This window comes from Dermacentor silvarum, chromosome 6, assembly GCF_013339745.2.
Source record: "Dermacentor silvarum isolate Dsil-2018 chromosome 6, BIME_Dsil_1.4, whole genome shotgun sequence".
Lineage (NCBI taxonomy): Eukaryota > Metazoa > Arthropoda > Arachnida > Ixodida > Ixodidae > Dermacentor > Dermacentor silvarum.
In genome coordinates, this window is record NC_051159.1 from 132,897,446 (window position 1) to 133,041,624 (window position 144,179).

Genomic DNA, 144,179 nt, shown 5'->3' on the forward strand with positions numbered 1-144,179 from the left:
CCCAAGACTTAGCTTCGTCGTATTGAATTGTGCGATTTTACGTACCACGATGCGTGCGTGAGACACGCCATAATAACCGACTGCGAAATATTTCGACCATCGGCGGCGTGCGTTAACTTCGGCCCTATCGAAACTCAATTTATTTCTGCGACCTCGTGTTTCAAAGTGTAACGCCATGTCCGATAAGCGACAACGGCGGGCGACAGATATGCCGCTTACAGCAAGGCCAAGTGGGCTGCGTCTTCTTACGAGCGTGAATTCTGTCGTTGTGAAAAGAAGATATTCGCATCTTTCGCTGCGTCAGGAAGCTGGAAAATATTCGCAGCGTTAGCTACACCAGCAGTTTGGAACACCCTTTACCACGCATGATCATCGAATATTAAGTAAAAACGAAAAGAACGCAATTCCCTGGAGCACGCGCAACAAATTTCGGGGCGTAACGTCACACGAAGCCGTAGCAGACGACATGAAAAAAGAAAGGAAGAAGCGCTCCGTGCTGTTCACTTTTGCGCCGTATCTTGCATACTAGTTCTACACAAAGCAAGAATGCACGCCGCCTGCCTTAATGCCCAAAATCAACAAGTCGGCCTTTGCATACCTACAACCTGGACGACGCTCTTTTGGCCGGCAGGGTGGTCTTGAGCCGAACCAGCCGTGGCTTCTGTGGCTTCTGCCCGGGAGGGTCCTGGAAGATAGGGTAGAAATCGGTCTCGGTTAAGGAGGTAGCGAAGGAAGGCAGTTGTACATTAAGCTGGTTGCATGAAATCCAATGTAAAGGACACACCTTGAACTCATGCTTAAATATGGAACGTGAATTATGTATCAAGCGATAAGGCGCGTAAAAACGAACTACAAATGCGCACACATTCGCAACCGCTAATAAATTGTTTTTCTTACCCTCGTCGATCGGGGACCCCACTTCCACTGCAGCAGTGGGAACAGCCGTCCACAGGAGTCGTGTTTTGGCAGGGTCGGCGTAGGCATTTTCAGCGAAGTGGTCCGAGCAGAGGCGGTAGCCGTTGTACATTTGCTCCCGTGCGAGTCCCTCAAGATCTGCTCTTTGGGCGTAATTCCGCCATACGTCACACCTAGAAAATGAAACAGGTACCACCATTAATATCAATAAACAACACATAAAAGCGACACTAATATATAGAGTGCTAAAAAGCGAGAAAATATGTCACGAGTTCAAAAGTGAAGCGAAGCTCGCCCTTAGCGCAGGTAACATGAACTTCTCGTGACACGGAATGTAAGAAGTCGCTCGTACGTAATTATTTTGGGGGCTTCTTTCTTAAACATTCAAATGTGGTAATGTCAACCCAAGGAACTGCTCGTCGGAATGCTCTGAAGCCGAGCCAGTTCGTCGAATAAGCGCGTTCGGCGAACATATATATACTTTGCAAGATTTCTTCGCGAAGAAAAAAAATGCAGGTCCACCGCTAAAAAAACCAATACCGAAGCGAAATTTCCGTTTGAGCGTCAGCTGGCATCAACCGGCTCACCAGAAACTGTCCACAAGTAGCTTTACATGCTTACAACGTTACTGAAAAATGCGCAGTGCCAGGAAAAAGAATGACTGTAAAGCAAGGGCAGAAATGTTTCGGTTCGCTCTGTGGCCGTTTTGATAAGCACAGCACATGATTCTTCGTACCGAAAAAAAGTGTGCTTACCTTTCGTCCGCTGGGAAGCGGAAAAATTTGGCTGCGCTGTTCCTTCCCGAGTTGCGGCACCAAAGAGCAGCACAACACGCCTTGTGTCCTGTGCCTAGTTTCGCCGACATTTTCAGATGTTCGCACTCACAAACACCAAAATTGTCGCTTTCCTGCAATTCTAAAAAGTTTCACACGTGGACAGCGAAAAGGGCTGGAGCAGACGAACGGAATGGCAGCAGACGAGATAAGAGCGAGAGCGCCGCCCTTCGGCGCAACGAAGGCCGAGTCTGGATAAATGTATAGGGTGTTAAGAAAAACGAAAATGGCCAAGGACATATTTTTTTCAACACATAATTGCATAACTTAACTTTATTCATGCGTAGGTTGGAAAGGTAGGGCCACACATGCAAAAGTTGCTGAATTTTCGCTTCCTATCAAAACAATGGCGGACGCTTTATTTCAGATACCGAAACTAGTCGAAGTGTCCGGCCCCTGGCATGGATCGCTCCTGGACCGATTTCTTGCGGTTTGCCGCGTGCCGCGGATGAAGGAGACCAATGAGAGCGGACCGCTTCCGTGACGTCCTCGCGGAAAATGGTGCCATGCGGACCCGCCCGACCGCTTCTTTCCCGTTTCGCACTATCATCTGCACGCGTCAGCTCCCGGATAGTTCGAGAAGGGGAGAGGAGTCTAGTCTGTCACGTGATTGCCGCAGCGGCGCGCCGCCGGTTCGTGTGGCCGCCCTGCCGCTGCTGCGTTTTGCCGCCGGCGGCGCGGTGCGCGCGTTTTGCCGCTAGTGTGTACGTGCCATAACGCCGCAGTTTCGTCGTCCACCGCCGCCGCCAGCACGCCCGCCCGTCGCCCCGCGCAGCCACCAAAGGAAGACGGACATTTGGCGCGCCCCCGACCACCGCCCGCTCTATCACTGCTGGGAAGCCAGCCATGTCTACCACCGATGCCCATACCGCGAGATGGGCCTACGAGGGTTCGCCGTCAACGCGTCACGTTCACAGCTTGGCGAGCGACCGCGTGACATCGCCGACTACCTCGCCGGAGCCCCGTGGGAACCACGACGACCATCACGCTGGCCGTCACCAGGCCGCTACATCTCGCCGCATCGCCGGCTGTATGCCGGCCCAACCCGAGGCCGATCTCCCAGCTCTTACCCAGGAAACTAAAAGCAGCAACCGATGGAGGTGTGGTTGCAGTACGACGCAATGCCGAATATCCTCCGCTGCCGACGAAGAAGATTCGCGAATCATCACGACGAAGTATCAGCACACCGCCTGGCAAGAGCCTTGATGACAACACTTCGCCGCTGAAAGAAGACCTGCCGACGCGACGTAGCAGCAGCCGAGCAAGCCGACGCAGCCGTGATTCGACGCCACGACTTAACCGTAACGCCAGACGACGGTCTACCCATCTAGATGTGCTAATCGATGGTCATAACGTCACCGCTCTCGTGGACACTGGAGCCGACTATTCCGTCTTCAGTGGCCCGTTCGCCGCCAAGGTAAAGGATATGAAAACGGCCTAGCAAGGACCCGATATCCGGACAGCGCGAGGCCATCTAATAACACCGGCTGGAATCTGCTCAGCGCAAGTCATGGCAAACAACCGCACTTACCCGGCGAGCTTCGTAATCCTGCAGCGCTGCTCCAGGGATGTCATCCTAGGCATGGACTTTCTAAACGAACACAGTGCAGTCATCGACTTAAGGTCCAAGTCGATAACGCTTTCAACGCACAACACGATACCACCGGATACAAACATCAGTTACCATGCCTTGCATGTGCTAGAAGAACAAGTCACCGTTCCGCCTTACTCCAGCGTAATTATTACCGTCGGTAGCGAAGGCCTGCCGACATCAAGGGCGTCATCGAGAGCCATTATCACTTACTGCTCGACCGCCGGGAAATTCGTGTGGCTAGACGCATAGCTGAGTTACGGGAAAGGAAAGCAAGAGTGATGCTCACGAACTTCAGCCACGAATACAAGTAGAATAATAAAGGCACCACGGTCGCCTATATGGACGAAATAGTACAATCCAGCAGTGCTTTCGCCTTCACGGATTCTAGCGCAGCTGCAACAACGACTATAGTACCTGAACCAACTTTCCACGTCAATCAGAACCTTCGCAGGCATAAGAAAGAACAGCTAAAAGCTTTGCTCCTGTAATACAAGAACTGCTTCTCGGCGCCGTCAAAAGTTCGACAAACCCTTGTCGCCATGCACCCCGTCATAACCTACGAATATGTCCGCCCACTGCGTCAGAGGCGTACCGAGTTTCGGCGCGCGAACGCGAGGCCATAAGGCAACAAGTCGACGAAATGCTACGCGACGACATCATCGAGCCGTCCAAGAGTCCATGGGCGTCCCCTGTGGTGTTAGTGAAGAAGAAGGATGGAACCCTACGTTTCTGCGTCGATTATCGTCGCCTCAACAAAATCACGAAGAAGGCCATATACCCTCTCCCACGGATTGACGACGCCTTGGATCGACTCTACAACGCAAAGTATCTTTCGTCGATGGACCTCAAAACCGGCTACTGGCAAATCGAAGTCGACGAGAGGGACCTGGAGAAGACTGTCTTTATAACACCAGACGGACTCTTCGAGTTCAAGGTCATGCCGTTTGGTCTTTGCTCGGCATTTTCGACTTTCCATCGTGTCATGGATACAGTACTGGCAGGCTTGAAGTGGCAGACTTGCCTCGTCTGTTTGGACGATGTCGTTGTGTTTGCATCAAGCTTCGAGGAACACCTCCGGCGCCTTGAAACAGTACTTAAAACACTCAAGACCTCCGGACTCACGTTGAAGCCAGAAAAGTGCCGCTTCGCATACGAGGAGCTCTTGTTTTTCGGCCCCGTCATCAACAAGTCTAGAGTGTGCCCTGACCCACAGAAAACGGCAGCCATCACTGACTTTCCTCCGCCCGCCGACCAGAAGGCAGTCCGTAGATTTCTTGGACTGCGCGCCTATTACAGGCGCTTCGTCAAGGACTTTTCACAGATCGCTGAGCCACTGACGTACCTCACGAAGGCCGACGTCGAGTTCAAGTGGGAGACGCCTCAAGTCGATGCATTTGAATAACTGAAGCGACGCCTGCAATCGCCGCCAATACTTGCAGATTTCGACGAAAACGCCGATACCGAAGTGCACACCGACGCAACCAGTGTAGGACTCTGCGCCGTGCTTGTGCAGAGGACTGACGGACCAGAAAGGGTTGTAAGTTACGCTAGCCGGTCGCTATCGAAGGCGGAAGCAAATTATTCCACAACAGAAAGGGAGTGCCTCGCCATCATCTGGGCTACATCAAAGTTTCTCTCCTACCTCTATGGGCGCCATTCAAAGTTGTGAGCGACCACCACGCCTTGTGTTGGCTAGCTAACTTGAAGGATCCCTCATGTCGCCTCGCACGATGGAGTCTTAGAATTCAAGCATTCGACATCACCGTCGTTTACCAGTCCGGGCGATAGCACTCTGACAGCGACTGCTTGCCTCGCGCCCCCATCGAACCACCGCCACAGGACGACCAGGATGAGGACACTTTCTTGGGACCCATCAGTGCCGACGAATTCACCGAACAGCCAGCCGACCCGGAACTAAGGAGCCTTGTAGACTACCTGGATGGCAAGACCGTCACTGTGCGGAAAGTGTTCAAGTGAGGATTGTGTCGTTTTTCTTGCAAAACGACCTTCTCCTAAAGAAGAACTTCTCGCCTCTCCGAGCCAACTACCTCCTTGTGGTAACCTCAGCATCGCGTCCAGAGGTTCTGCAAGCTCTCTATGACGACCCAACGACTGGACACTTCGATTTTTTCCGCACGCTCGCGAGGATACAAGAAAAATACTACTGGCCTCGCCTCTCTGCCGGCGTCCCCCATTACGTAAGGACATGCCGAGACTGTCAGCGACGCAAAACACCGCCGACAAGGCCTGCCGGACTTGTCGAACCACCTCGCCGACCGTTCCAGCGGGTCGGGATGGACTTACTGGGGCTTTTTCCGACGTCGATGTCCAGGAATAAATGGATCGTAGTAACTACAGACTACCTCACCCTCTACGCCAAAACAAAAACCTTGCCCAAAGGCAATGCCACCGAGGTAGCCCGATTCTTCGTTGAGAACATCCTCCTGCGTCACGGTGCTCCAGAAGTGCTTATCACCGACAGAGGCACGGCCTTTATGACAGAACTAACTCAAGCCATCCTGCGATAGAGCCAGGCAAGCCATCGCCGGGCCACCACCTACCACCCGCAGAGGAATGACTTCACCGAGAGCCTAATTAATATCATCGCCTACATGCTGGCAATGTACGTTGACGTCGAACGCAAGACGTGGGATGCCATCCTTCCATACGTGACCATCGCATAAAATACGGCCGTGCAAGAAACGACGCCAATGGCGCCAGTTAACCTGGTCTACGGAAGGAACCCGACCACGACGCTTGACGCCATGCTACCGGACGTCACCGACGAAGAAAATCTCGACGTTGCGAGCAATAGTATTTGAAGCTTGCCGAAGAATGTCGACAGCTCACCCGCTTGCGCATCAAGAACCAGCAGAGGACCGACAGTCGAAACTACAATCTTCGACGACGCTACGTCGAGTACCAGCCCGGCGACCGTGTTTGGGTCTGGACTCCGGTACGCCGACGAGAACTTAGCGATAAACTCTTCCGTCGCTATTTGGGACCATATAAGATCATCCGACGTATTGGCGCACTGGACTATGAGATCGTGCCAGACGGTATTTTGCAGTCCCAGCGGCGACGTGCACGACCTAAAGTCATCCACGTGGTGCGTCTTAAGCCTTTCCGCGCCCGCTGACGAACTTAGGTCCTTTCTGGCTTTGCTATTGTTTTGTTTGTTTTTTTTCCTTTCTGTACGCATGGTTTTGTTCTCGCCTTCGTGTTTGTAGCACAGGGACGATTCTTTTTAAGGGGAGGGTATTGACACGTATACATGTTTATCTTTCACCGGTGGCCGCTTTCCACCGGCTAACAAATCTTAAACGTCATCGCTCGGCGCAGGACGCACCTGCATTGGAAGCTTCTCGAACGTTATCGATGCTTCTATCCGTCGTCTATGGTCACCGACGCTCATGTAATCTGGTTGTAGAACTTTCTTCTTTCTTGTAAAGCTCTATATATAAAATGTAGCGCCATTCTTAGATGATGCCGCCACCGCGCTCACCCCGACGGTTACTCCTCGCCGCCTCATGTCGCCCCAGCCTTCTCCGCTCCCCCATTGGCCAATTCGTGTCACGTGGAAGTACGCGTTGCGCTTCTGTATATTTTTTTTCTTTCCAGCGCGCTCCGACCGCCATTCTCGGGCCTGTGCGACGAAAGTACTGTACGCACAAAGGGGTCAAACGTGTTAGGGACAAGAAATCCGTTGCGACGGCCTGCTGCTGCGCCTGAAGTTGCCGCAATCGACGAGGCGCGGGCTAAATGCTTTTTTTGTTTACCATCCGGTGAGCGCTAACGCTTGCTGCAAACTTGGTATTTGCGCCGTCTCGCATCGTCACGTTGCTACTTCCAAAATGGCATTATTAAGGCCAGTTACTGACTGACGAAGCAAAATCGCACCTCAATAACTGCTCCGCAAGGCACTATCCAAGTTTTCGGCGGATTTCCTCTGGCAGCGCGTTATCTGTCGTCTCCACGGCAGGCCCGACGTACGCGGCGCCACTGTCGATATAGCGCTTCGATCTCGCCGGCCGCGCCGAGCGCGACAGCGGAACGGAGGAGGAGGAGGAAAGCGGATGGCGCTCCTTTTTATATATAGGGGCTTTACTTTCTAGAAGACGCGCGCGCAACAGGGAATAATCTGGATGGAACATTCGATGAGTCACGTATAAAAGCCGCCGCCGATCAGATTTGCGACGATCTCCGACTGTGTTCGCCGCTATCGTTTGACTTCAAGTGCAACTTGCTTTTGAGGTTCGCAAAATAAAGTCCGTTTCGTCATTCACAGCATAGAGAAAGAAATTAAATAAGAGGGGACACTCGGCAAAAACTGGCAACAGGAAACACGTCCCATACGTGAAGCTATAGTATTGACACGTATACATGTTTATCTTTCACCGGTGGCCGCTTTCCACCGGCTAACAAATGTTAAACGTTATCGCTCGGCGCAGGACGCGCCTGTATCGGAAGTTTCTAGAACGTTATCGATGCTTCTTTCCATTGCCTGTTTTCACCGACGCTTATGTTATCTGATTGCATGACTGACGCGAATTGTCTAGAACTTTCTGGAAGACACGCGGGCATCAGGGATTAATCTAGAACCTTCGATGACTCAGGTATAAAAGCCGACGCGTTTCGCCGCTGATCAGATTTCGACGACCGCCGACTGTATTCGCCGCTTTCGTTGTGCTTCGAGCGCAGCTTGCTTTTGTGGGCACAGGTGCGCCCAATAAAGAATAAGTTTTGTCATACACAGTTTTACGACTGTTTACTTCAGCGTCACTACTACGCGACATCTGGTGGAGGTGCTTTTATGTCCTTGTACCGGACTCCCCCATCCAGCCGTGAGCCAAGCCCAAACCGCCCAGAAGACGTCGACGCCTACCCCGACCAGCGAGCTAGCCGTAGGCTATAGAACCTGCCACTGGAGTACGAACCCCTACCCGACAAGACCAAGGGGACCAAAGTCATGACCTCGGCAGCAGCTACCACGACAGCCTCTGCGCCGACATCTGCAATCGTAATGCAGAAACCCAGGGAGCCGCCGACTTTCCGCGGTTCGCCCTGTGAAGACCCCGAACGCTGGCTGGAGGCATACGACCGGGTCGCTACGTTCAACAAGTGGGACTGCGACGACAAGCTGCGCCATGTTTACTTCTCGCTTGAAGACGGCGCCAGAACCTGGTTCGAGAACAGAGAGACCACCCTGGTTACGTGGGACCTTTTTCGTGAAAACTTCGTGAGGACCTTCACGAGTGTCGTACGAAAGGAGAGGGCAGAGGTTCTCTTAGAAACCAGAGTGCAATTGCCGAACGAGAACATCGCGATCTTCACGGAGGAGATGACTCGCCTCTTCCGCCACGCCGACCCCGACATGTCTGAAGAAAAGAAAGTTCGGTTCTTGATGCGGGGTGTCAAAGTCCTACTATTCGCCGGATTGATGCGCAACCCGCCCAAGACTGTCGCCGAATTTCTTTCCGAGGCTACAACGATCGAGAAGACGCTTGAAATGCGCGTCAGGCAATACAACCGTCGTGCCCTGACCAACTACGCCGACGCTCAAGCGCTAGGCGCCGACGACCTGCGCGAGACTATCCGAGCAGTCGTTCGCGAGGAGCTGCAGAAGCTCTTTCCCGGGTCGCAGCCTGAAGTGGCATCTATCGCAGACGTCGTCAAAGAAGTTCAGCGCTCACTTGGAGATCGCGATGTGCAGCCGCAATCGCCACAACCCCAGCCGGAAGCGCTGACCTACGCCGCCGTTGCCCGTCGTCAAGGCCCCCCTTCATGCTCGCGCCAGGGCGCCGTAACGCCGCAGTTCCGTCGTCCACCGCCGGCGCCAGCACGCCCGCCCGTCGTCCAGCGTAGCTACCCAAGAAAGACAGACATTTGGCGCGCCCCCGACCACCGCCCGCTCTGCTATCACTGCGGGGAAGCCGGCCATGTCTACCGCCGATGCCCATACCGCGAGATGGGCCTACGAGGGTTCGCCGTCAACGCGCCGCGTCCACAGCTTGGCGAGCGACCACGTGACATCGCCGACTACCTCGCCGGAGCCCAGTGGCAACCACGACGACCCTCACGCTCGCCGTCACCGGGCCGCTACATCTCGCCGCATGGCCGTCAGTACACCGGTCCCACCCGGGGCCGATCTCCGAGACCTTACCCGGGAAACTAAAGGCAGCAACCGATGGAGATGCGGTTGCTGTACGACGCAATGCCGAAGATCATCCGCGGCCGACGACGACGACGACGATTCGCGAATCATCACGACGAGATATCAGCATGCCGCCTAGCAACAGCCTTGACAGCACTTCGCCGCAGAAAGAAGACCTTCCGACGCAACGTAGCAGCAGCAGAGCAAGCCGACGCAGCCGTGATCCGACACCACGAATTAACCGCAACGCCAGACGCCGGTCTACCGATCTAGATGTGCTTATCGGTGGTCATAACGTCACCGCTCTCGTCGACACTGGCGCCGACTATTCCGTCTTCAGTGGCGCGTTCGCCGCCAGGTTGAAGAAGGTGAAAACAGCCTGGCAAGGACCCGATATCCGGACAGCAGGAGGCCACCTAATCACGCCGACTGGAATCTGCACAGCGCGAGTCATGGCATACAACCGCACTTACCCGGCGAGCTTCGTAATCCTGCAGCACTGCTCCAGGGATGTCATCCTAGGCATGGGCTTTCTAAATCAACACGGTGCAGTCATCGACTTAAGGTCCAAGTCAATAACGCTTTCAACGCACAACGCGATACCACCGGCTACAAGCATAAGTTACCATGCCTTCAATGTGCTTGAAGAACAAGTCACCGTTCCGCCTCGCTCCAGCGTAATGATTTCCGTCGGTACCGAAGTGCCTGCAGACATGGAGGGCGTCGTCGAGGGCGATCATCACTTACTGCTCGACCGTGAAATTTGCGTCGCTAGAGGCATAGCTGAGCTACGTGCAGGGAAAGCAAGGGTGATGCTCACGAACTTCAGCCCCGAATACAAGCATATTAACAAAGGCACCACGGTCGCCTACATCGACGAAATAGTACAAGCCAGCAGTGCTTTCGCCTTCACGGATTCCAGTGCACCTGCAACGACGACTACAGTACCTGAACCAACTTTCGACGTCAATCAGAACCTTCCCAGGCACAAGAAAGAAACCCTAAAGGCTCTGCTCCTGCAATACGAGGACTGCTTCTCGTCGTCGTCAAAAGTTCGACAAACCCCTGTCGCCAAGCACCGCATCATAACCGACGAAAATGTTCGTCCACTCCGTCAGAGCCCGTACCGAGTTTCGGCGCGCAAACGCGAGGCCATAAGGCAAGAAGTCGACGAAATGCTACGCGACGACATCATCCACTCGTCCAAGAGTCCGTGGGCGTCCCCCGTGGTGTTAGTGAAGAAGAAGGATGGAACCCTACGTTTCTGCGTCGATTATAGTCGCCTCAACAAAATCACGAAGAAGGACGTATACCCCCTCCCACGGATTGACGACGCCTTGGATCGACTCTACAACGCAAAGTATTTTTCGTCGATGGACCTCAAAACCGGCTACTGGCAAATCGAAGTCGACGAGAGGGACCGGGAGAAGACTGCCTTTATAACACCAGACGGACTGTTCGAGTTCAAGGTCATGCCGTTTGGTCTTTGCTCGGCGCCTGCCACTTTCCAACGTGTCATGGATACAGTACTGGCAGGCTTGAAGTGGCAGACTTGCCTCGTCTATTTGGACGACGTCGTTGTGTTTGCCTCAAGCTTCGACGAACACCTCCAGCGCCTTGAAACAGTTCTTCAAGCAATGAAGACCTCCGGACTCACGTTGAAGCCAGAAAAGTGCCCCTTCGCATATGAGGAGCTCTTGTTTTTGGGCCACGTCATCAACAAATCTGGAGTGCGCCCTGACCCTCAGAAAACTGCGGCCATCTCCAACTTTCCTCCTCCCGCTGACAAGAATGCAGTGCGTAGATTTCTTGGACTGTGCGCCTATTACAGGCGCTTCGTCAAGAATTTTTCACGGATCGCTGAGCCACTGGCGTATCTCACGAAGGCCGACGTCGAGTTCAAGTGGGAGAGGCCGCAAGTCGATGCATTTGAATAACTGAAGCGACGCCTGCAATCGCCGCCAATACTTCCACATTTCGACGAAAACGCCGATACCGAAGTGCACACCGACGCAACCAGTGTAGGACTCAGCGCCGTGCTTGTGCAGAGGACTGACGGACTAGAAAGGGTTGTAAGTTACGCTAGCCGGTCGCTATCGAAGGCGGAAGCAAATTATTCCACAACAGAAAAGGAGTGCCTCGCCATCATCTGGGCTACATCAAAGTTTTGCCCCTACCTCAATGGCAGGCCCTTTAAAGTTGTGAGCGACCACCACGCCTTGTGTTGGCTAGCTAACTTGAAGGATCCTTCAGGTCGCCTCGCACGATGGAGCCTGAGACTTCAAGCATTCGACATCACCGTCGTTTACAAATCCGGGCGAAAGCACGCTGACGCCGATTGTTTGTCTCGCGCCCCCGTCGAACCGCCGCCACAAGACTACCAGGATGACGACACTTTCTTGGGACCCATCAGTCCCGACGAATTCGCCGAACAACAGCGAGCCGACCCGGAACTAAGGAGCCTTGTAGAATACCTGGAAGGCAAGACCATCATTGCACCGAAGGTGTTCAGGCGAGGATTGGCGTCGTTCTTCTTGCAAAACGACATTCTCCTAAAGAAGAACTTCTCGCCTCTCCGAGTCAACTACGTCCTCGTGGTACCCTCAGCATTGCGTCCAGAGGTTCTGCAAGCTCTCCATGACGACCCAACGGCTGGACACCTCGGTTTTTCCCGCACGCTCGCGAGGATAGAAGAAAAATACTACTGCCCTCGCCTCTCTGCCGACGTCGCCCATTACGTAAGGACATGCCGAGACTGTCAGCGACGCAAAACACCGCCGACAAGGCCAGCCGGGCTTCTACAGCCGATCGAGCCACCTCGCCGACCGTTCCAGCAGATCGGGATGGACTTACTGGGGCCTTTTCCGACGTCGACGTCCGGGAATAAATGGATCGTCGTAGCTACGGACTACCTCACCCGCTACGCCGAAACAAAAGCCTTGCTCAAATGCAGTACCGCCGAGGTAGCCCGATTCTTCGTTTAGATCATCCTCCTGCGTCACGGTGCCCCGGAAGTCCTCATCACCGACAGAGGTACGGCCTTCACGGCTGAACTAACTCAAACCATTTTGCGATACAGCCAGACAAGCCATCGCCGCACCACCGCCTACCACCCGCAGACGAATGACCTCACCGAGCGCCTAAATAAGACCATCGCCGACATGCTGGCAATGTACGTCGACGTCGAACACAAGACGTGCGATGCCATCCTTCCGTACGTGACCTTCGCATACAACACGGCCGTGCAAGAAACGACGCACATGGCGCCGTTCAACCTGGTATACGGAAGGAACCCGGCAACGACGCTTGACGCCATGCTACTGGACGTCGCTGACGAAGAAAATCTCGACGTTGCCACCTATTTGCAGCGTGCCGAAGAAGGTCGACAGCTCGCCCGCCTGCGCATCAAGAACCAGCAGAGAACCGACAGCCGACACTACAATCTTCGACGACGCTACGTCGAGTACCAACCCGGAGACCGTGTTTGGGTCTGGACTCCGATACGCCGACGAGGACTTAGCGAGAAACTCTTACGTCGCTATTTCGGACCATAAAAGATCATCCGACGTATTGGCGCACTGGACTATGAGGTCGTGCCAGACGGCATTTCGCAATCACAGCGGCGCCGCGCATGACCCGAAGTCATCCATGTGGTGCGTCTTAAGCCTTTCTACGCCGGCTGACGAACTTAGGTATAGTTTGTTACTCTTTTTTTTCTTTATTACGCGTGGTTTTGTTTTCGCTTTCACATTTGTTTGTAGCATCGGGACGATGTTTTTTAAGGGGAGGGTATTGACACGTATACGTTTATCTTTCACCGGTGGCCGCTTTCCACCGGCTATCAAATGTTAAACGTTATCGCTCGGCGCAGGACGCGCCTGTATCGGAAGTTTCTAGAACGTTATCGATGCTTCTTTCCATTGCCTGTTTTCACCAACGCTTATGTTATCTGATTGCATGACTGACGCGAATTTTCTAGAACATTCTGGAAGACACGCGGGCATCAGGGATTAATCTAGAACCTTCGATGACTCAAGTATAAAAGCCGACGCGCTTCGCCGCTGATTAGATTTCGACGATCGCCGACTGTATTCGCCGCTTTCGTTGTGCTTCGAGCGCAGCTTGCTTTTGTGGGCATAGGTTCGCCCAATAAAGAATAAGTTTTGTCATACACAGTTTTACGACTGTTTACTTCAGCGTCACTACTACGTGACAGTATTTATACCGATCGTTAGCTGCCGCGAGCATCGAAAAAAAGAAAGTGAAATTAAGTTAACAGACATTGATTTATTTTTTAAACTCTTTGGCGCGTAAACTAGAATGTTTTGCGTACAAATGAACTTAAACTTTGCGACTCATTTTTCTTGCCTTACCTAGCGACAGGCCAATGACGCGCCAGATTGACGCGTCATGCGCCAGACACTCCCCCGCTCAAACGCGGCTCGTGTTTGAGCGCTCGCACGCGGCGACCGGTCTCCTTTTTTTTTTAATGTAACCTGGTTTATTGGGCTCTCGGCGTATTCTTGTGTTCCTTCTGCACTGGGACAAGATACCACTGCATTATTGGACTACGGCAAGGTGAGAAATCTTGTTTCACAGTCTACGTACGACGCAATTAGGCTTACGGCACGGGATCGAGACTTAAGACACAGTAAGTGAAAAACAGCTCGGTCATCACTGCGCAGTTAATTTGAGTTAATGAATCGTGCTGGGACATGTTTCCGACGCTTCCGAGGGGTTTATTATAACTTATTTCGCTGTTTGAGGCACACTGGCTGCACAGGGCGCCGTGTCGCAGGTAGCGAGTACTAACTCGGCCGTGGTGCGTAGTCTAGTGCATCTCGCTAGGAGACGTTTGTGCCGCTTTCTCTGACGCCAGACATTACTGAAAATTGTTTCGTTACTTTCTGGGGTACTTTTGAGGCACGCTGGCCGCACAGCACGCTGTGACGTAGTTAGCGATAAGCAGCTCGGCCATGGTGATAAAGTTAGTTTGGCGTATAATGAATCTTAGAGGGACAAGTTTGTCACATTTTTTGTGGCCCCGGAACAACATATACCTTCTTTCGGTACTCACGCTTGTTGAAAATGCGATGGGCGATTGCTCAGAGTGATAACATATCGGAGTGTGTTGCTGGCGCCGGATAAACGCGCAAAAGATAACGCCGAGGAACGTATCAGAAACTTGTCATTCAAAAATTCTGTCTTCTAAAGGACTGTAAACAGGCTTTACACTCACGCAATTGTCTTGAGTGCGAATAGAAGGTATTCTGCGAACGTCTAGCATGGTCCGGCTGGCAGCCTCTGTTTCGTCCGTCTCTGTGTATGTAGCGTACCGTCGCGTCGCCCGTGGTCAAGTTTTGGAAACGCGAAGTCGCCCGTGTATTTGTGCGGCCAAAGTACAGGTAATGCCCGGAAATGGGGGAGCACTTGGAAATCAGTTGTTTTCATAATTTATGGTATTGTTTGGGATGAGTCGGGTATTTTCTACGCCATGTATGTAAAAGCGAATTGCTTTTGTTTGTGATGCCGCCCATTCACCGCTTTCGCACGTTTCCCCTCTGCATGCAGTATTCATATGTGTAAATACCAAAATGACACATGCTTGTAACATGCTGTTACGTGCTTGTAAATGTAACATGCTTGTAATTTACATTTTTTTCAGCTGGTGCCGTCCGGTGGAGCTTCATACGGGAACTACGGCTTACCCGGGGTCACAACTTTGGATAAGCGCACAAAGCGCGGAACGAGCTTTTATATAGAGCAAAATAAATATTTCCACATTTCACAAAAGGTTTTGCGTCTAATTTGTGAAATTGTACGTGGTACAGATTCGATGGGACTTGACGAGATCGTTCGCAATCATTTTTACCAAATAACAAACCGATTCCGCACGAAGAGCAAAAAGTAGCTGGGTGTGGAAGGCATCCCATCTGGTCAAACTCCTCTCCCTTTAAGAGCAACGTAGATATTAGCCAGCTTTTGCGGGGAGCCTCATTCATTATAACTGGCAACGCGCTGAAACTGGTCCATCCAATCTTGGACATCTTCAATGGCGTCACCAAAGAAACATTCTGGGACCTTAGGATTCGGCAGCGTCACCTGCGATGGAGTTGCAGTGGCCATGGTGGTAGTAGTTAGACGCCTTCCTGCAGGGTCCTGCTAGGGGGTTGAACTTGTTCGTGAAGCCTACCAGATGGCGTCTGTACCGCTGAACAGGAGTTTCGACGAACGAAGGCAATCCCGCATTCAATGGATGGCTCCGCGAAGGGGTGCTAAGCAACCCTTCGCGGGCTTTCCTACCCAGCACCTCCAACAGTGTCACGATCTAGTAGGAGACGTGAAAGCCGGCATACAGGACGTATAAAGGCACTTTATATAAAAGCCAACGCAACGTCGTTGTCTCTGTTTTTCTATCCACGCGCTACTTCAGCGTTGTTTTCATGGCCCACACACCCGTGGGGACGGTATAGGAGGTGGCAATCTCAGGGGTGAATCTACGGCAGCCTCGACGAGAGACGCCTCATCCAGACATGCAGAAAAGGAGGCGGGAGGCTTGGTGCATGCTTAGTAAAGGCGAGCACTAAACTGACGACATTTTCATGGGGGAGCCAGGGCGCCCAGGCCACCCCCCACCCGCTGATCCACCAGTGTTACAAATTGTGACAAAAATGCATAAACAAAGTAAACATTTTCGAGAACCCAATGTCATGAACAGTAGTTGATAGAACTGTGTTGACGCGCTCACATTTCCTGTCAAAACTAATGGGCTAGAAAACCTAACCATAAATTTGATGATGATGTATGGTGTTTAAGGGAGCAAGGGCCAGGTATGGCCAAAGAATGCCAGGCCAGTGTTGATGAGTTGACAATGGAGCAATGAATTGCGAAAGGTAGATGTATCGTGGCTGTAAAAGGGCCTAAAAAACAATAGCTGTAAAATGCGTAAAATATATATGTAATAAATTTATGGCAATTGCTAATGAGGTGCACTGTGAACACGAAAGAACAAATCGCAAGATAATGACGATAAACGAAAATTTATCACTGATAAATCTTTTTAAAAAGCTCTACTGCCTTGACAGACCCTTTGAAACGCAAGGGCCTGCTGGCGCGTGGTATGCAAAACTACTATCGACCGACATCCTCCGGAGAGATGATGCGCTACGAAACTATTGGGCAAATAACATGCAATATAACATCGCTCAGAAAACCCAGGACAGCTTTGGTGTTAAAGAGAGGTTTGTCGCCCAGAAACATAGCGGGATGGAGAGGGAGACAGTACCGGTACGCTAGAGGAAAGTGCCTTTTTCGCTAGGTTTCGGCTTCCCTGCACTCCGCAAGGACGTGGAGCACGGTAACCTTCTACCACAGGTTGGTGGATCATTTCCAGTTAACAGGAAATAGTTGGTGCCGTATGTATGTCCTATTCTCAGACGAGAGAATATGACATTAGTTCTTCGTATTTTCGTAACGGGATGCCAGGGACCTATCTGTGGCTTAACTAAGTGGAGCTTATTGTTCGCTTCGGCATCCAACAAGCGCTGCCAGTGGCTTCGAAGTTTCTTTCTTAAGTAGGGCTTGAGATCTGGGGCAGGGATAGAAGCGGTAGGGTTAAGGCCTCACGATGTAGTTGATGTGGCCATTTGATCAGCCAGAACATTGCCCTCGATGCCTCTATATGCTGGTTAGACATGTATGCTTTCCACAGAGCAGAATACAATTCAATAACTACAAGGTTTTTGTGTTAATGTAGAGTCATGACGGCTTTTACAACGCTTGGGAGTCCGTACATATTATTGATCGTTTGAGTTTTGATTTGCCTATACTGCTCACAGCCGGTAAAAGTGCATAAGCTTCAGCCGTAAAAATGCTTGTTTCCGGGTGCAGTACATCAGACTCAGAGAACGATGGGCTGACTACTGCATAAGATAACCCTGCATGTGACTTGGAAGCGTCAGTGCAACACTGAGTGCAGGACGAGTACTTGAACTGGATTTCTAGAAAATGCATCCGGATATGTGCCTCTGGACCCTGTTTTGTGACCTCTACAAAGTATTACTCTATGAGTTGCCACTGCCATGGTGGCACTGGCTTTTCTGGCGCCATCAAACTATTTTCAAGTAGTGGTATATCCATTTCTTCGCCAATTTTCCTTACACGTAGTGAGAAGGGTTCTCTTGCTGTGGGCTGGTTATAAAGAATGTGGCACTGGTCATATCATTTACGGTTGAGAAGGACGGATGTTCCGAGTTCGAATTGACTTTCAGGAAATAGGTGAGGCTTAAGTATGAACATTGCATGCCAAGCGACCACATGTCCGCCTCTACATACAAGCTTGACACAGGACTTCTCCTGAAGGCACCAGTGGCTAGGCGGATGCCTAGGTGGTGTACAGGATCCAGCATCCTTAGGGCGCTTGGCGTAGCGGAATGGTACACTAGGCTCTTATACAAATTGAAAAGACAATTTCTGTGCACCCCAAGCGGTGCGCCCCAAGCGGTGCGTGACAACACTTTTAGAATATTCATTGTTTTCATACACTTGTTTCGTACATACCGTACGTGTGCCACAAATGTAAGCTTTGTATCTAGAATCACACCTAAAATTTTATGTTCGGTTTTTACAGCCACACGTTGTCCCTGCAACTCAATGTCAGGATCGGGGTGCAGACCCCTGTTTCTGGAGAACAGGATGCAGGTGGTCTTTTGTGGGTTAAGGCTAAATCCATTCTCGTCCGTCTGCCCACTTAGACACCTTGTTCCGACCAAGGTGAATCTGCCGCTCACAGACTGCAAGCTCGAACGAGGTCAAACTTTCCTGTACATCATCGACGTGTGTAGAATAAAACACGTTTCTTGGGATATACCGACGCAAGGAACTCATTTTTACGATAAAGAGAGTGCAAGTGAGCACCCCGCCCTACGGCACTCCAGTTTCGTGCACAAATTGTCTTGATACTGCATTTCCCACACGAACACGGAACGTGCGATTAGATAAGTAATTTTCTATGACATTTAACATGTTACCACGTGTACCAACGTGTGAGAGGTCTCTAAGTATTCCAAACCGCCACGTGGTATCGTAGGCTTTTTCCATATCAAGGAATACAGACAGAAAACTATCTATGGACAAAAGCTTCACGAATTTGCGCCTCAATACGTATCAAATGGTCGGCGGTGTGTCGACCCTCTCGAAAACCGCATTCGTACGGGTCAAGCAGTTTGTTTGATCCAAGCAAATGTATTAGTCGGCGGTTTATCATTTTTTCGAACAGTTTGCAAAGACAGCTTATTAGTGCTACATGGCGGTGACTCGAAACAGACGATGGGTCCTTGCTCTGCTTCAGTATAGGAACGACATTGGCCTCTTTCCAGGCAGAGAGGATCTCCCCGGAGGATCATATAGCATTGTAAAGGGAGAGGAGAGTTTTTTTTTGTTTCATGGGGAACGTGTTTCAGCATTTGATGAGCTATGCGGTCAGAGCCTGGGGCCGACTTCTTGCAACAACTAAGCGATGCATACAGCTCAGGAATGCTGAATGGTTGGTTGTATGCCTCGCCTCCGGTACATTTTCCTAAGGTTCGTGTGATAGGATCCCACAGGACAGATGCGTGCTTTAATTTTGGTCGTGTCAGGTTTTCCCAAGTAATAACTTGGGAGAGGATGGTGCATTATACGAGTTGCGGCGCAAATCACCCAAAGATGGATTCGCTTTGTTAGCAATGCGATGAATATGCGTTGTTTGGGTGATATTAGGTGTAATACAAACTCCTACATACTTTTATGAAGGTACAGCAGCGAAAGCAGGGTGGTTCAGTAACTACATCGGAAAACAAGTATTTATCCGGGACACGCGTGTATATTTGCATTTCTTAGTGAGTAAGGCTTTTGTGAAACTCTTGTAAACATTGTAGCCATTTCACGTAAGTTGTAAATTCATGCATCATATTTGACCGCATGTGTACCTTTAACAGATGCAATATTTACAGACGTGCGATATCTCGTTTTCATGGGATGCCATGGTTTTGTAAACTTCGTGCATCGTTTTTTTTTTTTAACTTTCCAATTTTCTAATATATTTGTAAAAATTCCACGTAATAAATCAAAATGATGCTTCCAGGGGTCACCGGCTTTCAGTGCCAATTAGCTCAAATGCAACGAAAGTGATTCATATTAGTTCGACAGTTGTTTATTATAAGCATTTATGTGTTTCACATGCGGTTGAATACCAAAAATTGCAGTTCGTCTCGAGGTAAAGCGTCCTGTAAAAGAGGCAAATGGGGTAAAGAGTGGATATTCGTGGCCACAAAGCACATTTTCGAATTTTCGCAACAATGGGTTCCAACGCTTTTCAACACTGCGTCAGCAGCATCTCACGTCGCTGCTCCAGTGCAGGAGGGACTTGCATTCGTCTCCAAGATAGCGGCACCTGCGTAACTGCTACTTTCAGAGGCCGCTTACAAAGTGAATATTCCTTACGCTTATTCGCACTCAAAATCTCTACCATTAAAAAGTTCACTTCTTGACCCTTCTATCGGACTACAATGCAAACACCTAAAGCGCCATTACAATCACGCAGACGTTTTGGACATGTATGCTAAAAACGGTACCCGAACATAAATTGGAAATTTCAGCTGCTTGTGGCATCAAAAGATACAGGCACCTACAGGTGCTAGGATGAGCTGTTCTTATATTAATGCCTGACGTCAGTGGTCACAACGGCAATCCGTCCTCCTACGCAGCTTGCTCAATACCTCTAAGCAACGGTGCCTGCAACGGAAAGAACTTCAGCCGAGGTCACTACGGATATTGCACTGCTCGAGCAGCTTGAATACACAAGGCGGGTGCTTACAGGTCAAGAACTTTGAACTTATATCCTCTCTGGCTTTACGCAGAAGGCAGGAATCTTTGTCAATTTAGTCATTGTTCTTCCCAACTCTGTAGAGAGTATCACGTTGTTCTGAAGCCTCCTGGGAAGCTCTATTTAATGTTTTTTTTTTTTCAGGTGAGAAGTAGAGAAATATTTTTACCATCATTGCTAGCACTAGTAAGTGCACAATGATATCTTTGCTATCAAGAAGTGATTTCTTCATTAGTCTCTCACAAAATATCTCGAAAAATAAAAATAGCCATCGTTATTTCCTTTCTATCCCGTCCTGCAAAAACATCGACGATAATTTCCAATTGATAATTCAGATAGAAAAAGATGAATACGTTAGCCCTAAGTTTTAGTCATCTTTAAAAGTTATCTTTAAAAAGTTTCACTGTATAGGAAACTTGAAAAATACGCTGTTCCCCGAAGTTCAAGATGGACAGATTATATCCAAATGCAACTGACGTCAGCTTACTTGCAATATCATACCTTAACCGCATATAGATAAGTATTCAGAAAGAAATCAGCAGCCCCTTCCCTTTCGAGGAAATGGCCGTAAGGGAAGCTTATCGTGTGTTTCTTCGGTGTTCCTCGGAATGAATTGCACTGAGGAGTGCCACACTGTGCGCGAACCACAACCGGTCACACGCGCTGCAGCTGGCTCCGAAAGTCCTGTTTAGAAAGTCGCGTTGAAACCTGGCCGTCGTGCCGGAGAAGTTTCCGCTAGCGTTGCAGAAGCGTGCACCACCGTTGTCGGGTTCCTGGAGTGCAAGACCATGCTGATGTTTAGCGTCAACATCGCGCACCCGCAACCCGAGGTCCGCGGCTCTTCGCTGACGTTTTGCATGGGCTTCTGAAGCCCTCAAGCTAGAATCGGCACGTTGACGCCGAGCCCCTTCCATAGCGAGTTCCCGGCGTCGTTGCTCCAACGCAGCCTGTTCCTCGGCGGTACGCACCATGCGCGGCCTTACCATCCGGACGCCAAAACTGATCTGAGGCGAGGGAAGCCCTGCGGAGTGCGCGCCAAGCCTCATTCCTTCCCTTTCGTTCCCCGCGACATACGCAACGACCCTGATTCGTCGCGCGCGTCACGTGATCTGTAGTCGGCACAGCTTTCCCTGTACATGATCTTTCTTTCTTTCTTTCCTATCTTCTTTCTTTCTTGTCCCTCGCTCATACCCGCATAGGCAATGCCGGTATGCGCCCCACATGAGTTTTTGCGTAACTACAACGCCACCGAAACCAGTGTGGCAATACAAGCTTCGCTTCAAAAGTGCACTTGGCACACAGGACAAGCGCAGTTTCTGCGAGACATGCCGCCAGATAGGGTGGTCGTTTATCGTGACATTTAACGAGAGATTTCAAAGCATACACGCGAAAAGACGAATTGGACACCTGCTGGCAGCGAGCGATATTTAGGTGTTTTCTAGTAAAGATAGGCAAACAATTTGTCTACATATCTAATGCAAATGTTAAAATATAAGTGAAGCAAAGCTTTTTAAGTCGGTAAGTTCAATTATTTGCAATTCCATGCCTATTTCACCTTCGTATATACAGCCATCCCACTGAACACACATTGGTCTAGAAGCCGTCTTCAAGACGTCTTGACAAGATAAGTAAGACGTCTTGAAAACCCTTTTAAACGTTTACAAGACGTCTTGAAGACGTTTTGGCAAGATTTTAAATACTTCTTCAAGACATCTTACCAAGATTTTGTCGGACGTCTTAAAACGTCTTGTAGCCGTCTCTAAGACCGTCTAATGCACCGCCAAATTTGGGATATCAGACGTCTTACAAGACGTCTTGTAGACGTCTCAAAGACGGCTAGAAGACATCTTGCAGGACATCTTGGGAACGTTTTGAAAACGGCTACAAAACGTTCTGCTGGACGTTTTGAGGATGTCTTAAAAACGTTTTTAAATGCTTTAAACATCTACTGGTCGACTAAGGCATGGCATTTTCTAGTCGCTCGTATTTAGTTACTTCAGCCCTAAATATTGTTTTACAGTATTTATAGTATTTACAAAAGATAGTCACAGTGGAAATATACTTAGATCTAAAGTGGAGAGGATGTGAAATTTGAACACGACGTAGGTTATTTCAACACAATGTATTCCATAAAGTTACGCAATCTTCACTTTGAGGAAAAAAGTGAAGAAACAAATAAGCAATAACCATGCTATGAATGTATATATAATATATGAAGTACAACGGACTTGACCTCTCTAAACTTTAGTTCAACACCTGATCTATTGTCACCTAGGGGAAGCACTAGCACAAATGACATTTTAAGTAGTTTCCAGAAGCTGAAATTAGGTCATATTGCAATCCAGCTGGTCTGTCTCCTTCAGATGTCAACTATCCAACGAAATGTTGCCTAGCTTCAGTGATCTGGCTAGAAACAGCATACACTGCGCATTACGTCCAGGAAGACCCAATATCATTTTACTTACCTTGTCAACACTGATCTAGATTTGCAGATGGAATAATATAAAAGCCTCCTGCAACACTATTACAGAATTTTTCCTTGCATGGATGTTTGGCACGCACAAGAATTTAGATACACAAAACACCCTTCCATTATAGCATTAATTATAAAGAATTGAGTGTCTCCCTGTTATCTGCTACATAGAGAAATCAATGAGGATGTTCGTATTCCTCGCAATATTGAAAAAAGGTTGGCTTTACCGATAGCACCAATCCCTATGGCCCATTTCTTACAACCCACCATAGCAACACTGAAATATTGGCAAAGCCACAAAAGTGATGAACACGTGTCAAAGCCACGTATGCTTAACATAAAGCATGATTGTTCACACAAATGAAGCGCTAAAGTGGTCAAAGGTTTCAAAGAATTTTTAATAAATCAATAACACGCCACTACATAAGCAAAATGTTTCTAATGCACCTCCTAGAGTTTTGCATTGTGGCTGGCTGTTATAACAAATTGGACACTTCACGATTCAGGGAACTAGCTTAGACATTTCCACAGGCTGATGCACCCGCAGAAAATTCAGCGTGTTCCAATGATGCTTGACCTCAGATTTCGCACCTGCCATTAGAAGGTAAGACAAAAGATGTTAGATATGTTACAGTGAAACTTCGTTATAACGAAACGGGGTATAACAAATTATTGTATACAACAAAATGACATTCCCGCTGAAATCTCCGAAGATATCCATGTTTTTATAACCTCGTTTCAACGAAGTAAACTTATCCTGCCAATAGATACACCAAACTTCAGTTTTTTCCGAAAAAAGAAATGCCCGACCCTTGCAGGCTCGCTTCTGCTCTCCGCAGGGTAGAACACACATTCGTTGCCGATGTTTAAAACGTTTACGTATTTGCGTTGAATCCACCGTCGAACACTGGTACTTTTCACCACTACGCGTAGTTGCGCGTAAGCAGACTCTAGATCGCCATCGCAATTCCTCTTACTGCGGCACCACGCAGGCTATATAGTTAGTGCAGCTATAGGCGTGGCCTCGGAGATTGCGCCGGTGCAATTTCAGAGGCCACGCCTCCCTGTGTCTACCACGTGCTGCTCGCACACGACGAACATAGTTGGTGTCGCAGCGTGCAACCTATTCAACCGCGTCGCCGTTTCGCCGGTTTCGCGATGCTAGAGACGACCTAACTAAAAGCGGTAACGAAAGATCATGACATTGAAACAGAAAGCAGCTATCGTAAAGGCAATCGTGTCAGATGCTAAGAAGTGGTGTGTTAAGGACGCCAAAGTTTCTTTTGCTGTTTTATTAGAAGTTCAGCGAGCACGTGGCCATGTAGTGGTTCTGCTGCTCGAAAAACCGTCTGCTTCTATACAAGTTGAAATTTGTGCGCGACATTGCGCATATATTGCAGTGAACGGCAGTAATGAACATAATGACGTAATTTTGGCTCCCCCTTCAACTTCGCTATAAAAAGATTTTATTGCATATGACTGAAGAGTTCCCACTCATTTATACCGCAGCCTTGTTTGCAAACAGTAACTGTTAGAAATCCGACCTAGGTATCTTCCGTATGCAGATGCAATAATGCCATCATTGCGATTCGGCCTTATCTGTAGCCTTGGTAGCAAGCCCTCGAGATATTACCGTGAAATCCGAATTCTTGGCAATAACGACAGCCTTGTCCAAGAAGGCCAGTGCCATTGTTGGAGGCTGCCATGTCCTCCGCAACTACGTCGCAAGCGACATTTTTCGTTTTCAAATCATACACATGCTGCAAGCCCTTTTTCGAAATTGCATCTTTTGTTGATTTAAACGTAGTAGCAGTTTGCGCCGAAAAATAATTCTACACCATGTCCGCACCAGTTCATGATGCAACGTGCAGGCAGGAACATATATGCGGCGCGCGTCATAGGTTTTCAGAACACGTGACAAGGCCTCCTTTTGGGGACATATTGAATGGCAGCGTCGACTCCAGGACGCGCGGCCAAGCGAGGTCACTGGTCAACTTGAACGATGTTCTACGCAACGAATGAAACACTTCCGGGGTAACCGCACTCAGAATGTTCGCGACGTAATTTGAGCCAGGCGCGTAGCCAGGATATTTCTTTCGGGGGTGGGGGTGGGGGAGCTAAAGCACCGCGATCGTCCTGACTGCGGTGCTTCGTTCTTTTAAGTTCCCAGGCGTCGGAGATGCGTTGAGACGCGAATGCCCATAACAGCCGCACGTTCGAAGGATACGCGCCTTTGTTAATAGGCGACGTGCCAGGCACAAAACGGAGCAGGGCGCAGGCCGTAAAAAAAAAAAAAAAAAAAAAAAAAAAGAAAAGAAAAGAAAAAAAAGAAAAAAAAAGAGACGAGATTTGGAGAGAGAGAGGGGGGGGGGGGCGGAAGCCCGGTCACCCACCCCCACCTGATACGCCACTGCCATGAGCGTCCTGATTTAGAGCAAATTTGCCGGGATCGCTGTAAAATTTTTGCTTTAATCCTGGCGACCAGATTTCTGACAATGACTTGCACAGATTACGTCCGAGTGAGCATAACCGGAAATGTTCATTCGTTCGACGAAAAATCGTTGAGGCCTGCCACATTGCCGGTCACACGCGCCCTCGAGCTCGCACGACCCTCGCCTATGTCCCTTGAGTGAGCAAGGCCATCGCAATTGTTCTGAAACCCTATGAAGTCAATGTCCCACGTTTAGGCCCACTAGTTGCAGCATGAACAGGGAGATGTGAAGATGCAGAAGGTATGTTCCAAGCATTGTATACAGAACAGCCGGCGCGAATCGCGACTATCTTTACATCAGCGAAAGCAGTCATTCTGAAAGCGCTTGAAGCATGAAACCTATGTCAAAGATATCAATTAGAAATGAATCAGAAGTGAAGAAACAATGTTGCTTTCCATTGCACTTGCGGAGCACGTGGCAGGCTGAATATGCCACCGACGAGACAAGGCTTCTATCATTGCTAAGGAAACTGGATTTGAAGGGAGTTTCTGGAATCCCTTGCTATCCAGACTACAAAAAACTACAGAAAAAACGCTGTATCGCAACGATGGCAATATCCCGCCTGCATGCGCAGAATGCCGTCGTTTCGAGCAGTTCGTGTTGTGAACAAGGCTTGCGTGCGTCCAATTCTTATTACCACTTTTTGATCGGCGTCCTGTTTTTTTTTTTTCTTCTTGTAACATGAACCAAGAGAAAGCATAAGCCAGATGCAGCACTGAATTTGAATTTATTATTCTAGCTGTTGCAAAGTATGGAAGTCAATGTGAGCAGAAACACTGAAGACGGCAAAATTCTACGTATTAATCATTCTTGTGGTTTAAATTAGGACAGATAGATTTGTCAGTGAAGCAGCATAAAAAAATTAGGTCCAAACTATCAGTTAATGAGGACACAAAAATACATATGCCGCACATACAGGTCACACAATTTATTTATTTAAAGGCGCAAACGATAGGACATTACATCCGTGTGTTATTCTGAAGGCCAACATCTTGTTCTATCATTACTGAGGCCGCAATGACGTATTCACCTTCTTCTGTCATCCTCGCCTCAGTGGTAAGCTCAACCTACTCAGCGGTTGGTTCAGCTTACCGGTAACATCATACTCAATTAAAATGACAATTACATGACAAGCGCCATGGGCTAGTCATATCACTACTTCAAACCATTACGTTATTAAGCACCTGGAATAGCATGTCAGGCGAATAGCCAGGCTAAGATCTCCAGCATCTCATTAAAGAATGCTACTTTCTCTCTATGTAACACAGAAAGCAGCTTAATAACGTAATGGTTTGAAGCATGTGATATGACTGGACCATTGCGCTTGCCCAAGTGCTATCTGCCACATGCAATGTTTTTTTTTTTTAAATTTGGTTCAGTCAAAAAAAAAAACCTTGTAGAATGAGAACATACGGTATGTTCTCATTCTACATGGTCCTTTTTATTTTAGCTGAACTAAATTGTAAGAACATGTGGCAGACAGCACAATTGTGCTGTCCAAATTGTTCTAAATTACTCGATGAGGTGGCCTATTACTTCTACGAAAAATCTAAACGTTTAATTGAACAATTGACACTTACACTAATTAACTTTTTATTAATTACCTCACTGCACATATTTTAATTGTAGCTAGTGATTATGCCAGGCATATCGACTTGGAACAAATTCTGAGGATGGCAGCGGTTTCGAGATATGCGGTATCAAACTTGCAGTAAAAATGCACAGTTTTCTAACTTAATTTTTAAGAAAACACTGTTTCATACATTGAAGCACACACTAACTGGAACGCCAATGCATTTCGGTGGACACATTCAAAATTATTATATCGAAACTAGCGTAGTCCTCAAATCTCGGTCCAAGTCGATATGCATTGCATACCCACTAGCTACAATTCGTAGATTAAAAATATGTGCTGCAAAGTAGTTCGTTTATTAGCGCAATTAAGTAAATTATTCGGAAAGCATATTGGTTTCTCGTAACGTAATGGCCGCCTTATCGAGTAATTTTGATCAAGGTTTGTAATTGTGCTATCTGCCACAGGCAATTTTTAAAAAATTGGTGCAGCTAAAAAAAGACACCACGTATATGGTCACATAATCCGCTCTGGAACAACAATGCGGCCTGACTTGTAGACTATATTTTCGCATGTCTATGGCACAAGAGGAATAAGAAATGACCTTTTCAGCGTTTCAAATAATTAGTCTTGCGATAACAAAGGCCTATCGTTAAGTGGATCACAGGAAACCACTCTCTCATGCATCGTCCTGTTTACCAGCGCTTCAGCTTGCTGATAGAACGCTGCAAGTGTCTGATTTTGCTCAACGCTTGACGCTACGCGCGAGTAGGTACACATACCTCAATTTATTTAATTATTCAGGTACCTCACGGGTTCCCACTGGAACATTAAATGAACAAGCATTTACCATATGCCGCTCTACTATTGCCGCTACCGTATCCAGCAGCTACCGGTTGGTTTGCTTGCATTGCCTAAAAAGCACGCCACGCGTACAACTGGCGCAGCTTAGCGAGCACGCGCCAACCAGACTTGTGCCTGAGAACGTCGCGGCAACGGTATAAAGCGATGTATAGCTGCTTTGCTAAACGTTCGTAACAACACTAAAATTTCAATTTCCCTTCCCTTTCAGAGAAGTGCGTTGGAGGACATCGCTACCAGCGATCCCATGAAGCTCTGATAAAATAACGGTTAAACAAGAAACAAAGCAACAATTCACAACAGCGTGACCCGCCGCGGTGGCTTAGTCGGCTAAGCCGTTTTGCGCTGCCGAGCGAGCACGAGATCATTTTGATGGAGGCGAAATGCAAAAACGCCCGTGTGCTTGCGTTGTATTGCACGTTAAAGAACCTGAGGTGGTCAAAATTAATCCGGAGCCCTCCACTACAGCGTGCCTCATAATCAGAAGTGGTTTTGGCTCGTAAAACCCCCGAAAGAACACAACAGCGTGGAAACGCGTAGATGGCCTGGCGATATTTCTTTAACCAGAGAAACAAACAAGGAAACAAAATATGGGGCGTGCTGAAGGTGCGCAAATCCCGCCTGCGGCGGCCGCATTAGAATGGGGGCGAAATGCAAAAATGTCCGTGTGCTGTGCATTGGCTGCACGCTAGAGAGCCACAGGTGGTAAAAACTCATCTGAAGTCCCCTACTAAGGCGTGCTTCATGATCATATCACGCTTCCGGCATGTAAAGCCCCAGATTTTCATGAATTTTAGTTACGAGTTCACCTAACGTTTCGTTTTCAGCCTGCGAGATTTAGCATATTCAGATTATGACTTGCGGTAGGAACGCCGATGCGACTTAATTTAAGCCATGCACAATTTATGGGTTAAATTGATAGCGCGAAAGAAAATTATGCGCAAAGCGGCGTGTTCCCGAGTCTGCATCCATGAGCAAGCACCCACAAAGATCGCAATATTTTAGAAATGCCTACCAGCAATCAATAGATTCGAAGCGTGGGTGAGAGTAGCTCGACCAAATGCGCAGTACACAGTTACATCACCGTCACTAAACGCAAATGAAAAGACTAAAACAAGTGAGTCACACGCAACCAGTACAATACGAGTTAAAACATAACACGTTGCAAGCAAGCGCAGTAACACGCAACAGCAAGCGCGCGATTTTACGCGAGAACAGTGGGGATCAAGATTCGAGGCAAGGAATATTTTTTAATGGCGCTACCGCGCCAGCCAGGAATTGAATAACAATAAACATGCCAAACAAATTATGTCGGCTACGCAAGTTTGCCTCATCGCGTTCGTGATCGCCAACAATATTAATGCAGGAATGGTGGTCCACTGGAAGAGCAAGCAGCGTAGTTCTGTATCGCCAAACGAGCGACACTAGTTGAAGCCCTAAAGTTTCGGCATGCGTACAGCAGCAGCTGTGATAAGCCTGCCATGAGTAATTGACTCTCCTTAACGGTTAAAAATTATGAGGTTTATACGCGCCAGAACCACGATCTACATTATGAGGCACGCCAAAGTGAGGGATTCCGGAATAATTTGGACCACCTGGGATTCCTTAGCGTGTACCTAAATCTAAGTACACGGGTGTTTTAGCACTTCACCCCCACAGGGACACTAACTGTCCCGAACGCATTCCACGGACCATGGATGACTGCAATATAATTAGGAATTAAATTTGTCAGTGCAGCGCTATATCTCGCACGTTGTCAGGATCATCGAGAAAAAACACGAAAACGCGTCATGAAATAGTTATTCACAATGTGGAAAAAGCAAGCATTATTTTATCTGTGACAAACATGTATCAACGTTTAAGACGGCGGCAAGCTCACAGTATACTTTTCGAGCGCGTGGCGCGAACGTGACATGCCCATACAAAGCGCATTTGGGGGTAACAATTCTCAGAAATAAGGCACTTTCGTGCGGTACTCACTTTTTTTTTTTTTTTTTTTTGTCCGTATCGACGAGGCAGAATCCGCTTTCCGAGTCAAAGAAGCGACGCCGCGTACTCCGAGGGTCAGCAAGGGTCCTTGGTTAACGCATCGAAGACACAAAATGGAGAGCACGCTCGGCCAGTTTTCGAAGTCGGAAACAAACGCGCGAACCGACTTGCCCGAACAACCGGCGCCGCTTCCCGCCGTGAAAGATGTGAAACGGAAAAGATTGAAAGGGCACGTCGCGAGAGAGAACGGCAAAGGGAGGTTGAGCTCCCGCGACCAAACCAACGCCCTCGCTCATGGCTTTTGTCACGTGATAGTTGGAGGCGTCTAGAGAGAGTGGTTGTGAAGAGGAAGAGGCGCTATGCAGCCAGGGCCGCCGAGCATGGGGGGAGGCAGAAAATTCCAATCTCATCCTCCTTCCATGTCTGCCAGTCGCGGCGCCGTTAGCCTTTCGTTTGCACGGAGAAAGGAAACTCCGGACGCGCCCGCACTGAAATGCGCAATGCTTGCAGCGTTAGCTCCGGATACTTAGGAATGGTGAAATCGACATTCTCGGCAATCGCTACACCGATTTCGATGACGTTTCTTGCATTTAAAATACAATGTAAAATCAAGTATGGGCTGGAAGCAGATGTTGATTTAATGTCGGCGCTGTCTTTCGAAAGAGTCTCGAAAATTGGAAATTATCATGTTTACAACTCTGCGACATAGCAATACTAAACGATATCGCAATTTTGTAATGTGCACCTAATAACACGTCCAAAGCAGACAAAATAGATGCAGTATACGCGGCTCTGAAAGATACCGCCAATTATCGAATGTGCTTTTTTTTTTGCAACGCCCTTGTAAACGTTGTGATATAAGCACACGTGGACTGCAAACTTATTTCTAAAGCAAATTTGCCCGCTTTACGCGCTCCGATCTTGGTAGACGCTTGCATAATACCCCCGATATGCATCGGCTGTATATGGCTGCACTGATCATGAGCTGCGGACCAACCGTGCTCGGTCCTGGTAACTGCAATATCGGTCTTGGTGTAGTTACCAATTGGTTAACTTAGCGCTTCTATGTATGTGACAAATATTCCAAGTAAATATACAAAGTAGGGTCATTCAAAACATTTCAAAGAGGTCGCAAATAAACTTTGCAGTATTAAAATTTCTGGAACGCTTACTATAATATGTGGTGCACTGCTAAAATCGCCGTGCTGTGGTTGCAAATAATTGGGCAAAACGAACACGTCTAGATGAAATGCCATATATGCTGCTCTCCCACCAAAGTACACATCCTTATTTATAGCGCCAATTTTAGCTGTAGGTTTTGAGCGTATATAGGTATTTAATTTGAAAGAGCGATGAAATGAACAATTCAGTCTCACAACTTCGGAGTACACGACGGTGAAACGCGTTTTAAGGAATTGAGGAACTTGCGATACTATAGTTTTTTACTACATGATTGAACAGCTGACAGCGGAATTGTGATGCAGCTCAATGTGCAGATTTCGGTAGGAGCGAAAAACTGTCAAATAACGCGCTGGCGTGGATGTTGAACTAGCATCGTGCGAAAAACGCCATTTGTGACAGCCTGCAGAAAACCGCACAGGTAAAAAACCCGAGCGATCTTCTGCCACAAAAATATATCATCGAACTCACCTATTCATCTATCTGAAACTAACACTCACACTAAATTTGCGCAGCTGCTCAGCGCAGGCACACGTTTTTCTGTTACCCGCCACGTTAGCTAAGTGGCTATAGCATCGCGCTGCTGAGCTCGAGATCGCGGGTACGATAGGATCGAAATACAACAACGATCGTGTACTTAGATTGATGTGTATCTTAAAGATCCCAGGTGGTCAGAATTAATCCAGAGTCTCCACCTACGGTCTGCTTCATAGTTTAGGCACGTACAACCCATGGATTTATTTTTCACTCTTTCTGTTTTCTCAATTAACGTGGTTAAAGGCCTTAGGTCTTGCATGTATGCTGCCTTCAATGTAGCACATTTTTTTTACGTTTGCTTCATGTTTTTTTTTGTTCGTGAAATACGTATAGACGCTACGACTGGACGTACTGTGCAACGACACATGTGCAGCTAATGGAAATGTACATCTTACAGGATGGTAAAATGACAGACCAAAGGATAGGCAGTGCATGTACACGTTTTTAAGTACAGGCTGTGTGACCAGTATTCATGGGTGCTAGATATCTAACAACCGTATAAAGCAGCGGAAAAAACTGAAACGCATATTTATACATATATCTGGATAAGGATCCGCACAGATATCTTCCAGACGTTTTTACAGAACGTTTTCTAGCCGTCTTAGCAAGATGATAACTTAAAACAGCTTAACAAGACGCCTTCAAGCCATCCTCCGCAGGACGTCTTCAAGACGTACATATAAAGACGTCTTGTAGCCGTCTTGAATAGTTGTAGACGTTCTAGTTGATTTTGGCTGGTCCAAGACGGCTACAAAACGTCTTGTGTTCAGTGGGAGGATGAAAGCGGAGAGAAGGGTGCAGCGGAACCATAAGGTGGAAAGTGGAGGATGGTAAGGCGAAAGCGTGAGAAGAAAAGCGTAATGCGGCAAATGGCGCCAGAGTAGCGCGCGTCGTCTGGTAGATTTGTCGGCGGCGACTGCTGTGAATCACGCCCTCGCGATCTCCAGATTAGCGAGGCAGTCGCGCCACATTTCGCTCCGTTTGCAACGCGCAGCACGAGACGGATTGCCCGCGTTAGCCAATATATCGCGAAATGAAAACACGTGTATTTCAAAGTGCACAATGACTTAATTTACATTATGTACGACTTCCCATCACACTGTCAACGTAATAATACATCAAGTAAAATTTACTTGAGCTAGGGAAATCTGAAAACTATTAATAAATTTAGGGAAATTTTTCCTGGCGCGTAGGGTACGCTGCATTTTCTCCTATAGCATTCCCTGCACTGCAAGAAAAGTTGTCCTCGAGCACTAACCCTTTTCGCGGAGCTACAGCCACTGTAGCGGAGCAGTTTGCGCTAGAGGAACGAGATGGCGATCACCGTCGGCAATGCAAGTGGGTGGTCACTAACGCACTGATACTGTGCTCCATTCTTGCTGCATAATGTGGAGCAGTAAAGGGAAGACGTGCTGTAGATGGCAGCAAAAATAGTAATTGGTATATTATGAAATGAAATGAACCTGTGTGACCAAGTTCACGGACTGATACTTGATAAGGCCCGCCTGTGTTGCCGGCTACCCTTCGCGATGCACGGCTTTCCCCGAGGATTAAAAGAGGTTCATACATCCGTCACAGTTGTATCGATAACCTCCAAAGAAAGGACTTCAACCCCGGAACGCCGGCAAGAGTGAGCACGCCGCTCGCTACACAGTGACAAAGGGAGTAGCGCCGCTTCCTGGGATAGTACTATTCTCGCATGTTATCTACACATACTCCAACTCACACAAAAACTTACGCCCACTCTATCGCCAACGTATCACGAATAAGTGAATGGGTGCACACTTGAATCAATGCACCGAAGCATGGGTGACGACGGCGACTAGACCCACGTCACACGAATGTTCGAAGCTGAACATGCCGTGACGGTCCACAGAGCAAGCGAGTGACTAGCGTTACTATGTATTTGCTACAAGCCATAACAAAGTACAGCACATTTACGTTCCAAGCCTTGTGCGTAGGAAGAACAAATCTATCGCAAATGAGCACACTCGCGAGCGATTAGGCAGAAAAAAGTCGCAGTTTCGCCCGAAAGGCGAAGCATCAATTGCAAAAGCAAATTAGCAGAGAACCATACGAAGTAAGGATAGTACTTATATCGGCCGAATCAACTTGTGAACATTCGCTTGCAAATTAAATTAACAAGCATAGTGTCGCCGCGCACAGCAAACAACAGATCACACTCGATGACTGCGGACACTCGCTGTCAAAACGCTGGAGTTAGGAAACGCGGCAGTAGCCTGGAAGGATCACCAGCCCAAACGCTACCCCGAGTCCCAACACTTGAAAGAAGCAGCTATAAGTATATATAGGTTCTCTTCTGTGACGACTAACCTGAAACGCCGTTAACAATAGTAAATATTCTTACAGAACTGCTTTTAATCATTCTGTGAGAAAAACATTTGTAAATGCTATTAGTTGAAGAAACGAAGACCGAACTTTCTTTTCAGAATTTTTCACCGAAAACTCAGAGCCATCGCGTAAATTTGACGTCACGAATTTCACATCATCACATATTTGAACCATTTTGGCACCAAATAAGTATTCAAAACTTGCTAGCTTGAGCCAAAATGCAATGCAGACTATCTTTGATGAAAAACATTTGAGTACAGGTCCATGCAAACGCTGTCAAGCCAGTGCGGTGCAACTCGAATTTTTACGTTTTCTTTCTGTCTTACTTCTTAAGGTAAAAGGGTTCTTTTTTGCCATTTGTGAGGCTTGACATAAAATTTAGTGAATAAATTAATTTTTTGGAAACAACACAAATTGTGGGTCTAGAATTGTGACAGTTCGATTTATGCAGCCAGACAGCCAGTCACCTTAGAATATGACAGCATAAAGGTTTCCATCGAAATTGAGAGTCAAAGAAAAGAAGAAACTTCTGTAGAGGTTTCCTTTGTTGAAATGAGACAGAAAGCCAAGTGAAGCTGTTTGTTAGCATATATAGAAAACCTACTGGTGAAAAAGTCAGTTTCGCATGACAGGCGAAGCTTCGATTGCGATGGCAAATTATTAGACGTGTCTATACAAAGTAAGCTTATTCGTTTTATCAGCTGCACAAAATGCTTTAAACATTCGCTTACTAACTAAATTATAAGCACGCTGTGACACGCGCACAGGCAAACACGAACACTCTGTGACCGCGGACACTCGCTGTCACAACGTTGGCGTGATGAAAAGCGGCAGCAGCGGCGACTGAATTCCCCTTCGTGCTACCCATCGCTTCAACGCGAACTAGGCGCGCGAGAACACAGCACAAACGAAGCCATCAGCCGGCCGTCTAACCTTTGAAACCAGCGCAGTTTACCTCAAAAATAAGACGCGCGCGGCTGCGCTCAGCCGCCGCAACTGGAGTATAAGAGGAGATGCGCACTAATCTACTCCCCCTTCCCTCCTTACCGCACGCACATCTCCCGCGAAGACAGCGTGCACCCTCTCCGCCTTCCGCCCTTGAGAGCACAAGACACCGCCTCATCAAGCCACCATCCTTCACGGCTCACCCACGCAAGCTTTCGCTTGCGATGTTATCGCACTTATGACTTTATACACAAAATCACGGCAACGTCGGCGATGGCGGACTGCCCTGGTGTATCCACAATTGCCATCGCAATAAAAATTTCTTAGAATACTACGATGGGAAGGGAGAGGGTATGCTTTCAATCGTGCCTAGCGCAGTGAAAACCAGACGGAACTAATATGTGATGGTGCCACTCGCTTTACAAAAGTGCAGAGGTATAGCTACTCAAAAACACTGCACTGAATTGTAAAACTCCCAGCTTTACGTGCGCTTTAGCACTGGTTAAGGCAATGGCAAATTCTGCTCTGCATACTGATTCGGACATCCACTGACGGACTAGGCAAGCAATGTTGGGAATGCTGCTACAATTGCTCCAATCTGCTACATTCCGGTAAAGCTGCAACATCCCTTGCTACAAATGACAAACTTCTCCAAAGCTGCTCCAAGACGAGCGGCGCCACATACTCTCGGAGCCCACGGTGAAGAGGAGTTCTGGTGAACATCAGGTGGCGGTCGCCACCACCTTAGGCAAAGAGTGCCGTCACATCTCCTGCAATTCATAAAGCTAAATGGTCACTGAGCTAATCCAATCCAGTGTGTACTTGCGTATGTTCGCAGCACACCATTTGGCAACTCTAAGCAGCATATTCACGGGTTGTGCTTAGTTTGGGATGAAGTTCCATTGGGCCTAAACGCTCTCAGCCCATTCTGCGTTGTTGGCGTGTCACGCAATCGTACTTCGCATCGGCAACGTAGTCTTGGTGGGAGAAGTGTTCCTCAACTGACGACGCACACTCAGCAAACTGAAACATCCCCTTTCATGTTATTAGCTGCTTTTTTGTGTCGCGTTTACCTGTGCGTACTTGTAACGCTGCGGATTTGTAGCTCAGCCATTTTACTAGCTGTTAGATAATTTCAGGTCCAAAATAAAATTGCTCGAATGGCCATCCAGCATACGATGTTACTATTGCCATGAGTTTATTGTACCTTTCTTCTTCTTCTTTCTGGGGTTTTACGTGCGAAAACCAGCTCTGCATTGTACATTTGTATGGCTTGCTTTACTGCTGGGGACGCCCAGTATTTTATATTTCGAGCGTGCAATTCAACTCAGTGTGTCTGCGTGATGGTTGTAATTTGTGCATCATGGTCGCATACGTGGATTATCTTTCTCGAGAATATTTGCAATGACGTGTGCCGGTGCTCTGGAACCATTTTTGACATGCAGGAATAGTGTCCGGCCAATAATAATTTAGAATCATCAATGTTGACTGCTACAAAATCTGTTCCAAATTGTCATTTTTCCTGTTACATAATCTGCCCCATAACGCCCTTGGTCATTCCCAGCATTGGGCAAGGCATCTAACATGGCTTTCAAAACTTCTTTTTCTATCATTATGAATGATAGCCTTTCCTGGACTGTCCTTGTCGTACTTTCATCCGCAAAAGATCAAATCCTGGGTCCCGCGATATGTGACCCATGTCGAGGTTGCGTTTCTAAGCAACAAACGATGAAGATGAAGCACACTGACACAAAATAAAAAATGTTGCACAGACTGGAGGAAACAATATGTAGCCTTAATGTTTGTACCTGCAAGGTGACGCCATCCTAACATGAGTCACATTAGTGTACTTCATTTTATTGGTTAAGTTTGCACCGTTAGCTTTTCCCCCCCTGCGTTTTATATCCCGAGGGGAAAAAAAGAAAATAAAAACGAGAGAAAAGTGCACCTTTCAAATTGTCTGCTTTTCTCCAAGCCCTTGCATGTCTAACTGTCGGTCATGAATTTCTTTTTATTACATGATGCCCGAAGCATGGCAAAACAGGAAATACCTACCAACCTCTCACAAAGTGCTTGAAATGAGGCAAAGAATGCTTCGCGCATTAGGAAAACGTTTGTGTACTGTGTTTTCAGTGTACATTAAGACATATTTTTAAACGTTCGCTACTTTGTCACGATCCAATCCTTCAATCAGTTTATTTTCAGATCGCGAGCACTAAGAAACCAGATGTGGTACTCATATAAGGAATTGGCTTATATATCTGCCCTGCCTCTACTAATGTACCAGTGACTGGCTCTGTTGTATAGGTACGGAACAACGAAAAAAGAAAAAAAATTGTGCGGGCGTTTATTATGCACGTCTTCATCTGTATATTATCATCATCATCCTATGTTGCTCGATCCTCATCTTCAGTTCCGTGTGATCATCCTCATTGGGTGTGTGCCTTTGCTGGTTCGATGCCGAGTACTCAAGCCGAATAAACGTCGTGCCAACAGAGACGTCATAATATATATATATATATATATATATATATATATATGTAATAAAACTGCACTTAGAACCTGCACAACACAGACTCCATTGTGTTCTATCTCACATTTCTTCATTGTCTTCACTCCCCCTGCCCCTTGTCTTGTTTCAACTTCTTCTATCTGCAGGCCGCCATAGGATTGCTTCTGAGAGAGAGAGAGAGTGTGTGTGTGTGCATGCGTGTGTTCAGAGAAAGGAACATGATGCTAGTATTTTCTGCTACCCATAGGGAGCACAGCTCAGCATTGATGAATTGCCAGCCATTTGTGTGCGATACGAGTGGGTGCGAGAGAGGAAATCTGGGGGCATTTGCTCCTTGAATCCAATTTGCTCCTTAGTCCTACGTACCTTTAGACACAGCGATCACCAACAAACACACCACCTCACTCCACAATGCCGGCACATCTAAGGACAAATGCATACAAAACGAGCAAAGAAAGGGTGCAGTGTTGCACCCACTCGTACTCGCACCTGCGCACAAATGGCTGGCGATTCCTGAAATGAGACACGGTCATGCAGACACTAACGAGTTCACGTGTTGGGGTTCAAGGGAAAAGCGAAGAGAATGGTTTCACGGGACGTTGGCTTGCCAAGGCTGGCTGTGTGACGTAATGCTCCCTCCTAGTTTCCTTTCTCAATGGCAAAAACGATCGACGAAACGGAGAGGACACACCGTGAACGCTAGCCGCAGCATTCCGCCTTCAGCTGCTGGCATGAACATTGTGCGCACGCACACTATAAGCACACTAGTGTTCCTGCTGAGCTCCTGCGTGCATATGCTCTGGTCTGAGAAGTAAACGTGAAAATTACCTTGGCTAATATTCCACAGGTTGCCTATTTCCCGTCGGTCTCATGTCGTGCACAATCGAGGCTATACCACGCGGTGTTGCTACAGGCCATAAAATAATCGTAGCAGATTTTTGCATAAAAAATTGGCACAAATAAGCAAGATTTCTTTTGAATTATTTGTGTTAATGGTGCAAGAGATGTTTTTTTTTTTTTAAATCCTGGCAGAAGCAGCATTTTAAATGGAGTTTTTGAATGGCACGTAGTTAGTTAGCGTGTTAGTTCTACAATGTGCCATATACGAACCGGTTAACATGTACAATGACCTAAAAAAGAAACCCAAACCCCTTGGTCCAACATTCAAACTAGAGGGCCTCAGATGACATCTGTTACCTGAAGTCTAATGTGTTCAGAGTGTTTTCGACTATGCTTAAGTTAAACACGAGAAAAGGTGCATATCGCTCGTTGCTCGTGTGCAGTAAAAGTTGATTGTGGCTAATGCAGTTATATATTGGAAAAAAAAAGTGCAGAAGTTGATTCTGTATATAATAGAAGTAGACAATTTTTTTTTTTTTAATTTGTAATTATACTAGTAGTTTGCTTGATGAGTGGATTATTGGTGGCAGCTGTGCTGTAGGCAGTAGAGTTCATACTTTTTGCTGAAAACTTTCGCAGTGGTGCTGCATCTAGCTGACCAACTTAGTGCAGCAGCAGCTGGAGAGCTAGGGTATGAGCTCGATTATGAGAACTCTGGATCACTGGATATCATGCAGTGGCAGTGCACCAATTGCTGGAGTGATGCACATTACAGAATCGTGTGAAAATTCCTCCAGGCAAGTTCTGAGAAGAGACAGTCACCCCTCAAAATGAAGCCGAAGCTGCCTTGAAACATAGAGGCTCTCCCTCGCCAAGCTTGGCTGGAGTTTTTATATTTATTTTAATTCACACAGCCTGACAGATTTCTGTCTGATATGTTTACATTTGAAACAGTAATTACGTGTAGGCAGTTCAAGAATTTAATTCATGCTTACCTGGCGCCACCTCAAGTGCGCTTGCATACGGGCAGCTATGCGAATTCCGCCATGACCTTCTACCAGCTTATGTTCATATAACTGTCAGGTGCCCTTTGAGCAGAATTTGCAGTACTGACTGCACAGAATGTCTGGCGAATTGGTGGTGTTTATGTGCTGGCCAATCATGACAATAACCTATGATAGCTAAGGCGCCAATGATTGTGCATCACTTATGGCAAAGTACAGTGGAATCTCGTTCATACAATCTTCACGGGATCCGGAAAATAAAGCGTATCATCCGAAAATCGCATCATCCAACGTATTACCCACCTAAATCGTATTATCGGGAAAAGAAAAAAAAAAAAAACGTATAATCCCAAAAAACGTATTGCGCAGAATCGTATCAATGAGGTTCCACTGTATAACCAGCTGCGGAATAATCAAAACTGCCCACACATGAGAATGCTTGGATTTGAACTAGAACCAAGCAGCTTCGGCTAAACTATACAAGTGTGCTAGCATGTAACATAACATCACTTCGCGAATTACTACTGGCTGCAGGCTGGCCTCTCATGACAGCAATGCACAATAGTTGAGGCATTGGTATGTCAGCACAAGAGATGGTGCCAGCCTACATTGGTCCCAATTAGCATGGAAAATTGCTTAGACTTTTTGAGAGAACTGCATCTCTTCATGCTACAGTTAAAGTGGTATTCACATGACAGAGAAGTTTCCTGTAAGCTCCACGTGACATCACGCAGTGATGGAAGTCTCTCGCATGAGTAGCAAGTGTAGCATTTCGCATGTGTAGCACGGAGGTTGGAAGGACGTCAGTGTTACCTAACAAATTCAGCTGACACACTTCGTAAACGACGATGTCTGCGTTGGCTGCGGGAGGTCGCGAGTTCAAAATGGTACTGCCCTCAGTCCATCATCTTCATCAGCAGCTTATATTTATGTCCACTGCAGGACAAAGGCCTCTCCCTGCGATCTTCAATTACCCCTGTCTTGCGCTAGCTGATTCCAACTTGCGCCTGTAAATTTAATAACTTCATCACCCCATCTAGTTTTATGCCATCCTCGCCTGCGCTTCCGTTCTCTTATTGGTATCCATTCTGTAACTCTAATGGTCCACCGGTTATCCATCCTATGCATTACATGGCCTGCCCAGCTCCATTTTTTTCTCTTAATGTCAATTAGAATATCGGCTATCCCCGTTTCCTCTCTGATCCACACCGCTTTCTTCCCGTCTCTAAACGTTAGGCCTAACATTTTTCGTTCCATCACTTTTGTCAGGTCCTTAACTTGTTTTTGAGCGAAGTGTGAGGTAAGGCACCAAGGCAACCAGTAAATAAGCTCTCTCAAGTAGCAAAGGACCTAATAAAGAAACGACAAAGCATGAATTAAAGTGTCAAACTCAAGAGATCAGATAGAATTCGCTGAACTATTAAAACTGATGAACAAGAAGATATAAGGGATATTCGAAATTATAATGTGGGAAAGATTGAGGAAGCCATAAAATATGGACGCAGCATGAAATCAGTGAGAAGAAAACTTGGCATAGGACAAGGCAAGATGCATGCACGGAAAGATAAGCAGAGTAATATCATCAGCAATTTCAATGACATGGTAAAAGCAGCAGAAAGAATTCTATACTGACCTGTACAGTTCTCAGAGCAGCCAAGCTACTTTCATTCGAAGTACTGATGAACAGGATGCAAAGACTCGTTCTAAAACTGGCGATGAAGTTAAAAGGCCCTTGCAAGACATGACCCAGGGAAAAGCTGCTCGAGAATCAACAGTCGATTTAAACAGTCGATTTAATCAAAGATGGAGGAGATATCATGCTTGAAAAGCTTGCGGCCCTTTATACACAATGCTTCATGACTTCAAGTGTACCAGAGAGCTGGAAGAATGCAAACATTATACCAATCCATAAGAATTGAAGAATTATAGACCCATTACCTTGCTTTCAGTATTGTATAAAATATTCACCAAGATAATTTCCAATAGAATCAGGTAAACACTTGACTTCAGTCAATAAGAGACCAAGCTGGCTTCAGGAAGGGATATTCTACGATGGATCATATCTATGTCATCAATCAGGTAATCAAGAAATCTGCGGAGTACAATCAACCTCCCTATATGGCTTTCAAAGATTATGAAAAGGCATTTGGTTCAGTAGAGATACCAGCATGTCATAGAGGCATTGCGTAATCAAGGAGTACAGGAGGCATACGTGAATATCTTCGCAAATATCTACAAAGATTCCACAGCTACCTTGGTTCTCCACAAGAAAAGTAGAAATATACCTATCAAGAAAGGCGTCAGGCAAGGAGAGACAATCTCTCCAATTCTATTCACTGCATGCTTAGAAGAAGTATTCAAGCTCTTAGACTAGGAAGGCTTAGGAGTGAGGATCAACGGTGAATATCTCAGTAGCCTTCGGTTTGCAGATGACATTGTCCTATTCAGCAACAATGGGGACGAATTACAGCTAATGATTGAGGACCTTAACCGAGAAAGTGTAAGAGTGGGGTTGAAGATGAATATGCAGAAGACAAAGACAATGTTCAATAGCCTGGCAAGGGAACAAGAATTCGGATCACCAGTCAGCCTCTAGAGTCTGTAAAGGAGAATGTTTATCTAGGTCAATTACTCACAGGGGATCCTTATCATGAAAAGGAAATTTAAAGAATAAAATTGGGTTGGAGTGCATACGGCAGGCACTGCCAAATCCTGACTGGGAGCTTACCACTGTCGATGAAAAGAAAAGTGTACAATCATTGCATTCTACCGGTGCTAACATATGGGGCAGAAACTTGGTAAGTTAACAAAGAAGCTCGAGAACAAGTTAAGACCTGCCCTCAATTATCTACTTGCTATTCAAATGAGCACAGGCGTCCCTCAACCTGACACTCAGCTTTCTTAAGAAGTGTATGGCCCTGGGGAGGAATCCTGTGCCATACTAATCCTGTCGAACCCTGTGGGCACAACAAAACCGTGAAAAGGGGGACCTGCCGCACGGGTGAAACCACCAAGCCACAAACAAAACACAAAAGCGAGCACTAGCTTAGAAAGTTTTGAAAGTAGTGCAACACTCTCGAGCCTGCAGCCTGCTGATCAGTCGATGCGTGCTGTGCATAGATTTCCAAGTCCTATGGCTTTCGAGCCGTGCATGCAGTGCACGCTCTCTGGACCTGCACGTTGCCAGGGCAAATGAAGACGATGCAGCCAAAGCTGCCAGACATACGAACGAACTGCTACATCCGGCTCCTCCAAGGCCATTCCTTCTGACGGTTTGTAGTGACCAAGCAAAAACATCTAACATCCGCGTGCAAGTAGTATGTGTAATAAATCGGTATTGTATTTGGAAACAACATCATTGCGGAATAATTAAGGCAATGAGCTACAGGTACGCGTATACTGAATACCGTATTTACTCGATTGTAACGCGAGGGATGACTTTTTATTGCGTCTATCAAGAAAAAATAAAACCGCGAAAGTAAGCCCAAACCGCATGAGAGCAATTTTGTGCGCGACGGCGACGAGCGACGAAACGGGCCGGCGCACGAACAGATCTCTCGTTGTTGTCGCTCGATCGCTTGGTTCTGGAAATCTAGAATTCATCGCTCGTCGCCCGGAAGTGCTATGAGCGACTAGCCAATAGCGCGAAGCCGGAACTGGATATACATCAGTTAAGTACAACCGACTGTTGCATGGAACGAGCAAACGAGTAGATTTTGATACGTGCAAAGATAATAATGTAGTGCAAGACCTTTATAAATATTTATGCTGCTCTTTACACTAAAACACATCAACTTAAATTAATAAAGCACGCGTCACGGCAGTTTCGGCGAGTATTTGCTGCCCTCATACCGGCAATACCGGGGAGACGTCGCTCGTCTCGTCGCTCGCATGTGGTACGACTTGTAGGCGACAAGGGAACACGACAGCCATCTCCATCGCGTCGCTTGTCGCGCGCAAGATCACGTGCATGCGGTTTATACTGTAACGCGAGGGCTAACTTTTTATTGCGTCCGGCAAAAAAAAAAAAGCACAAAAGTAATGCGAGACCACCAGATGCATGAAAAAGTTGATATTTCACCCGAAAGGCGAAGCATCAATTGCGATAGCAAATTAGTAGAGAGCTATACAGAGTAAGGATAGTAGTTTTATTGGCTGCATAAACTTGGACACATTTGCTTACTAACTGAATTAACAAGCGTGGTGTCAGCGCAAACAAGAAAACATGAATAGATCACACTCGATGACCGCAGACAACCACCGTCAAAACCCTGGCGTGAGCAAGCGCGCCAGCAGCAGCGAGCGAAGGCTCGTGCGGTCTATCGCTTCAATGGAAACTGAGTGGTGAAAGCACAGCGCATACAAAGGTGAAAGCCGTGTGGAGATCGCTTTCAAGATACGGTGCGTGCGACAGCCCTCAGCCGCCCAAAGTACAAGTACGCTATGCTGGCAGAGTAGAAGCCCCCTCCCTTTCCCATTTTCCTCCTTTTGCGTGGGAGATTGAGTCGCCAGTTCCCTTTGCACCCGGTCACAAGATACGCATTTGGCGCTGCAGCTAAATGTTGCCTCCCCTCCCTCCCTCCCATACCGCCACGGCCTCTCGCGCGATGGAGACGTTGTGTTTGACCTCCGCCGTGAGTTCGCTCTCCGTGAAAGCGCGCGAGCTTTCACTCGCACATTTCACTCGTTGATTAGAATTGGGTGCATCATTGCACTTTTTAGACAACTTGAATTTCGGTATTCGATTGTAACGCGAGGATCAACTTCAGGTAGCAAAAATCTGGAAAAAACTTGCGTTACAATCGAGTAAATACGGTAATAAAGATTCCTTTTGCCACACCAATTGGTGGAGTCAAATCAGTGATGCAGGCAGAGGCAGTTACTTTGTCAGCACGCAACAGAAGATCATGAGAGCAACTGAAGCATCACATTTGGGCCGGTATTCTGTAGCGATGCCTTATGACTTATTCTATACTAGTCCTATCATCCACCGCTCACGGCCGACTGATCCCCTTGATAATGCGAGCGGACCGTCGCTCTGACCACTGACAAAGCGCGATAAGCGTGAAAAGGCATTAGCACTGGAAAGGCATCGCTACAAAATACCAGCCCTGGTGAGCAAAGGTGACGACATGAATGAACAAACAGATGTTGTATTGTAGATGGCACAAAGCTGCAGGGATCTCGCTTCCCAGAAGTAGAACTGGACTTCAATAGCAAAACCCACATGTAAAATTAAGTGCTTTACTGATAGTAAAAGTGCCTTCTCACAAAGAGCACAGTTACTATGAGGTCACCAAACGATTCCACACGTAACCCACAACTAGTCATGTATTCTCTGCTTCTTCATGTGTGACATTCTCTTCTGAAAACAACTGTTCATGCTCAGGCACTTTGCTCAGAAACCCACAGTTGAAGTCTGTAGCCGTCATTTTCTTGTGCCCTCGTACAGTAATGGCTGAGAAGGCAACCCATCCTTCCTGAAAAGGCAAGAAATAGGAATTACGGTGGTACTTCCAGGTGGCCTAGCTGGTTGACACTAGATGACACTAATGACTCTAGAGAAATGCAGTTGGTCAACACAGATAGGTGGGCGAGTTGAGCATCCTCGTCTCTTAGGCGCATTTATACGCCTGCAGAAAGAAGAACGTAAACTTTATTATCAAATCGATAAGATTTGAGTCCGGCGTATTTTTAGAGGGTCTGGGCACCCGCCGCAGAAAATGTTGGGAAAGAAATGAGTATGATCAAGAAAAAAAAATGCCGGACAGTTAGCCTGTGTTATGACCAATTTCCACGTTGAATATCTTGTGATGCTGAAGCAAGCTTTTGTCTCTAAAGGCTTTATCAAGAAAATGGCTTCAGTTGAACTTCCTACCTTGCACTTGATGCACAGTATCTTGCGTTTAGCATGATAGTAGATGTGACCAGGCTTTACATTTCTGGTCTTCACAAGCTGCTCCAGTTTGGCAGTGGCTAGCTGTGTTGGAGGCACCATGTCAAACAGTTTCACTTTGCAGCCATGCCAAAAGGTGGTCAATGTCGTCTGCCATTGTAATGGAGAGAGAAAGATTAAGGGGGTGCTTGTAAGACAGCCATGCTTCGAGTAGTACAGTACAGTAAAAATTGCTGAACAAAAATGCTTATCACAAGCATGAAAACATCTACTACAAACATAAAGGTCAATTTAAAAAGGCCATGGCTGCAAAACATCATGGAATGGACATGTTAACAGTGAATAGCTTGGCTTGCAAGCACAATTCTGCCATTATTAGAAAAAATTAAGATGTGTTTCTGCCTAAGCGCTACATAATGACCACATTAACGAAGAACAGCTCGACTTGCAAGTACAAGTCTGTATGCCTTTATTAGGAAGAAATTAATATCTGTTTCTACCACAGAAACAGACTTCACAGCAAAGACACTATGCAATTGGAAACAGTTTAAGAAACAGCAGGACATATACCTACAAAGTTTCCGACAGCCCTGTACAATCTGTCAATGTAGTCTGCTGTGTGCTGAGCCCAGTGCACCGCACCCATTGATGGAGAAACCTTTGAAGCTGAAAGAAATTTACGTGACATGACAAAGGGCACTAGAACACTAGCCACTGGTGCTTTCCAGTGGGTGAGCAAGAGCACTCAGAATTGTCTGAGAAGCTCCGTCACGAGGTTGGCATTGGTCTTGGCAGCTCTGCCAAGGATCTAAAAAGCACTTTTCGAGCAATTCTGAGTGCTGTTCATCCCATGGAAAACACCATGTGATGGGCTAGGTTAGCAAGCAACTGTCAGATGTCTTGAGTAAATTCACTAGCAATGCTTAAAGGCCGACTGCCACAAAATTTTGCTTTGGCTAAATCAGTTTTAAATGAGCGGTACCGAAGCAACCTTGGCGATGCTTTAGGACTAGTAATTGCCTATTTTTTATTAGCAGCGTTTAAATATTGCCTAAGCAGATGACGTATGCACCTGGTGTTGAGCGGCTATGACGTATGTCTTAGCACATCGCCTCCGAGACTTTTCAGGACGCCGCGGCCAGTTGCAGGTGGTGCCTAATGAGGTCATGCCGAGGAGTTGCGCGATCTGAATCATGCATCTCTTCCGGTGAGCGGAAATGGTGGCGTTTCTTTTCAGTTTCAGCATCGGAAATGTTTACTTTTGTGAGCCTTTCGTGACACACCCACTCTTTTTATAACGTAAAATTTTGCACAGAGGCTGCTCTGTATATACACTATCTAAGTCTAGGCTCTTTACGTGGCTCAAAATTTTGTTGCGGTTGGCCTTTGAAGGAGTACTGACATGATATTTTCGACTATCAAATTCTTTGCGTTAAAGTGGCCCTGAAACACTTTTCATCAAAGTTGTGAAATGTATTTGAAGTTAAAATAGACTCTTTCAGAAATACATTACAGCAAGAAGTACTTCAATGCGTTCAGGAGAAAAGAAGTTATTGGCAATCAAAGACTTCCTTCGCTCCCCTTCGCGGTGCTCCCGCTCCTTCTTCAATGCATTGTACTGCTAAGGCTACAGCGGAGCGGGGCAGTGCCCACAACACTCCACCTATTGAACGTCATCATAACATGCAGTTCAAATTTGATTTTGTATGTTCATGTAGATGCCACTACTTCCGATTTTGGTGCCTACGACATGCTGAACTCACAGGCTATCCCTCAAGTTACGGTTGAGTTCACAGTGACTTCACAGGTGTCCATCCCTTTGATGTACTACAGTGTACAAGATTGCTATGCATGGCTGTGTTTTCTCACATCGAGTGGCATGAGTAGCACCATTTCCTTTTGCACTTACCTCTACAGCAATCACACAATTTCCAAGAGTTCAACGAAACACTGTCTTTATGCTGACTTGTGCTAGTATGTTGGCAGCGCGCGCACAGTGGCTTTGCGTAGTTAAGTTGTGCCGGCAAAAATTCTACGCTATACAGTTTATAGTCCGGTGCAGTCAGCATGACCAGTGGCACGGCTGGCGCGGGTATACATGTCACCAGCAGTAATCACCACGTCAAAATCATAAAGATGGCTAGGTTTGCATAGCGCAGACTGGGAGACATTAGAAGACGTCAACAGCTGACGTTTCTTGTGCATGTAGTTTCCTGTGCTCCTTCATCACCCAGTCTGTTTCCCATTGAAAAACTTAGAAACTTGCTCCTGCTGTAGGGCCTAGGAGAAGGACTTTTCACGCAATTTTAAAACTTATATGAGGTCACGTCATCAGTAGCTGCAAACTCTACAATGCCAGTAGCTACGTAACTGTGCTAATTAAACAGAACAATTATTTCATTCATTTTATTAGCAGAAAATTAGAACACATAATCTGTTTCCTGACATCCGTGGCTCCCGACAATTTGGTTTCTAAATAATCACATTTCTATCTTGAGCGCTCTGTTAACAGGAATTTTTGGCAGCCTTGGGAGAAACACCCGGTATATGGCAGTAAAATCTACAGGTGGTCTGGGTTTTAGCATTAACACCCTGTGAAGACAGGTTCTTATGAAGGTATCATGCACGCAAGGGTAGCCTTGGTGCGAATGAAAGAAAAAACTGTTTGTACACAAACACGATCTATTGCCACAACACTCTCAGCAAAAGAAATGAGCTATAAGTACCACACATGAGAATTCAGACTAAACCATAGTCATAGCACACGGCAGTGGGTGTAGCGCAGAACCTCGTGTCGACTCTGTCATCAGCGCCAAGCTTAGTGGTCATGATCAGCACTGTCAAAGAATGGGTAGCTGCTATTTTCTCCGGGAGAACTCTGCAGGGCTGGGTGCAGGACCCTCAGCAATGGCCCGCGTGGCCCAGGTTGTGAAGCAGGCTTGAATTCGCTTGGCCAGTCATCTCCACCCACCAGACACGGCTTGACCATCGTCCATGCTCATCCTATGAGCAGTCTTATTCTATGGAGCAGTAGTGCTTCCTCCTGGATCTGCTGGGGGCTGTCTGCGATGTTCCACAAACCGGCACCATCCTGCTGCTGCCAAACTTGCCAGCTGACAGTCCCCGTTCCACTCTGCGCATCTCACGCTTTCCTTCTCTTCTTTTATGCGTCTTTTTCTCATTTTCATACCACATGTCTTTCCTTCAGGCAGCTGCTTGTTTCATCTCCCTGTTGTTTGCAGCCATCGCACATGTCTTCTAACACAAGTAATGGCGTTGTGTGCGCATCATACTTCCATAACTTTCATTGGAAACAAGAGCAACCCAAAAGCTGTCAGAATTGCTCAGTGCAAAGCAATCTAGTAATATACCAGGTCTAGATGTTTTTTCTGATTGTATTTAACAAACTTGACCATCCCCTGAAACATGCATGAAAAGTTGTGTTTTTGTTCAGAAAAGCAGCATTTCTTAAAGGTTTCTCCGCATAAAACACTCATCAAGTCACTCTCAGCACCACACGTACACCCACTCATGCACAAGCCCACATGAGCAAACACACGCATTTCCTGTTTCAACAAAGTTCCATATGTCAAACTACCAGCAATGTGAGAATGCTTCAGGAAAACTGTTTGCACTTTATAATGATTATCATAATCTGTGCCCAGGCAAAATAGCACACTCAGAAGTAAAAATTAGTTTTGAATGGTAATAGCACCTTTAGTCACTCCATCTGAGCCTTGCTCATGAGCTTGAGACAGCAGCCCTGGAAGGTCTTCAAGGCACTGCAACAGCTTTAAAAAATAAATAAAAATATATTTTTTTTCTGTACCATTGTCATAACACCGTAGCCACCGTGTAGCAAACCTCATCAGTAGTGACACATGTGATGTTGTGTATAACAACAAACTTTGCTTGCTGTGTGCCAATAAACCTGGCTTGTGATTTTCAGTGGTGTGATCCACCCAGCTGATACAAAAAAGGAAGAAAATGAACCCCCCAATCCCCAAGAAAAAAAAAAAAAATACACACCTGGGCCTTACTTACTCTTAGCCCTGCCCCTCTGGCCACTTAGTCCCATTGTGCAGTATTTGTCCCAGCAAAATCTACAGTAATAAAATTCCGGACATCGCACTTGACATCGACGACGGCTGTCGAACTTACAGCTCTGTGTGCAGCAATGAAATTTATCGAACAGGAACCGCCCCAGAAATGGTCTATCTTCTGCGATTCCAAGGCCGCCCTCCAGAGTTTGCTCTCTGCACTACGCCGTGTACCCCACGAACGACTTGTCAAGGACACACGTGAAATTTACCATCAGGTAGTTGACAAAGGACATGACATTTTCTTTCAATGGCTGCCAAGTCACTGTGGTATCTTTGGAAACGAGCAAGCGGACGCAGCTGCTCGATCTTCACATACCAGTACCGATTGCGTCGCTTTCCCTATGTCCAGAACAGACGCAGCAAGAAAGCTCCGTGCGCTTGCTCGCGAGCTTACGTTAGCCCACTGGCATTCAACGGACTTTAAAAACCAGCGCCTCTGTTCCCTGGATCCTAATCTGAAGCTCCGCCTTCCACATGGCTTACCACGATGGGAGGTAACTCTCATTTGTCGCCTAAGACTTGGAGTAGCTTTCACCAACGCGTACTCCTACCTGATGGGAATGGCCACAAGTCCAAATTGTGAAACTTACGGGTGAAAAGAGACTATAGCACATCTTCTGTGTGATTTTCGTCGTTTTAGTGCACAAAGGAAAGTCCTCAGAACCACGCTCGTCAAGATAGACAGCCGTCCCCTTACGGAAGCCAGAATTCTTGGTCCCTGGTCCCAGCCGACGTCGAAACGAACTGCTTTAAAAGCACTAGTACGCTTTTTAAAAGAAACAGGACTTCATGAAAAACTATAGAATTGTGCGAACAGATGTGTTTTTTTTCTTCTTTTTTTTTCTTTTTAATCTTCTCTTGTTTTCTAATCTTTTCTGCCCTTACCCCATCCCCCCGTGCAGAGTAGCCAACCGGACACTTAACCTGGTTAACCTCTCTGCCTTTCGCCTCTTATTTTCCTTCCTTCCTTCCTAGTCCCATTGTGCACTAATGTGCCAACGCTGCTACTGTAGCTCAGTGGTGGTTAGGACGAATCAAATAGTCTTTGCTACATGACTTTCATTCTATTCGAGAATTCAGCATCATAAATTGTCAAACACTCGTTTCTGTTTGAATATGAGATGATAACACTTATCGAAGTCTTGGGAAAAAAATCAATGCATAAGGGGGCTGATCCAAATTATCCTGTTCCAACAGAGCTGCGCTTGTTACACAAACACACCAGTTCCTGAGCAGATGGAGCAGATAATGGGCGAGGATGCGCTAGAAGATGCGGACTGATAGTGAGGCACACAAGGATATATATGGGAGCGCATTAGCATATGAACTTTATTGCAATTTCATGTGTACATATGAAGGTACATAATCCCAAAGCCACGTCACACTCACTGTTTATCTTGCTGCAGAGTTTAGGAAGCATATTTCTTTTTCAGACAACAAAACAGATGGTGTACCAACAACAAGTAACCTTCACTGATTATGGCTTTTGCTTTATAACTTCTAGCCAGGCCCGTAGTCAGGGGTGGGGAGGCTAGGGCCGCCCCCACCCCCTTCCCCACCCTAATTTTGATGGGCGGGTGTTCTCCAGCAGGGCTCCCGCCACTCCGCTGCGCAAAGAAACTTGTCAACAGCTGCTCACCATGTGCAAGACTGAGCAGATCTTTCTGTGCCCATGTCCTACGGCGCTAGGCAACCCGGAGCATCACAAAAGAGCAGAGGATGTCGCATCCGACAGTCGGCGCCCGATAAACAGGGAGGGGGCGGCTGCACTTCCGACTTTGCCGCCACTGCGACACCCCCCCCCCCCCTTCTTCAGCCACCATCACCTTGTGTTAGCCGCGGTATCAGCCTTGTAGCACCAACCGTGGTGGTCAAATTTGTAGCAGCTTCCTCGAAAAATGCGCATAGGGTTCGCCGACAAGTACAGAAACACAACATTTTTATTGAAAATAATTACTGAAAAATAGGTGCTTTCCTCAAATAGTCAAGGCCTTCAGCAAGTGCCCCCCCCCCCCCGAAAAAAAATTCCTGGCTACGGGCCTGCTTCTAGCGTACATTTATCTTTGTGGAAGCTGATTATGGTGCACTTTGAAGGAGGTACAGTAAAAGCTCGATGATACGATCACGGCTAATACGAATTTCCGGATGATACGAATTTTTTTGTGGTCCCGGCCGAGCTCCATTACTTTGCAACGTGCTAGAGAACGGTTGTTACGAATCGATTTTCAGCCTGCGTCGGCTGATACGAATAAACGCCGCCCCACCGACGGCCGCGAAAGAGAACAGCGCGCAGTCACGCGCTTTCTCTCCTTCTCTTTTGGTACGGAGGCGCGGCGCCGGACAGCGCGGACTCCGCGACTGGGCGCGAAGAGTTAGAAGCGGTGGCGCTTTTGGGGCTTTTGTACTTTTCCTCCTTTTCTGCGAGCCGTCAGATGGAGTGGCTGCTGCGCTTCGGGCCGCGTTCTTCGTGTTTGCACCATTTTGCCTAGTCGCAGCGAGCTATGTCTCGCAAGCGGAAAGCACTCTCCTTTAAAGAGAAATTAGACATTCTTCGAAAGGTCGATGAGGATCCCAAGAGGAAGCGGACGGAGTTGGCTAAGGAGCTAGGCCTCGCAACGTCAACACTGAGCACAATTGTTGCACAGCGAGACTATCATAAAAAACGTCCTTTCGTTCAACGTCAACGCGAAGCAAGCGAATTCGAACACGCTTATTTCGAACATACCGCGCACCGACAATGCTCTTAGCAGCGTGCCAAATCACGCGGCGGCGCCTCCGACCGGCATTGCTCCGACACCGCCATGGAGCAAAAGCTCAGGAGAGACCCCTCTATGCCGCGCGCGAAGGAACGGAAAAAAAAAAAAAAAAAAAAACCCGCGGCGGAAATTTCCTTCTCTCTCAAAGTGCAAGGTCGCCGTTTCTGCATCGCGCCGGAACAAGCGTGTACGTGCCGACTAGAGTGTTCTAGACAACCGTATTCTAGCACACACTAGTGCCGACGTCTCAGCCACATAAATGGCAGTGAACCCTTCTCCTCTATTTTCTAGTCACACGTTGACCTTGCACGCTGCGGCAGCAGCGCAGAGGGAAGCAGCGGCGGAGGCACAGTCGGGCCAAAGAAACTGCCACGCCCGCAAACGCTCGCTTCCCGATAACGGCAGAAAACGAAACTTCAGGGGGCGGCTAAAATAAGCTGGCGCCAGCACGGCGGCGGGCGCGCACGGAGTCGAAGGTGAGAGAGCTACGAGGGAGTTGAGAGGGAGGGCGAGGGGAGCCACCGAAGCGGCGGAGTTGACGCGCCTAAATCCGCTTCCCTGTCGCCCTCCTCCCTCACCTTCGACGGTCTCCGCGCGCACCCGTGTGCCGGCGCCGCCCGCTCGCTCCCGGAAGCTTCGTTTTCTGTCGTTATCGGGAAGCGACCGTTAGCCGGCGTGGGCAGTTTCGTGGCCCGCGCTTGCTATGCGCTTGCGCGCCGCGATATTTCACGACTCGCACCGTTCGTGCATCGTGCTATGGTGCACGAATACTTCAAAAATACGTCCTTTTAATTCGAATAAATTTTCGGGCCCCTTCGAGTTCGAATTACCGAGATTCGACAGTAGTTTTAATTGTGTTTCGATGATACGAATTTCGGCTAATACGAATATGTTTCGTGACCCCGTGAGATTCGTATCATCGAGCTTTTACTGTATTCAGATCTATATTGCAGAATTCAACAGGACAAGGCAAGACAACTGCGGGTCTCCCCCCTTAGTACAAAAGGAATAGACATGCCAACAGTAGTTAATACCAAAGGAGAGAACAATATTACAGAGGTTTCACATACTCTTTTACCCAAACCCTTATGTATTTTTACAATGCCTGCCCAGTCATTATGCAATGCATTGGAGCCAGTGGTTCACCCCGGCGGCGCCACGTTTTGAGGCATTTTATACTTGTTGCTAGAGTTGCTTCAGCATAGAAAACTTTCACCAGGCGCTGCTGCTGCACTATGCCTGCGATGACGGTCAATAAAAGAAAGTCGACGTAAACTGAGATCAATTACTGGAAGAGTAGGGCCATCTCAGTGACTCGGTGTTGGCATTGCTGGCAGGTGCTGAAAAAATACAGGTGGCAATGCCTTATATTAGAGTATGCATTGATGATGTGCACCTGATGTGACAGCTAGCTGTTTCCTTGATTACAATATTACATGTTGCTTTTTGCATTAGTACTACTTAATCCCTTGCATGGCTAGACAAGTAGCATGAGTCAACCACTTTAAAGGGTCCCTGAAACAGTTTTTGTCTTATCTAAGAGTACTAGCTATGCATAAAGAGGATCTATAAAGAAATGCTTTCTCACAAGAATTTTGCATCAGCACGCTATAATAAAACAGCTACCAGTGGTTAAACATTACCCTCCTCTCAAGCCATGGCGTTCGGCCTCAACTTTTACATTGTGCAGCCATGGCTTCGTCCTACATCCTTGGGCACAAAGTCATGTGGTTACGCCAATGTTGTCTACTTTGGTTGACTTTAACCGAGCGTGTTCCCGCGTCTCTTTCCTACACCGTATTTCTCACTGCTATGATGATGGCGGTCTCATAATGAACTTTATGTGTGGTGCTCGCATCTTCTACACTCCACAGCATGCAGTCACTGCAGTTCAATCCCTGCACACATCTGTAGTGCAAAACAAGCATGTAAAGCACTGGTACCATTCAGGTTCCTGCCACCAAACAAGACATTGTTGCAACTATTTTCATGTGAGAACCCCTCCACAACCCATTGGCTGTCATTGCCACTGCACTAGTGTTAACCTTTGTCACATTCTTTCTCACTCCCCACCTTCCTCGGTGTAGCCTCACGATACTTCCACAAAGCCCAAATTTTTGGAAGAAAGGTACGCACGCACAAATGCACGTTTACAGACAACAGCTGTAGCGAACGATCGACATTCTAAGGCAGAAGTGCACCATTGGTTCCAAGAAATGTTTACATTTATTGCATTTTTGTATTTATATTTAACGGTATGCAAATCAGTATGCATATGCATGCTATTAAAAATAAGCCTAATGGACCAGCATGTTTCAAGCATTCCCGTTTTTGCATTGTGGGAATCCAATCGGATCACTTCCTAAGTGACATCACTTGCCCATTCTACGTAGAATGGGCAGAGGTGGCTGAAAATATGGGGAGCAGCGCCACTGTGATCACTAGCAATGTAGGTGTGTAAAACTGAATAATAAATTACGCACTTTACACAGAGTCAAGAATTCGACGAAACCTTGTCTGGTCAGGTAGCATGTTAACAAAACAATAATTACGGTCAGTGACCAAGTCTTAAGACGTTTCGGAACCCATACGGGTTCCTTGTTCACAATGCCACGGACAAGGCATCGTGGTCAGTTTATATGCATATCATAACGCGATGTCGAGAAAAATCATAATGTGTCGAACACACTGGCGGAACACATGCACAAGTGCAATCACACAATAAAATGGGACAATGCTTCAATCATCGGGAAAGAAAAGAATGTGACCACAAGGCTGCTGCTCGAATCTTTGCAAATACAAGCGACAGAAAAAACTCTATCAACAGGACCGATAGCACCTTGCCCCAAGCTTACCTTCACTCTCTACGTCACGTGATACGCATATAAACTGACCACGATGCCTTGTCCGGGCATTGTGAACAAGGAACCCGTACGGGTTCCGAAACATCACTTGACTTGGTCACTGATCGTAATTATTGTTTTGTTAACACTTTACAGAGAGCACTTGAATCTGTCTCTTGGTGATCAGAAGGACTTGTACCCAACCGATCAGATGTACACTTGTACACAACCGCCAAAATCGTTTCAGAGTAAGCTTTAAAAGCAAAAGTTAAATGTAGCACTACATAGTTTTAGAGTTGCTTTAAGTATGTTGTAAGTAGGAGGACAAGTAGGTAGCCACTGGCACTTGTAGTACATCAGCACTCTTCTGTGTCATCTACTTTTGACCTGCTCAAGAGCTCCGTTTCTTTCGTTGCCCACTTGTAATGCAATGTGAACGAATCATATGACACATTACAAAAACACTATTGAGAAAGAAGGATTACTTCAGACTGATAATAAGATAACGAACTGATCGGACTTCACAACCGAATGGCCCAGTTTGGAGATAAGGTATGCAGCAGTAAGAGCTCAAGATTATTTTGACCAAACAGGGTTTTTTGTCATGCACTGGAATCTCAGTACAAGAATGTTCTTGCAGTGCGACCCTACCAAGATACGGCTAGCTGCAGCCGGGATTCAAGCCTGCGACCTTGTGCTCAGTAGAACAACAAAAAACAAAGCAAAAACCAATTGAGCCACCCCAGTGGGCAACAAAGCACTGCAAGACAGGCCTAGATGCAAATTATCCCAAGCAGGCAGAGCAGTGAAACACACTGTTATATACTGTCCTCACTTTGTACTATTACTGCAGCACTGTATGCATGACAATCAATGGAAAACGGCTTTCTATGACTGCTCACTAAAGAAAACCATGCAAAGCAGCTGCACCTACCAGGCTGGCACCAAGTTGGGCCATCATGCTGGTATACTCCGCGAGGTGGATTCCTTGAGGTACGGTGACAGTCTTCTGAGCCAAAATTTTGCCCGTGTCAAATCTGGTTGAAAAAGGTAAAAAAATTTTGGGATATCAGCACTATTTTCCGCAGGCATGCAAGATCAAAATTAGGGGCATCACATGGTCAGTCAGCCACTCTTCTGTGACAGTTCACATTAAAGAAGCTTGCTTATTTGCAAAACGATACATTCTTTCACCCTGTCTTGAACACACCCGCAGCATGCCAGTGCATGCATTATCTTGGTTGTTGTTTATAGTTCCCCCCCCTCCCCCCCCCCCCCTATTCACCGCACTGAAATTTGCTGCAATTGTTTAATAGTGTGCATAGATAAAGCGCACTAATGCCAGTAGTATCTATTTCCACAATGCTTAAAGAGTTGCACAAGAGAAAAGTCAAGGCATCTGTCCAATTGAGTAGCACACTGACCCGGAGCTTAACGTGGGACTCAGCCTACGCTTCTTTCAGAAATATCTCTAGCAGAGTACAATCCAGGTCTCATGCAATGGAACCTAAATGAAAGTAAATCTAAATTAAATCATAAGAACCAGGAAACCAAAGTGTAGAAGAACATACAGGGTAGTTTGCATTTGAATGTGCTTTAACCTCTTAACAGCAGTGTTCTGTGTTCACGCAAGAGAGCGATCGTTCAAGAGAAGACTCATGCGTTAACGGTGCAGCAACACCTTGCATTCAATGCAAACCAAGCTCGAAAATGTCGGCATTCCTCAAAGCACAAACACCCTCTCATCCACCTCCACCTTCATTGTTACTGACTGGACATGTCAATGTAACATGGCCGAGCAAAACCCGAGGGCACTGCATGGCTGTTGTATAAAAGGAGGCTTACCAAAGAAGTTGAAACATGCATAGCATGCAGAACTGCTGTGGAGACAATTGTGCATACCTTGTCAGAATATCAGAATATACATCTAAAAGCAGATAAAAATGTGGTCAGTCTCCATGAAGTCTTGGTGTTTAAAGACAGTAATGTGCGGGTAAACATTAGTGCAGTGAACATAAGGAAGAGATGTGTGGAATACTGGTGGTGCATAGGTAGAGAACCAGAGTGATGTCAAATAAAAATTGGTATGTAGTCTCAGAATGATTTAATCGTGCCTTTATTATAGGTAGCAAGGAGTTGGAAGTAAAACATGTCTAATGATATCGAAGTTGCATATGAACTTAAATAGTATACCCTGGAGTGTGGCGGCACATGCCACTGACCGTTTAAAAGGGGCATCTAGTCATAGTCATCATCAGCTACTGTGACAACTGCTGACAGTACTTCGCTCACCGCAGGTAGTTAATACATGCCACTGACAGTGCACGATGTGCAAATGGCCATTTCTTGTCAAAGAAACGGTGTCCCCAAAATACACAGTTACAGTAGTCTAATGCCCTCAAAACATGTGGCAGATTCTAGATTTAAATTTTTCTAAGCATCTCGATGAAGTGGAAAATCACCTTAAATGTAACCATGCATGTTCTTGTAAAATTAAATTTAGCGCAGGGTTGACACTCTTGTAGTCCCTTTCATGCTTGTTGCCTTTATGTTCCGTTGCACTGTTTTTTCACCATTAACCCTCTGACTACCAAAATCTTTCCCGGAAAACTGCAAAAAATGATAAAAATTTTATTTTTTGCCTGAGGGTTTGCACGTAGTGTGCTCATTGAAAAAAATATTAAACATACACTCTATTCTTGCTGCTCAATGAAGACATTGAATAATAAACAGTGCTTTGAGAAAGACAGTTTTTTCCCAAGTCCATAGAAGGTCTTCAATAATATTCTCTCAATGCATGACAGCAAAACAAATGTAAACTACAAAATAATATGTACAAGTGCCCAAACTCAGCAATAGATGTTGGGATGAGCAGACACACGACTTGTTCACGGTGATTAAAGCAATAGAAACTGCGGCATGGACGAGTAGGACTCATTCTTGGTGATATTGGCACTAATTGGTAAGGTGAGTACAGCTCGAGAATGGGGCTTAAAGGGTTAAACATGGCAGCACAGAAGCCTTGAGCCCCACGTAAATGAGTGTTCATGTCCAATAAGTGTTTGCTGTACCTCTTTGGTGCTACTGTGATCACAGAGATGCCAGACTCGGTGTCGCCAGCGAGAAGAGTGTGGACCAGAGGAGCAGCTCCCCTCCATCTCGGAAGCAGGCTAGGGTGGACATTGATCATCCCACTACAAGGCACAACACAAGAAGCAATGAGTTCACACAAAGCAAACTCTGCTGCTTTTTAAAATTACATTCTTAAAGGGGCACTAAAGGCAAATATTAAGTCAAGATCAAGCAATAGAATAATGCTCAAGAAAGTCTACTACGTCAACATTAATGCGAACAATTAGTAATTCAGAAATTTAGGTAAATGTAGGACACGATTTGAAACTCTCCCACTACGTTCAGGTACTGGCCTGATGACGTAGGCACTCCTCATTATAATTCTGTCACTAGCACTCAACCACTCGTAGTAAAGAGATCAGTGCTTTGCATTATGCATTACAAGATTGAAGAAAATGCTACTTGTCCAGTTCTATTCGATTTTTAGAAAAAAGAACTCATTGACATTACGCATGACAATGATGCAGGTGCTCGAAAAGTTTTTCTTTCACTAGACTCTGTGCCATCCGCGCTTTCACATTTGAGTAGTTTCGTTGTCGCATAGCACTGCGCTGGTTTTGCTGGCTCGCAAGTAGCAGAGAATGACACGTCCATGGGATGTCGCGGGATGCACAAACGGTCCACACCACTTGACCAAGAGCAGCTGCAGCGCCAAATACAACGGTCTGTCCTGGCTCGGTTTCTTCATGGCCGCGCATTTTCGCTTAGCGCAATAAAATCGGAGCATCGTCCGTTGGGCACCATTTTACTCACCAACGGCACTAAAGGGTGTCACTCCCCTGCTCGGGGGCGGGCGATTTGAATTGCGCTAAAGGTACGCAGAGCCTCCAGATGTGATTTTCTCTAAAACTCTGCAGCGCACGAAACAAGCGCTGCAGAGTTTCTGGAATGGCATTTTAACAATCCCCATTGACTTCATATTTGCCTTTAGTGTTTCATTGAAGGAGTACTGACATGAAAATTTTGCTTCCAATTTTTTCTGGTTTTATAGGTAGCAGTTGACTATAATTTTGGTATGACACCTTAATTCTTTTAGAGTGCCACAAATAATTTAATTTTAAAATGCATGCCAAGTGAGCGCAGCTTCGAATGTAAAGCAGGAGAATATTCACATCACTGAAACCGGAGGTGCCGGTCACGTGGTATCACTAACAACTCAAGTGCGCACCAGTCAGCCCTGTGCAGTGGCTGAAGGCCATACAATGACTGTCGCAGTGTAAACTGGCTAACTGGCCCTTCCAATTGTGTGCTTATTTTGGAAATGCAGGGAGACGCTCTCCCCTTTCATTCCGTTGAGTGCTGAATGGTCTCAGCTTCCGGCAGTACGGTCATAGTGTGTGTGTACATATCAGTGGTGTCTAGTACCACAAGACAGACACATCAGGTTTTGGTGACCTGCTTCACGTCCGAAGCTGCGCTGCATTTGGTGCTCATTAAAACCTGGTTGCGTTAAGCAGTAACGTAATTAATTATTTGTAGAGCCTCAATTCCCATTGCAGGATGGAGTCTCTATAGCGTAATTACTGGGTTGAGAGCTATCGAATAAGTCAAGCATTTTGTGTCAGTACTCCAACATAATGAATACGTCAGGTTGTACAGGCAATGCATACCTTCATAGTGTAAGGCCAAAAAGCATACAAACAAAGTTCAACTGAGGAGATTCCTACTCCTGTTCTTTATATCTTTCTGACATGTAGGCAAGTCCAGCTCTTTGATCAGTTTTTTTCAATGTTTCCTGAAGACAAGTGCTGCCTTAATAGGCGCTTAAAAAAAGCAGGGGTGTTCGAACAGCGATATTTCTGAATCGAATATGAATATTCGAGAAGAACTACTTCTGAATCTCGAATACAATATGGAATATTTTCTCCTTTTAAACAATGTAAAAAAAAAAAATGTCGCATAGAGTTCATTTTATAAGGAAAAAACACCGCATATCCACGGGGTGAATGATGATAAATGGGCGAAGCTCCGGAGAGAATCATCGGTAAACCGTGAATCTTCCGTGTAATTCGCCCAGTCTCGCCGCACTAAATCGAACGATTGACTTCCACCAATGATGCGCGCCATATGTGACGTCATTCCTATTTTATAACAGCGCCCTTCATTATAATTGCACCATCTCCCGCTTAAGGGGACGCTAGCACAAACGCGTTAGAAACGCGCAGTCTTTCGTTAATGTTGGGTATTTATTGTCATCGTGGTGCGTGTGTAAATGTGCGCTTCGTGGCGTAGTGGTTAGCGCCGCGCGCTCAGAAGCGAGGGGTCCCTGGTTCGATTCCGCGCTACGGACACAACTTTCTGAATTTTTTTTCATAAAAGTAGACGTGGCTACCTACTACGACGACGACGATGACGACGACTACTACTACTACTACTACTACAGAGGAGGGACAGACCCAAACCCAAAGGAGCTTCGCCCCTAAAAAAAAATGTTTAACCTTGCACTCTGCCGCGCAATGCTTGACACAGCAAAGCTGGGCGATCGTAGCCCAGCATTTTCGGAAGTGCGCACTAATTTTTCATCTTATTACTCATGATGATGATAACTTCCTTTTGCGCGTCTCGGACTTACAGCTGTCACTGTGCCTTGCATAGCACAGCTTGCAACACCGACACTGCGTTCCAGCAGACCCGCTCCGTGAATGCGTCTCTCTCTCTCCGCTCTCATTTTCTTTATCGCTCTCCCGAGCAAGGCGCGCAAAACATCTTCTTCACCTCCCAGAGCACGAGCGTGCAAACGCGCCAGCTGTGGACGAAGACGACGACACTCGAACGCAATCATACGGTTCGCATAAATGCATGTTCTGCAAGTGTGGCTGTATAGCCTAGTGGCTACGATGCTCGCTTTGGGAACGTGGGTATGCGGGTTAGAATCCTGCCTTGGCGAGCAAGGTTTTCTGTTATTTCTTGATAGTTTCTTGATACGAACCACGAATTATGGCTGGCTGAAACAGCTCTGCTGTTAAAAGATGATTATTTAGATCACTTGTTACGTGCATGTAAGGCCGTTTGCAACTGAACATCTAGATGTTCGAGCTGCTTATATATGAGAAACTGCTTTCAGTTATCCAGTGCACTATGACAATGACAGTAATGAAACATAGTAATAGCACGCTGGCAAGTGGACGTGAGTGTTGTCTTCATTGAAAGAGAGAAGCGTAATACATCACCGATGTGATCAGGATGCAAACGTGGTGAGACTGACGAAATAATAAATTGTTTGCCTAAAACAAAAATTTTATATAAGCTGCAAAAAAAGGGAAGACATCCTTTTTGAATGATCGGCAAACTATTGAGCAGTAGTAACTGCCCTGTGCGTTCACTTGGGAAATTGTACTTCTGCACAACAACCATCCAGCTCTCCTGCTACAGAATCATTCATAACGTCCTGACTTGCATCACTTTCTCTCTCTCAGAATCCAATAACTGTTACTGCAATAACTGTTCTTATCCCTTATATTTAAACAGAAATTAATATTTTACAATTTTTAATAGTGAATTCTCTAATTGAATATGAATGTAATGGCGAAGACTATTAGATTGGTATTAAAAATGAATATTCGCACATCCCTTAATTTTTTTTTTATTCAAGCTTGTTATCAACATTCATTTTAGGGCAAGTGTGAAGTATGAATTGTTGACAGCCACCTTGGCTTAGCATCGAAGTCGTGAATATTCAATCTCGCGGCAGTACAACAATGTCTAGGCTTGTAGTAACCAACGGAAATCACAGATGAAACTTGGATACATTGGGTTGATGTACTCTGATATGGAGTGATAGCGTACAACAGACATGTTCTGCATTTTTAAATAATAACAATGTGACACTTACTATTTACATGCGTGGATGCTACTAGCAGGAATCAGGTGGCCAAATGACACCACAACTCCAACATCAAATGTGTCGACAGGCACACTGTAAGGCCACTCACTGACTGTAAGATCTTCTTTGAGTGCATAATCCGAAACTGGGCCCTTGAGCTAAAGAAAAAATAAGAAAAGCAAATAAAAAAAAACCCAAGTGTGCACAAGGTGTAATTTGTACAAAAGACAAGATTGACACATCTTCTCACACAGACGTGAGAGATGAAGTAAGGCTTAGTAGAACTGGTAAAGTCAAACATTCGTATAATTAATTATCAAATATGATGAAGTAAATTTTAAATGCTTGGTAACTAAGGCATTTTGCTGCATAGAACGAGGTCGTGGGTTCGATTCCCGGCCATGGCGGCTGTATTCAGACTAGTGTGAAATGCAAAAATGCTTGTGTACTTAGATTTTACTTGTACGCTTACTTGACTTAGTTGTACGCTAAAAAATCCCAGGTGGTCAAAATTAATCCAGAGCCCCCCACAAAACCATCCCTGGTAGCATGCTGTGCAGTTTTCGGATGTTAAATCTTACATTTTAATTAATTTTAATATTGCCTGCTAGACAGAATAGCTATAAAATTATCTGCTGAAGTCCAGGGCCTCCTATTGTCGCTATAGCCTCAGCCAGGCTTGTTACCTGTGCTGTGGTTACAATGTTGAGCAACAACACAAAGTTGTTGTTGCAGGTTGTAACAACACAACAAAACAAGGAGTGAGAAGGTTTACCTTTGGACACACAACTTTGATTGAGTGAACAACTTGGGGTATATCCGTCTTCTTCAGTCTGAATAAACGAAACAGACAAAAATTTAAAGTCTACTCTGACTCCCTGGCAAAGTGAAACTCATCAACACAAAGCACATGGCAAAATTCAGGTCAGAATAGCAAGATTTCAAGTTTGTGCTTCAGGCAGAGAATAGATATTTTTGTCATACAGTCTTGACATGCTACAGAGCTTTTTATGTAGTAGAAAACTAAGTTGAACCTTGTAAAACAATCTACCAGTGAAATTTTGGCACTTTTTACGTTCATGCTTCAACCATCCTGTTTGCTTGCTGGTTTAACAAGCACACATATTAGACAGGACAGTGATGTAGCCATAAGAGACTGTCCCATCTAAGGTATGTGCTTGTTAAACCTGCAAGTATGAACCAATTAGCCCAGAAACATGTTGTAACGTACATTCTGCTTGCATTTCGCTTGTCCATGATAGTACATTGTAAGCATTTGCAAAATATGCATCAGGCATTCCAACACAAGCAAACAGGCGTAGAAGCCTTTAATCCTTTATTGACGAGTGTGGCCTACATGCAACATACCAGAAAATGTTTTTTCTTGCTTAGTTTCTATATTGAGTAGGAAGTTTCTGGCTAAATGTCTTTGGCCAACACTGAATGACAGGCAGCAAGTGTCATTTGTTGGTTTAGAACAGGAACACAGGACGAGGAAGAAGACTGGCATGCAACTCTATTTTGCAAGCACGGTCAGAGGAACAGATTGACGCAAAATCTCCAGCTGCAGTGGTGTCCCACACACAATGTAAAACAAATGAAACGTACACCTACGGTTCACATATGACCAAGAGTTGTCTGCGCAAATTCCAAACGAAGCCATAGGTGGATTTGGGTCAAGCCCATATCCAGTTTTCTGCCTGGTGTTTACCCACTACTGCTGAAAATGTTAAATATTCTTCTTTTCATTGATTATGCTTCTCCTCAGTGTGTTTTGCACATTTAGGTAAAAAATTAAATTTTTTTCACCAGCCATGGTGGCTTAGCAGCTATGGTGTTGCACTGCGAAGGACAAGGTCACGGGATCAAATCCCAGTCGCGGCAACCACATTTTGATGGAGGTAAAATGCAAAACAACCATGTCCCATGCATTGGGGACACCGACACTACGGCGTGCATCATAATCAGATTATGGTTTTGCCACGCAATAGCTCAGAATATAATGATCTTTTTCATGTATTCATATGTGGTGTCATTTTAAAGGTTTAAGAGGTGAGTGAGTGAGCTACGAACTTTATTGAGGTCCTGAGGAGAAAGAATTAAAGCGGGGCCGGGGGGCCCGCCAATCAATCCGGTGGCTCCACCCAGGTCGGGGCCGGTAGACAGAGTCCTTCGGCGACGGCCCGGGCCCTCTGGACAGCCTTGAGCTGAGCGATGAGCTCTTTACTTCTGAGCGCTGAGTCCCAGGAGGACTGGTCAGGAAAGTCCGTGCCCGCGTTGGCAGGGCACAGCCAGAGCATGTGTTCGAAGTTGTTGTATTCGTGGCCGCAGTGTGGGCATGCAGTAGGAAGGTCAGGGTTGATCCTACTTAATGTTGTTGGTATGATGTATGTCCTAGCCTGCAACTGTCTGTAAGTGACGGCCAGTGCTTTTTTGAGGTTTGGTGAGGAGGAGCAAGAATTCGTGCTAACCTATGATTTGAAGTGATTTCGTGGTATGATACGAGCGGGTCTTTGTTGTCTAGATCCCTGCAGGCTGGGTTGAAGCGAGGGGGCGGACCGCAGACGCGGAATGTGAGTTCTCGCGCCAGTTGGTGTGCCCGCTCGTTCAGATTACAGTCAGGAGGTCCGGAAATGTTGCCCATGTGGGCCGGGAACCATGTGACGTGTGGGGACGTGAGATTGTCTCCTCCCGGTTCTTGGAAGATTTTGTTGACAACCGTAGCTGCTTTACTAGAGACGAGGGCCGCCGAGAAGGTTCTGATGGCTGTTCTTGAGTCCGAGTAAATGACGGAGGCTTCTTTGCAGCTTCGAAGGGCCACCGCGAGGTTTAAGAGGCCAACATGTCAGTGCTAGTGCCACACATCCAAGGTGCGATCAGCTTTACCATGTGTAAGTCAGGAATGGATAAACTTTGCCTGTTTCAAATGGTTGCAAATCAAGAAACCAAAATCAAAGTGCTTAAAGTTCCTCTAAAGCACAGTGATAGTAAAAGTTAAGCCAGCCTCAACTCGAGTTCATTATGATAGAGGTCAGGATATGTACTACACGATGAGTTGGCGTGATGACAGCTTATTGGAGAAGTCTAGTACGTGGTACAGTAGAGAAGTGTAAGTAATATTTGCTGCCCAATGTTATGTTCTCACAGGAAGCAGCTGGCTATTGCTTCAAGCCTCTTGTAGTGCTTGTTTGGTATGTGCGTGTAATCTCTCTTCGGAGAATACGGGCTGGGGCAGGCTTTACACCTTCCGTCACCATGGGCCTGGGGTCTAACACCTGAAGGCCCTGTGAACTGCCCGAAGTGTGCTACTCCGGCTCTTACAGCGGACATTCACCACCTGTAGTGGCTGTGCCCAGGAACAAGGGCTACTCGATGGTGTATTCTAACAGCTGCCAATGCTATGAACGGATCAGGCAGACCGTTGCAGGTGTTGAGTCACGGACGATGAGACACTACAGCAATTCCTGCAAGGGTTTATATATGTATAACAATTAATAAAGACAGGCACTATAGATTCGGGCAGTGCCTGACTGAAGCAAGCTGCTGGGAAACGCGACGTAAGCATTTCAGTGTGACCGACCTTTTCATGTAAAAGACAACGCCAACCCGCAAACATTTCACGCCATGTCTGTCTACCTAAGAATATCCACCCATGATGGAGGCGAAATACTGATATAGCAAGACAGGTAGTATCCATAATGAACGTTAGGATCTGAACGCAACCAAGCGCTGAAGTGGACGAGCATATATACTTTGGGTATATAAGAGTCTAACGAATGCTCAACAAGCACAACACAAGGCAAAAGCGGGACTCCATCTTGTCCAACTGCTGTCCAATGGATGTGAGTTGCATATCACTTGGTATTGTACTGCCAACATTAGCTGCAGTTCCAGTTTGTGCGTTCAAGATTATCAAACAGATCTAAACAGATAAGAGAACAAAAATCCCCCAACGTTCAGTGTGATAGTAGAACGACATTCTCAAGGTAGCACAAGCACTGCTGTTGTTGGCCAACTATATTAAGCATGTTCTCACGACTGTGGTATTTTATCGCGGAGGTGTGTTATTACGGTAACGTCACGATGCTTAACACTAGCCGGTGGCTTAATTAAGTAGCGTACCTGTTTTTGTTCAAGAGCTGGAGAGACTTCAGAGAGAAGCTGTCTGATCCGTAAAAGATCACCTTCCACAACTGCCTCTCGGTGGTGCTACTAAAACTTCTTATAGTAATCACGCGTGCGAATGTCATCAACAAGTTGCGCGAACTCGCACGGACGAAATAATTTCAAAGGTAACTCGTTTTCTTCAAACGAAAGCCGCGAACAGCAGTAAGCACATGGCCCGCGCCGGCAAAAGTGAAACTACGGAGCCATGGAAAACGAGTTCGGCCAGTTTTGGTGTGATATTAAATGCAAAAAAAAAAAAAAAACAAAAAAAAACATTAGCACTCACATTGCAAACATTTAAACTTAAAAAATAAAACATTTAAAATTGTTTAAATAAATATTTTAGAGAAGAAGTAAACTATAAAGTGCACGCGTAATCGATTCAACAAGTGGGCGAATGACGACTGCAAATGTAAGGCTGAATTGACCATACATGCCTCCCAGAATGCATCGCTTCATTTGAATCGATTGTTTTTGCAAAATGGCTGACCAGAACGCGAAAGCGAAGGTCGATCTGGGACTTCTCGAAGAAGATGACGAGTTTGAGGAGTTTCCTACTGAAGGTGAGGTCTAGACCATGACATGAAACATAAAAGAATGTTTCTGTGCCCTTATACGGCTGTCACGCTGAGATGAAGCTGAATATCGGGTAGCACCATTTCGCTTTGTCATGCTTTCCTCGCCATGAGTATGCGTGCTCTACTACGTGTTGTGCATGACTAGACCGTTCTTTGGAATGTAAAAAAAGATGTGGTGCCTGGTAGAGGTGCCTCTACAGAAAAGTGACGTAGAGAAACAACGGGTGGTCGAATCACCGGCAGAATAACCCATCGTCGTTGGATCGGCGTTCTAGGCGATCATCTGCTTGCCTTACGTTATATACTCCTTGGTTTGTGGTTGCGTTGTAGCTTCAGCCTTCTTTGGAATCGACGCTCATAGTTACAGCTGTGCTACGTAGAATTCTTAGGGCGGTCTGCATTGTCCGAGCACATTCTCCGGAAAAAATATTTCATGGGGTGAGAACGAGTATTAACGCGTGTGGTACTCGAAAGAATTGAGGTTACATTTTTCGTTCTGTTATTTTTCTAAACTAAGTCAAAAAAATGTAAACAAGCCACTAATAGCTTCCATCGTCTCATGATTCGGGCTATATATTTGCATGCAGAGTGGACGGCAAAAGCCGAAGATTCCCAAGACGTGAACGTCTGGGAAGACAACTGGGATGATGACAACATTGAAGATGACTTCAGTCAGCAACTCCGGTATGTGAGCATGACGTAACGCGGTGTAGTTTCTCCACACGCTGATTTGTGTGCTAATGAATTCTTCTAACACTTTGCAGAGCGGAGCTTGAGAAGCAGGGGTTCAAAGTTGACGGAACAGGAGAGCCTATCAAGACATGAATGTGGGCGACTTGAAAATTACACTGGTCATCTGAAGATGTGAATTTTTTTTCCCCTTCTCTTTCTCACCGTGCTGTGATAGAATAAACGTTTTTCCTGAAATGACTGTGCCTTTGATGAAGACCACCTATTCATACATCATTTGTTTTATTTTTAAGTCATCCAAGTAATGTTAATATCTACATTAGCCTATCATCAAAAGAGGTAACAATAGTTTAATCTGAATTAATTATGGGTTGATAGAATGCCCGAGGTCCCTCCGTTCAGTTTTAAATTTGGCAAGTCAATTTGTTGCCTCTTGTAATGATCGGACCATTGCAACATTTACAATTGGTGATTGTGACTGTTGGTGTTTTAGAAAGTGCTGTGTATGTTCACAACATTCTGTGCACAGTGTATTTCTACATATTTCAGTGCAAGGCAGCAGTGGCACCTAAATAAGCATGGTGACCAGGGTACTTAACCACTTGAGAATATTTTATTGCGATAGCAATTATATGGACACTCCAAAGCAGATTTCTGCCGTTGCCGTGAGGTTCCGTATGACGTCAATGGAGATGAAATCGTTGCCGAGCGCTGAACGCTGTATGTGCAAGTGAAAGGGCGCGAGGGACGCGCGCTTTCACGGGGAGTGAACCCACGGCGGAGAACAAACGCGCGTTCTGCACCGTGCTCCCTTAAGGGCTGCAGAAGTAGGCGTCTCTTTCCTCCTTTACAATCACCATATATGTAGAGCAAACGCGCCTTCTTCCGACGCGCGAAAGGCCGTGGGGGGGGGGGGGGGGGGGAGGCGACGTTTAGCTGCGGCACCAAGTGCGTATTCATATCAAAACGTTGTGAGGTGAGAAGGTGGTAAAGACTTCCGACGCAGCTCGTCTAGTGTCCCGTTCTGATGTCGAAAACCTCCGAGCCGCCCCCAGAGGCTCCGGCAACAGTCACCAATGCCGCACGCGTTTTGTGCGAACGCAGGCAAAACGCCGACGGCGTCGACAACAGTTCTGCGTGTTGCCGGTGCTGCTGCATGTCCAAGTTTATACAGCTGATAAAGCTACTATAATTACTCCGTATAGCTCTCTACAAATTTGCTATTGCAATTGATGCTTTGCCTTTTGGGTGAAACTGCGACAGCTTTTTTTGCTAATGCTTGCAATATAATTAACCAGGCTTCTTCAGCCAGCCATCCTGTATCTGTAGGTGCCATTAACAATAATCTTGCTGTTCACTTATTTAACGGGGCCTTACAGGCAATGTTAAATTGTACTAATGTGATGCATTGCTGTTCCAAGGTGTCCAGATGCCACATTTACTCGAAGTGGAGTCCATTGTAGCTTTCAGCGCAGAATACATGAGACACATAGGAACAAAAGAAACTGATAAGATGACAATGTGAAATAAAAATGTAAAACTTGCAACGTGTCATTACAATTTTGGGTTCCCATGTGTTTCATGTATTCTGCGCTGAAAGCTACCATGGATCTGCAATTCCAACTTGGCCAGTTCATTACTTTATTTTGTAAGGAAGAAAATGACAATCAGGGACAAGATGCATGCTACCACTCTGAAAAAATAGTGCCTGTTTCCCAAAGGCATTGTTGCAGGTGGGAACATACAGTGGGCAGTTGCAAAGATGAAAGTAACGTGAAAAAATTGGTACAGTTCAAACGATAATTCGAGTGAGCAGGAAATTGCTAATACCATCAATAGGAAAGAAAAACTAACATGGAGTTAAGCATGTATAACAGAGTAACTCTAATACCTAGCAGAATTTGAAAAAACAAAAACAGGCATATATAGCATTTCAATTTAGTGAGGGTTAAAGAAATTGGGAAGATGTGCCCATACAGATCTATAAATCTCTCGTAATAAGACAATCTTGGAGGGTAAGTATATTGCTTTCAATTTCAGATAGAAATGGGGTCAGCGATGGAAAGGCCGCACTAATGTTTAGACCAAGATATTGCAAAACTGGTTCGCAGGTTTCATTAAAACTCTAACAATTCTGAAGATATATATAGTGTCCTTCTAATATGCCTAGATGTTGTACAGTCGAACATAGGTCATGGAATGCGCACATAGTAATACTAGCTTCTAGCAAGGTTTCTGGCGTGCCATCATACTCTTACTTATGATTCTCTGTTTTTGTCTTGCTTGTGTAAATCATTGTCATTTGGTCTAGGGCATGACCTCGTTCATAAATGTTTACAAACAGCAAAAGTTATAGAAAATGGCAGTTTGTGCTATTTCGAATGCCCCCGTCTTAGTAACCAGTTCATACGTTTACAACCTGCCCTTATGGAACTATCACAATGGCCTCTTAAAACAAAATCTTTTAGGTAGCATTGCTAAGCTGAAGCAGAAGTCTCGGACATAATACACCCCCTACCCTGAACTATTGGCTATTCTGCATACGCAAACAAATTACAGAAGGCCCAAATACTGAATATTGTACCTCATAACTTATTAAATCATCTGCCGAGCTCACCTTGATGAATATCATGCCTCACTGCTCTGTTCATTGTAAATCAATCTATTGTATACCCAACGCTCACACATTTTGTGTGTCCTTTGTATCCATTATTTTCTTGCATTTACTGTACTTTCAATTCATTTTAAGGCGAAAGCCTTAGATCTCTATGTTTCAAGGCCGTGTTGTGAGGTACAGAAAAAGGAAGCACGCCGGGAAAGGGAAACAGCAGTGCCGGAGGAGAGTTCTCAGAAAGGGCGATGGCGGCACAGTAAGAGCGTAGAGGGAAAGGGCACCAACTGCACTGGGGAGGAGGGGGGAAATGTCAGCGGTGGCGCAGGAGGGCATTGAGGGAAAGGGCAACTGCACCAGGGAGGAGGAGGGAAATGTCAGCGGGGGTGCCCGTAGAACGTTCTGGAAATGGCGGCAGCATGCTCGCGCGCCGCCTTGTATACGTTGCCGTGTGGGTTCCGAGCCTCATTCCACATCACTATAGGTGACGACGCACCAGGCTCTAGTTGCGGGCGGGGAAGACCGAGAAAGTACGCCATGGCAGAAGAGGCTAGAGCAGCTCGATATGCAGCTCGTCGTAACCGCTGTCGGGAGGAAGCGGCTATGGATGAAGCTGCGGTAGCGGCCTGACAAGACCAACATGCGGCCCTAATGCGACGCAGGCGTTCTGGGAATGCAGAATTGATGGAGCGAGAGGCCGCTGCTGTATGTGCAAGACAAGCCGCATTGAGAGGTGAAGGTACCGACGGGGGTGAACAGGAGTACTGCCGGCAATGATGAGCGAGCGGAACAAGCTTCGGAGGGCGCTACATGTCCAGGGGGCTGTCCAACTAGGCTTTCGCCTTCACATTCTTGGAAATTTAAATTCTAAGTATCCCCCGTAATTTTTTTTTCTATTCAGCACTGTTGTCTAAAACTAACACAGTTCTTGCTCACCAGCAGCATTTATTCCTGCCATGTATACAGGTGTGTGGGCCTTGTCAAGCCCCTTGTGTGGCTTCTTGACCCCAGACCACATCTTCAACCTCTGATGTTAGAATAAAGATGATTTGATTTGACTTTCAGTAGCAAACAGAAAAGGCTATTTCGTTCTCGTGTAGTTTGTGGAAGAAGGGAATATTTTAAACAATTTGTAAAGTGGAGATGTAGTTTAGCTGCATCAATATTTACCTTGTTATGCATAAGTACACAAATTTTAAGCACGCTGTTTTGACTATCCCAAGTGAAAATTTGCAACTGGTATATAACTGGCATGCAACTGGTTCCAGTTTAATTGGTTTAAGGAACACATTCCCACTTGGTAACTGGGACCAGTTTGGAACATTCCCAGTTGCCAGCTGGTCCCAGTCCCAAAACCAGTCCCTGTATGTGCCAGAATGTCCATGTACTCCAGCTAGCTCAAATAATCTTGAACTTGTGGATAATGATCATACTAGCACTTCAACCACTCCAAAGGATTCCATGTGATAGAAGAAATTAATTTATTAATATCACAGATTGACTAGGCCTTCGCTGCTCAGCCTTGAAGCAGCGCTGTGGTTGGCTACTGATTCAAACAAAGCTCTTCGCTCGGCTTTGATGCAATCCTGGATTTTCTCTGACAATATATTTGTCAAGTTTGCAGCTGTGGCAAATGAATCTAGGTCATTCACCGGTGCCCAATGGGAGAGGGCTGCTGCAAAATAAAAGGTAGCATGTTACATGCATGTCCAGAATAGTCATATCAATTTACATTATATATACACAGCAGACCAACCTTCAATGATGTTGACCTTTTGAGGTGTCAAAGCAGGTTTCGCAGGCTCACCGAGGCTCTTCTTTCTCGGAGCTATGCCGCCTTTTACACTCCGTGATGCCAACCCTTTCTGTGATCATATGGCTTGGGCAGTTTCTTTAACAACTAAAGTAGCCTTCTTATGGCTCAAAATCCTCTTTGCCTGAATGGATGTCAGGCAGATGCCTCTCTGAAGATGAAAACTGTAAAATCAATTAAGGGAGTGAAGCAACATCTTGATCCTACGATACTACCATAGGCTGACACTATTTAAAAAGCGCAACTTAGCCCTAGTAATATAGAATTTAGGTATCTTTAAACTTGTTGCAAGTGCAGTTATACCAGGGATATGAAGGCATATATCATGGTGAACCACTGATAAAAAAAAGTATGTTGATGGCAACGCATTTCAAGAGAAAGAAGTGCAGTTCGGACAATTTTATTGCCTTTTCTTAACTGGTGCGACCTCTTTATGTTGCTCTAGAAGCTCGCGAATACACGCAAAATGCCGCGAGCGGCCAGTCGCGCGGCTATTTCATGTGCCTTCGCGGGCTTCTTTCACGCTTGGAAAAACACTTTTATGTAGCACGTATTGAGCAACAGAAAGCTGTATTGCGATTGTGTATCTGTGCTCCTTTCTTTCTCTATCTCTACTTTCCTGTCACCTCCCCACTATCCCCAGCGTAGGGTAGGAAACCGGATCTTCCCATCTGGTTAACCTCCCTGCCTTTCCTTTCTTCTGTCTCTCTGTATTGCGAGTTTTTCATGTTGCTCTACAATTTTGTCATTGACACCTTTAATCTAATTACAATATTTGGGAAGTTACGACTTAAGACTAATTATGTAATTAGCAGGAATGCAAAAAATAATCTGGGTATCTCCAAGCGACGGCAAACATTACCAGCTACGTGATATTTGCATATTTTAAAGTCTTGGTACATGACAGTTGGGACACCCTGTAAATCACCGTTGCTAGATCTAGTAACGTTGCTGTAAATGTAGCTTACAGTATTGCGCTCTCACAAACTGCTGCGGGGTCCGTGCTCTCAAAATAGCCCGCGCATAAAGTTGAAAATCCAGGAAGTTGTAAGCGCACTAGTGAACGCTGTGCTCGGTCGAAAAAAAACTGGGCTTGCCGCTTGATGTGCTTGCATGTTTCAAGCCGTTTGCCGGTGTTGAGCACATCAGAGTTCAACGGCGACTTTATGATCAAGATGCAGATGTACCCACTCGGGGGGATTAGTCAAGAATCGCAGACCGAGTACTAAAACGTCTTTTTTTTCTTTTCTCTCTTTTTTTTTTTTTTTTTTTTTGAGAGGGTCAATGGGGAATTCAAATGCTAGCTAAATTCAAATTCTAGCCAGCCTAGCAACGCGAGCGAGCGTCTGCACCCGCGAGAACCACGATGATGATGGTCTGGTCAGCATCATCGTGAACGCTGTTTGCGTGCGTTTTTATTTGCACAGCAAGATGAAGATAAGTTCACTATAATTTTTTTGTATTATTTTGATATAGACTAAATCTGCTTATTTTCCCAAACTAGTAACCACCGTCGTCATATTTGGTGCCTTATCATAGGTCGGCCGTATCGCCATCGCCTACGTGCACAAGCTGCGCATAATTTGAATCGCACAGTTTGGCCATGGGTGTTCTGTGGTTTGGCTTGTTTGACTGCTTAGGTGCTTAGTTTGGCGTGCCGGTCGGTTCCAACTCGGACTGCTGTACCGTGCGGTGCATTCCAAATCAAGCAGGTCTATTTATTGGCGCGCTGTTGGCCCGAGTTAAGCAACAATGTCTGAAGATCACCAACTTTATGCGGTCCGACCACCCTGCCTTGTATCAGCTATGCAACCCGTGATAGAAAGATACACCGCCGCAGCAGAAGTCTACGGCAGTGAAGGTTCCTGCGTGTTCGAAGGAAGCACGCTCGGACCGTGTTGTACGTTCGAGAGCGAAGCTTTTCTGAGGTGTGTCGGCGCCGATGCCGTGGACGTATCAAGGACTGTCTCTGGCACGGCAGCCAATGCCCCACGCACTGAGGAACAAGCCGTGGAAAGCGGTGAGGTGAAAGCAACGCAGACATCAATGCCTACGGAAGACACCGAGGCCGCCACTTCACCGGCAGTAGCGTCGCAGTGTGCGGCAAATCGTTGCGCAAAGGCTGTAGAAGCACCGGATGCACCAGTGTACAGCACTGAATATGAAGGCATATCCTCGCAGAAACTACACTGCCCGGTCCCCGACATCCCTCCGTGTCCTCTGGGACTGTGGCGCAAGAAAGCGCCTAGAACTGGCCCCAACAATCACTTTCCACGAATACTGGGCAAGAAGCAGTGGAACGGCCTGTTTCCGGGAAAGTCGTTTTAAGATGACAGGGTATGAATGTGAGCTAATTGGTACGAATCCATCAGTGAAAAAACAGCGCGCAATAAACACGGACAAGGAAGGAACACAGGACAAGCGCTGCCAGGACAAACACGGACAATTACGGGAGGAACACAGGCCAGCGCTTGTACTATCTTCTTCCCTTGTCCGTGTTAATTGCGTGCTGGTTTTTCACCAATCGTTTTAATGTTTTTCTAAACGGCCACACTTCAAGCGGTCTTTCAAGCTTTGACGACGCCAAATAGCTGTCGCTGCTGTTCAAGGACTTCGCGCACCAGTTGCAACTAAGCGTGAAAGTGACCCCATCATCTCCCAGATAGAGTACTGTTCTGCACCTCCTCTCAAGTCCGGCGAATTTTGACTTCTTAGAAACAAGTAAGTGTTCTCTCACGTACAAAATATTCGGACTTCCGCTGATGACAATTGCACAAAAGATGTGCTGTGCTCCAAACATAGTTCACAATGTAATTGCTATGTGGCACCAACTAACCGCAAATTTCGTGGCTTGTTCGCAGCTTGCATGCTTCATGATTTCCAGTCACTTTTCCCGCAACCATGCATGGTGATTGAGCGCAAGTCCCAACCAGATTGTTTGCAAAACTTATGAAACTCTATCGACGGCTTAAACAGTCCGCTTCTAAGCTTGTAATTGCACAAAGCTAATGAAACTCCTGGCACATTGGTGTTGTGTATATATGCGTGTCACCTTTGCAACGCATACTTGTTTAAAGTGCATGAAATGCAAATGCTGTGTTGTATGGCAACGGTAATGCGTACCTCAGTTGGGACAAACGTGATCCTGTATTTTTAGTACTTCCCTATCACGAGTGCTCGTGCAGTTGGGTGACATGCATATTAAAACACGAAGCTTGCAATTACAGCCTGTGATTCAACACTGAAAGTATTCAACAACCATATTTTATTGCGATAGCAATTATATGGACACTCAAAAGCAGATTTCTGCCGTCGGCGTCGCCGTCGCCGTGAGGTTCCGTATGACGTCATTTAGAGAAGAAATCGTCGCCGCGCGCCGAACGCTGTATGTGCGAGTGAAAGGGCGCGAGGGGCGCGTCTTTCACGGGGAGTGAACGCACGGCGGAGAACAAACGCGCGTTCTGCGCCGTGCTCGCTTAAGGGCTGCAGAAGTAGGCGTCTCTGTTCTCCTTCACAATCACCATGTATGTAGAGCAAACGCGCCTTCTTCCAACGAGCGAGAGGCCGTGGGGGGGGGGGGGGGGGGAGGGAAGGGAGGCGACGTTTAGCTGCGGCACGCAGTGCCTATTTATATCAGAGGCTCCGGCAACAGTCACCAACGCCGCACGCATTTTGAGCGAACGCGGGCAAAACGCCGATGGCGTCGACAACAGTTCTGCGTGTTGTTGCTACCAAAGCCGCTCACCTTACTTCGTATGACATTGCTGTGTTGCTATCGCATTCATTGCTTCGCCCTTAGGGCGAAACTGTGACATTTTTTTATTTGTTTACAGCCCTGAAGTTTTCTCTGAAGAATGAAGGGAGCAAGTTTGCGAAAGATCAACAAATTTTTCACTCCCGCTCATCAGAAAGCCCTACAAATTGCAGTCGAAGGCACCGAACAAGTCACCTCATCAGCAATTTTCTGAATGCTGCCATTTGACAAGAAAAACACGAACATCTGTGTTCCTCTCAGGTTGGCATCATGTAGCATATTGCTACCTCCTCAAGGCGAATGCTCGCACCCTGCTTCTGCATGTAACAAACATACCGAATATCAAATTGAAGGATATGACGTGATTGGACGTGTTGATAGACGTCCTCGAGGGGGCGCTCGTGGTCGTCTTTGTTTGTGCCTGCTCAATGCGACATAGGACAGTTTGTTGGCAGACAAGTCCATGACTACACTAAGCGGCTGCTGGAGAGTGAGGTGGCGCAGCTATAATTACTCATGTGATTCGTTCCACCGAGTTGCAGTTAGCGAGATGTATAATCACTATTTTAATTATCTTGTAGAGTTTTGGGGGGATTTTCTCTTTTTGCTGCCATCATGTTGATTTTATAGCGTTTATAGGAAGTAGTAAAGTGGGATGAATGTTCTATAGATATGTCGCTGTTACATGCTGTACTTCGAAAATGCTGCACAAAAACGTTACAGTCAATTTGTCGACTGCACTAGTCTTCGTTCGACGTGCACAATTTTATTAATGTTAATTTGTCACTGTATAATTGTACAAGTGGTAGCGATGTTGCCGTGCTTTCTTTTGTCTTAAGGTTTTAGGTTGACATTCCCCTATGTATGAGTGACTTTTGCCTCATTATTATGTTTACAGTAAATGTCGAATAATTATTTGAATGAAATTGCATGAACTTCATTTATTGCGTTAAAAAAATCATAACTGCAGCAATCTGTCTGTTATGCAATAATTTCGTGCTCTACCCAGTGCAGTTATCAGTTTAAAATCGCATCTATTAAGGCACTAAGATGGGTACTTACTCATTCTAACAGTGGCATTGTTTGTTTTCCTCATAATACGTGAAAATCTTCGTGATTTAGAGAATTATTGCAGTAAGTTATGAAAATATCTGTAGCATTGTCGCACGTAGTGTTTTAATTCCCAGAATTCGTTACGAGCAGGAAAAGCAATTGGAACGAATGAGTGGGATGACTGTTAACAAAAATTAACAGCATTTATATTATGGTGGGAGTCTTGTGATAACAGTAACCCCATACAACAAGAGACCTCCCCCCTAAAATGAGTGGCTGGGTCCACCACTGGGTGGCAGCATGCATAGCACCAGTTGGCCGACAACTGCAGTTATGCGCCTGTGCATATTATAAGTTCGTGACACGCAAATATGTGATGACAAAGAGCATTTATTTTGACGTGACAGCCAGAACATTTCCGACTATTGAATTCTTGAACATATTGCCAGCACAAATGCATAATGACATCGAACAGACCTCAAGACACGCCTGCATAAAACAAAAACAAACAGTGCAAACATGACCGCATGAGCTCTTTTATTTTGAGTATCTTTTGGCCAGATTACAAACAGGTTTTGTTGTGCTCATAAAATATATAGGCCCCCACTTCACATACATTCATTTCATGATGGCTAGAATGTGTCTGTACATTTTAATGAAGTAAGTACATGGGTAGAGAGGGGTCTTATTCAGACATTATCATACACAATAGCAAAATAAAACGTAAACTTTATTGCAAAGCACTCGTTTTCGTCAAATGATCAGTTCCGAAACATAGCGTCCCACGCAAAAACACACCAAAAGAATCACACGGGGGCCCTGACGTAATTTACAAAAGTGCTTACACCTCTTTCTTCACTATGCACAAGAGATTGAGCATATGATACACTAACAGCTTCTTGACAACAAACAGTTCACATGATGCATGTTGTTCAACATATGTACAGCACCATCACCTTCCTAAGCTGATAGAAACACTTTTACACCAAGCTTATTTACATGCAAAGTCGAGCAAAGCGACTGCAATAGATGAAAAAACAACACAGTACACCGAGTGAGTTGAACTTCTAAATTACAGTGACCGGTCTGTACACTTACTCTGTTGTGCACCTCATGAAATATCAACAGTAATAACCTACACTAATAGTGCAAAACATTATACTGTGTACAACTACGTACATCCATCCTGCATAACAAGCTTACATTAGAAAACTTGCATGGAAGGGGTATTACAGTCAAGTGTGATGGCAAGAGGGTGACGTTGGATGGGCCTTTATACATAAAAACACGGCTGATTTCACCACCCGACAATGCTGCAAATGAGGACTCGCAAAGGTATCTACAATGCAAATGACACATCAAAGTGCGATCGGCTGGAGAGGTGTGCTGCTGACTAGACGTACAGGCCTTTACATGTAACGACAGAAGTTGACATGCATTTGCTTTTGCACCGTCTTGAACCTCAACCTGAGGCTCTATAGTTAAAGAACCACGCGGGTTTTTGAGAACCGGTAAGAAGTTGGAGGGAGGATCATTTGCGTTCATCACAATGACAAGCACCTTCTTTCACTAACAACCTTCAAATCAGAGACAACAAACAGCTGCTCCTGTCCATGCAAGAGGCAGTACAATAATTTCAGACAACAGATGTTTGCGCGATACATTTCACCTCAGCATTGTCGCCGCTAGGACTACAACAATGCTTCCGAAGGGAGGGTATTTGTTCAGAGTTGACACGGGACAGTTGCAAGCTCAAATAAATTTTTTTTTTTTAGAACTTCACCTCCTTCTCAGCCTTTCCATGTGCACTGACAAACTTGACAACACAAGCATTATGACATGATTAAATACCCCTCACTAATCCACTTCTTCCATTTCACTGGATTTTCAACTAGCTCTAGCAGATAAGTTCGTTTAGTAACACAAACCTACCTTTAGTAATATTAGATATTTAATGGAATTGCAAGAATACTTGAGAGATTCTATCAGATCTTGGACATTGCTTAGCTTAACCCTTCTAGCATAAAAAAAAAAAAAAAAAATGTAGCACCAATTCCCAGTTCCTGTTCTTATTAATGCAAACACTGGGACAAAGTACCAGATTCTAGAACGTTTTAGGCAAATTTAATTTCGCGTAACATAGAGCACTTTCTAAATGTGTTAATCAGCATTTTACTATCTATGCTTCAATTCCAACAGTGTAGGATATTTACGTGCCTTAGATGTGCATTTATTTCTAGCATTTGGGATTCTGCTATGATGGTAATATGCAAATGATACTTGTGTTAGACAGGACTGGATGTGTGCTATTTAGTCGAACCTCGATGTAACAAAGCTGTATTTGTAGTGAGAAACTGTGTTAAATTCCACAAGTTCCTGAACAGTCCTGGAGGATAGCATGTTGTCAGTAAGCATTTATGAACAGAATTGCTCAATAAACAACCGTTAATTATGGGTAAAAAGCACTTGCATGTGAGGTAGAGATTACATTGAAAGCAAAGATTTTCACACAGGTTCTCCCTACTTCTAGCGGTCATGTTATATGGAGCCATGCCTTTAGGCATATCATTATCAACGTAGCCTGCCAATGCTGCTCCATCTTCTCCTTTACAAGGTGTCATCATCATCAGCCTATATTTATGTCCACTGCAGGACGAAGGCCTCTCCCTGCGATCTCAAATTACCCCTGTCTTGTGTTAGCCGATTCCAATTCGCGCCCGCAAATTTCCTAACTTCATCACCCCACCTAGTTTTCTGCCGTCCTCGACTACGCTTTCCTTCTCTTGGTATCCATTCTGTAACTCTAATGGTCCACCGGTTATCCATTCTACGCATTACATGGCCTGCCCAGCTCCATTTCTTTCTCCTAATGTCAACTAGAATATCTGCTGTCCCCGTTTGCTCTTTGATCCACACTGCTCTCTTCCCGTCTCTTAACGTTAGGCCTGCCATTTTTCGTTCCATCGCTCTTTTGTGCGGTCTTTAACTTGTTCTCGAGATTTTTTGTTAGCTTCCAAGTTTCTGCCCCATATGTTAGCACCGGTAGAATGCAATGATTGTACACTTTTCTTTTCAATGACAGTGGTAAGCTCCCATTCAAGATTTGGTAATGCCTACCGTTGCAGTCCAACGCAATTTTATTCTTCTGTAAATTTCCTTCTCATGATCAGGGTCCCCTGTGATTAATTGGCCTAGATAAACGTACTCTTACAGACTCTAGAGGCTGACTGGCGATCCCGAATTCTTGTTTCCTTGCTAGGCTAGGTGTAGTGAGTGACAAATACAAGATCACTGGGACATCGTTTGCGATAACAAAAACAAAGTGCAATGACACCGAGACAATAAGCATTCCTTTCATCATTGCCAAGGCACACTCCTGGTTGGCGTTTTCCTGTTCGGACTGGCAGCTGGCGAGTTTCAGGAGCATTTCGACAAGACCGCAAGCATGAATGGGGCAAGCCCAGCTCTGTTGCTATTACAGCACAATAGATGGCATAGTGGCGGATTTCATTCTCTGCTAAACGGTGTTTTTGGTGCTTAACAGCAACATTTGCAAGCATGAAAGGACGTGTGCAAATGATGAATTTACCATTGTGCAATGCCTTTCTTTTCTTTTGCTTGTCACAGAGGCTCCAGTTAAGTGCACATGATGCGCATGGACGAGGCTGCAGAGCCATGTTGCATTGCTAAAGTGTAGGAAAGCATACATTATGTTCTATGAAATTCAGATTTGAAAAGAAAAAAAAAATACCGACAATAACGATACTCCCTAATGCGAAATTCGAGCGCAGCTCTATACGTGCTTTCATTTCGTGATATAGTGGCCGACGCGGACAATCTATCTCGTGCGGCACATTGCAAACGCAGCGAAGCGTGGCGCGACTACCTCACTAATCGGGAGATCGCGAGAGGGAGCGCACAGGCGGCGCATGGGCGCGGTTCACAGCAGCTGCCACAGACAGACCTCCGCTCATGCAGTGCTTTGTTTCCATACATGGTATCGTTGGAGTCATCGGTGAACAGACAACGCACGCTACTGTGGCGCCATCTTGCAGCCATTGTCACTGCAGAGCCCGTCTTGCGCAGCACTACGCTTATCTCGTCATGCTTTCGCCATACCCTGCTCCTCTGCTTTCCGCTTCACGGTTTCGCTGCACCCTCCTCCTCCGCTTTCCTCCTTGTGCTCTCTTCGCTATTGCTGTCTTTCATCCCCCACTGCTCTCTGCGTTCGCTCTTTCATCCTTCGCTGTGCTCGTTCGCTCGGTTATGCCAAGGACGCTGACGCTCGCCGCAGAAACAAGCACCTCAGAGCTGCGCTCTAAAAAATTTTCGTCATACCACACAGTTTGCTTAACAGAGGTTTGTTATATGGCATTTGACTACATTAAATTTCACTCCTTATAGAAATTTTTCCTAGTGGTCTTGCAAAAATCTTTGGCAGACACCAGCGAACTTTGAATGCTCTGTAGTGAAGAGAAATGCCCAACGCTGCAGCCACAACGTCAGAGAGGCGCGAGCTCGAGATTGCCTGGGCTGCTCTGGTTGAGACTGCTGCTCTCGTGTCTTGTCCTTTGTTCGCATTAGATTTTGGTGGAAATTTAAATGGGAGTGGTCCAAATCTTCTTTTTTTTTGTGCTCACGATGGTTTCGATGGGAATTTAGGGCACAGCCTCCTTTCCCAAGCGTATCACCCCTGAAGAAAGCTGAACGCCAGGCCAGGGTACACTTGTGCCCACTTGAACCAGCGGGTGCCCGGCGAACCCACCACCTCCCGCAGCCAAGACGGGCGCTCTACAACTAGGCCACAGCTCTTTTAAGTGGAATTTTCGCAACAAAAGAAAAAATTCCAGTTCTGCCAGCGACTGTGACACGCTGCAATGGATGATGCGCCGTGGGAAAGGTCCTTCAATGTGACTAATTGAGAAAGCAGCCATATATGGTGAGACACAATTAAATAATGTATAAGAAAACAGAAGCAGATTGATGGTTACAGCATGCAAGAAAGGTTACCTATGTACATAGCAGGCACACGGCCTGCCTAAATTGGCTTGCCAGTTTAGCATCTGTAATACTCATCATCACAAATCAAGATGACAGAAAAGTAACAATTATGGTGTCAAATCTAGGTTTCAGCTGCCATTTTCTGTTTTACTGTATAAGCAACCATAGGTAAAAAAACTTTACCGCATAGTTGCGGAAACTCTTCCTGGCTACCCAAAATGAATGCCTTGCACCACTGCGGAGAATAGTCCAGCAATTTGAGCGGTGTTTTCCAATGTGAAAAACAAAAATTGTGTCTCTTTTATCTATTACATGTTATCTAAAGAGAAGTCTAACACCTGTTCACAATATTTTTTAGCTGCTCTTTTTGAGTTTTGCCATGTGATCGTCAGACAGGTTCTGCACATCTCTAAAAAAAAAAAAAAAAAAAAAAAAGAAAATGCGATTGTGTCCTGGCTTGCCACTCAGCTTGTTGAATTTATGCCAAACTTCAGCAAAAAATAACTGTTGAAATAGATAAAGCCAATTTCTTGCACTGTTTATGCTGACTTAACTGCAACTACTTTTTTAAGTCACCAAGCTACATGAAATTGGATAAGCTGAAAGTGGCGCCATACTCAGCCAAACTATTTGTTTCTGTAACACAGGTTCACAAGCTTCACCCTCATGCCGTTGCTTTTATAGCCAGAAAATATTGTCTGTGAATATATCTTAGTTTCATTTACGAACATCATTATATAAACATAAACACACTGGGACCTGGTATAGCTGTTATCACCAGACCCACAGTAAAATCTACAACGATTAAAAACACAATAAAAACTGCACAATGCGCAAGAAATGCTTCAAGTCCAACATAACTGTCTCATATCTTTACAAAAACACAGTGAGCAGAGCCAACTCGGGTTCACGTTGCGGTCGATTGAGCAATATGTAAACAGCTTTCTGTGATCAAGAACGTGACTTCAGGGACACAAGTTTCCAATCAGCATCACACACACACACACTCACTTTGTCATCTGAACCTTAGAGGTTAGGAGCTGTACTTTAGAATTAGAACATCAAGTATGCAAAAACCAGGCGCTGTTTTTTTTCTTTTTAACAAGAGGCTAAAAAGCCCAGATGAGCAGTAGCACACTACAAAACAGACAAGCACAAGGAATAAATATCACGAAAAACACCTAACAGAACAACAAGAACTTCACCAGAAAAATGAAAACTACGAAGTGTAAGTACAGGAGCACCAACCAACATATGTGCATTTCAATGCAGTCGTCATGAGCAGCAGCAGGCTGCAGAAAAGCCACCTGGGAATTGGTGCATTGTTTTAGAGACCACTTTCCCAAACTTGCCTATTTGTGGGGTGCCAAGGAAGGTCTAATGTTCGTGCATAGGAAAGGTGAGTGGAGGGATAACATTAGAGAAGGAAGGCGCATGGTGGCCCGAGTGCACAAAGTTGTTGTGTGGCGGTGCTGGCGGTGGTGGAGGTGGCAGAATGTGGTTGAATGAGTTGTGCAGCACACGGCTTGAGGGATAAAAGTGCGTGGATGGAGGCGGTGGAGGTGGTGCTGCACTAGCCCTGCCCTGCTCTCCCGAGCCAATGTCAGGAAAGATGTTGCTCAGGTTGAAGTTGGGGACATGCTGCGACGGTGCAACTGCACAGTTTGAGTAGGGTGCCACTTGTGTGGCTGTTGAGATGCTGGGGCTGGTCATGGATACTACAGATGCAACTGATGATGTTGATGCACTACTGTGTTGCGTGTTTCTTTGTAGGGGGCTGTGGTGGTGTGAGAAAGAAGCTGCAGAGGAGGAGTGAGGTGCTGGCGCACAAGACCCGTTGAGGTTCAGATTGATGCTGTTCTGCTGGGACTGAGGTCTGAAGAGCGGGTTGTAAGCGGCGCTACTGATGTTTGCACTTCGCTCGACATCAGTGCTGGTGTGGCTGGGCTTTGTGTGGGGTGGTTGCGGGGTCTGCTGCAGCTGCTGGTGCTGCTGCTGCTGATGATGTGGCCAAGGCAATGCCGATGATGTCGACACGGACATCGATGGAAGGGAAGGAGCGTGAGGTAGCTTTTGTGAGGGTGCTGGAGGCGGGGGTAACGTTATCAACGCGTGGTTATGAGATTCATTTCTGAAATCTGGGAAGTATGGTATGCTGCTTACAGCAGTGTGCGATGAGGTATTTGAGGGCTTGCTCTTTTTGGATTTTGATTTAGACTGCTGCTTTTCAGGATCGGGACAGCCGGTCTCGGACATCAGGTGCATGCCTTGTTTGTCCCTGCGACCGCCTTGCTTTTCACTCTCCGCGCCTGGCGGAGGAAGTGAGGTACCACATATGGTGTTGCCACCGGTGGCAAACGGGCCGGGGATCAGATTGTTAACCAGATGTGGCGCTTGCGCACAGTGTTGCGACAGATTTCCAAAGACTGGCGGTGGAGGTGGAGCCAATGGTCCAGAGCACTGAGGACCGAACTCTGACGTCAAGGGCAGGAGGGACGCCGAGGAGGCACTTGGAAACAGGCAGCCCTGTTGCTGGGATGTAGGCACCTGCATTCCAAAGTGAGACTGTCGGGGGGACGTTGCCTGAAGGCAGCTAGCTGGTGCTCGACTTGTTGCTGGAACTTCAGGCCGTGAGGCAGTGCAGGCACCGAAACTGGGGCTCCGATGACCCAGGGAAAAATTTGGGTAAGGGTAATTCTGGTGTTGAAACATGTTCTGGTTCGAGCCTGTCTCGGGCTGCACGTGGTGGCTGCGGGACGAGGGAGACTGTGACATGTGTGGCGCCATTGTGTGCAGAGGCGGAGTGTGTAATGGTGCTGAGGGCAGCATGGGGAAGTCATCCTTGGCAGTGTGGTACGTGTGGATGGGGTACCGACTTGGAGTTGTTGCCAAGCTGCGCTGCGTGTTGTTGCTAAGCTGTACTGTGTAGCTGCTGTGCACTGAGGTGGGCTGAGGAGGCACGGTCGTTGAAACAGGCAATGCCTGTGACCGGTTGTCTGCTGCCACTGACACAGTTGTGCTAGGCAAGTGCATCTGTTGAGATGTGCTAGCTGGAAGCTGCCTCTGATGCGAGTGCCCTGTAGTATGCTGTGTGCTAGTCTGGGGCTGGTAAGAAGGAAGCCTGTTCACAAATCCGGGATGGTTTGAAAAGCTAGGTTCCTTGGCATTTGCTTGCAGATCTTTCTTTGGATTGCTAGCCTGTGACTGAATAAGGCTTTCTGCAGAGTAGGAGATTTGAGGGCGCGATGACTGCTGACAGGATGACCTCTGAGTTGTGGGCACCTGGGCACACGAGGGGGGCGTGAGCCGGTAAGAAGATGGTAAGAAGTTCTGAGTCCCAATCAACGCCTCGGCAGAATAACACGACAATGCAGTGTTACTGCTATTCGGTGTGTTACTTTGAGGAGTTAGTGTCCTGGTACAAGGTGTGTACTGATCGGGTCGTGGAAACGGAAAGGAAGGTGTGGTCATGTAGGGGTTTATGGACATTGGAAACTGCGTTGATGGACTCTTACTTGGTGTCGAGCAACGTCCAGAGTCACGGATCATACGACATGGTGAAGGGGGCGGCTTGCTGCTGTTGTCCAGCAGGGGCAAAGATTCGGGCTCCTTGGGTGCAGCAAATCCTTGAGCTGTGCTAAAGCCAGGCAATGAAATGTGGTGCACTTGAGCAGGTGTGCTCGCTGCAGATGCTGTTGAAAACTGCAATCCTCTGCTGTGCATTGGGAGTGTAGGCGGTGCGTTTGAAACAAAACTGTGGCACGATGCCTCCGTGTGCAACTTCACGGGAGGTGCGCTATGAAGTTGTGGAGATCGAGAGGCATGGTGGCAGTCTTGCTTGCTGCTGCTGCTGCCTGTGTTCCCAATGGTGTGCAACTCCTCTGAATGACTTGGTGGTGTTGGGAAGCTCTCAGAAGCAACATAGGTGTACGTGCTGCTCTCTGATGACTCCTTTTTTTTGTTTGTGCTCGAGGTGACTGATACCTGTGCTGTGCTGGCTGGAAGGTGTGGCGTTGGTGGAGTGAGGACAAACTGCGATAGGCTGCTCGTGCTTTCTGCTGTCTTAGCATTGCTGTTTCCCAATTCATGTTCCAACTGATCCCCGGGCGACAGTGATGGGAAAGAAAGACCTGGATTTGAGTTGCTGTTGAGAGAACCATGCCCATCGTCTTCAGGAATACTCAGTATTAGAGGCAACTCCTGGTCCGATGCTAGACTGTCAGTACTTGAGACAAAGGCTTTGCTATTATCTTCACTGCCTTTGCTGCTGGGTGGAGTGAGTTGGCAAAGTATGGAAGCGGCACAGTCAGGGATCTTAGAGGAGCCTTGAGGCGTGCTGTGGCCATTACTGCTGGCACTGACTGAGACATAACTTTCGGTAAAGGTTGTTGAACTGACACTCGGAGATATATCAATGTTTTCCTCCATCACTATGGAGTGTAAACTGAGACTAGGAAGTTCGTTACGGTCATTATCAGATGCCTGTACGTCATCTTGCCCTTCCTTTGCAGATGCTGACTGTGCACCATTTTCAGCTGACACTTGGCTAGTAGTAGATGTTGTCTCTGCATCGATTTCTGTTGGCCTTCCATTCTGAAAAATGTCTTTAATCTTGGATGCTTCTTCAACAGTGCTGTTGGCTGGGACGGTATCACTGCTACAGACTGCTTCTGCAAGCACAGAAGCCCTCGAACAGTGACTTTGAGCGAGAGCGACTGAGGTACTGGGAGGAGAAGATGCTGTAATTGTGGTTGACGCTTGTGCACCTGTGTTAGTCTCTACAGTGGCGGGAATCGAACCTGCAGGCGCGGTAGCCTGGTCACTTGAGTTTGCTGACATCGGACTCTTGTTTTTCGACTGTGTGGCCTGGTTGACTGCTGCTTCCACGTTGCCACCACACGAAAAGATAGACTCTGTCGCTTGGGCAAGAATGTCTGCAGCAAGTGGTGAAATTTCTTTGTTGCTTGTGCTGCTCACACCCTCCGTGCTCTGGGCTGAGGTGGTAGCCGTGGTCGATGAACAGGTGGAAGCATGTGAGGCAGTCTCCTCATCTGACCGTGGTGCATCTGCACGTGCCCTCTTGGCTGGTATCTCTGGGGAAGTCTTTGATGCTGACACTTTCTTGCCACCACCGCTCTTACGCGTGCACGAAGGCTTAGCCTGACTAGAATCTGGGGTCTGAGGAGTCGGCTTGGGCCTGATGGAGCAGAGCGGTTGTTTGGATGCTGCGTGGGAACATACTGGCTTTGTCCTCGAACTGTCTGGCACAGCAATGCACTTTGACGAAGATGGCGACGAATGCTGTGGGCAGGTGTGGTGCTGCTTTCTGCAGTTTCCTCCTGGCTGGGCTGTGGAATTACCCACTGCAGTTCCACCGGATGAAGGTGTAGACGCCAGTGTTTTGTGTTGAACGGAAGATGCATGCTCCCTGCACATGTAGCTCTGTGTACCGTCACACTGCACCACCTTCCCGAGAGAAGTGCTACAACTACTCACTGCTGCTGCCACATTAGCTGCCACTTGACTCCCGAGAGGGTGTGCCGATTGCATAGGTGCACTGACCACTTGCGGCTGCGACACGACAGGAATGATCTGTCCGGATGGAAGAAGGAATGCCGATGGGACCTGCGGTGCTGGTGCTGTCTGCCCAGCAATCATCGTGGCTCCAGTTCCAAGGGAGAGGAGGGGCTGGTTCATCATCATTCCTGCACCCGAGAGGAATGTTGCTGCATTTTGCTGGACGCCACAGAGCTTGGCAGCCTCCTTCAGCTTGGGGTCGCACTGCATCAGGCCACCAAGGGCTGCTGCAGAGTGGGCAAAGTCATCGGTGCTCTGCCCTGTTGCCAAGTGCACTTGGGGCAGCATGTCAGGCCCCGTGAAGGAGACCACCGATCCCGGCGTACGTGCTCCCATTGCATGCCCCTGCGGATTGAGGATGATGGAAGTGTTCTGGAAGGTCACCACATTCTGTAGCACAGGGACGCCCTGGTCGTTGATCATGAGGATAGGCTGCGAGACAACCCCTCCTGCCGTTCCCGTGGCCACTCCAGTAGCTGCAGCAGTCAGGGGGTGTTGTTGCTGGAACACCGTGACAGCGGATGGTTGAGCTGTGGACATGACGGGTGCTGATGGAAGTGCCTGAGTCACCAGTGTGCACCCAGGCATTGCTTCTCGTGCACAGCTTGCTGGAGGAGGTGCTGGTGGTACAGCTGGTGCCACGGCAGCCTGCGGTGCTTTAGGAGTGAGAGGCTCTGCAGCAGGCCGTGATGACACGACTGTCGTGCCATGATGTTGGCAAGGTTGCTGCTGCTGAAGAACTGTCTTGACCTCGGTGCAGGCAAGTAAGGCACGTTGCTTGTCGGGAAGGTGTTTCAAGGAATATTTTTTTGGCTTGTGGTCCCAAATCTCTTCGGGGCCACTCGTCAGGGGAATACCCGCTGTGGTAAGAAGCCTCGCATAGTTGGCATTCAGTTCCTCCAGATCCCTGATCTGCTTACGTAAACCAGCAAACACAGCGGCTGTTGAAGTGACGGGAAAAAAGAGAAAAGAGAGGGCACGCATTAATCAGAGCTACGCGTAACGATAAGTCTAGGCCTGCTCCTCACTACATTTATGAACAAAGAAAAGGCCGTTTGACTGTTTTCTGTCTCCAATAGAAAAGTTACTGGTTGTAGTTAATTATAATCGGTGACTGAAAGGGACCTAACGCTTTTTTTTACAGAACATAATATTAGTGCTCAATGCAGTGGCTTACCTTCCAAGTTCGTAACCTTGTCCATCACCAGCTTCTCATTCAAGTCTTTCAAGTATGTGATGTATTCCGATGCCCGTTCAAGGATCCCATTTTTGCTCTACAGACCAGACAATACAAAAAGGAAAGCATGAGATGAATGCCTTGAGTAACAACATAAATACCAAAGTTAGTGGACGAATTGATGGCCGTCACCATAACACAATTGGTAGTGCAACACACACATAATGCGGTGGTTGCGGGTTTGGCTCCCGCCGGCGACACATTATCTTTTCGTCCACTTTCATTTCCCTTTTCTTCATTATTTTCTACATTCCAATTAGCACACTTAATTTCCCCGATGCTTTCCTTGGTTTCATTGTCTGTTGGCTTTATGTGGTCATGATTAACAAAATCGAGCCCTTCGGTTCCCCTTCTTCTCCCGACAACCAAAGACACTTGCTTTAACTCTTAGGAGACACAGAAGGCGAACAGTAAATCAGCTTAGACTGACAGATATGTTAAAGACTACTTTTCAATTTCTTTGGAAAAACAAGAAGGATTTTTAGAGAATACAATGTAATAACTTCCCTGCTTGAATTTCACGGCAAAGTGTGGCACTGGTCACTTCAGTGCGATATCAAGGATTTCGCAGCACTTTGGATGCATTGTTATTCAGATACGTTTAATGCAATTACCATTCTTAGGATACTTCATACACTTTCCAGTATCTACATACAGTGTAGACCGCTTATAACGTAAGTCACCGAAGTCGCGAATATCCGCACTATAAGCGGTACCGCACTATAACCAAAGCAACAATTGTCAAGGCCCGCACATATGCAAAACATGTGCACCGAGCCGCCACGCGTATGCGACAGTCGAGAAATTCAATGCACGGTCGAATCTCGTTAATTCGAACCAAACCACGCGGCGGCGCCTCCAACCGGCATTGCTTCTTGCTTCGGCACTGCCATAGAGTAAAAGCTTAGGGGAGACCCCTCAATGTCGCGCACCGAACAAAAAAAAAAAAAAAAAAAAAAAAAAAAAAAAAAAAAAAAACGCGGCGGACATTTCACCCTCTCTCAAATGGCAAGGTCGTCGATTCTGCGTTGCGCCGAAACATGCGCGTACGTGCCGACGTCTCAGCCACGCTACCGTTGCCACACGTAGAAAACGGCAGTGAACCCTTCTTTCTCCTTTATGCTTCCTCTACTTTCTAGTCACGTGTTGACCTTGCACGCTGCGGCTATGGCGCAGAGGGAAGCAGCGGCGCTGTCCCAGGCCGGCCAACCAAACTACCCAAGCCGGCAAACGCCAGCTTCCCGATAACGACAGAAAACGAAACTTCGGGGAGCTGGCGCCGGGCCGGCTGTAGCAGCGGCGCGTGCACGGTGGCGGGCGCGCACGGTGACAGTCGAAAGTGAGGGAGCTACGAGGGAGGGCGAGGGGAGCCACCGAAGCGGCGGAGTTGCTGAGGCGAAATCCACTTCCCTGCCGCCCTTCTCTCTCACATTCCATCTTCTCTGCGTACGCCCTTCGCCGTGCCGTGCCGGCGCCGCCCGCTCGCTCGCTGAAGTTTCGTTTACTGCCGTTATCGTGAAGCGAGCGTTGGCCGTTTCGTGGCCCTCGCTCGCTAGGCGCGCCGTGATATTTCACGACTCGCACTCAAGATTCTGGTTACAGCCTCACTGGCTGTTCGTTCGCACCACGCGCCCTTCTCCTCCACTTCGTCTGTCTTCCTCGAGCACTCCTTGGGGCGCCCGTTTGAGGGGAGCGTTCGCCGTCTCCGCTGACTTCCGTACTCCCAGGCAGCTGCACTGTAACCAGTATTTCGTTTCCCGCAACTGCACTATAAGCGATACGTGTATACATGGAGTGCTATGGGAAAATTAACGGGAGTCTGAAAAGACCGCACTATATCTGGTCCTGCACTATAAGCGGTTACGTTATAAGTGGTCTATACTGTACACGCCAACCTCGGGACCTCAACATTTAGGAGAAACACCTCTGAATGGTTGTCAGTACATTTGTTGGAAGGCTCGGTACTCATACTGCGACCAAAGAGGGCGTATGCACGCATGTATAATTACGTGTACTACGTGCCATGACATAAGCCCCTTTACACGCTTATTGTAATCCGCCACATAGTACGGCTGTGCTACGGCTAAGCTGACCTAAAGGAACCAGCCATTACGCAACGCATATTCGACCTTTGCCTCGCACACTCCTCAACGCATGTTTCGATCTGAAGCGAACTGAGATACGCCTACACACAAATGGCTTGGATTTAAATCTGACTTTGGCTAGCTACCTCGCGCATAATGGGAATTACGTTGTGACTGTGCTGCATGACATGATTTTTTTTACTGTGTTGTAATTTCCTCTTCGCAGTGGGTAGGTGTAGCTTTTAAGGAGATTTATGGCCGTGTCGGTACAATCGGAAGTCTCCCAGGCAAATCGGGAGAATCGGCAGGTATGTATCTAAGCCCGGAACTAACTGTTTTCCTTTCACGCCAACTTGGGTAACTGGTTACGTGACACTGGGTGTGTGCCAGTGGGTATGTGCCACTCTTTAATGAATTACTTTGACGCCAACTTGAGTCACTTGGAACTAGGCCGCGTGCGAGTTCATTGCCCGTGGACGATGAGCTCGCTTCCTAGCACTGCTACTGGTTATATGGCACTGGGTCTGTGTCACTGGATATGAGCTGCTTTTCATAATAATCACCATAACATATAAAACATATCATCACCGCTTACACACCCATCATTGGATAGACTGATAATCGCATGAACGTCGCCAATAACCTCCAAGGGATGGATGCACTGCCCACTTTTTTTGTATAACAGAAGTTTATAAGACTGCAAGGTTGAGTCTCTGCTCAATTTGGAATTTAATCTGAACATTTCCTTTATTGTTAAACAATTAATAAGTAGTCCAAAGCAGGCACTTCTTCATTCTATACTAGACACCCCATCAACCTGCGGGACTTAAAAACATGAAGCGGGCATTGCTGTCAGTCTTGTACATTTAGAACTAAGTCAAAGGTTTAGGTTGCCATGTGACTTTCATTTGCTATAGTTATGAGACTTTGTTATCGCGTTTCTGCGGATACGTGAGAACATGCTCATGATATTAGAAAATTCGCGATTTAAACGTAGTAGTACTTCCCAGAAAGGCTGGTGGTCTATAGGTGCACTAGTAGATGATTGTGGCACATTCTAGAATTTACCCCATCGCCGTGAGTGCATCTGGCCAAACAGGTAGGCGCAAGTGGCCATCATAGGATTCAACGACCGTCAACTGCACTTGTTGCTATTGTCGCCGCCGAGTTGTATTTAAGTTAGGCACAAGTTGCCCAATAAAGCTTTCAATTTATTCCACCTCTGCCTGCCTACCTGTGCGCCGTCACAGCAGCAGGACAATACACAATCTGGTGTTTTGTGCACTTGGCAAACAACACCAGTCTGTGATGACAGCTGCCACATTCTGGATGTTTGTACAGGTGAACACGTGTGGCATTGTTGCAGCAAGGAAAAAAGCAGCAGCAGCACACATTAGTGCTGCTGCTGGTAGTGGGATGTCAGTGCAGTGAACTTGCATATGTGCTCAAACTCATTTTTTGTGTCTATTCTGGCTTATCGCACCCGCATTTATGGCAATGGCAGTATATCTGCCATTACAGAAGCATAGCCAACCAGTTTAGCTTAACTTAAAGGAGTGCCGACACATATTTTGGAACTTGTAGAAACTCCACCACACACTTCTCGCATGTTGAAGCACGACACTTAGCAAGTACAAAGGTTGAGAAACAATTACAAGGTGTTTCAATTTCATATTGAATGGAAACTAAAGAGAAACACTAACACAGTTTAGACTGATAAATTATTCATTCAAAAGTCTACTTTATTTTTGTTAAGTTTGTGATAGTAGATTGATAAGTAGAAGAGAAAATAATGGCCAAAGTTCAATTTTATATATTTCACGCTGAAACCTTAGGGCCGGTATGTCAGTACTACATCCTAAGAAATGTTTGCACCTTTTGGGACTTACCTTGTCTCCAAACAACAATCGTCATCTATCTTGTGTGCCTTTCCTGTCTTTAATAGTGCGCGCCCGCTACTTAGAAGTCACAAACAGCATGCGCGTTATTAGTGTGAGATAGCATTCTTGATAGAAAAGTAGCGAGCACAATGTTTTCACGAAATGATACGAAGGCGAGACAGATGACGATTATTGTTTGGGGACAAGACACGCCCTAAAGGGTGCAAACATTTTTTAAATGAATGATGTTACTATTTAAAAGTATGTTTTCATATTTGGGCAGATGTGGCTCAGTAAAGCTTTCGGAGACTTGCCAAGTTCAGTATATGGCTCCTTTAGAATACAATATCTTTACTAATAAAGAAATAACTAGGCCAGAGCAGATGTCGTCAAAATCAATGACATCACGGCAACCTGGTGCGGGTACTTCCAAGGCAGCATTGCCACCTGCCATTAGCTTTTGCGTCTCTTCAGGCTTACCAAATCTCTTCTTATGGTAAGACTGACAGTTATGATATTGTAGAAAGGTCATTTACTAAAATAGCTCCTTATAGTTGGTCTCGAAATGCTGGACCTGGCACTATCGACACATGACATCATGACAGAGAGCAATATTTTTGATGTTGCTCATAAGAAAACAAACAGGAGCACTAGGCATGTTTCCTCTGGCTGCACTTGCTGCAGTTATTGCCGGAACTAAGTGAGCCAGTGCACTGTGATGTCATGATGGATTCACAACCTGGGTACTGAAACCGAAACTAGTCTGTAGGAGCCACTACTATAGTAAATTATTTAGGGTGCTTTGACACCTTTCCAGTATTTCTTCTAATTTCTTCTAGGGTTGAGAGAGTGTGGACCTCCAAACAAACAACAGAGAGAGAGAGGGAGAGAGAAATGTCAAGTTAGCACTCCTTTTAAAAGGCCACTAAAGTGAATTTCAATTTTGGATAAGTAGGTTGAAGACCATGTTGTAGAGGTAGATAAGGCATGATTCTTCCATAGTTTAGTGCTTTAATTTATTTATGAGGCACAGAGAGATGGCAGGCGATTCTATCGGTGCTGGTGTGAACTGCAACAATACACTAAACAATCACACGGATGTGATTGAGTGTTCACAGAGAGATGGCAGGCGATTCTATCGGTGCTGGTGTGAACTGCAGCAATACACTAAACAATCACACGGATGTGATTGAGTTGTTCACACTGTCATGCTACTTCTGTTGACTGCGCGCCGACATTCAGTGCAGTCGTGTTTCATTTAATTTTCACTAAAGGCGTACTTATACTATGCTTGTGACAGCTTCATGTGATATTCAGAGTCAGCTCCAATTGATGCAGTCTCCTGTGGTGTACACCTTTGTTTTACAACACAGACTCAACATGACACCGAGTCCACGCTGCAAATTTGAAAACATGCGAGAAACCCTGGCGTGGAGGGATGTGCATGGGAGCCTGCATTAGTAGGTACTAGTAAAATAGCTGGTGAGCTTATGTTTTAATTACATTTCAAAGCAAATTCGGGGCTCCTACAGACGGTGTTGCTGGCTGTTCTATAACTGACATTACATAATGACCATGCTGCCAGCTTTAGTAGCCCAATGTCATCGCTGGCACCCCAAAAATTGTGGAACTCTTCTTAACAGCTTCGCTGTAAAATGCAGTCCGGCCCTTGGGTCTTCCTACAGAAAAATCCACTACTGCTACGTCTTCACAGCACTCTGTCATTGCTAACTGCTGGAGTATGGCATCCTCCTTGAAGTTTTCAATTACAGTAAATGCTCGATGATACAATCACGGCTAATGCGAATTTCCGGATGATACAAATTTTTCTGTGGTCCCGGCCGAGCCCCATTACTTTGCAACGTGCTAGAGAACGGTTGTTACGAATCGATTTTCAGCCTGCGTCGGTTGATACGAATAAACGCCGCCTCACCGACGGGCGCGAAAGAGAACAGCGTGCAGTCACGCGCTTTCTCTCCTTCTCTTTTGGTGCGGAGGCGCGGCGCCGGACAGCGCGGACTCCGCGACTGGGCGCGAAGAGCTTCTTGAAGCGGTGGCGCTTTTGGTGCTTTTGTACTTTTCCTCCTTTTCTGCGAGCCGTCAGATGGAGTGGCTGCTGCGCTTCGGGCCGCGTTCTTCGTGTTTGCGCCATTTTGCCTAGTCGCAGCGAGCTATGTCTCGCAAGCGGAAAGCACTCTCCTTTAAAGAGAAATTAGACATTCTTCGAAAGGTCGATGAGGATCCCAAGAGGAAGCGGACGGAGTTGGCTAAGGAGCTAGGCCTCGCAACGTCAACAGTGAGCACAATTGTTGCACAGCGAGACTATCATGAAAAACGTGCTTTCGTTGAACGTCAACGCGAAGCAAGCGAATTCGAACGCGCTTATTTCGAACATACCGCGCACCGCCAATGCTCTTAGCAGCTCGCCAAATCACGCGGCGGTGCCTCCGACCGGCATTGCTCCGACACCGCCACAGAGCAAAAGCTCAGGAGAGACCCCTCAATGCCGCGCGCGAAGGAACGGGGGGAAAAAAGAAAGAACCCGCGGCGGAAATTTCCTTCTCTCTCACATTGCAAGGTCGCCGTTTCTGCATCGTGCCGGAACAAGCGTGTACGTGCCGACTAGAGTGTTCTAGACAACCGTATTCTAGCACACACACTAGTGCCGATGTCTCAGCCACGCGGATAAAATGGCAGTGAACCCTTCTCCGCTGCGGCAGCAGCGCAGGGGGAAGCAGCGGTGGAGGCACAGTCGGGCCAACGAAAGTGCCACGCCCGCAAACGCTCGCTTCCCGATAACGGCAGAAAACGAAACTTCAGGGGGCGGCTAAAATAAGCTGGCGCCAGCACGGCGGCGGGCACGCACGGAGATGTGCGCACGGAGTCGAAGGTGAGAGAGCTACGAGGGAGTTGAGAGGGAGGGCGATGGGAGCCACCGAAGCGGCGGAGTTGACGCGGCCAAATCCGCTTCCCTGCCGCCCTCCTCCCTCACCTTCGACTGTCTCCGCGCGCACCCGTGTGCCGGCGCCGCCCGCTTGCTCCCTGAAGCTTCGTTTGCTGTCGTTATCGGGAAGCGACCGTTAGCCGGCGTGGGCAGTTTGTGGCCCGCGCTTGCTATGCGCTTGCGCGCTGCGATATTTGACTCGCACCGTTCGTGCATCGTGCTATGGTGCACAAATACCGCAAAAATACGTCCTTTTAATTCGAACAAATTTTCGGGCCCCTTCGAGTTCGAATTATCGAGATTCGACAGTAGTTTTAATTGTGTTTCGATGATACGAATTTCGGCTAATACGAATATTTTTCGTGACCCCGTGAGATTCGTATCATCGAGCTTTTACTGTACCCAAAGCAGACAGTAATGCTTGGCAGAGCAGGGCCTCCGAGATTGCTGGAGAAGCTACGTTAATAGGTGGTGTCGAAACAATGGCAGCCATGACGTCACTGGTCCTTTTGACTGCCCACAGTACGGCAAAAGCATGGCATTTGAGATGGGTTTCCATTACTCTGAGAGAGCCACTGCTAGGGGGGGGCACAATGTGGACAACACCCATTCGATTATGGGATTTCAATAGTGAAAAAGTTATACAACCCCATCACTTTAGTCGAGATATCCTGTGCACCTATACTGTGTTGCATACTTAGCATGCAATGATGCAGAAGCTATGGAAATAGTGCCATCATGTAAATCTCACTCCATGTATATTACAGCATACATGTTTTTGATCTGGAACATTTTCTACAGAATAACTACTACAAATATTACAACTGCAAGAGGTGGAAGTAAGGTTACATCAGATCTCATACCTTTGTGCTTCCAGTATGTAACATACTAAGCTCTGGTCACCAGTGCAAGTGGTAAGCTGTGGTTACTGGTTGCAGAAATGTATCAATCTGCTCATTCCGTGGTAAACAGGCTCGCATCTGCCATGCCTTCCATGTAATAACTGTGTCGTATTTTGCAACATTAAAGTATGAGACATGGTTACATCAAATTATGCAACGCATACATACACCTTTTTTCATATGTGATGCACTATATTTTGGTCGAGAATGCAAGCAGTGAGAGAAGTCTCGCTAGCCTTCATAGCATTGCCTGCTGTGTGTGAAATAGAGTATAACTCACCTCTTGGCATGAAACAAATGTTACAAAATGCTTACAAGGGTTCTCTAAAATTCTCAATCGATTCAATGCTTGTCTTTAGTGTTCCTGTGAGAATTATGAGCTACTCACACAGAGATGGCTCTGACCACGACAAACGCACCTGCTTCCTGGGATCCTTGTCGGGTAGCAGCTCCCCAAGGCGCAGGATGCCAATGTTGATCTTGTCTTTCCGCCTCCTTTCCACCTCATTGTGGACCTCCTTGCGCTTGTGGCTGCTGCGGGACCCCACTTCTCCATTGCAGATGCTGCATTTACGGAAGAACTAAATTTAGCCATCGGAGATACCAGAGGTGATCACAGCTGAACAGCAAAAGCGGAACAAGCACTCTCTTGTCTAAAATTGACTGCAATGCATTCAGAAATTTCATCTTGTAATGCACTGAGTACATCTGAAAGCCACAAAAGGACAAACCAGACAAGGACAATGAGACAAGGACAGTTGAGTGCTCTATTATTTTTGTCTGGTGGGTCCTTTTGTGGTTAGAAGTCAGCCCAATACAAGATTAACAAACACCAGCTAGTGCAATTTCTCACTATATAAAAATTTCTTGTGGGCCATTTGGGTCACGGGACATAGAGTGTGAACTACGTGAAGTGAACGTGGATGCAATAAAGAAGGAATAATAGTAACCAAGATTATAATACACAGAAGATAATCCAATTAGGTTCTGAATAAAGCAGAAGCATGGCTGTAAGACGTCACAGGTGAGTTATAGTTCTACATGGATTCATAACAACAACGTCTGTGCATCTAACCACTGTCCTACCTGGGCATAAAGCAATGATGATGCAGTTGTCAAAACTCAAAGCATGCTTCTAAAGCAAAGCTTTCTTTGCCATCCTGTGAGACGTGTTTTGCAAGTGCTGCTGCAATGGCACTACGGAAAGAATTTTTTGCTTTCGGAGAAGTTAATCCAACCTTAGTCAGTCACAAATGCCATTTAAAAGCATTTGACTATGCAGGCCAGAAGTGAGCATATGAAATTGGGAAAACAATTGGATGGTTGTCTCAAGACAAACTCAAATACACACTACTCTTTGGATCATTTCAGGTTACTTTAGCAAAACAATATTTTGAACATACTGCCGAGTTGAATAAGAAATGTAAGTTGTGCATCAGCTATTCAACTATTATTATTTACGGCTGCAAAACGTCATGCACCCCTATGGCAAGAGGTGCTACAACAAGCATGCCAGAGAAGAATTAAAATGTACTGAAATTAATTTTGTATTATTTTTCAATTAGCAGTCAGAACATACTTTCTGCATAACGTCTGTAGTCTGCTGTCATGTGCTTAAGGAATGGAAAACACTACGTACTGGTAGCCCGTGACATTATGTCATCACCTAGCAAAAAAAGCAGCTGTCACTGACATTAGACACAAACAATTGACTGCTTTGAAGTGATGCTGCATCATTGGTTCTTACAAGCAGGGCTTTATGTCAGAATCTTTCCTGGCCAATTACCAAGCAACACAGAATTTTTGTGCGGAATGATGGTTTCTGTATCGTGTTAAAGCAAATTCAGACTTTAAATAAGCCTGTGTACAGTCGGAAAAAACATGAAATGCAGTGAAAAAGCACTCGAGCAGTTGCACTTCCTGCTTGATTTTTACACTATCTACGAAGTGTGTGGGTGAATCGCTAACTCCATGCCTATCACTACACTGTTAACATGCTCACGTCTTATCACAGTGGCGCAACAACGCATGCTCTACGAATCACATCAGACAGCACAGTGAGCATTTTTTAACTTTTGGTGGGCCTGTGCTGAAATTCAAATCACAGGAACTAAAAATGGAAAAATCGAAAGCAGCAGTATTTACCAGGCATCTTCGTCGCTGCTATACTGCTCTGACATAGCAAAACCAGAGCTGCGCAGGCCTCGAAAAAGCCAGTGGTGGGCGAACTTTCTGCAGAGCAAACGAAAAAAAAAAAAAAAAAGTGAGCAATACGGTAGACTTTGCCGTTCAACATTGCCGGCACACAACACGCAAGCGCATCGAAAGTGAGCGAGAAAGTGAGCAGCCGGTAGGTTGACGTTATCGGTAGCTTTTGCGAAAACGGCCCGAAGAGGAGCGGCAACCCGAGAGCAAATGCAGTGAGCAACTTCGAGCACGGAGATTGGAGATGTCTGCGTCAAATAAGAATTCGACTGATATACAGATGTGTTTTACGGATACGAGCTCTTCGTGTGTTTTAAGTAGCATTTTGACGTGGCTTGGTCAAAGTAACACAAAGAAAACGCAGAAAAAGCCTGCGCGCGAATTTATTAGTGCAACAAATGCCTGCAGCGCTGTTATGAAATTCAAGATTTTTGCGCCACATAACGTGCACTCCATGCTGTGCCCAAGCGCGCGCAGCGCATGACACAGAGCACGACGAGCACGCTTGCAATGATCGTGAAAAAATTAAGTCACGTATGTCAAGTTTTAAAACGTTCTGAAACGGTCAGTGCGAATTATGGTTTCACAGGTTCAAGGCCACAAGAGTGTGCTACAACAGAGTTCTCATCGTTCAAGAACAGGCGCGAAGCTGTTTTAAATTAGTGTCAGGGCGGATTATCGGCTCTTTAGCGCAAGCGCGAGTAAAACACGAGCGACAGGAAGCATCGCAGCAGGCGAGGCTGCGCGTACGAAAGTACTAAAACACGTAATTTATACGGTTTTACCGCTGATCAGCTTTCCATGTTCGCCTGCTCCACGGCATTACTGGCCTTGTAGCATACGTTTCCAGACACAGCGACATGCCATGCACAGAAAAGTCCTCACTTACCATGACAATTATCTATCCCGAATTTCGCACACACCAACAGCTGCAAAAAGTCTTCGTCTAGCGCGTAAAACTCACTCTAAACAAAACTCGCAGCCATTTTGAATAATACCTCTTGTACCTACGATGCGGCGCCACAGGCAATAAAATCGACAGAACCCTCCAAAACACAAGAGGGATGCAAAAAAAGAAGAAGAGAGAGAGTGCGTGATTCTTTAGTTTAAAAACCTACCGTTACAGCGCTAGTGCACTGCTACTTCAAAGCAATGACAAATGGTATGTCTACTTAGTTCTTTATCCCCCCTCCTTTCATACGTCTTCGCATTGAAAATAATGGCGGCATTTTTAAACAGCTTTGTTGCATTTTAGCGGACGGACGGACGGAAAAAAACTTTATTGATAGAAGCACCTGCGAGGTTGCCGGCCCGGGCTCAGGCCACCCGGGCTCAGGCCACCCGGGCATTATGTGCGGTGAGGCATAGCCTTTCCATTGTAGCCCGGGCCCGCTGTGTTGCCCATAGTTGGTCGTGTAGATCTGAGCTCGTCAGAGCGCTTAGCCATCGCTCCTCGAAAAGGACCGGTTCTATGTTGTCCTCTCTGTACATTGGTCTTTGTATTCGCCTAACTTTTGTATTAGCCTAACGGTCGCCGTGACTTTCTTTTCCAGGCGTGTTACGGTTTCAGCGTTTGTTCCCCTGGCTTCGATCCAGCAACCCAGGACTCTTCATCTTCTGGACCATCAGGCGCGGATCCAGGGGGGGGGGGGGTCCGGATGTCCTGACCCCCCCCCCCCCCCCCCCCCCCTCAGATTTCTGCATCGCCCCCTCGCTGACAGCAAAAAAAAATATGGCCATCAGCATTCTTCAAAAGTATTTTTCGCGAGTACCAGTGGTATCAGCCATGTAGAAGTAAAGCTAGCTCGCTCACAAGCTTAGTTGTATTCCGTAGGATGGTGTCGCGAAGTTGCCGTAGTTATTTTTTCTCATGAACACCTTGGACCTCCTGGCGCCTGCCGTGCCTTACTCGTCTCGTCGGTGGCGTCGAATGAACGAGGGGACGTCCCTTTTGCCAAACACGCCGAGGTCCGCTCGAGCGCCTTCGCGCCTGATTAACTTAGTTTCCCCTTGGGGTATCAACGGTTGCCTCATTGGCTGTCATCGGTTCCGCGACCAACCTGCTTAATGAAAGAGATCTCTTGCTGAAGTGTTCATATATAAATAATAACAACAGCTAAACTAAGAACTACGCATAGGCAACTTTTTTTAACTGTAGCACTCATTGTGATCACAGTTACACGTTGCCGTTCGCACAGTGCCGTTCGTACGTACGCTACAAGTTTTTCATTGTAACTTCGCAGTTTTATTGTCGTACATTAAACATAGGAGGCTCAAGCCCACCGGATCTGTTTATCTGAGTGGGCGTTCTCGCGGAGCGGGGCGAAGCCTCGAGCCGCGGCTGCGAAGTGGGGGAGCGTGACGTCAGCGGCCAACGCCAGCGCGCGGGCCTAGGATGGCGTCGCGTGGTTAGAGAAACGCATGGAGGAAGGAAACCCCAGGAGAGGCCCTGGCCAGCACGAGCGTATTGGAGAAGGTGTGGCGGAAGTCACGTGCTGTTTTTCGCAAAGGAGCACTGGGACGGGTACCCCAAATGTCAACGTTGCCATGGCAACCGCGCTCCTGAAGCTTTCGCTGCTGGTCTCGGTCGCTGAAAAGTGAGATACGATTTTTCCGCCGGTGTCTTTCCCGCAGCACCTTTTGTTCGCGAGAAAAGCTGACTTTGGAGTGTGGTGTGTCAGCTTGAAATGTGTGTTTTGGATCTGTGAGTGTGAGTGTCGGCCAGCAATAGATACACTGAAGCAATCACGGCGCGGGTCTTCGTTGTCTTCTTCAACGTGCCACGGAAAAACACAGGAGCGCGTCTGCTTCACTGTAACTGCTTCAGAAGTTTTGTAGGCTTTGTTTTGACGCGCGTCAGCAGCACACACTTCCGGCGGCTCGTAACTATGCAAGTTCAAAGTTCGCGCCCATCTGCTCCGGCGAGCTGCAGAACCTCTGATTGGAGGCGCAAGGAGAGGTGGCACACCAACATGGCTGCACTTCCGGCTTCAAAAAAGTGACGTCAGGGCCTCTCCTGTTTTGTTTCCTTCCTCCATGGAGAAACGGGAGCAGATGTGCGCCTTGTGTAAAAAGATGACGTCGCGTGGGAAACAAAACATGAAGACGCTGGCTCGCGCTCTCGCCTACTACGCCACATCGTTATTCTTGTAGGTGGCGTCGTGAGTCTTAATACGCGGTGATTCGCATATCGTAAACAACCAGCGTAGTGGTTGCTGCGTTGGAGCGGACCATTACGCCCGTATTCAAGAACGTTCCTCCAGTCAACACACCACCACGACTCAAGGGAGAAGATGGCACCGCCATCCCTCCACAGAAGTGGTCACTGAGCTTCATGATCATTCAAGGGAATTCATGAGAATTGTCGCGTCTTTATTCTCGATTATTCTGCACAGTACGACAATTGAAATTTGGAGTCTGATATCTCGGAGCACGGACACGCTAGAATAATTCTTCCGACTGATACTGTGTAGAAACTCGACTGTCTCTAAGTTTTCAATAAAAACATACCCACTTACTGCAGTCAACAAAAAATAATTGTTCAATTTTAGTTAATTGGGCTCGCTCACAGCGATAATTATCATCTCACTTTGTGCCCCCTTAGGCACATAACTTATTTGCACAGGTGGTCTTCGCATGCCTCCCAGTGCCTAACTTTAAGAAAACCATAAAGCTTAGTTTTTAACACCCCGTATTATCAGGCTCAGCCACCAAGCACATGGCTGCATTGGGTAACGTCCTTTTCCTATAAGCTCGGAGAAACCGATACCTGGCTTCGGTACAGGTCTTCTTCCTCTTTCGGGGGTTTTACGTGCCAAAACAGTTCTGATTATGAGGCACGCCGTAGTGGAAGGCTCCGGATTAAATTTGACCACCTGGGGTTCTTTAACCTGCACTACAACGCAAGAACACGGGCGTTTTTGCATTTCGCCTCCATCGAAATGCGGCCGCCGCGGCCGGTATTTGATCCCGCGATCTCGTGCTCAACGCCTGAGCTGACTGAGCCACCACGGAGGGCTGGCTACAGGTGTTGCTTTAGCCGTATAAAACACGGGTTTATCGTGAGGAAAAACGGTAAATTTTGGTAAATAAGAAAATCTATCATCATCATCATCATCATTGACAGAAGCTGACCCCCCCCCCCCCCCCCCCCTCAGAAAAAACCTGGATCCGCCCCTGTGGACCATGGGTATCTCCGTGCCGTTTTTCGTGGTTATTATGATTCCCCTTTCGCGTAGTTCCGCTATGTGCATTTTAGCGCGCTTTACTTTCGCACAGAACCTCTGCGCCTTCGGCCACTTTAAGCGTTATTATTATTTGCTTGAAGTTTGCAGCACAAGTAATAAATATGACTGCTGGGGGATTTTCCAGCGTACCAGTAACGTAGTATATTCCTTGGTAAATTTGTGCCCTTGTAATGTCCCCCCCCTAGCCCTCAAAAAAAGTTCTACAGACGAGGGAGGTAAGTCTTTGTGCCCACCTAACAAGCAATTTGCACATGAATTAACGAGTGCTATCGAAGCATGGCAGGATAGAATGAAATATAAGAATTAATAATTATGCATTCCAATTAATGCTTCAACCCCTTCAAAATAATTCAGTTCGTTCCATCTTGCGTATTTACAATAGAACTACAAGTGTGTTTGCAACCAACCTTGCACTTAGTCCGATTTCTTCGCGTCGTAAAATCACACGTTTAGTTCTTTTTCACAAGATATACCGTATTAAACACACCGAACTGATCTTATTTTTCAGCCACAATACGTATCGCCTCGAATAATGTCACACTATAACTATTTTGCCGTCATATTTCCTTCGGTCATCCACGGAATGGAATCACCTTCCTGCTGAAGTCGTATCCATTCACGATAACCAAAGATTTCGAGCAGCTTTTGTGTAATCTAAGCATTTTTTCTACTATATGTTTTTAACCCAAATGCATTTTGTATTTACCACTTTACTATCTTAGTTTGCTACCAATTTCTCATGACGATTTAAACACTACCTAAAAATGTATAATGCCTTCGTACTTGAATAATAAATAAATAAATAAATAAATAAATAAATAAATAAATAAATAAATAAATAAATAAATAAATAAATAAATAAATAAATAAATAAATAAATAATGGCTTACACTATTCATGAATTAATAATGGTCAATGTTGACCACAATTTGCGCCTATGGAAGACACGAGCAGGAGCAGCTAGATAAAGTTGTACAATTTTTGCAACATTATCCTTCTTGGGTATATTTTACCTTACAGTACAGTGCGTGCAATATAGTTCTGGCTATCATGATGGCAAGCCATGAGCAACAACCGGCACATCAAATTGGTAAAACTCGAATATGGAACCGCAGTCTAGGCAATGAACTCGGATGAGGAAAAGTTCGTCTATTGGCAATGAATTCCCAGAAGGCCTTAGATTTTGTTGTGAACATCACATTGGCGGTACCTTAACCGATGTTTGTGACATCATACAGTCTGCCAGACATAATTTTCCGTCATATAAAGTTATTATTATGATTATTATTATGATTATTATTATTGTTGTTGTTGTTGTTGTATGTGAAAGCACACATACACACAGACAGAGGAAAATAGGGGAGGAGCAGGCAAGCCAACGAGAGGGGCACAAAGCCGCCTGCCTACTTTTCAGGAAGGAGGGGATAAAAAATTAAGTTGAAGATACGGATAAGGTGAGTAAAGGGGAAAGAAACAGCAAGATGACAGGCCACACATGGTTCACACGTAAAGCAGTCACTGCACAGAAGGTAGATGTGGCCGGTGTTTCCCGGAAGAGATAACTGTACGGCAAATGTTGCAACTATTGCTCGTGATTAATCTATGTAAGATTAAATCCAATTGAATTTTATTTAACATAATCGTTCGGAAGGCTAGGGAAAAGGCTGAATAAACAGCTTGAGGGGACCTGGCGGTGACATAACGGAGAATGAAGAAAACAAAACTGAGGAAAATAAATAAAATAAAACAGTTCAACTTCATTACTTGTGTACACAGTACAGATGCCTACAAACGTGTGTGCACCCTGCACTACTTATAAAGACAGTGCCAGGATAATTTAAGCCAGTACTTGTTGGAAAAAGCCACATGACTGGCATCGTCTTCGTGAAAACATAACGTGGTTTTCTCAAACTAAATATTGGCTATATCAAAGTACTCATCCATACAAATTGTATTTATTGCTCATTGTCGACATTACGAATTTTGACGGCTATTGCTTTTAAACAAGAAAGTGTTTTATGCTGGGGTCGGCGATGAACTTCCTTTACAGGATGTAACGAACGTGACGTTCGGCGCCAACGAGTAAAATAAGTTTTAAGCTATTATAGGTGAAAGCCTTAGATCTCTGTTTCAAGGTAGAGTTGTGAGGTACAGAAAATTTCACGTGACGATTAGCAAAGTTAATTAATGATTGATTAGTGATTACATTAATGTGGATTAGGATGGATTAAGGTGGATTAGGGTACATTAAGGTAGATTAGGGTGGATTAAGGTAGATTAATGTGGATTACGGTAGATGAAGGAGGATTAAGGTAGATTAGGGTGGTTTATGGTGGATTAGGGAGGATTATGAGGATTAAGGTGGATTAATGTAAATTACAGTAGGCTTTACAAGGCTTTCGCCTTCGCGTCTCTTAGGCGACAGATAAGGGAACCTATGACTTTTTTTGACAGGAATGGCGCCACCATCTAGGAGCGGTGAAGCGAAGAGCTGCATCGTGACACTAACGAGCGCCGAAAGGGAGCGCTACGGTAGTCATAGTGCAGCGGAGGCTCCAATGCGGTATAGCTTGGTGTCGGCACTTTCCGCACATGGTTTGTCTTTCGCGTCGGATCTAGCCTGTGGCACCTCGTCGCCTACGGAGTGCAGCTTCAACATGCATTAGGAGTGATTACAAGCCGCCTATTGCTTCGCTTGTGATGACAACTAAGAAAACTGCTGCGCTAAGCGGCGCAGAAAGGCAACGGCGTCGACGGGCGAATCTCGCTTTGTGGCCGGCTTGAAACACGCCAGCTTGAAGCAGAACGCCTTCGCGCGTTCGCAGCGCACGCTGCGAAATCTGCCACTCGCATTCCTAAAGCTGAGCGCGTCACAACTCAACTGGCTGCCCAAGATACTACGGAGTCTGACCAAAATGCTCGCATCATCGCCGAAGCGACTCGGCAGCTGGACGCCGCTCGTCAACAGGACACCGCGCGCCAAGCAAACCTGCAACATGGTCGCAGGCCCGCAAATCGTGCGCCTTTCTCTGCAGTGGACCATGAGTTCACGAAGCAAACGTGCAACAGCTTCTGTGAAGACACGTTTCCCTTTCGTGTTCTACCGATTCCTCTGAAAGAGGGATCAACCATATTTTTTTGTAAATTAATTGCGGTGCTTATTTACATTAAATTGTTTTTGTTTATGAGTATTAAGTTTTGTTATGTTTTTCTCTACTGCAGTATTATAATACAGTCTAACATAAACAAACTAGAAATGGTCCAAAGAAAAGCCATCAGATTCATCTACAACAAATACACCCGTAACGACTCGTCCACTAACTTGTTAGTTCGAGCGGGCCTTCCAACACTATTTGCCAGAGCAAAACTAGCGCGCTTGAAATTCTTACACCTGGTACTCCACAATTGGCTGAAAATAGACTCTTCTAAGTATTTATCATTTCCCAAATCTCACCTCTCACGCCACAAACACTCGTACACACCAACAGAGTACTCGTTCCGTAATGACACATTTAAGTACTGGCTTTTTCCGGTTGCAGTGAAAGCATGGAATAAACTGGACCCAAGTGTGCTTTTCTAACACAGTGTGCTTTTCAACTTTCTGTAACCTACTGCATAAAGCGTAAACCGATCATATTGGCGAACCTTAAACACATTTAGTGCTGTCATTTCTGTTATTAACTCAATAAACTGATTACCCTGTTTTGTGAATTTTTAACTGCAAATGTATGGCATCCTTCTGTTGTACAGTTTTCATTTTGCTTTGTTTTCTTGGCCACTGTTAGGCTGTTCATCGCTGTTCTACGTGTTCTACAGCTGGGCTTGTATGAATGCCCACCTGCTATGGTATCGTTCGAGATTGGCAGTATTGAAAATAAATAAATAAATAATCAACGCCTCATCATTATATACCGATGAAACTAAAATTGTATAGATGATAATCTCTAATCTCATCTCAACCTTGAACTCGTAGTAAATATCGAAAAGGATGTTTGAATAGTAATATTTCCGAATCGAAGGGAATACATAATACTATTTCGCTATTTCAAACGAGAGGAGAAGGTTGACAGTGGAACCTGTTTGGAGGCTAATGTATGGTCTCCTTCAGTACAAGCAATGCCGTGGGCACCCGAATGTTAATTTAACTGGGCATCTAGCAAATGAGGAACAAACGAGAGGGGGCCACATGTTTACGATCACGATAGCGACAGTAATGTAAAGAACTACACACCATATGGAGATGGCAAGGATCCTTGCATGCATGATGACTCAGCAATCATAATATTCCGCATGGTAGGATCGAGCTAAGTACAGAGTGGGAATTTTTAATGCGAATCATTTCTTTGCCCAGTCAGAGCCGAGGTACAGTGTACTTAGCCGAGGTCAAACGCGAGGCCGTCCAAGGTCGCAGAGTTTGACGCCGATGCACGAGCACCCCCCTTTGCCCGGGCGCCTTCTTGCTCCCCTCGCCGGTATGAGTGGGCGCGCCACTAATAGACGTGGCTCGGTTGCGCTACGTGAGCTATATTGCGCGTAGAGCTCTATTTGAAGATACAACAATAGGCACTCGTTAGTATCAAGCAGAATAGGAGCGTGAGAGGGCAAAGGGTCTGCAGGACGACAGAGGCATGCGATGCGCACCGAAGCGGCGAGGCAGGAGGCGAAGTAAAGGGCCGACACGAAAGAGAGAGAGAGAGAGAGAGAGAGAGAGAGAGAGAGCGACGCTGGTGGTGCTTTATTGGCATCCCCTTTCAAACAGGGCGGTGACAAATTGTCACCGAGCCTGCTTGAGTTACTCAGGTATGCTACACATGCTTTTCATTCTAGCATTTTTGTATACATTTCCTTAATCTTTTCTCTTCCGCAAAACTTCTTTATCTACGCGTACCCTGTACCGCTCCATATGCTTGCAACGGATCCAGTCGTATCATTCTCGTCCCTGCATTTTTAGAGCGATAGCTCTACTACTCCAGCTACAAACCCAGAAAACGCCTGTTTCCGTAAATCTGACCTTCAAGCTCAGCCGCGTGGGCGCCCGCAATTGAAGGCGATCTGCGATGTGGACAAAGTGCGCGGTCCTCATCTTAAAAGCGATCTGCGATGTGTACGAAGTGCGCCGAGTGCTGGTAGCTTCGTATGCGCTGTGCTTTCGACGCGTAGTTCGTACTTGACGCGAGACGCAGCATGAAGGTCAATTCGCTCGCTGCTGCTGCCGCGCCGAGCAGCGTCTTTGTGTTGTCTTGCGGGGCAATTGTAGATGCGGTAGTTGCTGACGGTGCCGATCAGTGTCTGTGTCCTTTCCCAAAGCAAGCAAAACCGTGCTATCGTTCGACAAAATTGGTTTAACCGCGTTGAACCACGGAATAATTTTACAGCGAAGCTGTTAAGGGCTCACTCTTCGATGGTCGCGTCCGGCAATAGGAATAAAAAAAATAAATAAAAAAAAGCTCTTATTGGCCATGTGCTGTATGTGCGAGTGAAAGCGTGCGAGGGTGAGGGACGCACGCTTTCACGGGGAGCGAACGTATTGCGGAGAGCAAAGGCGACTTCGCAGTGGAAGGGGAGCGGTGGGCGAGAATAGGGTGCCTACATGCAACGCCGTTTTAGGGTGGTGACAGCCTTTGTAAGGGTACTTGCCGCCGCCCGCTAAATTGGCGGGTTAATTGTGGGGACAAATCACCCAGCATTCTTTCTAAGCAACGAACCGCTTTTTAACTTGGAAACAGCTTTTTAGCTTTTTAGATGAAGTTAATGTCCTAGAAATTATTTGGCCGGGTCATGTGTAGCACAGCCTCGCCTTCGAGGCTGTAGCTGCAGTGACATTAGCCTTTATAGAACATACCTCTAAGCTCTCTAGTTCAAGAGTCCTGTGGAGGCTTTATCGTAGTCAAACTTTTATGCACCTTTTACTTTATCATGAATCATTGTCATTATATTTTACGCAGTTTACAGCGACCCGTTCTTACGCCTCTTTACAGCCACATTACTTTTACATTTATAACTCAATTTAATCAGTTCATTCATAATACATAAAGAATTCATTCATGGCGCTCTTTGGCCATAGCTGGCCCTTGCGCCATTAAACGCCACACATCAATCTATTGTGGGGACAAAAATGGCGAAAGATCAGCCGACAGACCACACTTCCCGCAACCCTTGGTGACGTGAAATTAATTAACTTCTTTTAATAAACTTTAGCCTCAGCAGCCAGAGGCAAACGGCGCGTCGGAGCGCCGTACACGGCACGTCTACGTTTTAGTTAAACAGATTAGTAAGGACAGTCTTTATTACAGCACACTTCGAAAAGCACCCTTTATATATTATGTACAACTGGAAGGCAACGACAATGCTCAATGGAGTTCACATTCTTGGTGTGAGATAATCCTACCACTAGCACGCCATCGTGCCTTATAACTTCTTGCTTTATATGTGTCACACGACATGCAATAGAAAAGTAAGTTTGATGTGTTCAAATAAAAGGAAAAGGCAACTAGTATATTAAAGATGTATGCAGGCTTCTTGTGCACAATGGCGGAAAACTAAATTAAAGAAATTTAATAGATCACGTGCCAACATGAGTACATCAGAGCGTGACAAAAAAAGGCAGAAAGACTGGGGACAAAAATGGCTTCCCACCAAATCTGGCGGTAAATAGCAGTCAAAATTTTGGTGTTGTGACCACCCTAAAACGGTGTTGCATGTAGGCTCCCTAGGCGAGAAGGGCATCGAGGCACCCTAGACTGTGCGTGTGCGTGCCCATGGCGTGCCCGCTCTCCCACTGCCACGCATGCGCGCAGCCCTGCCGGCTTCTGCCGCCGACTCTCTCTGGGCTCTCGCCCGCCTCTCCCCTAACAGTGTCGACAACGGCGTTTAGCCGTTCCGTCACGTAGCCAGCATTTTGACAGCGGTTGTGTGCGGTCACACAAATAACGCGCACAACTGTTGTCGACGGCGGCGGCGTTTTGCCCGCGTTCGCACCGAACGCGCGTGGCGTTGGTAACGTGTTTGTGAAGAACGTGCCAACCTTTGCCGTACACCATATGGCGGTGTACCGTAGCGACCATAAGGCCATGGTCCCTGTGGTCAAAAAGCCACCGGATCATATATGTTTCCCATTCTTTAATAGCTCAAACGACCAATTACACCATCACATCTTAATAGTCATAATTGGAAATACATAATTCCCGCCATAGTACAGCTTCACTGGTCTTCCATCTCCATCCCAGTGGAAGGGCTGACAGTTTTTTTCTCATCAAATCTCTAAACGCCTATTGCTTATCTCGACTGCTGACCGGTTAATGATTACATCCACTTCAAATCCCAGCGCTTCTGGAACGTGTACGTTACCTGCAGGTATCGCTGGGTGAATACCTTCGCATTCCATTAGGATGTGCTGAGTGGTGTCCGGATTTTTGCTGCAGCATACATATGCCTCATATTGTTGTGAATATTTGCTCCGCAATGTTTTTGTCCTTAGGTAACCAGCTCGAGCCTTAAATACCAAGGCACTGCCCTTTGTGTTATCGTACAGATTTTCTATTCTAATTTCTTCCTTCTCATTCTTGTAGCTCTCCATGGTCTTCTTTCTTTCCATTCTGTGCAACCATTTCGTTGCACACTGCAGAATGACTCCTGATTGTCTATTTACACTTTCAATTACCCGGTATTTGTCTCCCAACTTACTTGACCTCTTCCTCCATTATGTGTCCACACTTTTTAGCTACAGAGACTTATGCACTTTAGCCGCCCACTAATCTTGATCTATGTTCCTGAGTCGTAAACAAGCGAATCGTTTTATTAAAAAAAATTATGGCACCCTTTGGGGCTTATCTCACGTCAAACGATAATAATTATCTAGGGTGTATTTCGTTCTTCTGCACAGAGCGCTCGCTACTTTCCTGTGAGCGACGCTATGTCACTGTAATACACATGCTGCACGTGACCTGATAGTACAGCGAGCGCAGCGTTGAAGAACTTAAATGCAGGCAACATAGGTGACGATTATTGTTGGAGTTCAGATAAACCCCAAAGGGTGCAAATTTTTCTAAGAGTGTACGTCGATCACGCTGGTAGAGGCAAGATACAGTAAGTACAGAAATGCAGCTAGCAAGTAAACGGGCACAGCTAATATACAGCAAGTTAAGTAATATATATACAGTTGCTAATAGCAACTGGATTATCATCTGTCTGTATGTCCCCGTTCTGCTCCGTTAAAGATAAATACCTACTTGGACCATAGCAAGGACGGCTTAAACAACGTTTAGTGACACCCCTTTGAAATGTTTCCGACTCTTCAAGGGTTTACAGGAATTAAGCAATATTAAATGTCCCGCTATAAGTCAGTTCGGTATGCGGGACCAAGATGGCGCCACAATTCCACAGAGTTGCTAAACGGGCGTTTCAGGTGGGCGGAAGGACCTGGAAGGGCACCGGATAGGGAACCCTTCAGCTAACTAGCTTGTGACTAACTTGCAGTCTGCAGCTTGGCTCTTTGACCTCCTTAAGGGCGCACAAAACTTACCGAAGTCACCACGTTGTCTTGTACAGCTTTCAGGCTTACAACTGGACTGTTGCTTGTTCACATTTCGCGCCAGAAGCTGAGTCTTGTTGTGAACGGGGCAGATGGAGCTACTTTCCCACATGACCACCGTAATGGACTAAGTTATGCCCGGGACAAATCCTTTCCAATAGCAATATTTATCGCACACGTTGAAATGACAAGAAAATTGAGTGAACCATGTGATGCCTTGAGAAATCACCGACAAAAGTTTACAGCTATTTAGGCAATAAGAAAAAAAAAATATCTTCTTAATCCGAGCACCACATCGAGAGCGTTCGTCTTGCTTGGCCTTTATACTTGTGAATTGGTTTATATACCACGCTCACGTCAATATCTGGACGGAACATGTATATGCATTAGAAGGAGGCGCACATTACCTGACTGTATGTATAAAATGCGTAATCCACGCGGAAATAATAACGATTTTGAGGCCTGCGTACGCTAAAATTTTATCTAATGCAATGTTCGGCGTTTAGTTTATATAGTAGATGCTGGTAATGTGTACACCTTTACGTTATATTATGCTTTCAACGATGTATGTTGCACGTGGCACGGCGCTCTTGTTTGATTTATCGCTGAGCCCATTTCTGAACGTATATGAAAACCTATGAATTGGTTCCCACATCATCAACACGCAGGCCCAATTTCTCATCCCTTCTTGAGCCATGCATGCCTTGAGGTGTGCGACAAGAATTAGGTCTTACGTGCCTACCTCTCCTTGTGATCCTCATTATAAGAACAAGGGGAGTGCTAGCAAGTACTTTCTGCGGAGTAACTGCAACTCGTATTTAACTCCATCTTCAGGAGTTTCTCCTGCTCCACAGTATTATACATGTACATATAGCACAAGAAGAGTAAACGCGTGCTCTATCGGGGAGTACGAGAACTCTAGAAAGTGGAGTCAAAATAACGGACGAACAGTTACACCAAGGTTGAAAGCTCTTCATTGCTTCTAAAGTAGACAATGACGCATGTTGCTGGTTGGACTTGTTGGTGATCCATAAAAGCAGTAAACGTAGCTCGTTGCAGACAAGGATAAACAAGGAAGAAGGAAGGAAGGAAGGAAGGAAGGAAGGAAGGAAGGAAGGAAGGAAGGAAGGAAGGAAGGAAGGAAGAAGGAAGGAATCAAGACAGTGCGTCATGTACATTTCCTTCTTGTTTATCTTTATCTGCAACACGTTATACGCTTACTGCTCCTTTTATAGTCAACGATACCTTCCTTACTGCCACGTCAGGGACGTAGCCAGGGGGGGGGGGGGGTTCAACCCCGCCCCCCCCTAATTTTTTGCGCCCCCCCCCCCCCTCCCCACTTACTCACCCTTTGTTCTCGTCGCTTCGCGCTGACATAATTCAAGAAACCGGTGCTACTATCACAATTTCATTCCTGGGCGCTTCCGTTTGGGTTGGTAATTTACAGCGAATCATGTCTGCATATGGAAAAAACTGTCACGGTGTTTGTCAAGGCTTTGACACTCTGTGAGGTTTTGGGCGAGAATGTGGCGGCCGCATTCTGAAGCAACAAAGTGCGCAACAAATGAAGCAACAAATGCGGCAGCCGCATTTTAGATGAAGGCGAAAATACTAGAGGCCCGTTTACTTAGATTTAGGTGCACGTTAAAGACCCCAGGTAGTCGAAATTTCCGGTCTACATTTCCGCCGCTTCCCTTCAGGTGCCGGTTAGGCCGCGCTCGCGCAGGGTCTGCGCGCGAAACGTCTCTTGTTTGCGATTGCGCCCCTACGGAAGGCTGGTAGTTACTGCTGGGTTGTTGAATCCCAAACCAGCAATTACGGAAGGCTGGTACTTGCTGTTGTGTTGTGGAATCGCAAACCAGCAATGTACACACGAAGGGGTTGATGACAGCAGTGAAATTCCACCGACTCGCAACAGAATGCACGAAACAGACAGCCAACAAGCATGAATTACTGCTGTGTGCAGTACAGCGTAAGTAAACTCTTGTTGCAGGCGCCGACAGTTCTCGGCGGAGTTCACGCGTCCTGAGAAATTGATTATGTGCACTATGCACATAATCATTCCGGAGTTCATTCCGGCATCACTAGTACACTAATAAGTCGAGATTCTGTGAGGTACAAGGCCGCTTCCTGTTTGCACCGGCGTAAGTGAAGCAGAAATTAGTTGCACGCACTACTTAAAATGCGTACACATGCCATATCTATGCTGTGCGGTGAAATATTCTGTACAATTCTGAATCTGTTGACTTAAAGGCAAATGACGGCTGCACGCTCGCACACAGTGGAAGACACAGCGGCCCATGCACTTTCCGCAGGACATGCAACCCTCTCGAGGGAGCAGAGCGACGAAAGCTTCGAAAAAAAAAAAGCATTACGCGTTTTTACGCGTATTTAAGTTTTCTAGCGCAAAGACGCAGCGAACAAGCTATTTCTATGGGAGTAGGTATAGCCTGGTTACACGTGCATTTTCACGTGCATAGCCGTCCTTGACTTGTGAAACGCACTTCGCCCCGACGAGGACGATGCCATCTACGCTTAACGGAGATTACCAATTAATGATGCCCCCAGCGATCGGGCGGGTCGTCTCAAAGATGCGTTTTCGAAGACTGGTCCATTCAGTGGCGCGATGAGAGACCGTTGCTCCAAACGCCCACTGTACATGTCGAACTTGTATTTTACTGAGCTTACTTTACTTTTTACTTAATTGCTTGACAAGCGCACACACACGCGAGGGGGGGTCCCATGTCTTTGATATACATGTATAGAGTCTGCTTAAACTACCGATATTTATTATCGATCACGTCACGTAGAGGAACGCAGACGCTTCCCCCCCCCCCCCCCCCTCCCCGAAAAAAGTTTCTGGCTACGGCCCTGTGCCACGTATATATTGTTACGGGGAGAATATATATACAATGGATATATTTACAGGGTAAGGCGCACAACGCTGCAGCAATCGTTCAGGGGAGCGCGTGCACACCAGAAAAACCACCCGTCGTCGTCGTCATCGTCCAAGCACCGAACCACAGGATCGCCGCTCGTGACATTACCCGCCGGCGGCAGAAGCACCGTCCCGGTGCAATTAGGGCCCGGGCCGAGAGTGGTACGGTTTAAGACGCGAGACATGGACTATGTCACTCGCGATTGTTGCAGAGGCCGACGTAGGATTTAGCGGAGCGATTTCATAGGTCACATTAGTGACTTTGCGTACGACGCGGTAAGGGCCAGCATAACGGGAGAGGAGTTTTTCGCATAGGCCAACGCGACGTGACGGGAACCACAACAAGACGATCGATCCTGGAGGGAAGTTCACCTCCCGGTGTCGGCGGTCATAGAGACATTTTTGTTTGACCTGTGAAGCCGACAAGCGATCGCGGGCAACCTGACGGGCGATGTCAGCACGGGCAAGAGCATCACGAGCATAGGCAGAGGATGTGTCTGCGTGAGCATGAAGTATGGTGTCCATAGGTAATGGTGGGTCGTAGCCAAACAGTAGATAAAAAGGTGAATAGCCAGCTGTGTCGTGACGAGAAGAGTTGTAGGCGAAGGTCACAAAAGGCAAGTTAATGTCCCAGTCTCGGTGGTCCTCAGACACGTACATAGCAAGCATATCTGTGAGAGTACGGTTGAGGCGTTCAGTAAGGCCGTTTGTCTGTGGATGGTACGCAGTGGTGAACTTGTGATTGGTCTTGCAAGAACGAAGAATGTCGTCGACCACTTTAGACAGGAAGCAGCGGCCGCGGTCCGTGATTAACTGACGAGGAGCACCGTTGCGCAGGATGACGTCGTGAAGAAGGAAATCGGCTACATCAGTAGCACAGCTGGTGGGAAGTGCTCGTGTAACAGCGTACCGCGTTGCGTAGTCAGTAGCGACTGCAACCCATCTATTGCCAGTGGTTGACATGGGAAAAGGCCCTAGAAGATCGAGTCCCACCCGGAAAAATGGTTCATCAGGGATGTCGAGGGGCTGAAGGCTGCCAGCAGGCAGTAGGGCAGGAGTCTTGCGTCGCTGGCAGTGGTCACAAGCCGCAACGTACTGTCGCACAGAACGGCAGAGACCAGGCCAAAAGAAGCGCCTACGGATGCGATCATACGTGCGTGACACGCCTAGGTGTCCGGCCGTCGGTGCATCGTGAAGCTGGCGCAAAACAGTAGAGCGAAGATGCGCGGGGACAACAAGCAAGAGCTCAGCGCCGTCAGGCCGGGCGTTGTAGCGGTGTAAGGTGTCATTGTGGAGCGCAAACATCCGTAGGGAAGGGTCAGGGTGTGGCGAGTTGAGACCGTCTATAATAGGCCGCAAAGATGAGTCGCGGCGCTGTTCGTCAGCTATGTGGACGACGTCTGTAATGGCCAGAACAAAGGTGTCAGATTCATCTTCCAGTGTATCAGGGGGATCGACCGGGTATCGTGACAAGCAGTCAGCGTCTTGGTGAAGCCGTCCAGATTTGTAGAAAACAGAAAATGAGTACTCTTGCAAGCGGAGTGCCCAACGGCCAAGGCGACCAGTGGGATCCTTGAGCGAGGAGAGCCAGCAAAGCGCATGGTGGTCTGTAATAACTGAAAAGTGCCTGCCATACAGGTACGGACGGAATTGTGCGATAGCCTAGACGAGTGCTAAGCACTCCCGTTCTGTGATAGAGTAATTTTGCTCCGATGGCGACCTCCAAACCTCAGTCATTGCGTTTTCTGTATCTAGCAGACATTTTTTCCCTTGGGATATATCGTCGTTGCTGCACATCTAGCTGCTGCCTGATTTACTGACCCATACATTGTTGTCTCATGCTTACTTTTACATGACGATACTTCATCTGAGACGTGACGCGAGCTTCGTAAGTTGTGGTAGCTTCCGGTGCGCATGGTGACATCGATGAACATTCACGCTCTAGTGGCTCGGGCAGTGTGGATCACTGGCCTGGGTATCGGAAGGTGCCGGTTATGAATCCTGGCTCAATCGGGGGCGTTACTTTGGATACCAGAATTTCACTCGCCGCTGTAGCTTAGTGGCTATGGCTGCTAAGCTCGAGGTCGTGGGTCCAATCCTGGCCTCGGCAGCCGCATTTCAATGGGGGCGAAATGCAAAAGCGCTCGTGCACTTAAGTACCCGTTAAAGATTCTCTGATGGGCAAAATTCCTCTGGTGTCCCCCACTACGGCCTGCCTCATAATCAGATTGTATTGTTGGCTCGTAAAACCCCAGAACACAGTTTTTAATACCAGAATTTGTGACTGCCTGGACTGCATACGTACTTGTCAGGTGTTTTTGGTGCGCTTCCTTATAAGGCCCCCAACCATGTTCGGGCATTTCAAAAAGACAAGCTCGGTGCGTAGATCAACGCGCTGACGATCATGTATGCAGTGTCGAACCACACTGCCACGGCGAGAAAACGGCTCAAATTTCAAACGAAAGCCCGTGGGCTCTTACTCTCGAGGGATTCTCTAGATCTTCCTGCCGGAGAATCAAGGTCACAAGCACGAACGCCTCAACGTAACTTTTTCTTTTTTTTTTCTTATCCAGCGGCAGTGGTAAGGAGCTCGGCGTGCAACGTCGTCGATTAGGGCACGTTGACTTTGGCAAATCATACAATGCAGAACGCGCAACACCGCGACTGGATGTACACCGCGCTTAAAAAAAAAAAAAAAGGTAAAGAGGAAGAAAGAAAAAAAAGGAAAAAAAATGAGGTGGGGCCCGCGACGTGATCATGACGTGTCCCTCGCTTTCGGTGCGGGAGAACGTAGGCACGTTGCACAGTTGCGGCAAAATGAGTGTGTCTATGTTGGCAATGAGGCTCGCCTACTGGCCAACATAGACACGATGACGCGTGACATTTAAATTTATCGTACGTCCTTTGTTTTTTTGAACCAATGCGAAAAAAGCTCTTGCGGAAAAACGTTCCCTATAGACGGCGGCACATTAAAAGTTCCAGCGTATACACAAAATTTCCGCCGAGTGAGGGCCTCTCAAACAACCACACATGCCCGAGAAATGGCTGTGTAGTAGCGCAGTAACAGTAGCTAGCGTGTGACAGACTCCGCAGTGGGCATAGCGTATACATATATATTTGCTCACATTGTGTGTGAGGGGTAGGGCTCAAATGCGGTAGTCTATACACACCCGTTCTGGCGGGGTTAGTACTCATATATAGTGTGTGCGATGATGAAATTAATCACACAGCATATCATTCATTCCGGTTACACTGAAAGACCAATTTGAAATCAGACAACCACGAAAACAGCGGCGACAACAACGTAAGAAAACGAAGTAACTCAGAACAATAGAAAAAAAAAATGCAGATGACGGTTGGACGAGCCTCATATGATTTTCTTATTCCGACTGTCTCCAGCCCTCATCCTCGTGATTGTCTTCGTGTGTGCAGCACATTTAAGCATTTACGATTTGGCGTGCACCTTAAATTGCTTACTCAACGCCAAGCGCTGCAACACCGCCAATCTCTGCGTGATTGGTTTCCTCTGCGATGGAGCCAAACACACACAACCAACCAAATGTGCAGTCACTTGCAGATGCCAACTTCGGCTTACATCTGCTTTTCTTTACCTCTACTTCTTTCTACTTTACCTCTTCTTCTATACTTCTACTTTTGCGTAAAATGAAACAAATAAGTATACGTTGTTACCTCACATGCTTTTGTTTTCCCTATGCAAACAAGCAGTGACTGCTTAGCGCGACGCGCAGCAAGTGCACAGCGCTCGCATCCAGTTCCGGCAGGCATATACGCTTGCACGAAAAGTCGCGCAAATAGAGCTTGGATGAATGCGCAAACTGTCCCGATATATTGAACCCTTATTTGTTTGCGCGCGTGCAGGCTTTTCCTCTCTTCTTTCCACTGGCACTTGTGTTTTCTTCATTTCATCCGGGTTTCGCCAACCATGTCTCTCTCTGCGTCATTTCCCACTGGGCATCCATGTCCTTTGGCGGCCATTGCTTCTTTCTTCCTGACCCTCCCCTCCCCCTTCCACATCTTTTCTTGCCATTGCATATCGACGCCCACGGGGAAGTAATAAAAAGCGAAGCCGCTCTTCCATTCGAAGCCATTTCCTTTGCGCGATATTGCGCGGTGACATTCGCATGCGCGTTGCCACCAACACGCTGACGCGGGTCCTGCAGAAGCGGGCACACGCACTCGAAAGAAGCACGCAAGCACGTACAAACGCGCACGAACGCAGAGAACGCTTATACAAGAAAGAGAGAAGGAAACAAATAAAGCGCGCGCAAACACAAACTTTCACGTTCCCCAGGAAAACAAACACGTGTGCGCAAACAGACGTTCTCTCATTTCACGCTTCATTGTTGTCTTTGTTTTCATCGTCTTGCGATGGACTTCACGACTGTTTGTGTCTGCACCATACGAGAAGTGCCAGGTGTGCTCTTCGCGATGACCAAGGTCAGGAACAAACCGGAAGATACGGCCGGAACGGATTGCCGGTGCAGTGACACTTATAGTGGCAATATTGTCACGCCTACATTGTTTCTTTTTGACGCGAATAGCAATATTGGCATACTCGGGCCAGTTTTATTTCCGGTTATCTAGCTATATCCCACCAGAAATATGGCCCGATCCCGAAGGTATAGTGCAGTCTAAAAATGTGGGCCGTTCGCGTGGATATGTGCCAGTGAGTGTGTGCCTATCAGTGAACCTATCTGACGCCCACTTGGGTCACAGTGTATGGGCCACTGGATATGCGCGGAGTTAATGGCGGCGCCACCAGAAGGCGCCAAGTGTGAAGAGGAAAGGCCGGAACTCGTATGGGACGGCCGGAAATACAATAAAATTGTGGAAATTCACCGAGGACTGAAGCAAGTATGTCCTCTGTCTCCATTGCTGTTCACGCTTTATGGCAAACACATAGAAATACGTCTGGAAAGCAGTGAGTTAGGTTTTGACTTATCTCACATCCGTAAGGGGGCAAAATGTGCAACAGAAAGTCCCTGGGCTGGTGTATGCGGGTGACATAGTGCTAATACCGGACAATGGAAGGGATTGACAGAGATTTTTCAATATAAGTGGCAATGCAGCAACTAATCTAGGCCTTAAGTTTAGCACAGAGAAATCGGAAATTATGGGAACGGAATGGAGAAAGAGGTCATGAAAGTTGGGAACCGAGTACAGGGTAATTGAAAGTGTAGATAGACAACCAGGTGTCATAAAATATCACCAGCCCTTCCTCTGTCGAGAAAATGGGGGTAAGCGAAGCTTGTCGTGTGTGTATCTGACATTCCTGGTGATTTTCTTTCTTTATCTATCTCTTTCTTTCCATCTTTCTCGCGCGCTCTCTCTCTCTTCTCTCTATTTCTTTTTGTCCGTATGTGCCATTGAGCTTGGACCCTTTCTGCACTACCACCAGGATCGGCCCACTTTTCAGCGTGACACCACCACCACCGCCAGCACTTGTGAGCCTATAAAGCTTCGCTTAAAAAGAAACTGAGAGAAGCAGAGATGGTAAATTGGATGCAATGGATGAAAAAAAAAAGACCATAGAGATTTACAAAAACGGCAAATCTCTATGATAACGCAAAGGGGAATGCATTGCTATTTGAGGCCCAAGCTAGCTGCCTCAAGGCAAAAACATACCGAAGAAGATATGCGGCACAGGATGAGATGTGTGTGCCACGAAAAAAAAGTAAGAAAAAAGGAAAGAGACCCGGAAACGACTCGGCATATCGTAATGGAATGCCACGATATTAACCCAGCGAGACCCGTAGGGAGTGTCCACTTTCCAAAAGCGTTGGGATACAGAGAAGATAGGAGGAATAATTGGTCAGCAATCGAGATACGTAAGAGATGTTTAGAGTATCGGTGGAAAAAAGGAACCAGGAAGAGATTGATAGAACCGGAGTCATTGCAAGTGTATAGGTAACAGCACAATATAGTGATAGAGGTTTTAAATACGAAAGTTAAGATACTGCATGATCAGATAGACAAAACGATAGATGGCGATAGTTGCAGCAAAACGTGATTAAGTAAAGCACGCTAGGTGACATTTGTCCCCGCCCCGTTTCGAAGAGGATACCAATAAACATCATCATTATCATCGGAAGCGCGAGAGAGGAGCCCAGATGCAGCGCACGCCTCATAGGTGGCACGTTTCCACTAGTTGCACACTTGGATAATCATCGTATATAGATAAATTCTACCCAAATTTTATCGTAAGTTAAGAATTTAACTATTTGCTGGAGGATGAACATGCGCCCAGAAAGACGTTTACACTCAAATCACCATAATTGTGGTGAGCTAGTCAAGTCGTTGAATTTAAATCCACGGGCAGAGTTCCTTCGCTATTTATACATGAATCACCGTATACATTCTAGTATAATTGCCGTGGCTGGCGCACATTCACGAGGAGGAGGAGGAGGAGGAGAGGGATGTTAACCAGAAATGCGTCTGGTTGGCTACACACGAATGTACATACAACGCTATACACGTCGCGTGACAAGACTCTTTCGCTATACCATCTTCGACAAACTTTGGATACACAGCGACTTTCGCTGAGTGATAACTATAAAAAAAGTGATAATCTAGCGAAAAACGGTCACCGGCGCAAAGAAAAACGATGCATGCGTAATAGTATAGAATATCGTCTTTTTATGTAAAGCGATGAAGGGTGGGAGAGAGTTCACCGGGAACAACAACGACTGCAGCAGTAGATAACAAGGGCAAAAACAAGCAGAATTTCTGTCTCCTTTTTACAGCTGTATATGGCTAGGCGAAACGAAAAACCGTTCGCTACATGTTTCGATAAACGTCTCCATTGGCTGCGCCGTCAGTTACGTCACTCTCTACGTCGCACCCAAGCGCGCGCGCCATTGGCAGCGCCGTTAGTGACGTCGTTAGCGAACGCGTTCCCGCCATTGCCACGTTGACGCTGCTCTGCTCGCAACGCCGCTTCCTCGGCTCACCGTTGTCGCATGCGTTCGATATCTCGAGTTAGCTCGGAGTCGTGGTTAGCAGCATCCGCCCGCCATTGGCGCTTATGTTCCACGAGAAACACAAACATGTAACCAATAATTGAGAAACGCTCCAATACAGCGTCGGGATTAACCCACTGCTAAACACCGGGGCCGCACTTTTCAGCTTCGCTGGTTAACCATCTGTACGGAGTGCTTGGGTGGTGATTTTTTTGTGCGTAAATATTCAAATGGCTTCAAGTACAGAATTGATGCAGAAAGGTAGAGTGGTGTTACCGATGCCCTGACAATTAATATTTAAGAGAAGTTATTCTTATGCTGCCAGACCATGTGCAATGTTGTCCGGCCTAACTACAATGCCCAGGAAAAATATAAAAGAAAGTAATGACACATGCAGTTGTTAGTGGGCGAGGCTGTGGTACAGATTATATGCGAGAAGCGTTCGCGTTTCTGTTGTTTGCTGGAGTGGACCTAGCTTTGCAAAAGTTGTCGGCAATTGCTGCGCCTGAGCGTCACCTATCAACCGCAATATGGTCTGAAACACTTCGCAGTCCAGCTAACAACACCAGGCATTAAAAACAAGTTGACACGGAGCTCAATACGTTGCGCGTTTTCCGAACCCCGACGACCCACACGGCTCCCCCTTCACTTCCCAACCTTGTATCGCGGAGGAACTTTAGGAGGAGCTGAAGCACCTGCTTCCTAAATATACAATGTCCTCGCGGGAACAAAATATCACTGGCATTCGAGTGTGGTGCCATCTTGCGCTTGAGTTAATCTATTAATATCTTACATTCTATTTCAAATTCAGTGCACTTTAATATGCAATGTTCTATGTCCTCAAGAGCTTGACAATGCGCACACGACGATGATGGGCCAAGTCCTGTCTTTCACCGCCAAACTGGAGTTTGCGCTGACCCTGCACGGTTGTGATATAGGAGAATGGTAACAGTTCTGTTAAGTCTTTTAAGCACGCAAGGTTGATGCGATGGTGGTCACAACGAACCGAAGTGGCTTCAGATGGCCTTCTTCTTATCTGTTTTTGCGTCCAGGAGAGCCTTCTTCGTTAGCTTGATTTGCAGCGCTGTGTGCGCCAGACTGTCAGTGACCTGGTTGCCTGCTACGCCGGTATGGGAAGGTGCCCGCTGGAACACGATGGCAAATGCAACTTTTTGTAATTCGTTAACATGTAATGCACGTTGAATGCACTTGCCAAGGGGAAACCGGCGCAGTAATAGTTGCAGCGGAGACTTGCTGTCTGAAAATAGAACTACAGGCTGAGGCTGATAGCAATTCAATTTCCGCAAGGCTGCTGCAATGGCCACACATCCACATGCCGTAGAAGGAAGGCACGGTGCGGTCAAGTACGCTAGCCCATGAGGCATTGAGAGTCGGTATCACGTACGCCGTTGTGCTAGCTATATTCCCTTTGTCAACAAAGCCATTAGTGTACAACTGGAGATGTTTGTCGTATACATACTTCTGAGGTGTTCTATCAACAAAGATTTTGCTTCTGCTACAGGTGTAAGGCGCTTGGTGCGAATATGCGGGAGGAACGGTAAGTTGACATTACACACTCTCATAGGACCACGGTGGTTTTGATGGTTTAATATTTTAGTAAATTGCAGGCCAAGTAAACGAAGTGGATTGAGCGCCACAAAGACGTGAGATTCCGCCCGCCTCCGAAGTCTCTGGAGAAGCGCTCTTCACGCCTGAGTCTTGTTGAGTTGGCACATTTGCAAGAGCGGACGTTAAGATGGAAGGAGGCAGAGGGAGGACGACGGTGACTCGTGCAATACCTTGTTGCTAGCAGCTGTTTCTGGCACACCAATAGCTGTCCTGAGGCCTTTTCGGTATAGAGACTTCAATCAATCCTACTGAGACTTTGATGGTGATATTAACGGCAAGTGGAAAAGCACGCGATTCACCACCAGTTTCGAGTGCAACTTCAACATCAAAGAAGGATGACTGCCCCAGCGTGTACCGGCCATCCTTCGCACCGCCTTCAAGCGGGGTTCGAGTGACGAAACGATGGCGTCCACAGCTCGTCTCCAGTGCATCCTGTATTCAAGTACTACGCCAATAAATCTTACGTGGTTTGCTTGATGAATTGACGCCATTCAGAGGCTTATATTCTTCGCCGCAACCCAGGGAACAGCCTAAAACGGGACTTGTCTGCTGAGATGGTTAACCATACCGATGAAAGGCAGGCTTGTGCAGACACTCCTGTCCGTTGAGTTATCATTGCCAGGCACTTGCGCTGGTATCCGGATAGGCAAATGCAGATATCATCATATATTGACACATTTACCGTCTTGCATGTATTCTTGAAGGCACCTGGTAATCCTGCCATGGCCATATTAAACAACAGGTGCTACAATACATGGGGAAAACGTATAATACTGCAAAAAAAAAAAGGATAGTCGATGGGTGACTTCTTTCTATCCGTCCTGTGCTGGAAAGAAAAGAAGGCGAGGGTTAGGACTGAACGTTAATAAAGAAAACAAGGAGGCGACAAGTTCGTCTCTTTTGCTATACAAAGCTCCCCAGCGTCACCCCCCGCTTGCTACTATTTGACCCACCTCTGTTGAAGTCAAATTCGGACTTTTCAGAGGCCAACCCTCGTGTCTTTTGTACGACAGTTCCGCTCTCGATCTGCATTCAAATTTACGCAAGGTCTCTTCCCAAAGTCGCTGTACATACGTACCACCAATCGCGACCGTTTTCCGATTCAAAGCGCGTGCTTCTGCTGCACGTGCGAATGAAAGCCTAGCGCCCCCGAAAGGGGGAGATAATGAGGTCCCCGAGGCCGTGCATAGCGGCACACGAAATGGATGCAAATCCTCGACAACCCATTATTCGACGACTCTCCGATAAAACCAGCTTTAAAATGAGTCGGTGATTGCTGAGCGGACTCGAACCTTCGCTGTTCAATAGACATAATTTCTTGCTTTCTTATTCCTACTAGCTATTTTAAAATTTATTTTTTTTCCCGCTCGCTCGAAAGTGCATACGCGCGAAAGACGACTAACCAGTGACAACGGGGTGAACGAATTTAAACGTGGTCGGCGAACAAATAGAGGCTGGCTGCACCCGCAGTGATTCTGAATGCTACGTGCGGTTCGCTGGATTCGCGCCGCGGGGGGAACTTCTCTGTTTGCAGTTAGCGAATCATTCGGGTCGTTCGAATCTAGAGCGAGAGAGAGAAAAAAGAAAGCCACGACACTGTAGAGATTGGGAAGGCCGATGAATCCCTCGGTATTTGCTCAGTGCGCGCGGGCAATCAGCTTGCGATGGCAGTGACACGCCTGCAGCAGTATAGTTTTCTGTATTTACGTCTCTCTCGATACAGTGCAGACAGCGAAGGCTGGCGATGAAACGTTGATTGTATTTGGAGCGAACGCTTCTGGCAGCAATATACGGGCTTCCATTTCGACTTTATACAGCCGTACTTAGCGAGGCGCTAGATTGAGAGTTTGCATAAGGAAGCGTTGAGAGTATACGTATATCGTACGCGAAAAAAATAGAAAAAGGTAAAGAAAAAGGCAAACGAATCGAAGAGAGGCCAGAATGATGGGATTTAGTAAAATAATGAACTTGAGAAATGACTGAGAAATAAGGGGAACAGAGAAGAGATGTCGACGATTCAGAAAAAAATTAAACAAAAGGAAATGAAGTGAGGTTTTAGCGGGGACGCGCGTGGCAATTGTCGCTTTATGCTTATGTCGGTAAGTTCGAATTATTTCGAGGTGTCCTGAAAACGCGCACAAAGCTTTTTACTATGACTCTGAATGTTTCTACGTACTTTTCCGCCTATAGCCATTATATTAAAAAAAAAGGGGGGGGGGGAACTGAGCTTGAGAGCAGTTGTTACACTCCCACATCTCGTTCTATTGGTAGATTACCCTTTCAAAACTCCCAGCGTTTTCTAGCGGTAACAGATTGTGCTTTAACTAGAGAAAATGAAAGTCAAGCTTCCGTTTTTGTATATACGATATGCAACATGACGCTGATGTCGAGAAGGCACAAACACGGCGCTCTCTTCTTGTCATCGTCCTGTATTTTAGCGCTGCTACTTTCAAGTTAAAATATGTACCAACCGGCCCAATTCAACAGGCTACTGCAACTACGCTTTTCTGCACACCTCGTCTGACCTAACCAAGATGTTGGCGGTCATGTTAGAATCGCAACTAAGGTGTCAGAGTGCGTATTGGTGCTGTCATCGTGTTTCTTTTACTGCTGTTCGTTATACCCAATAATTCGTTATAAGGTTTGTGGTCTGTCAGCTTGCGCACTTTCACATATCGTGACCTGAAGCCGCCATGAAGTCGCACATTTCGCAGAATTTCTCGAAGTTGCGATGTTGAGATTTGTTTATTTTACAATTGCATGGAACCCTTTTTTCTGCTTTTTTTGTTAGTGAACAAATAATAAGCCCTGGCTAGACTTGATCAGAATCTATGGCGCCTTTAAAGTCTCAGCTGCTGAGACCTCAAAGTGTATGCCACCTCGGCACCAGCTACAGTCGCTAGAGTTCGAACCCGGATATATCCAATCTGAAGGGGATGACAAAAAAGTTCGATATAGAGGCAATTAGATATATAAAAGAAAACTTTTATACAAAAAATTTAAAGGGGATTTTACTGCCGTTCATTATACACAATAATTCGTTATATCTCGGCTCGATATATCCGGGTCCGACTTTATGCTATTTCTGGCGCACCGAGTCTCTGCTCTCGGTAACGCCGACGTACTTGTGTTATTAGAAGATAATATAGCAAGGCCCCGTATCTTTACGTTTCTCTTCCACTTTCGACTAGTGTCATGGCGCACGCATCCCGTAATCTATGTATCTTGCTCATCCGTATACCGCTGTCCATCTTGAACCGTATCGCGGCCTCGTGCACGTGTTCCGAGCTCAGCATACTGTGTGGTACCCCCACCTTTTGTCTCTATAAGTTCTAGTGCGTCCAGGACTATATGCGCACCTTATTTACTCCGTCCAGCTAACTCCACTCAAGACTTTTCAAAAATTGTGACGTTTCTTTTTATATAACCATATTTTTTACAGCGAAGCTGTATGTGGCTAGCTGATTGGTCCGTCTGTAACCTGTACGCCAAAAACTATCATCATCAGCAAGGGCTCGAGCGTCGTCGTATTCTTCCGCAGCTGACTCGTTGGCGCCCTTCGGCGCAACCGCGCCAACGCGCTCGTGCCACTGCTCCCGCGTTCGTCGTCCTCGTCGTCTTCTTCCCCAGCTGGCTCCATTGCCGCTCATCATACCAGCGTAGAATTTCAATTCTCTTCTGTCGTCGTAATGGGGAGGCCGCGTTTATCGGGGCATGAGCCATTCATTGTACCGTGACGGACAGCTCTAATTTTGAAGCAATTTAATTTTGAAGAATCGCAATCGGCAATGCAACAAAGGCGGACTGCGGGAATTTACCCTCAGTGAGTGGTTTTCTCCGTCGCAGCCGAACGTTTGTGTAACCTCATCAGGAAACACAATGACGTAGCCAATAATTGAGAAATACTACAATGAACCGTCGGGATTAACCCAGTGATAAACACCGGGGCTGCACGTTTGAGCTTCGCTGGTTAATCATCTGTACGGAGTGCTTGGGCGGTGATTGTTATATTACAATGTCCCCTATTATGTGACTAGGAGCAATGCTAGGAGTCACCGGCACTATTGGAGGGTGATTAATTGTCTTTCTTTTAAAAGAAGAACGGTATTTGTTGAGCGCCCTTCTAAGACGAACAAGAGCGACCATCAAGAAAACAAAGAAAGCGTGGATTCTCTGCCCTCGAGAACTGGATTGGAGTAAAGCGCGTTCTCGTTTCACTCCGAGACGAGACAGACTTGCATAGAAAAGCAAACGGAAGAGTCAGAAAAAGAATTCCACTGGAGCTAAGACGCGCTTTGCATCCTGCACTAACGCATTGAAAAAAAATTCAGTCACTTAAGTATCCTCATGTGATTGGAATGCGAAAGCGTTATGACTTGTATAAGTAATTATTTACGTCTATGATACTTGACGTCATGCAATGTCACGTGTCCTTAACAACTCCATCTTAATCCACCTTGCTCTAATTTGTACCAATCTTAATCCAACTTGCTCTAATTTGTATCAACCTTAATCCACCTTAATGGACGCTGCCATGACCGCATCAGCTGAGTCGGTCGATTGACCCGAAGGGCAATACGGAACTTCGTGGCAGTATCCGCCAGTTCTTCTGACATACGTCGTCTGAGTGCACATCATTCAGCTGAACAATGGAGACACTACTGCACCTTGAGCTTGTCCCATGACGCTATAAATAGGTCAGATCCAGAAAGAGAGACGCACAAGACTCTTGACAAACAAGAGCGTGAGCGCACGTCATGCACAAAGCGGATGTCGAGGCGCCAAGGATTTACTAATGGGGAAGGAGGGAAGCAAACTTCAAGCAAAACTTTGAAGGTACAAAGTTTTCACATCAGATTGTGAGACATATTGAGCTAAAATACCGTACTGACACATTCGACTGCCATAGAGCCAAATTCATTCAGACGCTGCCAGTACTCGCATTTTTAGAAGCCTCCATGCTCGCTCTGAATAGTTTTGCAAATTTTGTCGGTATATCTAATTAACACTTTGGACAACCGTGACATAAAGATCTTGCAATAAAACACTTTATGGTTCCTTCATATCCTTTAACCTAACATCTCCAAAGGAAGACAAAAAGCTACAGAAATCCTGAGAATTGTCTACTAATGCGTAAGCATTGTTTGTCTCGGCTGTGATTTTGTTTTTGCTTACCTTTGCTTACCTGTTCCTAGCTTATGCGCGTCTACCCATGGCCTTTCCAGTGGCCAAATATGCTTACGCTTTTGCCGTATCTGGCCCTTAAAAGCGATCGTACCAATTGCGCCGGGACGCCGGTCACGAGCGCGCCTTGACGGAGCAGAGCGGGCGAAAGGGCTGACTTAAAGCCCCTCCATAGTACTACCGCCGCGAGCCGATGGAGGGGCTTCAGGCTCACAAGCTGCCGCAGTATCGCGTGAGGTGTTGCGTGAGGGGAGAGTGCATTGCCGCGATGCCATGTCACCCTCGCTGTCACTCTCGCAAACCTGTGTTATGGGAGTGTTCCTTGCCCGCGCAAGCCTCTCGCCTGCGTTTTAACTGTGCCTCCGTTAGGCCCAACGAAAGCGCGCCAAGGGTCTCAACGCGCTCGCTTGCCCGCAAGGAGTACATAACTCTAACGACGCTCAGCAGCGTTCAATTGGACATTGGACCACCCCAACATCTCAAATTGGCCCACCCCAAAATTTAATTAGGCCCACCTCCAAATTTCAAATTGGCTCAACCCCACATTTCAGTTGTGCCAACCCCAAATTTCAAGTTGGCCCACCAGAAATTACAATTGGACCCACCCCCAAATTTCAGTTGGGCCACCCCCGAAACTTCAAGTTGGCCCACCCCTAAATTTAGGCTGGCGCACATGCAAATTTCAAGTTGGCCCACCCTAAATCTCAAGTTGACCCACCCCCTAAATTTCATTTGGCCCACCCCTATACTATGAGCTTTCCCACTCATTTTCTAAGGAGCCCTATGGAGTGTTAACATCTCTGCCACTCTCAGTCACTGTACTTCATCTATAGCCACTGAACTAGCTCTACTGCGGGCTGCTTTTCATTACAACGTAGACCAGACAGCTGAGTCTTGGGCCATCTTCACCGACTCAAAAGCGGCCCTGCAGTTCCTGAAGTCCCCACGCACTGATGAACTCGTAATGGACACCAGACACCTATGCAACAAAGCCTGCGAACTGCATCACAGCGTTGTGCAGCAGTGGTTACCAGCCCACTGCGGAATACAAGGCAACGTCCAGGCTATCCACGCTGCCTAAAGATGGACACGATACTTCGAGAGAAATGGTCCAGATACCTTTCTCGAGGAAAAAAAAAAAAAAAAAACGCAGCGACACTGGTATCTGCCCACGCTTGGCGTTTCCAGCGATCCCTCTGGACAGATGCAAGTCACCAGTACGGACCCCTATACGAAATTGATCCATCGTGTGACTTCTACATGCCGCGAGGCCTCAATAGACAAGACCAAACATGCCTTACACCGCATCAGACTAAATGTCGTCGACACGAACTACTTCAAAAGCAACATTAAACTGACTGACTCGCCAAAGTGCTTTCAATGTGACGCCCCTGAAGACCTGCAACATGTTCTGTGTGACTGCTGCCGCTACCCGTACGGCAGACAGTCTTTAAAGGCGGCCATGCGCCAGTGTTGCCAGGTTTGGCTATATATAGCCAGATTGGGCTACAGTAAAAACATTTTGGCGTCGACTTGGACGAGTTGGCTATGTGGATATATTTGGGCTACTCAAAATCTGCGACTTGGCTTTGTTTGAGCTATAAGTGTCATCCTAATCCACGCTTCAGAGGTGGCTCTGATCGGGTAGAAGCAAATCTCGAAGGCTATGTTTTAGCTGGCTGAGCCGGCCGCGTGGCTGTGCGTGTGTGCGTGCGCGGCCGGCGCACGCACACACGCAAGAATATTTTAATATTTATGTCCCAACGCTACACCTGCAAAGCTCTTTGGGGCCCCAAACTTTGGGGGCCCCTATTCTAAAACTTTATTAGCACATCAACATGGTTTGCTTTTTAACAGTAACCGGTTTTCACAGCATAACCACTGTTATCAATTTGCTGTTACCTTTGCTCTTTGTGCGCCGTCACGGCTTTTACCATTTCGAGCGAGTTACGTTCGGGACGTACTCGTCGCCGAAAACGACTGCGCGCTTCTTACACTGGTGGGCCGTTTTGCGCAGTAATCGTTTAAACCCTCGCTTACACCGATTCAGACAGCGAGTGGCATCTGTTGTCTGACAATTTTATCGCATGTTCTTGCCGTGCTAGACACCTAAGTTGGCGGCCAGGTTGATGTTAATGGACAGTATATAGAGCGTGTACCAGCACCCGGACCAAGCTAATTGAAAAAAAAAAAAAAACGGGAAAACAAGATAGGACGATGAGACAAATAACACAAGATATCATAGCGGGAAAGACTTGTTTTAGCTCATAAAAAAAAAAGAAGAAGCCGTGAGCACCTCGCAGGTCAATGGACAGCTGAACTTCTACGCCGTAGGCCGAGATGCCGTGCGAGATCGATGATGCTAAACGTTATTTTGCATTCACGACAGCTAAAAAGCAGAGTTTGTAGTTAATATTGCTGTAAATAACTAAAAATAAATAACTTAGTACTATCTGTCATCAAATAAACGCACTGATTTCGCCTTCTGCAGCGATTCGCTGGAACTGGAGAGCTTCCGGGCCCAACCAAAAAGTGTTCTGTGCAAGCATGATGTCGCTGTTGTTGATGTCAAGGGCCGACCGTTCACGGCGGCACGGACGTTTTGTTATGACGGGTTGTGCAAAAAAAAAAAAAAAAAGAAAAAAGGATGGCCGAAGTCGAATGTAAAAATGTATACACAAATAAAACTGCAAATAAAAATGGCTGTATTTGGCTACGGCATTTTTTGCACGTTTTTTGTGTTTGGCTACATTTGGGCTACAGCTTCTTTAGCTTTTGGCTACGCCGCCTCGTCGGACCTGCTAACACTGCCATGCACCTTAAACAGGACTCGAGCTTAGAAATGCGGCATATTCTCTGCCCATGGCAAAGCACCACATGCGCGTTACGCGCCACGAAAGCGCTGCTAACGCTCTTGCGGGCCACAAGCCTTAACGAAACTTAGTAAATAGTGTAATATATGTGTGCGCGTGACTGTATGTGTGCTGTTAAACGCTTATCACTATATATCATAATCATCACCCAGCACCTGGAGTAGCATGTCAGGCGAATAGCCAGGCTAACAACCCCAGCATCACGTTAAAGCATGTTTCTCTCTCTCTCTCTATCTATCTCCATGTATCTCAATGGGTATTAATTCTCTTTTCAATTATTTTGTGGTTTAAATTGTTCCTTATTGCTTATAAAGCTACCAATCATCTACATTTACCCTATTATAACGATTAAATGCCTTAACTTCGTAAGTTATGCATTTTTGTGCAGATACGAGGCGTTACACTTTTCGCGTGACGGGGCCGGGTTACTCGCCAAAGAATGCTTACACATTAAAAAAAAAAGTGGAGTGGTAGAAAGGAGGTGAGAACAGAACAAAAATGTGCCGACGCCTTCTCGAAAACAGACCACCCCGAGGCTGGAGCGAGGACTTGTAAGGAAGGCGAAGGCGTAAGTCGGCGAGCAGCAAAGAAGAAATATTGTTCAAAAAGGAAAAAAAAAATATAATTTTGGGTTATTACGTGCCAAAACCACGATATGATTACGAGGAAAACGGTAGTTGGGGGACTCAGGAAGAATTTTGACCACCTGATGTTCCTTAACGTGCGCCTAAATCTAAGTGCACGATCATTCTTGCATTTCACTCCCATCGAAATGCGGTCGCCGCGGCGGGGATTTAGTCCGGCGACCTAGGATTTATGGCATCGCTACACCAATGCAACTACGCCATCATGGCGCGTGTCGTTCTATATATTTGAACATCTTACTCCTAAATGGATACGCAGAATGATGTTCCCGTGAAATAGCTGCTGTTATCCGAAACAATGTTCTACATACCTGTACATGCCATTCGCAACATTGTTGTACAAGCTTCTTCCTGGAACAGCACGTTTACGTAAGTATGTTGGAAATTGTCCCACGTAACCCTATTTTGTATGTATTTCTGATGCATATTTTCATGTGTTTTGTGATTTTTTTTTCTGGAACGCCGTTCTATTTTAGGTTAGCAAAGGATATTTACAGAAAACTACCACTCACAGCTGGAAACAAACGGGAACAACATTAGGAGTGTATGAAGGAAATGATGCTGCGATGAGATAAAAAAAAATGAACAAATAAAGTCAACGTGAGAGACAGCAAGCTATCATCCGCGTTGAAGATGAAGATGAGCAAGGGTGCTGAATATAGCGCGAGTAATACGTACTATACTGCCCGGCTTGATAAAGAGGTGAAAGCTCGCGGACGGGAATAAAGTGACGAAAGAATTTCTCTCGCGAAAGCGCCGAGGCGACAGCGAAGCAAGGTCCAAAACGTGTGAAATATGAGTCTGCCTTCTCGCCACGCCATCGTCGTGGTTTATCACCGGAACAGTGAGCGAGTGAGGGCTTCATCTCTGGAGGCAACGAAAAAAAGGAACATAATGAAGAAATAATCTTCATAAACGAGAACACAGACACACAAGAAAGAAAGAAAGAAAGAAAGAAAGAAAGAAAGAAAGAAAGAAAGAAAGAAAGAAAGAAAGAAAGAAAGAAAGAAAGAAAGAAAGAAAGAAAGAAAGAAAGAAAGAGCGCTCCTTTCGGTGTACAACGCGCACCCACTTCGGAGATGCGACACAAGCAAAAATACGACTGGTACGCGCATACCGATACATGTATGAGCAGGCAGAGCCCACGTCCGTCTTTTACCGGAGGAACGAATTCCGAGGAGACAAGAGAAAGCAACCGAGAGAAACAGGAACGTCCGCAAAGTTGTCGCGAACGCGCATCCCGCAGAAGGAGTAACTTGCGTCTGTCGGTACAGTAAACCCTCGAAGGGAAGCCAGTCAGTGCCAGCAGCCCCAGTTTATTATTATTCTTATATATTTTTTTCCAGGCTACTTCCGATTGTCTCACTGTCCTGCTCGGCTGATGGGGACCGCTGGAACTGCTGTTTGGCTCGCGTAATAACATGCCACGCGTCTTCATGCGGCCGACTGGCTTTCTTCTTCTCTCTCTCTCTCTCTCTCTATTTTCGCTTTCGTTTCTCGGCGTATGTCTGTCTGCTCTGCCTCCCTCCGTGTCCTCACTTGCTCGCCTAATTTCGCACGCAAGTGGCTCGAGGTCCACCACTGCGTGCCGCGGGGCACGGGGCCATGTTTTCACTCGGTGGCTTCGCGCGTGGTTTAGCATTACGTGACGTGGGCGTGGCGCGATCGCATCTTTTAAGAGCGCCGAGTTCTTACAGGAGAGGTTGAACCTGCCTTCTAATACCGATACAAAATCAATCAATCAATCAATCAATCAATCAATCAATCAATCAATCAATCAATCAATCAATCAATCAATCAATCAATCAATCAATCAATCAATCAATTAATAAACCAACCAATCAATCAATCAATGAATATGGTGCGAGATTAGCATAAATTGGTGCTTTAATTTCCCTGTGAAAGTTCCCTTAAAATACCACACGTTCTACTCGGACTGCATTCTCGTCCGCCTAGTCGCCTACTATTTCTGGCTCATCTTCATTTTCCGTTCCTTTTAAGTTTCCTCCTTCCGGGGTGCTTCGTTTAACTTCACTTAAAAAACGAGAATAATCAATATGTGCATGCGCATACACTGCGCATGCACATATTGCTACAGGTCTTTCTACATGCTCAAAGTTTGAATTTCTTGTGTTTTATGCGCACGTTTATTTTTATAATGTTAATCTGGACATTCGTCTGATGAAAACTATTTGCTACGTGTATTTTTTGATACGTGTTCTTTTTTTAAATTATACCATCCTGTTTTTCTGCCAGTTAATACAAAATAAACACGCAAATATGCCCTTTCGATGTGATGGTGGGCTGAATTGAGAGTTGTGTAGTGGACTCGTTACTTGGGGCTTTTTAAAAAGAAATAAAAAGAATTAAGCGCTAGCTACACAACAAACTCCTCGCTGAAGCCAGCTATGAGGACAATGCTTCGTTGCTTGAAGTGAGAGGGCATGTGGGGTGGAGTGGGTGTTGTCGCGGCGGGCATGATCTTAGTGACACCACTGGTCCCATCTTCCATTCTTGATGACATGCAGACCTTATTGATGCGAATCTTTACGTCCTTTCAACGAACCTTAGCACCGTTGTAATTCCCCCTGCAATTTGCCGTGTAAGATACGAGAGGGGTTATCTTCGGAGCAATATTTTAACATGATCGTAGCGTGTATGCTAAGCTCATGATGCTAAACATGAAAAAATAATTGTTGCAATATACCAACGTATGTTTTACGAATCTTTGTTATTGCCTGAACGCAGAAGCAACGAAGGTGGCGTTGGCTCTTTTGCATGCGGTATGCCCACGAGACTGGGGTCAGCGTTGCCGTTGGGCAGTTGACAAAAGGAGTCATAACTCAACCATAACTCAACCGAGAAGTGGGAAAAAGTAGTCAAGCTAGTTATATTTTGCGTCAAACTTGTAGCCAACACAAAATAGAAACCTTATTACGAATGTAGCTCGCATCAGTCAATCAATCACAAAAATGATTAATAATAAACATTCTGCACCATTATCAGTCAACCAGAATTAAGAATTAGTTGCTTGAACCCGACACAGAAACTGTTCAATATGAACGCACGTCGATTACTGGAAGTATATACGTATATTGTTACAGCTAGAGTAATTTTGGCACATCCTTTTCGACAGCTCGCTAGGCGCATCGAAGGTTGATGCAGTCTTCTCATGAATGAGTCATTCCGTACGGGAATGGCCGAGAGCCCGATGTGCGACTCCTGTATGTGCGAGGAAGCCATCGAGCACCTATTGTGTACCTGTCCTCGCTACGACGTACAACGCCTCTCTCTCTCAGGACAACTTTAAACCGGCTGGACTCAAGACCGTTCTCTGAGTCAAAGATACTCGGAACGTGGCTACACCCGTCACTGGCACAAAAAGCGATGCGTGCATTAGTACAGTACTTGAAGTGAACCGGTTTAAGAGACCGCCTATAGTATCCCTGTATATCGTCCCACGTGTACTCAGTACTCATTCTCTCCCTTATTTTCACTTTCTATTCCCCCTTTCCCTTACCCCTAGTGCAGGGTAGCAAACCGGACGCTCTTCTCGTTGGCCTCCCTGCCTTTCCTCTCCTTGCTCTCTCTCTTCTCATGAAGGCGCAGCCCAAACGTAATCGTAAGAATTGCGATAAGCAAGCCAAGCTTCGGTCTGCCCCTAAAGTTAGTTTTTGACAAGGCTACATGGGAGAAAACACGCTCACAGGCGGCGTTTGAAAGCGGAATTGTTTCAAACTTTCAGAGCACCTTGCGCCAGGTGCAGAAACTCGTATTCACCGCAACTGTCCCTGTACGCCGCTGCCGCGTGCCAGGAACTCGGGCATAATGTAGGGTCAAACTTACGGCTAACTGCGTGCAAATTCTGGACTTCTGATTCCATCTTCATTAACGTACATTAAAAAGAATGAACAAGCAGCTTTGTTATATTTTTACGGCCATTCTCACTTTCTATGGCTTGAGGACCTATGACCTGCAGCCTCCGAAGCGCTGACGAGGCACTGGGAAGGCGCTGTTGAAGCTGCATCGAAAATAGCTTCAAGAACTGGAAGCAATGTTCCGTCACAGTGCCCTGATAGCAATGGTGAAAAAAAAAAAAAACTACCACGATAGTAAAGGTGGGAAAGGATGGGTAATCTTAAATACACGGTAGTTATCTGATTTGAAATCAGTAACAAAATCTGACTAGCAAATGCGCCACAATGTTAGTCAAATGTAGCCAGGAAGTAGCCAGCGAGCTAACCCGAACATTCCGTCACCAGAGAGGATCCTGAAGTAGCCAGTTTGGCGCAATGCCACTGGAGTTATACGTGTCATTTGTTCTGAATCATTCAGCCGGAGCCACAATGTCACCCCTCTGCTACCATTCCCTAACCTATATATCCTCTTATCCGAACAGACCACGAGACATCCGCTTCGAAATCCATTAATTATTTCATTTGTTTCGTCCTTTCATTCCTCTTAATTGTGCATGATGTCGTTTGCACAGATAAAGAAAACAATTTTATGCTTTTAGATAATAGATTTAGCTATTAGAATAAATTGAAATAGCAACCTTTTTAACAAGCATAAATGACTTAGTGCTCCCGTTTAACGGCGACATCCGTTGTAATGCGAATAATTTTGCTCATTAGAAACAACACTGGGAAGACACGCTGCACACCAACATCACCGCCGCGAGACCAAGTTCAGACCAGTTCACGACAAGGAAAAATGGCGATCCGTATCCAGACGAGCCCAGCCCATTATTGAACTGCACTAAGGCCGAGAAAGAACAAGATGATTGCGTGTCGAAGCCACTGTGTTTAAGGTGATCATCTATATCATCATCATCATAATCATCATCATAATAATCATCATGAGTCAACAGTGTGTGTGTTGCCTCTGAAAAAAGAGAGCAGTTCTTTTTGCAGAAGGGCGCGATTAAAGCCACGCCTTCTTGATTAGGAAACCGGCTCTGCTTGTAGTCCGTCATAAAAACTCTTTCTTCGTACCATTTGATAAACTCCAGAACAACACCTATCCTCACCTCACGCGCCTTCACGCGATGTACCCCACCCTTTATCAGCCCCTTTGTCCTTTCTGTAAAGAGCGAGCTACCCTCTATCATACCACATGGGCATGCCAAAGTATCCCCATTAACTCCCCAAATCGAAACGCAACGCACGATTAGTGGGAGATGGTGCTGACCAGCTCGGCACTGGAGGATCAGCGAAAGATAATCGCCAGAGCCGAAAGTGCTGCCACCGCCGCTGGGGCCCTGGACTGAAGGCTCCACCCCCCACGGAGATCGACGCTTCTCCTTGCCCCATCAAACTAAATTTTGTCTCTCTCTCTCTCTCTCTCTCTCTCCTTTAAGGCGGTGTGGTGCTTTAAGGATTAAAGAACTCGTGCCGAATGCGCGAACACTCTGAGACATCCGGGCGTTACAAGCATCTGGTAACCATGACTAAGTGCTAAACGCCTGAGGCATGATCTGTAATGCTTTTTAGCTATGCACCGAATTCCTATTAAGACTTCAAAGCGGCACGGAATTGTTGGCTAGAGTTTACGCTTCAAGTTTTCCTTCGCTTTCGGGCTAAACACGAGGAAATGGAACTACACGTGCGCAGCGCGAGCCGCGCCGTGTTTGCTCGGTCGTGAAACAGTTTGCAATGTGTTGCTCCAGACCGTCAAGACTTTACTAAAGCCCCTCTGGCATCTGCTTACACACACACACACACACACACACACACACACACACACACACACACACACACACACACACACACACACACACACACACACACACACACACACACACACACACACACACACACACACACACACACACACGCACACGCACACGCACACGCACAAGCAGTGCTTACTGCATCGTAATGCACTTCTCCCTCCGCGCCCTCTTATCCTCCTCTCCCCCCCTCTTTTTTTCCCTTAGAATTTAGAATTATTCATAACTTCCGCAATCCCGTTTCAGGACGACTGGAACTTTAGTTTGCATGGATGCTTAGCGACAGCTTCCGCACGAGTGCTCTTTACAAATTAATTCAGATCTGTAAGGCCTGTGAATACGTGCTTCATATACGGAACCATCATTTCGTCGGGAGACATCTCTTTACGATTTGGACTAATAGACGTTCCCTTAGGCTATGTACTACTCCATGAACTATATACAAATGGAACTATCTGCTCTATACAGGGTGTATTCTTATACCACACAGATTTTTAATAAAAAAGCTATAAGTGCAGCGAACGGGGCATTTTTGTAGTGGGGTTCCTTGGCGAGGTACACATACTTTAGAGCTTGGGAACACTAATTAACAATGATTCATTAACTAAATTCTTTATTAGTGCCTTGGGGGCAAGTTTAAATGGCAAGTTTGGCGGCAGTTACATTTCAATGCATCAACATTTTTTTTTAAATCTTGAAAGGCGCACCTGATTCGGGATATTCATAATCGAATTTTAACGGCAAATCCAGGCAATATCGGGACAGGGCGTATCAGGAACGCAGAAAAGACTGCACGGCTATCAGCGGTGCAGCCAGAAATGTTTTTCGGGGCCGACCGGGGGGGAGTCACGCCTTGGATCGGGTACGGGAAGAGTGAGGGGGAGAGAAGGGGGGGGGGGGAGCTGGGCGGAGCCATATAACACAGAAATTTCGGGCGGAGGGGGAGTGGGCATCTGCTCGGTCGCCTCAACATTTCATTTCATTTTCACCAAAGACAATTAAAAAAAATGTCTTAGAGGACATATCATAAAGAATGGTGGTTGCGTGACTTGTTCATGCCACACCGACAGCAACAAGTCGGTTGCAAAACCTACAAAATGCGCATGTGCGGAATATAGTACGCAAATGTTGCAAACGTAATTTGTAAATTCGTGATATCTGAAATCAGTAACACAAAACTAAGAATGCTATACACTGGCCATAGTATTAAGCAGTGAGAGGAGGCAACATGGCGAAAGAAAAATACGTTGAGTTTAATTACAGAATGCTCGTAACATCATTAGAACCGAAAATAGAAAGAAACGCTTTCTTTCTAAACAATACACTTTAATATTTTACATTTGAACATAATATTGAACATTTAACACTTTATTATCCTATATTTGGAATGAAATTCACCAGACAGATCGCTTTGTGTGACACCTTGATACTATTTGACGCTCTTCTGAATGCCGAAGAACGTATACGAAAAAAAAAAAAATAAGAAGCTCCGACTTACGTAGCCGAAGCCATTAACCGCGATTAAGTAACAGTCCAAAAGATGGGAAAAGGAATACTAGCACTGAGCTTACTCTTTGTTTGTAATATGCAGTGTTCACAGTACGAGCAAAAAAAAAAAAAAAAAAAAAAAAAAAAAACTACGAGCGCTGTCGGCACATGGCGAGGCGTACACAAAGGAATAATTAACTTTGTGATTGGGCAACACCACGGCAGTTTCGCGGTTCCTGCCGTAACGAGAAAACGCCATTCGGCATATAGTACGTATTTGTCGTTAATCAAGTCACTTCGCCGAGGAAAACGAACAAGGGACCACCACCAAGGAAACACTGCCATCACAGCTTTTTTCCTGCGTGGTGCCTTCAGACTGTTCTCTCTAGGCAATAAGTCGAAATTAATTGATAGCTCGTTAGTTTCTGGCTGTCAGCAGATGTGACAAAAAGAGCGGCGTTTCCTTTTTTTTTCTGCCATTGTTTTTAGTATCTGTAACAGCAACTGTCGAGGATAATTACCCTACATCACGCGAAAGAGAAGCGTACGACTGGTGACACGTGACCATTTTGTTGTAGCGATTCTCTTTTAGTTTCAGTGCCCGCGCGTTCTCTAATGGCAAGGGAAACAGCGTGCATCGGACAGGCTGAAAAGCGGACACGCTCTAGTGTAATTTCAACAGAATAGCCTCCACGTAACTTTCCGTTCGAAGTAATGCTAGCTGACTTGCTCAACCAACCCTACCAATCATCCGTAGCCTAAAATAGGTCTGCGTTACCAAGCTGCCAGATACTAAAGAAGTGCACAGATACGTCTATACAGGCACACTTGCTATAGCGTTTCTTCGATCGACCTAATGAGCGCACTCGGAGTATGTTCAAACCAAATGGTTGCGCCGTACCTGAAAACAGTTGGACTGCGTTAGCCCTGTACCATACACGTACGCAATGAATGAATAAATGTTTATTAAGTTAGCTCAAAAGTTACAACAGGGCAGCATGCTAACATACAAGCAGTCGATAACCAAGTTTTTCAAAATGTAGCTGTTGGCGTTACTTGCGCCGGTCAGCTCGCATTTGTGTCTATAGCAACGAAGTTTTTGCGAATGGGTGCGCCGGTAAAATAGGCCAGGCGTCCCAAATTCCCGGTCACTTCAACTCTACGCATTCCATTCCAAGCGGAGCGTCACCGAATAACACTGAAAGCAGCGGGCCTGCCAACAAATGCGGAATGGCGTAAAACAAAGCAACCTGCGCACAGGCCGAAACCAGCCGCCTCATACGTCGGCTTCTGGTTGCGAGCGTCCTCTGTCAGCTGACGCGTAATCTGCAGAGAAAAGGGCGGCCATGATGACTGACGCAAGTTGTGCGCCAGGGTTCTTGCAGAGACCACCATAGTTCGCTCAGTAGGGCGGTAAGAATTCTTCCTAGCTTTACGTGGCGTAGCTCTGTCCAAGGCATTTCGGCTCGTAATTTGTCAGCCAGGCTGCAGCGCTCAAGCCGCCGGAAGAATGGGTAGTTTGGACTGCCGCTCAGTCCAAGCAGTAGTACTCGACGTCTTCCCCTTTTCATAGCCTTTCCCTGTTCACTCAGCTTTATGACGGCATGCTGCTTGGACCGAAATTTCCACTGTCAAGCCCGGCGTGACGAATGCGGTGACGTCAAAATCACCGCGGCTTTACTCGGGAGCATCCCCCATCAGATTCTATGGCGGTCGGGCAAGGTACCATGACGTCATGGATCGAAGTGCACAGACATTGGGTGATCTAGGAGGCGTTGATTCTCTCTCTCTCTCTCTCTCTCTCTCGGTCTCTAGATCAGACGCTCGCCTTCGCGCATTCACAGCCGCGCATTTACTGTGCTTATCGACACCTTACCGATTCGCGTGAAAAAAGAAGACGAATAAAGTAAAAGTATATGATGCTGTATTCTTCTAGTCTTGATCTGTGCTGCCGAAACCTAGGGGCTATTAACGACGGACTTCAGGGACGAGTAAGGACAGCGGATTAGAAGGCCATTAGATTAATCTATAATGGCTATTACCGTAACTTTTTGCCTTGGTCGTGCGCTCACCATTTGTCGCTTGTATCATTGCAGCGGATGCGCATGTGTGAGCGACTTATCACACTGCACAAGATTGTTCACGCATCTTCAGAAATTCAAGCACCTATCACTCTGATCTGTCACTCTGCCCGTCAAACTCGACACACAAGCCCATTAAACATGGTACCGTTTAGATGTCACCTGGAATGTTTTAAGTATTATTTTCCCCCTCAAACCACGGAGCTATGGAACAGCCTTAACGGCGCTCTGGCATATTTTGTTAAATTAAAAGGCTATGACCATGATATGATTATGAGGCATGCCTTAGTGGAAGACTCCGGATTAATTTCGACCACATGGGGTTCTTTAACGTGCACCCAATGCACAGTACACGAGCATTTTTGCATTTCGCCCCCACCGAAATGCGGCTGCCGCGGCAGGGATTCGATCGTGTGTCTTCGGACTTAGCAGCGCAATGCCCTAGTCACTACTCAAAACACGGCGGTTCGTAAAGTGCCAAACGAAGCATTCGTTGAAGAGCTACCCAGCCATTTTTCTGCTTGAGCATTTCTATGTTGCTGCATTGCAATTGTACTTATTCTTTCCGTTATTTAACCTTGAACTTGATATTTCATAAACTATGCTTTGATCTATTTGTCTTACTTAGCTCTACTTCTGCGTAAGTGCTGCTATTAAACTTGTATTGCATAACTAGCTTTGATCTATTTGTCTTACTTAGCTCTACTTCTGCGTAAGTGCTGCTGCTGCTATTTCGTTGCTGTACGTTTTCAATTTTGTAACACTGTATTTTTCATTCTGTAACCCGCCGTGGTGGCTAAGTCTGCTAAGGCGTTGCGCTGGTGAGCACGAGATCGCGAGATCGAAATCCCGGCCGTGGCGGCCGCATTTCGATAGAGGCGAAATACAAAAACGCCCGTGTGCTTGCGTTGTAGTGCACGTTAAAGAACCCCAGGTGGCCAAATTAGTCCGGAGCCCTCCACTACGGCATGTCTCATAATCGGAACTGGTTCTGGTACGTAAAACCCCGGAAAGAAGAAGAGGATTCAATCTGTACCTACTGCTGCTATGCCTTGAAGAAAAGGCAGCAGTACGTGTAAATAAATAAATAAATAAATAAATAAATGCTGTCGAGGACGGCAAAGAATTTGGCGCAATGACTAAGTTCGCGAAGAAACGGATGTATGGTGGGATTCGGATGACGCAGTTCAGTCGTGATGCATAACAGGTGGCCTATAAAAGAGGCCTTTGTCCTTCAAGCTGAAATAAATACATCGGTGAGTGATGATGATGATCGTTTATGCTGTACGCACGCACACACACACACACACACACACACACACACACAGCACGGTCAGTCGGTCGCTCACTCACTCCTGCCTCGTCTCCACTGCTGCCTTTTATCTTGACTTCCCTCCTTCGTAAGCGCGAGTGCACTTGTAGTAGCACTTACCAGTATGCTCGTCTTTAGCCTGAGGCATGATGATTTTTCTGCCCCCGAAGTCGGACCTCTAAAAGGAAAGAGATCGTGCATTAGCGTGCTCTTTCTGAAGGCGAGCTGCTCCGTCGGTGACTCTAGGTCGGTAATCCTACCAGTTGCAGCGCAAAGCCCTTGGCAATCCTTTGAGTAGCACCGCCCGAGTTAAACGAATCAATGACAAGCGACCAGGTGTCGGGGCAGCAGGAATCAGCGTGGTCGACTGTCGAATTTTAAGTGCACTAAAATATCATTCGATTACTCGGCCCACTTCAAAGACTATCTTTCTACTGGCGTGTTCGAGCTTCATCGCAAAGCGTACGTATGATTCTGTCTTTCTATGCACATGCACGTGCGTGGACGAATGAGCGTTCTATTTTATGAAGCTGGCTCACAGGTCATTGACCCCGCCGTGGCGTTCAGAGTGGCACCCTTTCCTCTTTCACGTCTGCAAATGATGGCAAAGGTTTAATGATTGAATGAATGATGATTCGTTATCAAAAAGATAATAAAGAATCACTCGCGGAATCCCTAGTATAAGAAATAATGGAGAGTAGGTACCAGTCAGAAGTTTGAGTAGCCCACCTGTACGTGTCCTAGCCCTGCTTCACGAAAGGCTGTCTTGGTAAATGGCACTGCTTCTTTTTGGTTTCTTTTGGTTCTTGACGGGGAGAGGAGGTGATTAAAAATGGCTTCCTCATCTTTGTCCTGTCGGCGCATAAGTGCTGTAATTGAGGTAAATGCGCGAAGCGGAGTGCCTCTGCTTCTTACCCGAAAGCTCCATCGTAGTTTTCTTTGCGCGCACACAACAGAGAGAATGAACAACGCTTATAACGAGTGAATAAAGAGCGCTTCCTTCCAAGCACGGTAAGACTCGAAAGCTAAACAGCCACACGGCGATGATTCTCGTTCCCATAGCGATTTGAACGACCGCCACACCTCTGGAGAACCGGATTAATAATTAATACTAATAAAGAATTAATCTTTGTATATTACGTACGCGCGTATATTGCAGGTAGCAAGCCTTCCGAGCATAGAGGGCCGCCTGTTGGCTGTCTTGAGTGTCCCTGTCTGGAGATGAAAGGCCTCGTGTAACCACTGCTGAGTAAAAGGGAAAGAAAACTTGAACCAATATTTATTTTAAGAACCCAACGTTTTGGAGCTCGACCGGCTCCTTCTTCAGGGGTGAGATGGCGGGAGGTGTAGTTGTGCTTATAGGCGTTTTGAACGCTTTGACTGGCACGTAGACACTTTCCGTAGACCTTGAGAGTAAAATTAAGTTTTTCTTAACCAGCCAAATATTTGCCGAATGCTTACCTTTAACCACTGCTGAGGCATCGTCATATTTTGAGGTTATGTTGTATACACCCACTGAATGCCTCAGTTCTGTCATTTGAACGATTTAGTTACTGTTGTCAGCGTGTCATACTGCGATAGTTCTAAAAAAACTGACAGGCCTGCGCGGCACATGCAGCACAGTCACAGCGTAAGCTGGTGGAGCGGCTCAAGAATAGCTCCAATTTGGGCACCACGCACAGCAGGGTCTTCGCGGCAGTCTGTTCGCCTCGTTTTGACGAGAACTATCTGAACTGTCCGCCCGGCGTCGACGACAAACGGCGGCTTGTAATGCTCTCTGCACAGCAGTCTGCTGAGCCCGACCAAGCCTTAGAACTGCAACTTACATGTCAGGCGCGCCGCCTTTGCAGGCATCTTAACTAGATGGCGCCACCATACTGGCGGAGGCTCGGCAGCTCGGGAGCGCGTTGATTGCGCGCCTCGTCTGAATCGCATATCGTCGTCTGCGCCTGCGGACGCTGCGTTTGCAGGCATCTTACCTAAATGGCGCCACCATACTGGCGGAGGCTCGAGTCGTCTCCCCCTGCGTGCTTGCCTTATATATGGGTATTTTCCGCGACCCGATAGCAAGCGCTTGCGTGGCTCAGTGGTTGAGTATCCGGCTCCCCCGGGTTCGATACCGGTGGGAATCGGATACTTTTTTCGTGTTTCCGGCGATAGCGGTTACGTGGGGGACGTCGGCGGTGCCATCATCGCGACCCGAAACGGCTATTGGAATGAGCCCATAACAGCTTACGCTGTAAAAAGTGTTACCACTCTTGTCAATTAAAGGGGCACCGCTTTAAGAAAATGAGATGCGGTTGTCATCGTGCCTCCCCCGTTCAAGCTCCGGGTCGCCGTCCTTTCGGCCGAATTGAGCGTTGCGTTTAGAAATTG

General features: G+C 46.5%; 3 protein-coding genes and 1 long non-coding RNA gene across 5 annotated transcripts; 1 reads left to right on the forward strand and 3 right to left on the reverse strand.

Annotated features, from left to right (window-relative positions):
• Positions 1-23,207: 23,207 nt before the first annotated feature.
• On the reverse strand, positions 23,208-30,548 carry LOC125946406 (uncharacterized). The gene is made up of 2 exons (XR_007467564.1): positions 29,740-30,548; positions 23,208-23,424 (listed from the first exon to the last, which is right to left on the reverse strand). It is a non-coding gene; the product is annotated as an uncharacterized LOC125946406 (long non-coding RNA).
• Positions 30,549-44,347: 13,799 nt separating this feature from the next.
• On the reverse strand, positions 44,348-66,044 carry LOC119456050 (methionyl-tRNA formyltransferase, mitochondrial-like). The gene is made up of 9 exons (XM_037717645.2): positions 65,793-66,044; positions 62,446-62,503; positions 61,680-61,828; positions 57,787-57,909; positions 55,650-55,752; positions 48,729-48,804; positions 45,588-45,679; positions 44,996-45,163; positions 44,348-44,597 (listed from the first exon to the last, which is right to left on the reverse strand). Exons 1-9 carry the CDS (start codon positions 65,918-65,920, stop codon positions 44,445-44,447), a joined length of 1,050 nt encoding a protein of 349 aa, XP_037573573.1. The 5' UTR covers positions 65,921-66,044; the 3' UTR covers positions 44,348-44,444.
• A 199-nt stretch (positions 66,045-66,243) lies between these two features.
• On the forward strand, positions 66,244-67,342 carry LOC119455165 (26S proteasome complex subunit SEM1-like). The gene is made up of 3 exons (XM_037716615.2): positions 66,244-66,400; positions 67,003-67,099; positions 67,180-67,342. The coding sequence occupies exons 1-3, from the start codon at positions 66,319-66,321 to the stop codon at positions 67,238-67,240; spliced, it is 240 nt and encodes a 79-aa protein (XP_037572543.1). The 5' UTR covers positions 66,244-66,318; the 3' UTR covers positions 67,241-67,342.
• Positions 67,343-76,721: 9,379 nt separating this feature from the next.
• On the reverse strand, positions 76,722-99,185 carry LOC119456051 (mucin-12). 2 transcript variants are annotated; one of them, XR_007467565.1, is made up of 6 exons: positions 99,056-99,185; positions 98,107-98,193; positions 96,381-96,525; positions 88,092-88,188; positions 78,476-87,855; positions 76,722-78,440 (listed from the first exon to the last, which is right to left on the reverse strand). XR_007467565.1 is itself a non-coding variant. In XM_037717647.2 (5 exons), the coding sequence occupies exons 2-5, from the start codon at positions 98,139-98,141 to the stop codon at positions 82,715-82,717; spliced, it is 5,418 nt and encodes a 1,805-aa protein (XP_037573575.1). In that variant the 5' UTR covers positions 98,142-98,193; positions 99,056-99,185; the 3' UTR covers positions 76,722-82,714. The 2 variants fall into 2 exon arrangements, 1 of the variants encoding a protein (XP_037573575.1); XM_037717647.2 differs by having other exon boundaries at positions 76,722-87,855.
• Between the last annotated feature and the right edge of the window lie 44,994 nt (positions 99,186-144,179).

Bases quoted from the DNA above. Each gene is read 5' to 3' on its own strand.
- LOC119456050 (XM_037717645.2), bottom strand. From the start codon at position 65,920: ATGACATTCGCACGCGTGATTACTATAAGAAGTTTTAGTAGCACCACC. The intron at 55,753-57,786 runs GTACAGCAAACA...TTTTTCAACCAG, and splicing joins ATCACAGTAGCACCAAAGAG to ATTTGACACGGGCAAAATTT. The intron at 45,680-48,728 runs GTGCTATTACCA...AATTTCTTTCAG, and splicing joins CTCAGATGGAGTGACTAAAG to CTTCAAAGGTTTCTCCATCA.
- LOC119455165 (XM_037716615.2), top strand. From the start codon at position 66,319: ATGGCTGACCAGAACGCGAAAGCGAAGGTCGATCTGGGACTTCTCGAA. The intron at 66,401-67,002 runs GTGAGGTCTAGA...ATTTGCATGCAG, and splicing joins TGAGGAGTTTCCTACTGAAG to AGTGGACGGCAAAAGCCGAA. The intron at 67,100-67,179 runs GTATGTGAGCAT...AACACTTTGCAG, and splicing joins GACTTCAGTCAGCAACTCCG to AGCGGAGCTTGAGAAGCAGG.
- LOC119456051 (XM_037717647.2), bottom strand. From the start codon at position 98,141: ATGTCAGAGCAGTATAGCAGCGACGAAGATGCCTG. The intron at 96,526-98,106 runs GTAAATACTGCT...CCGTAAATGCAG, and splicing joins AGCAGCGACGAAGATGCCTG to CATCTGCAATGGAGAAGTGG. The intron at 87,856-88,091 runs GTAAGCCACTGC...TCACTTCAACAG, and splicing joins CAAGGTTACGAACTTGGAAG to CCGCTGTGTTTGCTGGTTTA.